Below are 134,147 nucleotides of genomic sequence, written 5' to 3'. Positions count from 1 at the left end.
AGTATTGGTATTTCTTATGGTCGCTGAACCCAGACTAAATTTGAAGATATTATCTGGGTGACAATTTGCTTTTTATGGAGAAAATCTAGGATATTCAACTTGGCAACTCTGAAGACCCGTGGACTTCAACTCCCAGAATTCCTGGCTGGGGGGGGAATTCCATGGCTGGCTGGGGAATTCTGGGAGTTGAAGTCCACGCATCTTCAATGTTGCCAAGATTGGACACCCCAGAGCAAATATTTCAAACCTGAAGTTTCTCTGCATTCAAACACAAATCCCTTTTCGATCGCCCATTGGGCCCCTATAAAAAGTACTAAATTAAAGGAAAATGTCAGAAAAACACTCAAAGGTGTTAAAAAAAACACCAATTTTGGTGCCTTTCCTCGGGAATCCTTCCAAAGTTTTGGGGAGAGGGATTATGAGACACCCACTAACTTTTTCAAAGCAAGCAGTTGCAAACTTTTGCAAAGCCAAGAGCGAAGTCCAGATAAAATGCCGGCCATCGAGCGGAATATACACACCGGTGTGTGATTTTAACCCATCCACGCGGAAAAGAATTTGTCCAGAAGTCTTCCAACAAGAGACAAAAAGATTTGAACATTTTCAGATTCTGCCCCGGCTTATGTGGCGGTGAGGCAGGCTTTTTCCAAGTGTCAAACTTGTGTTGCGTTTGTGCTGTGCAGTAGCATCGGGTGTGATAAAAAAAATAAACAAAAGGGTTTAAAAAAACGAACGAAAAAGAAGAACGAAAGAGGGGGGGAAAATCTCCCAGTTTTCCCTTCTTCGTTGGACAAGTTCAAAAGGAAAGTAGAAATGCATCGGAGGAGGAGGGATGCGGATTACGTGTTCGCTGCTGAAATGAAAACAATTCAGAATCGCCCCGTTCACACAGGGACACGATAGTTGCAGTGGTTACACTCCGACTCGCTTAGTGGCAGGGGGATGCTGGGTTTACGCCCGAGGTCCTGTTCGGTACACGGTGACTGGGGCCTCTCCTTGAAGAAGTCGGAGATGTAGCGGACCTGGGGAGAAAAGGGGGCTCGGATGAGAAGATGCCTAAGATGGACAGTTTGATTTAGTGGTTAAGGCACCGAGGCTAGAAACTGGGAGAATTGTGAATTCTAGTCCTGCCTTAGACATGAAAGCCGGCTGGATGACTTTGGGTCAATCACCAGGAGACAGAGAGTTCTAGTTCTGCCTTAGGCATGAAAGCCAACTGGGTGACTTTGGGTCAATCCCCAGGAGACAGAGAGTTCTAGTTCTGCCTTAGGCATGAAAGACACCTGGATGACTTAGGTCAATCACCAGGTGACAGTGAGTTCTAGTTCTGCCTTGGGCATGAAAGCCAACTGGGTGACTTTGGGTTAATCACCAGGAGACGGTGAGTTCTAGTTCTGCCTTAGGCATGAAAGCCACCTGGGTGACTTTGGGTCCATCACCAGGAGACAAGTGAGTTCTAGTCCTGCCTTAGGCATGAAAGCCAACTGGGTGACTTTGGGTCAATCACCAGGAGACAGAGAGTTCTAGTTCTGCCTTAGGCATGAAAGACACCTGGATGACTTAGGTCAATCACCAGGTGACAGTGAGTTCTAGTTCTGCCTTGGGCATGAAAGCCAACTGGGTGACTTTGGGTCAATCACCAGGAGACAGAGAGTTCTAGTTCTGCCTTAGGCATGAAAGCCAACTGGGTGACTTTGGGTCAATCCCCAGGAGACGGTGAGTTCTAGTTCTGCCTTAGGCATGAAAGACACCTGGATGACTTAGGTCAATCACCAGGTGACAGTGAGTTCTAGTTCTGCCTTGGGCATGAAAGCCAACTGGGTGACTTTGGGTCAATCACCAGGAGACGGTGAGTTCTAGTTCTGCCTTAGGCATGAAAGCCACCTGGGTGACTTTGGGTCAATCACCAGGAGACAGAGAGTTCTAGTTCTGCCTTAGGCATGAAAGACACCTGGATGACTTAGGTCAATCACCAGGTGACAGTGAGTTCTAGTTCTGCCTTGGGCATGAAAGCCAACTGGGTGACTTTGGGTCAATCACCAGGAGACAGAGAGTTCTAGTTCTGCCTTGGGCATGAAAGCCAACTGGGTGACTTTGGGTCAATCCCCAGGAGACGGTGAGTTCTAGTTCTGCCTTAGGCATGAAAGCCAACTGGGTGACTTTGGGTCAATCCCCAGGAGACAGTGAGTTCTAGTTCTGCCTTGGGCATGAAAGCCAACTGGGTGACTTTGGGTCAATCCCCAGGAGACGGTGAGTTCTAGTTCTGCCTTGGGCATGAAAGCCAACTGGGTGACTTTGGGTCAATCCCCAGGAGACGGTGAGTTCTAGTTCTGCCTTGGGCATGAAAGCCAACTGGGTGACTTTGGGTCAATCACCAGGTGACAGTGAGTTCTAGTCCTGCCTTAGGCATGAAAGCCAACTGGGTGACTTTGGGTCAATCCCCAGGAGACGGTGAGTTCTAGTTCTGCCTTAGGCATGAAAGCCAACTGGGTGACTTTGGGTCAATCCCCAGGAGACAGTGAGTTCTAGTTCTGCCTTAGGCATGAAAGCCAACTGGGTGACTTTGGGTCAATCACCAGGTGACAGTGAGTTCTAGTCCTGCCTTAGGCATGAAAGCCAACTGGGTGACTTTGGGTCCATCACCAGGAGACGGTGAGTTCTAGTTCTGCCTTGGGCATGAAAGCCACCTGGATGACTCTGGGTCCATCAGCCCATCGCTTACCGTAAGAATAGCGATGAGTCCTCCCTGCAAAAGCCCAACCAGCACATCACTCCAATGGTGCTTGTAGTCAGACACTCGGCTGTAGCCCACGTAGATGGCGAAGCAGAGGAGAAAGAACTGGAGAGTCGGGCGCAGCAGCCGAGCCCATCTGCCAACCAGCCGGGCCTGAATGTAGAGCTAGAAACAACAAGGAAGGGTGGGGGGGCTTTAGAGACGGCCCCCAGAGGACTATGGCTTTGGAAGAGAAGGTCTTCCTTTGTACCCCAATGCTCCACCTGATGCCCAAATTGAATTCCACCCATGCTTCCAATCCTAAATGAGCACTAAAACTGGGCTTGCTTAATGCGGCCGTGGGAAAGAAGAAGGGAGGGAGGAAATGGGAGGGAGGGAGGGAAGGAGGAAAGAAGGTGGGAGGGAGGCAGGCAGGCAGGCAGGAAAGAAGGAAGGAAGGAAGGAAAGAAAGAAGTGGGAGGGAGGGTGGACGGAAGGAGGAAAGGAAGAGGGAGGGAGGGAAGGAGGAAGGAAGGAAATGGGAGAGTTGGTGGACGGAAGGAGAGAAGGAGGAAAGAAGCAGGGAGGGAGAAAGGAAGGCGAGAAGTGAGGGTGGAAGGAGGGAGGGAGGGAGAGAGGAAGGAAAGAAAGAGGTGGGAGGGAGGGTGGACGGAAGGAGGAAGGGAAGGAGGAAGGAAATGGGAGAGTGGGTGGACGGAAGGAGAGAAGGAAGAAAGAAGCAGGAAGGAGAGAAGGAGGAAAGACGCAGGGAGGGAGGAAGGAAGGCGAGAAGTGAGGGTGGAAGGAAGGAAGGAGGGAGGGAGGGAGAGAGGGAGGAGGAGGAGGAAGCAAGCAAGCAGATAAACAAAGCACACAAACGGTAAATAAACAAGGGAGGCATGCGAATAAATAAATCAATAAAGGACGCAAATATATAAACTTTCCAATTAAATAAATAGGGCGTGAAAATAAGGAGAGGGGGGCCTCCCAAAAAATAAATAAATGAAGGAAGGAGAAATATATATAGGACAGAAATAAGTAGATAAAGGAAGTGTGCAAACAAACAAACAAAGGAAGCAGGTAAATAAAGCGTGCAAATAAATTAGTGAATAAAGCACGCAAGTCTGATAAAGCCAGCAAATAACCGAAGGCTGCATGCAAAGGAATAAATGGTGCAAATAAATTAAGTTAGCAAATGAAGAAAGAACGCAAATAATTAGATAGATAGATAGATAGATAGATAGATAGATAGATAGATGATAGATAAATAAATAAATAAATGGAGTGTGCCAATAAATAACCAGGCAACATTTCTCTCCCACCTCCCCCAATTTGAAAGATCCTCACAGAAACATGCCCCCCCCCCCTGCCCCCTGCGACCAGGGAAGCTGCTTAGGGGGTTCTGTGCCAGCCTTGTGGCTCTCTCATTTCCTTTTTAAACGAGTAGAAAATCTGATCAGAGGTCTAAAGGGTATTTGCAATTCAGAACCGAGGTGGGAAGAGAAGCAGAACATCTGCTACCTCACTATTTTTTTTTAAACTTTATTTATTTTTTTAAAAGAACCAGGAGCTTTGGAAGTCAACCAGATCTCTTTTTTTCTGAATTGGGGGGGGGGGGGGAATGTTGGCCGCATCCTGCGAAACTTTCTTAAAGAGTTCTCCAGATTCCAATGTTTCGGAAGCTTGGCCACTTGAAGATGGGTGGACTTCAACTCCCAGAAATCCCTAGCCAGCAAGAAAGATGGCTGGACTTCAAATCCCCAAATTCCCCTGCCGGCAGAACTGGCTAGGGAATTCTGGGAGTTGAAGTCCACCTATTCCCAAGTAGCTCTGAAGCTTGGCCACTTGAAGATGGGTGTACTTCAACTCCCAGAATTCCCCAGCCAGATGGGTGGACCTCAACTCCCAGAATTCCCCAGCCTGCCAGCAAGATAGCTGGACCTCAACTTCCAGGATTCCCAAGCCTGCAAGCAGGATAGCTGGACTTCAAATCCCAGAATTCCCCAGTCAGCAGAAGTGGCTAGGGAATTCTGGGAGTTGAAGTCCACCTATTTTCAAGTAGCTCTGAAGCTTGGCCACTTGAAGATGGGTGTACTTCAACTCCCAGAATTCCCCAGCCAGATGGGTGGACCTCAACTCCCAGAATTCCCCAGCCTGCCAGCAAGATAGCTGGACCTCAACTTCCAGGATTCCCAAGCCTGCAAGCAGGATAGCTGGACTTCAAATCCCAGAATTCCCCAGTCAGCAGAAGTGGCTAGGGAATTCTGGGAGTTGAAGTCCACCTATTTTCAAGTAGCTCTGAAGCTTGGCCACTTGAAGATGGGTGTACTTCAACTCCCAGAATTCCCCAGCCAGATGGGTGGACCTCAACTCCCAGAATTCCCCAGCCAGATGAGTGGACCTCAACTCCCAGAATTCCCCAGCCTGCCAGCAAGATGGGTGGACTTCAACTCCCAGAATTCCCCAGCCAGCCAGCAGGGTTTCTGGACTTCAAATCCCAGAGTTCCCCAGTCAGCAGAACTGGCTAGGGAATTCTGGGAGTTGAAGTCCACCTATCTTCAAGTAACTAAGGTTGAAGTTAGTTACTGCTAACTAACTTCACAATTGCTGCTCACAATTGCTTCTTTTCTGATCCTTTGAAATGAAAACACACCTGTGTCTTTTGGTCCCAAAAATGGCATCCATCCCCCCTCCTCTTATTCCAGAAAACCATTTCAATCCCTCGATCCATTCACTCACCGCTAAAAACAGCATGCAGTACATCGCAAAGGAAGAATGTCCAGAATAGAATGACAATCTAGAAAGAGAAGGGGGGGAAAAGGAGAAATATATAGATTAACAGGTAAGTCCTTAAATTATAATCCCACAAGTGGAAGCCCCAAATTTCTGTTGCAATGTGAAACATCAGTTTAAACGAATTTTGCCCGATTTTACGACCTTTCTGGCAGCAGCTGTTAAGTGAATCACTGCCATCGTTAGGTTAGTAACACGGTTGTTAAGTGAATCTGGCTTCTCCATTGACTTTGCTTGTTGGAAGGTCGCAAAAGGGGATCACGTGACCTCCGGGACACTGCAACCGTCATAAATAGAGTCGGTTGCCAAGCATCTGAATTTTTTTTAATTAAAGTTTTCTTAAACTTTAATGGCGCAGTGGTTAGGGTGCAGTACTGAAGGCCACTACAGCTGACTGCTATTGCTATTGCTATTGCTATTTTTATTTTTAATTTTCAAAACAAACACAATGCATAAAATCTTCCTTTTTTACATACTGTAGAAAGTGTATCAGTTGGTTATAAAAACTTTTGTACATCTCTTCCACAGTCATCAAGCATAATTCATATTAACTCAAGTATTTTAACTCAGATATTTATACATGTTACCGTCATCATACCTCCATTTTCATTTGACTATAGTTGTTTAAATGTCCTTCATCATAAAATATACCAAGGTTTAATACATAACCACATACTGGAATTTCATTTACTATTTCTAAAATCCTCCAATGGCACTGAATCCTTATGTCCTATTCTAGCTAAACATCCATAATATTTAATAACAAAGTTTTCTATCCTTCTTTCCAAATCGCTGTTTGCAATTCACATCTCATTTCCTTAACTACGATGAATCGTTATTAATTTTTGACTGCTTCCTGTTAATGGTTACCAGCATCTATTTATAACTGCATTGATTTTAAGAGTTGCCAGGAAATTCAGTTCATATTCACATTCATCTATTCCTGAAATAGAGTTTTTTCCTTTTAGGTATTTTGCTCTCTTAAAGGTAAAGGTAAAGGTTCCCCTCGCGCATATGTGCTAGTCATTCCTGACTCTAGGGGGCGGTGCTCATCTACGTTTCAAAGCCGGAGAGTCAGCGCTGTCCGAAGACGTCTCCGTGGTCATGTGGCCGGCATGACTAAACACCGAAGGCGCACGGAACGCTGTTCCCTTCCCACCAAAGGGGGTTCCTATTTTTCTACTTGCATTTTAATATGCTTTTGAACTGCTAGGTTGGCAGAAGCTGGGACAAGTCACGGGAGCTCACTCCGTTACACAGCGCTAGGGATTCGAACCGCCGAACTGCCGCCTTTTCTGATTGACAAGATCAGCGTCTTAACCGCCGAGTCTCTGAATTTTACCCTCTTGCGGTGATGTTATATTTGAAACTTCCTTTTCGAACGTAGCTTTGCCTACTGATCGAATTTCTGCAGCAAGGTTTGTGGCCTTTGCAAAAACAATGCAGGCAGTCCTCGACTTACGACCACAATGGAAACCAAAGTTGATGTCGCTAAGTGAAACATCCATGAAGTGACTTTTTGGCCCATTTTTGTGACCCGTCTTGCCACAGTTGTTAAGTGAATCACTGCAGTTCTTAAGTTGGTAACAGGTTTGTTAGGTGAAGCTGGCTTCCCCATGGGTTTTGTTCGCTGGAAGGTTGCAAAAGGGGATCGTGTGCCCCCCCCCCCCAGGGCATTGCAACCGTCATAAGTATGAACCAGTTGCCAAGTGTCTGAATTTTGATCACGTGACCATGGGGACCAACGGTTTTAAGTGTGAAAAAAATGCCTTAAATAATTTTTTCAGTGCCGTTGTAATTTTGAAGGGTTACTAAATGAATTTTTGTGATGGCATTTGGGTAACAACTTCCTCACATCAGTGACGCTGTTTGGACAGAAACAATATTGTGTGTTTGTGTGTGTGTGTTTGTGTAGCCATTGAGTTAGTAAATCCTCACGATTTTATAGATATTAATTAAGGGGGTATTTGTTGCAGTGATTAAGGCAGCAGGCTGGAAACTGGGGACCCTGAGTTCAAGTCCTACCTTAGCCACAAAGCCAATTAGGTGACCTTGGGCCGGCCAGTCTCCTTCAGCCCTTGGAAGGAAGCAATGGCAAATCACTTGCCAAGAAAACTGCAGCCGCTTGTTCAGATGGTCACTAGGGGCAACAATTGATTCCAAGGAATCCAGAAAAAAAGGTTAATAGTTAATTATAGATACAGATAGTCCTCCTTTAGCGACTGCCTCATTTAGCGACTGTTTCAGTGGTGAAAAAGTAACTTTACAAAAATCCTTGCATTCACAACCTGAGTGGTGAGTGTGTAAGCACAGTCAGTTTATTATATTTATTTATTTATTTTAGAAAATTTACATTGCTGCCTCCTTGCCCATTAGGCTTCACTTAATGACCAAATTCCAGGTCCAAATGTGATCGCTAAATGAGGACCAGCTGTTTTCCTGAAAGAAAATTTTTTGGGGAGTATTCCAGCGCAATACGGAAGCCATAGGGAATATATGGATATGGAAACCAGGTCCCAACGGCGGTCATAAGTCTGAGGACCCTCTGCACCTCTGAGGGCACTGAACGTACCTGGATTCCGTGATGTTTCTGGGGTTGCCCTGGCATACGTCCTCCACCTGGAGGTAAAGCGAGCAATTCACTTTGGTCCAGTCTGGCTGGCAGACCGCCAGGAAATTGGGCCGCAGACGGCCGATCGTGTACTTGGCCAAGTCGGTCAGCGATTGGCTGACGGCGCTGCCGAACAGGAAGGTCCCGATCACTTTGTAGAGGGCGGCCAGGTAATTGTTGAACTGGGAACGGGAGTACAAGCGCTCCGTGTAGACCAGGTAAGCCTCGCCGATCGAAATCTGAGGAGAAAAAAAAAATGAAAGGGGAGGTTCCCCCGGGACATCCGTTACGCCCTCCCCGCCCCGCTTTCCACCCTCAAAGCTGGCGGGTCGCCCTTGTGAAGACGCCACTAGCCCTTACGTCACCAGGCGACCGTCCACGACCGAAGACACCTCTGGGAATTCTACCCTGGACGTTTCTAAGAAGAGTCTAGAACCAGTGACGCTGAAAACCAGTGTCCCTGACAAGCGCTGGGGGCGCTTGTCAGGGACGTGACCTGGAAGAGGAGCTGCCCTATGTCCGCATGCACACTGTGCAGCTCCTCTTCCGGTTTCTAGCATGCACGACAATCAGCTGGCCAGTGCACATGCGCAGATAGAAACTAGAAGACCAGCTCTTCCGGTCTCCGGTACTGCCATGCGTGCAAAGGCCAGCTGATCGTCACATGCGCAGGCGTGCCAGAAACCCGGAAGAGCAAAGGGCAAGGCTGCATGTGCCGTGAGACATGGCTGTGCGTGCCACTTTTCTATTCTATTCTGTTCTGTTGTTCTGTTCTATTCTTCATTCCAATATTCTATTCTGTTCTATTCTATTCTGATCTGTTCTATTCTATTCTATTCTTCATTCCAATATTCTATTCTGTTCTGTTCTATTCTGATCTGTTCTGTTCTATTCTATTCTTCATTCCAATATTCTATTCTGTTCTGTTCTATTCTGATCTGTTCTGTTCTATTCTTCATTCCAATATTCTATTCTGTTCTATTCTATTCTGATCTGTTCTATTCTATTCTATTCTGATCTGTTCTATTCTATTCTATTCTTCATTCCAATATTCTATTCTGTTCTGTTCTGTTCTGTTCTATTCTGATCTGTTCTGTTCTATTCTGATCTGTTCTGTTCTATTCTTCATTCCAATATTCTATTCTGTTCTATTCTATTCTATTCTATTCTTCATTCCAATATTCTATTCTGTTCTATTCTATTCTGTTCTATTCTATTCTTCATTCCAGTATTCTATTCTGTTCTGTTCTATTCTGTTCTATTCTGATCTGTTCTATTCTATTCTTCATTCCAATATTCTATTCTGTTCTGTTATTCTGTTCTGTTCTATTCTTCATTCCAATATTCTATTCTGTTCTGTTCTATTCTTCATTCCAATATTCTATTCTGTTCTGTTGTTCTACTCTGTTCTATTCTTCATTCCAATATTCTATTTTCTTCTGTTCTATTCTTCATTCCAATATTCTATTCTGTTCTGTTCTATTCTATTCTTCATTCCAATATTCTATTCTGTTCTGTTGTTCTGTTCTGTTCTATTCTTCATTCCAATATTCTATTCTGTTCTGTTCTATTCTTCATTCCAATATTCTATTCTGTTCTATTCTATTCTTCATTCCAATATTCTATTCTCTTCTATTCTATTCTTCATTCCAATATTCTATTCTCTTCTGTTCTGTTCTATTCTGTTCTATTCTGATCTGTTCTATTCTATTCTTCATTCCAATATTCTATTCTGTTCTGTTATTCTGTTCTGTTCTATTCTTCATTCCAATATTCTATTCTGTTCTTCATTCCAATATTCTGTTCTGTTCTACTCTTATTCCTCAAATGCAAACAGGACCAATTGTGCTACAGGCAGTCCTTGGTTTACAACTGTTCATTTAGGGACTCTTTGAAGTTACAACAGCACTGAAAAAGTCACCTTTTTCACACTTATGACCATTACAGCATTCCTATGGTGACGGGATCAAAATTCAGACGCTTGGCAACTGACTTGTACTTATGACGGTAGCAATGTCCCAGGGTGACGTGATCCCCTTTTGCGACTTTCTGACAAGCAAAGTCAAAGGGGAAGTCGGATTCACTTAACAACTGTGTTACTAACTTACCACCTACAATGATTCGCTTAATGACTGTGGCAAGAAAATAGCCACAGCAATAGCACTTAAGACTTATATACCGTTTCACAGTGCTTTTACAGCCCTCTCTAAGCGGTTTACAGAATCAGCCTCTTGCCCCCAACAATCTGGAAAAGGTATAAAATGGGGCCAAGCTCCCTTAACAAATGTCTCACTTAGCAACAGAAGCTTTAGGCTCATTTGTGGTCGCAAGTCGAGGTCTACCTGTACTAGGAAAATGAAATGGCGACTTCTATCCTTAATTTTTTCAGTCGGAGAAGAAAGTCTTTTATCCTGTTCAGCCACACCGAGTCGGAAACTTTAATTAAGTTTCTCATTAAGGAAAGGAGAGTGAAATTTAGAACAGCTGAATAAAAACCAAGATTTTAAAATTGTCTGCCGGGTTCTTTGTTCCCATCTGCAAACAATAGTAAAGTTCAGACGGCTAAGCATTAAATTTAAACGGTTTCAGCTTCCTTTTCACATCGTACAAACAATTAAACACGTTGCTCCGTCTCTTTTACTAACAGTACATTGAGCAATTATTGTATAACCTCGGGAATTACCTGCTCATTCTTACTTAACACCTTCCTTTTTTTGGAGGCTACCCATTTGATTTTAATCAGATAAAAGGATTACCCCAAGACTAAACAAAAACCGAGGACGATTGACATACTTTTCAAAAAGAAGGAAATGACGATCAACCTTCCCCGTATACCTGTATAAGCTCTATTATGCTAAATAACATAATGTAAATAAATAGCATTTTAACTGTTTTAATTAAAAAAAGAAACTGGCTGTGGGTTATGATTCCCTGTTGTGGCCCAGCAGGAGCCGTTGGAGCTGCCGATGGGCTCCGACAGCGAGGGGCCCTATGAGTCGGAAAGATGTGGAGGACCCTGGACAGGGTTCCGCCTCTGAGCAGGGCGCAGAGAGGCTGGTTGGCCACCAGGAGGCGCCTGAGAACTGGAGCGGCGGCACGCTCCCGAAGTCAAGCCTTGGGGAGGAGACAAGGGAGTGTGATCCTGACGTCATGCATTGGAGCAGTGGGGAGGAGACAAGGGAGTTGGTCCTGGATGCCCGGCAACGAAGGGCTAATAGGCGTAAAGAACAGTTACGCAGTTACAGGAGATAATTGGACTCAGCTGGTGGTAATTAGGCTCCTCTCAAGACTATAAAAGGAATGGCTTTCCACACGCTCGTCGCAGGAATCAACGTATTTATTAGAGCTGAAGAATCTAGCGTGGCTCTCTTGGCAGGCTGGATTGCTGCCAAGGTTCAGTCTGTGCTGGATTGCTGCCAAGGTCTGGTCTGTCTGTTAATAAATCCTTGAAGTATCTTTGTCTCGACATGAAGAGGGGGGGGGTCAGAACAATTCCCTATACCCATCTGTGGCATCTATGTACCACAGGTGACATGCAGAGCCCTCTCTGCAGGTACGTGAGCTGTCCCCCCAGCTCAGCCCAGCATGCGCGTGGGACAGAGGGATCCACACACATGCATGGGGGGCCGGTGGGGTATCACAGGGGAGATGCAGCCCCCCCACCCCTGCCAGGGGCCTGTTTTTGATCCCAGGAGGCTTCAGGGAGGCCTACTAGGCCCAAAACGGGGCACGTGTGTGTGTGTGTTTGAATGTGCATGTGCGGGGAGAGGCAGGAGATCGGGGGGGGGGGGATTGCCTGCATATATGTGGAGATGTGTGGCACGCGAGTGGGGTGTCTCATGCGCAATGACAAGGTTAGCCATCACTGCCAGGGGTCAGCAATCTGCGGCTCATGTGGCTCTTTCATCCCTCTGCTGTGGCTCCCTATCGCTCAAAATATGCGTCAAAACCACCAATGTGATTTATTGAGCTTTTCAACCCCCAAGTAGGCCAACCATGGATAAATTAAAGAAAAGAAAAGTTGCAGAAGAAAACCGAACGTTTAACTACATATACTAAGTTTTGTGGCCACTCAGGAAATAGTCAGGGAAGGGTTTTGTGGCTCCCGATGTTTTCCTTTTTGTGGGAAACGGGTCCAAATGGCTCTTTGAGTGTTTAAGGTTGCCGACCCCTGCCCTATACTAATCAACTGCACTTTTTAACCAATAAAACAATCTGCATGATATAGTAAGATACTGGGAAGGACTGGGTGAAGTGGGGGTGGGAGGAGAAAATTGCACCCCAAAATAGCGGTTAAGGAAAGAAACATGTCCACCTCTCACCTGATCTCCCAGAAGGTGGGCCAAGTAAAAACTGGACATAGATTTGAAAGAAAAATTGGGATAAAAAGGGAAATTATTTCCAAATGTGATCAACAGACTTTCAGTCTTATCTGATAAAAGAATTCTCGGCCCAATACTTCACAAACATTCTGTTGCTAAGTGAGACAGTTGTTAAGTGAGTTTTGTCGCATCCTATGACCTAACTTGCCACCGTTCTTAAGTGAATCACTGCAATTGTTAAGTTAGTCACATGATTGTTAAACGCATCTGATCTCCCCATTTGCTCATCCAATGTTCACACAGAAGGGGATCACATGACCCCAGAACATTGCAACCGTCGTAAAGATGAATCAGTTGCCGAGCGTCTGAATGTTAATCCCGTGACCCTGGGGATCCTGCAACGGCCGTAAGTGTGAAAAACGGTCCTAAGTCACTAAATGAACTATTGTAAGTTGAGGACTGCCTGTACTCCCAGCTGTTTTAGGCTGAGCAAAAAAATATAAGTCACCTGGGAAAACCAATGGAAATCATCAAAACCATAAAAAAGCGAAAGTTAGAATATTTCAGACATGTGATGCGATACCCAGAAAAATAGGCATCCTTCACTTAATCCTTACCCAAAAGAGACAAATAAAACACAATTTAAGGATTATCCCTAGATTTTATAGAATAGAATAGAACAGAATAGAACAAAATAGAATAGAATAACAGAGTTGGAAGGGACCTTGGAGGTCTTCTAGTCCAACCCCCCTGCTTAGGCAGGAAACTCTACACCACTTCAGACAAATGGCTATCCAACATCTTCTTAAAAACTTCCAGTGTTGGGGCATTCACAACTTCTGGAGGCAAATTGTTCCACTGATTAATTGTTCTAACTTGTCAGGAAATTTCTCCTCAGTTCTACGTTGCTTCTCCCCTTGATTAGTTTCCACCCATTGCTTCTTGTTCTGCCCTCAGGTGCCTTGGAGAATAGTTTGACTCCCTCTTCTTTGTAGCATCCCCTGAGATATTGGAAGACTGCTATCATGTCTCCCCTAGTCCTTCTTTTCATTAAACTAGACATACCCAGTTCCTGCAACCGTTCTTCATATGTTTTAGTCTCCAGTCCCCTAATCCTCTTTGTTGCTCTTCTCTGCACTCTTTCCAGAGTCTCCACATCTTTTCTACATTGTGGAGACCAAAACTGACTGCAAATATTCCAAGTGTGGCCTTACCAAGGCATTATAAAGTGGCATTAACACTTCATGTGATCTTGATTCTATCCCTCTGTTTATGCAGCCTAGAACTGTGTTGGCTTTTTTGGCAGCTGCTGCACACGGCTGGCTCCTATTTAAATGGTGGTCCATTAGGACTCCAAGATCCCTCTCACAGTTACTACTATTGAGCCAGGTACCACCTATACTGTTTCCTCCAAGGAAAGATTGAAGGCCAATGAGGTCCAAGCAGAAGAAGAACATCATGGCTTTGAAATCTAAGGGACTGGGTTTTCGGACTAAACTCAACAGCACTTTTTTCTTGCGGCTGTTGATAAAAACAGGATCGCCAACGTCCAATGACGGATACGGCACAAGAAGAAGAAGAGGAGGAAAGGAAAAAACACCAGCCTTACTATAAAAACGGTGCAGGGAATGGTCACGCCAGCCATCACCCCATGCGTAATGGTGTCCGGCTTATACGGATAACGGATGGAAGTGTCCTCACAGTAGAAGCCCCTTTTGTAAGGGGAATTCACCAAGGTCAGGATGGCGAATGGAAGTGAGGCTGCAAGGGAGAGAGAGAAAAAACAGACACGACATTCAATAGGGCTCCTCACCAACTCTTTTTTTCATACTATATACCCCCCTCCCCCCTAAGACCCCACCTCCCTTCCCCCCCCCCCACGACTTTCCAGAGCCCGTACACGGTATAGATTTTTAACAAACACAGTCTAAAATATATTAAGGCAAAGGAAGTAAAAAAAAAAAAAAAAAAGGAAGTCAATAACACCTGCGTTGAACTCAGCTTCTTCCTGTTACACTAACTTTGAGCAGTTTAGATTATTCCTAATCTTAAACATAGGCTATCTGGAATTTCTTAGTCCCGTATTTGTTTCGTGTATAGTCAATCCATTTTTTCCAGTCTCGTTTATATCTCTCATTTGAGTGGTCTTTAAGATATGCCGATATTTTAGCCATCTCGGCTAGGTTTGTAACTTTCAATGTCCATTCTTGAGTTGTAGGCAAGTCTTCCTTCTTCCAGTATTGCGCCACCAACAGTCTTGCTGCCGTTATTAGGTGCAGAACCAAGTTGGTCTCTACCGCTGTAAAGTCAGTACTTATACCGAGTAAAAATAACTGAGGAGTAAACTTTATCCTTCTTTTAAAGATATTTTGCATCATCCACCACATTCTTATCCAAAATGCCTTAACCTTTTGACAAGTCCACCATATATGAAAATATGTAGCATCGAGAGAAGGGCTTTCAATAGGGCTCCTCACCAACTCTTTATCTCACATCTATCCCTGCTCAGGCACCTGCATAAGTCAATTGATTGTCCGCAACAGCTGTACCTGGACACAAGTTGTTTAGGCACCAAAGAAGTTGTCCTTCACACTTTTTGGCAGGGATTAACCTTTCCATCTGCAAAACAACCCATTAGAATATCTATGGTGATTCTCAGCGCATCCCAGATCATGGTTTGTTCCAGTGGTGGGGTTTCAAATTTTTTTAGAACCTCTTCTGTAGGTGTGGCCTGCTTTGTGGGAGTGGCTTGCTGGCCATGTGACCGGGTGGGAGTGGCTTGCCGGCCATGTGTCTGGGTGGGAGTGGCTTGCCAGCCATGTGACTGGGTGGGCGTGGCCAACTTGTAAAATGTGGTGAAACTCACTTAACAACGCTCTTGCTTAGCAACCAAAATGTTGTCTCAGAAACTCTGGCATTTGAAGCACGCAAGTCTTAAAGCTGTCAAGTTACAAGACCTCTTAGAAAAAAAAAACCAGGGGTGTTCAAACTTGACAGTTTTAAGACTTGTGGACTTCAACTCCCAGAATTCCTCCCCCAGTCATGTTGGCTCAGGAACTCTAGCACTGAAGTGTGCAAGTCTTAAAGCTGTCACGTTACAAGACCCTCGCACCCTAACCCTTTAGAAAAAAAAAACCCAGGGGTGTTCAAAGTTGACAGCTTTAAGACTTGTGGACTTCAACTCCCAGAATCCCTCCTCTCGCTCTTCATCTTGATGACGTGGGGACGGGCAGGGGGAGGGAGCTGGAACCGGTTCTAAACGGCACGGTAGATTTGTGGAACCTCTTCTATAGAAGAGGTTAGAACTGGCAGGAACCCACCCCTGGTTTGTTCCAAAGGGATTTGTTTTTCAAGAGGGAACTGGATTCTCTCTCTTTTTTTTAAAAGACATTTCGCTTCTCATTCAAGAAGCATGCGCGAAGCGAACCAGTTGTCAGGCCTGCAGTCATATCCCTTATAGGATCTTTGGCCTACCACGCTCTCTATTATTTCACTATGCTGTTTCATTAGTTGGGGTAATTGGGAGGGGGAATAGTAAGGAGTAGAATTGTAGAATGTGTTGTTGTCATTCCTTTCTAGAAGCCCAAGGTCATCTTTTGTCTCCGCACCTCTGCACTTGACCAGAACTAGATGGGTGGAAATGCCAGCATGGGAGAGGAAGATTGGACCATGGGATGGACTTGTGGGTGTGGGCGCAAGATCATGAACTTTCAACTGGGTGGGAACCCCAGGAAGTTTTCAGATTCGGGTTTCCCACAGATGTGCCAACATGTCTCTCTTAATAAATTGGAAGTTTGAGGAAAGTTCTGCCTTGGACTCTGATTTAATTCTGGATGATATTTTGAACACTGCCACCAATACCAATGCCGGTAGAAACCTACCAGGGTTAGGTTACTACTGGTTTGGCAGTAAAAAAATTTGCATGCACATTTTCATTTAAAAAGGATCTGTGCATGCGCACATTAAAAACAAATAAAAATTTACATTTTTAAAATGAAGATTGTTCTGCGCATACGCAGAACATAAAATCAAGAGGGCACCGCCGATCAAGAACCGGTACGTGTGAGTTGGGGGGGGGGAAAGGTGGGGAAAATGCTTAGATATCTTATTAACTGATTTTGTTTCAGAATACGTTATAAAGGTGTAATGTTATTGGAGGTCTATTGAAATTGCGAATGAATGCCAGTAGGTGGTTGTGTCTTTAAATACAAATGATTTCAGATAAAAGCACGTTTGAATAATGGTAATTAAGTGAGAATTGTGGTACAGTGATAGTAAAATACATAAAAGATTTTTGATTTAAAATGTACAATTCAATTTGAATGAAGTATATGTAGTGATTGTGGAAGAAGCGGACGAAATGTATTTGTAACCAATCGACACGCTTTCTACAAGATGTAACGAAGGATGATTCTTTTTTGTGTGTGTTTTTGTTTAATTAAAACAATAAAACTTTTCAAAAATAAAGAAAGAAAGAACCAGTACGTGTCACTGGATACGTTCGCCCCTTTGAGTTATGTTAAAAAAAATAAAATTAAGCCATGTTATCAATAATAAACAAACAAAGGAATGTCCTTTTCCTTTCTTTCCCACCATAACGTATGATTTTTTTTAATCCCGGAGGAATGGAAATAACCAAAGCGTTCATATCTTCCACTGAATGTTTTTGGGAAGCTCAAATTCCAGAGACCAACCTAGAATTATCCCAGCAGTGTCATCAAATATAATACGGCCTCAGCAGAAAAATAAAATCCACATTGATAGAGTTTATGTGAACCTATTTAATTTTCTCCGCCTAATGTGCCAATAATTCTAAGGGACGAATGAGGAGATCTTTTCCATAATGTCACTCTTTTGATTGTCGACCATGTGCAAATTTTTTCCAACTTTTTCTCCCTCCATCAAATCAAAACAAGCGTCCTTTAAGAGAATGCTGCAGTTTCCCCGTGGCACGACAAAACCGCGCTCGGCTAAAGCGCGCCCGATTAAACCGCGTCGCTGACGTCATCAACAGGGCGACAACAGCGAGCGCGGAGAAAGAAGGGCGCTTTAAATAGCGCTTTGAAAGCAAGCCGATTCAAGTTAAGGTAAGGGTTAGCTTTAGGGTTAGGTTTAGGGTTAGGTTAAGGGTTAGGGTTAGGTTTAGGGTTAGGTTAAGGGTTAGGATTAGGTTTAGGGTTAGCTTAAGGGTTAGGTTTAGGGTTAGGTTTAGGATTAGGTTTAGGGTTAGGTTTAGGATTAGGTTTAGGGAGGTTAGGTTTAGGTTTAGGGGTTAATTTTAGGTTTAGCGTTTACAGCGTGCTTCTGTCTCCGCGCTGTTGTCGCCCTGTGATGACGTCAGCTACGTGGTTTCGTCGAGCGCCCTTTAGTCGAACGCGGTTTTGTGGTGGAACCCAGTTTCCCTTGAGATCGTATCAATCTTTCGCCTTCTTTGCTTCCATTCTGCTGTCACATGGACAAAAATTCCTCTTTTTTTCACCATTGTGGTTGGGTCCTGTGGCTTAGTGCTCGAAAGAGAGAAGACTCTAGTCCCTGACTTACGACCATTCGTTTAGTGCAGTAATGGTTTTCTCTTACCTTCACTACCGCCTGCGCAAAGTGTCCGTGATGGCATCTGGGCAGGTAGGCGGAGCCTCACGCGATGCCGCCGCCACCGGTTCGCCTGCATCGGGGCGAACCGGCAGAATACTACTTCTGGTTTAGTGACCATTCAAAGTTACAACGGCATTGAAAAAAGTGACATGACCGTTTTTCAGAGTTATGACTGTTGCCGCATCATCTCCATGGTCATGTGATCAAAATTCAGATGCTTGGCAACTGACTCATACTTGTGATGGATGCCGTGATCCCCTTTTGCGACCTTCTGACGAGCAAAGCCAACGGGAAAACCAGATTCACTTAACAACCGTGTGACTAACTGAACCACTGCAGTGATTCACTTAACAGCTATGGCCCCAAAAGATCATAAAATGGGACAAAATTTACTGTCTCACTTAGCAACGGAAATTTTGGGCTCAATTGTGGTCCTACACTGAGGACTACCTGTATTATGTACCGATCTTGCTTTTTTTGCTCTTTATCCCTGTATTTAATGTTTTTATAAAGTACTTGACATATTTTTATGTTTATGATTTTAATTGCAACCCGCCTAGAATATCTTTGCAGAGATGGCAGCATAGAAGTTAAATAAATAAGTCTGATGTACATGCAATAATCAATCAATCAATCAATCAATCAATCAGAATAGAGCTGAAAGGGACCTTGGAGGTCTTCTAGTCCAACCCCTTGCTCAAACAGGGGACTCTATGCCATTTCAGACAAGTGGATGTCCAGTCTCTTCTTAAAAACCTCCAGTGTTGGAGCATCCACAACTTCTGGAGGCAAGGCGTTCCATGGATTAATTGCTCTAACTGTCAGGAAATTTCTCCTTAATTCCAGCTTGCTTCTCTCTTTCATTAGTTTCCATCCATTGCCTCTTGTCATGCCCTCTGGCGCTTCTTTTAACATTTTTTTAAAATTTCGACTTACATTTCATTTAGTGACTGTTTGAAATCACAACAGCACTGGAAAAGAAAAATCACACATAACCAGTTTCCACATTGGCAGCTGTTGCAGCATCCCCGTGATCACAATTCGGATGCCTGGATTCATATTTACGACGGTTTCAATGTCCTGGGGTCGTGTGATCACCCGTTTGCCACCTTCCTGGCTAGGTTTCCGACAAGCAGGGTCAAACCAGATTCCCTTAACAACTGTAACTTAGCAACTGTGGCTCCCCCAAAAGTCATAAAACGGGGTGCAAATCTCCTTAAGAACTGTTTTGCTTAGCAACAGAAATGTGGGGGCTTGATTTTGGTCGTAGGTTGAGGACTACCCACCGGGATCAAAACGCACAAAACAAAACAAAATGAGGGGGGAAAAAACCCCTTTTCCTGAAAGCTAGGATAGTTGGGGCCATGCAGGCTTTTGCGGGGAAAATTGTGTTCCCAGAAAGCAGAAGTAGGTCACACAATAAATTAATCTTAATATTTGGCGAAGCGCTTGGACAAGCCGCTGAAGTTTTCTTGGCATCGTTTTTGGATGTTGTTTTCCTTTAACGTCTTTTTCCCAGGGCCGAGGGAGTGAGTGACTGGCCCTGGGTCACCCAGCTGGCTTCGTGCCTGAGGCAGAATCTGAACTCGCATCCTCCTGATCTCTAGCCTGGGGCCTTTCATTACCACACCACACTGGTTCTCGGTGGATAAATGTAGGTTAACGATACATTTTTTTCCCCTACATGTTATTAGCCTGCTTCCTAGGCTCTTTTTGACTGAAAACATGTTTGGTGTATGTGTGTGAGGTGTCCTTCCAGATAACAACGGGGTACTAGTCCCTGTTGTTTTCTTGCCAATACATTTCAGAAGTGGTTTTGCCCTTATCTTCTACTTCTCCCTGGGGAGAACAGAGAGAGAGAGAGAGAGAGGGTAAAGGCCCAGAGTCTCCAAGCTGGCTTCATAACTAAGGTAAAATTAGAACTCAGGATCTCTGGTTTTTAATCTGGTGCCCACTGTATCTCGAAATTGGCCTGTGGACTTCAACTCCCAGAATTCCTCAGCTAGCAATGCTGGCTAGAGAATTCTGGGAACTGAAGTCCTCTCCTCTTAAAAGCTGCCACGTTTGAGAATTCTGGGAATTGAAGTCCACCATTCCTAAAAGCTGCCACGTTTGAGAATTCTGGGAGTTGAAGTCCACCATTCTTAAAAACTGCTACATTTGAGAATTCTGGGAGTTGAAGTCCACCATTCTTAAAAGCTGCCACGTTTGAGAATTCTGGGAGTTGAAGTCCACCATTCTTAAAAGCTGCCACGTTTGAGAATTCTGGGAGTTGAAGTCCACCATTCTTAAAAGCTGCCACGTTTGAGAATTCTGGGAGTTGAAGTCCACCATTCTTAAAAGCTGCCACGTTTGAGAATTCTGGGAGTTGAAGTCCACCATTCTTAAAAGCTGCCACGTTTGAGAATTCTGGGAGTTGAAGTCCACCATTCTTAAAAGCTGCCACGTTTGAGAATTCTGGGAGTTGAAGTCCATCCCTCTTAAAAGCTGCCACGTTTGAGAATTCTGGGAATTGAAGTCCACCATTCTTAAAATCTGCCACGTTTGAGAATTCTGGGAGTTGAAGTCCACCATTCTTAAAAGCTGCCACGTTTGAGAATTCTGGGAATTGAAGTCCACCATTTCTAAAAGCTGCCACGTTTGAGAATTCTGGGAGTTGAAGTCCACCATTCTTAAAAGCTGCCATGTTTGAGAATTCTGGGAGTTGAAGTCCACCATTCTTAAAAACTGCCACGTTTGAGAATTCTGGGAGTTGAAGTCCACCATCCTTAAAAGCTGCCACGTTTGAGAATTCTGGGAGTTGAAGTCTACCCACCCAATATTGCCTGTGCGAATTCTGAGATCTCAGAAAAACAAATCATCAAGAGACCTGGAAATCATGGCACCGGCCAATGAAAAGCAGGCAGTCTTTTAATTCTCACCAGAGTTGGGAAATAAAAAGGTTCATGCATTCACATGGTCACATGATCACATTTTGGATGCTCGGCCAAATGACCATTTGTAACATCCCACAGTCACGTAACCACAATTTATGACACTTTGTCCTGGAAACCAATGTTAACTTTCGGTCCAGCAAATAATGTGAGCAATGAATCCACTTAATGACCACGGTGGTCATTTAATGAATACTGCAAAAAAATATAAAATCAAGTGATGACCTGCTTAACGACCTGCATGAGTTATGTCCATAATTCGAGACTCAATTACGGTTAAGTTGAGCCCTGCCTGTACTGTACATAATTACATTCGGGCTCTCTTTTTCCCCCACTCAAAATGGCTAAATTAACTTATTTGATTAAAAACTAAACTTATGACTGACTGACCCTCTGATAGACTTTTTGCATGAAACAGAAATAAATGCACTTGTGGTTTTGGATAATTAGGGGAAAAATGGATAATAGAAAGGTGATTTGTCGTTCTAAAGTAAGAGATAATTTTGCAATTCTATTGCATTTGCTGCAAAGAAAACTGGAAAGTTCTATATGTCTTTATTGTTTCTTTTTATACTGTGTTTTCCTTTTTTCCCCTTTCCTTTCTTCCTTTTCTTTGCCTTCGTTTTTGTTTAGTTATCTTCTATTCAAAACCTCTAATATATATATATAAAATTAAGTAGAAAAGAAATTCATTTCAAAAAAATTTGATGGATAAATTGATTTGCTCTAAAAGGCAAGACACTAGGCTGTTGAATCCCGAAACTTTTAGTCCATCTGGCTTCGTTCTGCAGTAAAATTCGGTAGCGTGGATGGTCTTAATCCAGAAACCTCCTTTTAATTTTTTCCTCCATCTCAGTTTTCCATTCCTTTTAGGGAATTGGTTGACATCTCTGTTGTTGTAAGTATCTGGATATTCCTTTCTACATACAAACTGTCTTAGTTATATAAGGAACAGCCTTCACACTGGACATCCATTTTTTTTAAAAAAACCTGTTAGTTTTATTGAGATCCTACAAGCCATCTATGGCAACATGCTGGCCTAGAATCTGAATGAATTAATAAGGTTCTGCCCTGTTTTCTCCCCAAAAGCTGCACAACCACATTTCAGGAATCTGGACATTTTAAGGAAGCTATCTGTGGTCCATCCTGGAAATTAAGTAGCCTGTATAACATTTTACCTAGAATTTTGGGGAATTCTGCTTAGAGTTTGCTGAAGGAGCACACTTAAAACTGTTCTGCAGAATTCTTTTCTATATTAGGGTGCATTCCGATGTAATTCTCCTCCCCCCGTGGGTTTTCTCAAAAGGTTTTAAACAAATAAACTCCTGATTCCATCAAGAGGATTGTCAAATAGGAGCGTTCTTCTTACTAATTTAATCAAGCCACTTTCAGATAATACGAGGCCCTGCGTCCTGGGCAGAATATTTACAGAATTTTTAGCTATTTTTGCAGCCTTGCAAGAGGAAACCACGAGATCCCGGCGATTGATTTGATCCGCCCGATAAAAATTCCGAGCCAGAAAAACAATGGCAGGAGGGGTGAATTAATCATTTTGCAGAGATTTCGGGTATTGTTTGCAAATCAAACTCTAGCAGCTATCTTAAGATACTCGCCCACCCTGGCTCCCTATCACAATCTGATCCTCTCTTTTATTTTTGGTAACTTTACTAGTAAAAACCTAGGAGGAGGAGGAGGTAAAAGGAAAAAAAAATGGTGTAAAGAGGGAAAAGAAAGGAAAACAGGCACCAACTTCCGACTCTCTTTAGCACAGAAGGTAACATGATTACAACCACAATTTTTTACTTTTACGCAACAGTACACGCAAGCCATTTCTATAACCATCAACCTATCCAATTAGCAAAAACACATTTTCATTTTTTTTTCATCGCAAGCACAAAATCCAGAAGCAAATTTCGAAACAGAAACAAGGTGAGAGATATTTTCTTTTCTTTTCTTTGGGTAAAAGGACCAATTTGACCATCTCTGCTTGTCGTTGCTGCAGGGAATATTATATTGTATTATATATTATAATATATTATTCCCAACAATCTGATATTCTTATGTTTATACATTCATGATGGATGTATTTATGATCACTTATAATCGTGATTTATCACTTATCTCTTTTATGTACACTGAGAGCTTATGCACTGAAGACAAATTCCTTGTGTGCCCAAATACACTTGGCCAATAAAAAATTCTATTCTATTCTATTCTATTCTTTTTTCCTATTCTATTCTGTTCTGTTCTTCTGTTCTATTCTACTCTACTTCCATTCTATATTCCATCCCATTCCCCATTCCATTTTCCATTCCATATAGCAATAGCAATAGCAGTTAGACTTATATACCGCTTCATAGGGCTTTCAGCCCTCTCTAAGCAGTTTACAGAGTCAGCATATTGCCCCCAACAATCCGGGTCCTCATTTTACCCACCTCGGAAGGATGGAAGGCTGAGTCAACCCTGAGCCAGTGAGATTTGAACAGCCGAACTGCAGAACTGCTGTCAGCTGAAGTAGCCTGCAGTGCTGCATTTAACCACTGTGCCATCTTATCCCATTCTAGAGGACCCAGATCATTGGGGGCAATAGTTGACTCTAAATTGCTTAGAGAGAGAGTGGCAAGCAGAGTGAAACGGTATATAAGTCCAAGTGCTATTGCTATTGTTATTCCATATTCCATTCTATTATCCATTCTATATTCCATTCCATTCTACTTCTTAGTTAAAAAATAAATTCAGGAATGATCTCATTCCGGCTGGATTTTTTTAATCGTGAACTCAGGATGCAGACTCTTGCTGTTCCCAGCTACAGCTCAATCTGTGCAAATCCTCAAGGACACCCCCAATCTTTTCAAAAGGGGTGACAGATCTAATTATATCCCCCCCCTATCCAGCTTGCTAAGCAAATTACACGCTCCCTCGGCGTCTTTATGCAAAGCTGATGGGTCGGACGAGTGAAGAAAAGATTGGGAGAGGTGGAACAAACCAGCTTTAGGTCATGCTTCGCGTCTGTTTAGCCAAGGGTTTTACGCTCCACCATGGGCAGAAGTACAGATAGTCCTCGACTTACAACCGCAACAGAGCTCAGCATTTCTGCCGCTAGGCGAGACAGGGGCTAAGCAAATTTTGCCCCGTTTTATGACTTTTCTGGGCACTGCTGTTAAGTGAATCGCTGCAATTAAGTCAGTACTGTGATTGTTGAATGAATCTGGATTCCACATTGGACTTTGCTCCCGGAACACTGGAACCGTCATAAATACGAGTTGGTTGCCAGGTGTCCGGATCTTATATTAATTTTTGCTCCAAAAGACGCATTATAGTTTATTTCCCGGTTAGGTCTTTATTTTGGGGAAAATACAATACTAAATCCCTCCGTCTGCTGACAATCTTAACTGGGGCTTATTTTTGGGATAGGGATTATGTTGTGGCCCAGCAGGAGCCGTTGGAGCTGCCACCAGACTCCGACAGCGAGGGGCCCGATGAGTCGGCTCTGGAGGATCCTGGACAGGGTTCCGACTCTGAGCAGGGTGCAGAGAGGCTGGTTGGCCACCAGGAGGAGCCTGAGCCTTGGACCAGTGGAGAGGAGACAAGGGAGAGTGAGCCGGACGCCAGTAGTGAGTTGTTCCCGGATGCACGGCACCGAAGAGCTAATAGGCGTCAGGAACAGTTGTGCAGTTACAGGAGGTAATTGCACTCAGCTGGTGGTCATTAGGCTCCTCTCCAGACTATAAAAAGGCTACTTGTGCACACGCCCCTCTTGCAGAAGTCAACGCAGGAACGAATGTCGGAGAACATTGTTATGAGCTTGGCAGGCTGGATTGCTGCCAAGCCTTATCTGTGTTTATTGCTGCCCAAGCTTGTCTGTGCCGGTTTGCTGCCAAGCACCTGTCTGTCTGTTAATTAAATGCCGTAACTTATCTTTGGCTCGGAGTGTGTGTTGGTGTGGGACGAGGGGGGGGGGGGGGTCAGAACAGGATTATATTGCAAAAAATCATGCTAGGGTTTATTTTCCAGTTGGGTCTTATTTTGGGAGGGGGGGAACTGGGTAATTTCAGACCGATCTGAATTTGAATTTCAACCCCACGATTTCGTTTTTTCTCTCCTGCTTTTGGTTTCAACAGAGAACTGCAAAAGTAGGCCTCTTAGATAGTTGCAAGCCGCAATCGTATCTTCCCCCCCCCCCACCTTCTATTTTCTTCTGCTAGCTAAACCATCCAGCCCCTGTTCCCATTAGCAACAGGGCTTGGTCTCCATATATTTAATGACATGTTTAAAAAAAGGACCTTGAGAAAGAAGGGACTTTGCTCAGGTAACCATCAGATAAGAGGCAGCCTAGCCCACAGCTGCATAACGGACAGCGCAAAGGCTCAGGCGTGGCACCCTCCCTTCACTTTCTCGGGCTGAAAAGGTGACAGGGGGGGGGGCATTCCCTTCTGCCTTGCAAGATTTTGTGAATTATTTTTTTTTTTAAATTCTTCCTTTCAATCATGTCTGATTCCCGGACAATTCCTTGTAGTTATCTTGATGTGGATTTTCAGGAGGTATTTTGCTGTTGATTCCTTCCTAGGGCTGAGAGTGAGTGGCTGGCCCGAAGTCATCCCCTCCATGGGTTTTATTTATTTATTTAATGCGTTTATACCCTGCCTTTGGTATCGCTTATACATAATTCAGTACTAATACTCCTTTCCTCCTCCTATTTCCCCTGTGAGATGGTTGGGCTGAAAAAGAGCGACCGGCCCAATGTCACCCAGCGGAATTTTATGCTTAGCGGGACTAGAATTCACCGTCTCCGGGTGATTGGCCCTAAGTCACCTAGCCAGTTTTCATGCCTAAGACAGGACCAGAACACGCCATCTTCTGGGGATTGGCCCTAAATCACCCAACCAACTTTCATGCTTAAAATGGGACTAGAACTCACGGACACCTGGTGACTGGCCCTAAGTCACCCAACCAGCTTTCATTGCCTAAGAGAAGGACTAGAACTCATCATCTCCTGCCGATTGTCCCTAAGTCCAGCATTCACGCCTGAGGACTAGAACTAAGGACTAGAACTCCAACAGACCGATCAGATCCCACAGATTAGGCCTCCTCCGAATTCCATCCGCCGGCCAGTGCCGACTGGCGACTACCCGGAGGAGAGCCTTCTCTGTGGTTGCTCCGACCCTCTGGAACGAGCTCCCCGTGGGGATTCGAACCCTCACCACCCTCCAGGCCTTCCGCAAAGCCCTTAAAACCTGGCTGTTCCGACAGGCCTGGGGCTAAAGAGTTTTTGCCCCCCTTCTCGAATGGTATGGTTGTTGTGTGTTTTTAATTTTGTATTGTTATGCCTCGTCTTTTTTATCCCCCTGTTTGTATCTCCTTCCCTGATTGAATTGTGAGCCGCCCTGAGTCCCCTTCAGGGAAAAGGGCGGCATATAAATGTAATCAATCAATCAATCAATCAATCAATCAAACTCACTGACACCTGGTTTCTGCCCTAATGCCTTGAGCACTTCACCAAACTGGCTCTCTGTTAATTTAGCCTTATAGTAAAGTTACATTAGCACTTCTGTGTTTGCTTGAACTCTGTCTGGCCCGCCCGAGAAGATTATCCCGCAGCAATTCACTTAACAACTGTGGCAAGAAAGGTTGTAAAACGGGGCAAAATTCACTCAAGAAATATTTCACTTAGCAACAGAAATTTTGGCCTCAATTATGGTCGTAAGTGGAGGACTACCTGTAGCCCGTTTAGGAACGGGATATATCTAGTTTAATGAAAAGAAAGACTATGGGAGACACGATAGTAGTGTTGTGATATTTGAGGGGCTGCCACAGAGAAGAAGGAGCCAAGCTATTTTCCAAAGCAGCTAAAGGCAAGGCAAGAAGCAATGGGTGGAAACTAATCAAGGAGAGAAGCCACCTAGATATAGGGAGACATTTCCTGACAGTGAAGAGGACAATTCCTGACAATTAATCAGTGGAACAACTTGCCTCCAGAAGTTGTGAATTCCCCAACACTGGAAGTCTTTAAGAAGATGCTGGATAGCCATTTTGTTAAACCTGCCTAAGCAGGGGGTTGGACTAGAAGACCTCCAAGGTCCCTACCAACTCTTCTCTTTTCTTCCATTCGATTCTAATCTAATCACAGAAAAAGAATCATAGCAAACAAGGACCGGAATGACGTTAGGTAGCAGAATCCAAGCTTAGGAATCCACTTTTGACTTGACGTGTTTGTGATAAACCCATTTTGGCTTTGAGAAATGGCGGTTTTGTGTGCTTCCAGACATGCTGTTTAACAACCTTTTTCCTGAATCTTAACACAGAAATGATCTACCATTTCCAAGGTTCTCTTTTACCTCTTTTGAACCCTGGGACTTGCTCTTCACTGGTCTTCCAGGATTTCTTTTAAATTTATTCGTGCTTAAACCCATTGCTTCAAAATAACCGCGTTAACAACTATGGGATTGCCTCCAACAGCATAGCAACTATTGTCAACCACACAGAGAAATACACAATAGTGTCAGATGCCAAGTACATTTGAGAACAGCCGTTGAGGAAGACAGACAGAAGTTTTATTGTGTGCACAGGTGTGGAATAGGTTGTCCCTGGCTCAATAGTAGTAACTGTGAAAGGGATATTGGAGTCTTAGTGGACGATCACTTAAATATGAGCCAGCTGCAGCTGCCAAAAATGCCAACACAGTTCTAGGCTGCATCAACAGAGGGATAGAATCAAGATCACGTGAAAGGTTAATACCATTTTAAAATGCCTTGGCAAGACCATACTTTGAATATGGCATCCAGTTTTGGTTGGCACCGTATAAAAGAAGATGTTGAGATTCTAGAAAGAGTGCAGAGAAGAGCAACAAAGATGATTAGGGGACTGGAGACTAAAACTTATGAAGAACGGTTGCAGGAACTGGGTATGTCTAATTTGATCAAAAGAAGGACTAGGGGAGACAGGATAGCAGTCTTCCAATATCTCAGGGGTTGCCACAAAGAAGAGGGAGTCAAACTATTCTCCAAAGCACCTGAGAGAAGGACAAGTAGCAATGGGTGGAAATTAATCAAGGAGAGAAGCAACTTAGAACTAAGGAGAAATTTCCTGACAGTGAGAACAATCAACCAGTGTAACAACTTGCCTCCAGATGTTGTGGGGGCTCCAACCCTGGAGGTTTTTAAGATGATGTTGGACAACCATATTTTTAAGTGGTATAGGATTTCCTGCTTGAGCAGGGGGTTGGACTAGAAGACCTCCAAGTTCCCTTCCAACTCTTGTTATTCTGTTATTCCTGCCCAGGAGCAGTCTACCTTAAAGTTCTCAAGATCCATCAATGCAGGTGTGGGAGAAGCAATGTTTTTATGCCCTGTTTCGGAGCTTCCTTAAGCATCCAATTGGAAACATGGCACCCTACAGTGGGTGATTGATTGTTTGGACGGATTCAATCAGCTTCAGGATAGTGACTGATGTCAATTACATTACCAATGAATTACATTATCAGTCAATCTCCCAAGAAACCTTTGGATATAGTGACAAAGCAGGAAGGCCCAGTTCAAATTCTTGCTCAGATAACATCAGATTAAGCAACCCACAGTGGGGTTAAACAGATCGATTTTAAAAAGAAGCAATTTCTTCACCAGGAGTAACTCTGCAAATTCCAACAATTTGCAATTTCCATTTCCAGAGTTATATGCCTGAACAAGCCAGCAAAGAAGAGATGAGCATTCAGATCAGTGGTGGGTTTCAAAAAATTTTGGAACTTCTTCTGTAGGTGCGGCTGGATCCACTGGTGGAACATCTTCTAACCGGTTCGGTAGACTTGACGAACCGGTTCTACCGAACCGGTGCGAACCGGTAGGAACCCACCTCTGATTCAGACATTCAGAAGTGACATGTTATATAGCTAGTCTTTCACTTACCACTGCAATTGAGCCCAAAATTTCTGTGGCTAAGTGAGACAGTTGTGAAGTTGAGTTTTGCCCCATGTTACAACTTTTGATATCACAGTTGTTAAGTGAATTGAGTGGTGCGGTGGCCTAGAGGCAGAGCCCTGGCCTCACAATCCAGGAGGCTGTGAGTTCAATCCTAAGTAGAGGCAGATATTTCTCTCTCTCGGCACAATGAGAATATATTTGCTGGGGAAAAAAAACCCTCCGCATTGGCGACCGGAAGGGAATCTGGCTAGTAACATTCGGCTCCATTCAGTTGCTCAGACTCCATCCCGCAAGGGATTATTATCATTAAAAGAAGACAAGTTGTTAAGCAAATCACTGCTCTTCTTAAGTCAGTAAAATAGCTGTAAAGCTAACCACTATTGCTGTGTAGTTAGTAACATGGTTGTTAAGTGACTTTGGCTTCCTCGTTGACTTTGCTTGCCAGAAGGTCGCAAAAGGAAGTCACACAATCCAACCAGTGGTGGGATTTAATTTTTTTTACTACCGGTTCTGTGGGCATGGCTTGGTGGGCATGGGGTGGCTTGGTGGGTGCGGCAGGGGAAGGATACTGTAAAATCTCTTTTCCCTCCCCACTCCAGGGGAAGGATACTGTAAAATTTACATTCCCCCCCCCACTCCAGAGGAAGGTTACTGCAAAATCCCCATTCCCTCCCCAGTCCAGGGGAAGGATACTGTAAAATTTCCATTCCCTCCCCACTCCAGGGGAAGGATACTGCAAAATCCCCATTCCCTCCCCACTCCAGGGGAAGGATACTGTAAAATTTCCATTCCCTCCCCACTCCAGGGGAAGGATACTGCAAAATCCCCATTCCCTCCCCACTCCAGGGGAAGGATACTGCAAAATCCCCATTCCCTCCCCAGTCCAGGGGAAGGATACTGTAAAATTTCCATTCCCTCCCCACTCCAGGGGAAGGATACTGCAAAATCCCCATTCCCTCCCCACTCCAGGGGAAGGATACTGCAAAATCCCCATTCCCTCCCCACTCGAGGGGAAGGCTACTGCAAAATCCCCATTCCCTCCCCACTCCAGGGGAAGGATACAGTAAAATCTTAATTCCCTCCCCACTCCAGGGGAAGGATACTGTAAAATTTACATTCTCTCCCCACTCCAGGGGAAGGATACTGCAAAATCCCCATTCCCTCCCCACTCCATGGGAAGGATACTGCAAAATCCCCATTCCTTCCCCACTCCACGGGAAGGATACTGCAAAATCCCCATTCTCTCCCCACTCCAGGGGAAGAATACTGCAAAATCCCCATTCCCTCCCCACTCCAGGGGAAGGATACTGCAAAATCCCCATTCCCTCCCCACTCGAGGGGAAGGATACTGTAAAATCTCCATTCCCTCCCCACTCCAGGGGAAGGATACTGTAAAATTTACATTCTCTCCCCACTCCATGGGAAGGATACTACAAAATCCCCATTCCCTCCCCACTCCAGGGGAAGGATACTGCAAAATCCCCATTCCTTCCCCACTCCAGGGGAAGGATACTGCAAAATCTCCATTCCCTCCCCACTCCAGGGGAAGGATACTGTAAAATTTTCATTCCCTCCCCGCTCCAGGGAAAGGATAGTGCAAAATCCCCATTCCCTCCCCACTCCAGGGGAAGGATACTGCAAAATCTCCATTCCTTCCCCACTCCAGGGGAAGGATACTGCAAAATCCCCATTCCCTCTCCACTCCAGGAGAAGGATACTGCAAAATCCCCATTCCCATGTGATCAGCTGGGATTCGGGAGGCAGAGAATAGATGGGGGCGCGGCCAGCCAAGGTGGTTCTCTGAACTCCTCAAAATTTCCGCTACCAGTTCTCCAGAACTGGTCAGAACCTGCTGAATACTACCTCTGAACCCGAGGATGGTGCAACTATCATAAATACAACTGCCTGTGCTTTGATCCCCTGACCCTGAGGATGCTGAAACGGTTGTAAGTGTGAATACATGGCCATAAGTCCCTTTTTTCAATGCCGTTTTAACTTCAAAGGGTCACTGTGAACAGTGGTAAGCCCAGGACCGCTTGTATAGAAAGAGGAAGGAGCCAGCGAATCCCTCAACCGAACATCTTCAAACACGGAGCCTTCTGCCGTTACAGTTGTGTACTTTAAACCTTCCAACACACCTTTATTGAAGTGCGCCCAGCCTTTGTACTAAAGTTCACTAAAAGCCACCTAACCAGTTTTACAGGCAAGGTGGAAGAATTGCAACACAGGGGAAGAATTCATTTCACTTTGATGCCCGACCAAAGAGAGAGGGAGAGGGGGGGGGAAAAAAAGCTATTTATTTATTTCTAATTTTCCTGGGAGGCTGACATGTGTGTGGCAGACAAATAGGATCTTAATCAGTTGCAAGGAGAAGCGCCAACATCAGAACGGGCCTAAAGTTACGCCCTGCTTTGCAAAGGGTAGGTGTGGAGGGCCGAGGGTGAACTATTGCTTGAAGTACACGTTTTATACTGGGACAAAATTCAGCCTCCCCTCACAAATGTTAAAAATGAATTCTTAGCTTTCCGGTATAAAATCGCACGTTGTTACTTCTTGTTTCTCAACCCTTGGGCAATTTAAGACGTGAGGACTTCAATTCCCAGAATTCCCCTATCAGCACTGTTTCTCAATCTTGGCTATCTTAAGATCTGTGGACTTCAACTCCCAGAATTCCCCTGTCAGCAACGTCTTTCAATCTTGGCCATCTTAAGATCTGTGGACTTCAACTCCCAGAATTCCCTTGTCAGCAATGTCTCTCAATCTTGGCCATCTTAAGATCTGTGGACTTCAACTCCCAGAATTCCCCTGTCAGCAACGTCTTTCAATCTTGGCCATCTTAAGATCTGTGGACTTCAACTCCCAGAATTCCTGTCAGCAGTGTTTCTCAACCTTGGGCAATTTAAGACGTGAGGACTTCAACTCCCAGAATTCCCCTATCAGGAACGTCTCTCAATCTTGGCCATCTTAAGAAATGTGGACTTCAACTCCCAGAATTCCCCTGTCAGCAACATCTCTCAATCTTGGCCATCTTAAGATCTGTGGACTTCAACTCCCAGAATTCCCCTATCAGCAATGTCTCTCAATCTTGGCCATCTTAAGATATGCAAATTTCAACTCCCAGAATTCCCCTATCAGCACTGTTTCTCAATCTTGGCCATCTTAAGATATGTGGACTTCAACTCCCAGAATTCCCCCGTCAGTTGCCAAACGTCTGAATTTTGATCGTGGAACCACGGGGACTCTGCAATGGTCCTAAATGGTGAAAAATGATCCGAAGTCCTTTTTCCCAGTGCTGCTGTAATTTTAAACAGTCACTAAACGAACTGTTGTTAAGTCGAGGACTACCACAAAAGATATTTATAATTTCTCTCTCTCCCACAGAGAACCTCTGTGATTTGCTCTGCCTTGCAGGTGATTCCAAAATAGATGCCTCTTTCCTAAAATGTGGACTTATATTTAGAGTCTGCGTACACATCGCACACAGGAAAACAAAAGGAAATTCTAAGTTACTGGGCCATTTTAAGCTCTCCTTGGTGTACTAATCTGTTCTCCCGGCTAAAAATAAGATGTTCCAGATGTGGGCCTAAACCAAAACACTGCAACGTCACCCTTCACCTCTGATTGCACCCAATTTTAGGTGGCAGAAGAGTGAGGAGTCCAGGACAAATCTGCAACGGAGGTGGCCATTGCTGAAAATTAAAACCTTGGTGCTCTTTTTAAAGGACACTCTTAAAATTACGGAGACGGAAACCACTATTTTGGAAACAAGGCTGTTGGCTCTTTCCATTTTTTCCCCCTGGGCGGAGCAGGTCAAAATTGGATTGTTTATGTGCGTGAAAGGGGTGGGGAAGAAAGAAAAAAGAAAGAAAGAAATGGAAATAGAAACAAAGAGAAACAGAGACGGAAAGAGAGAGAGAAAGAATAAAAGACAGGGAAAAGGAAGAAAAAGGAGGAAAGGAGACAGAAAGGGAGAGAAAGGGAAGGGAAACAAGAAAAAGAAAGAAATAGGGAGAGAAATAGAAAAAGAAAGGAAAGTGGGAGAGGCAAAAGAAAGAGCGTGAGAAAGAAGGGGGGAAAGAAAAATAGAAAAAGAAAGAAAGAGGGAAAGAGAGAGAGAGAGAGAATAAAAGACAGGAAAAAGAAGAAAAAGGAGACAAAACGAGAGAACGGGAAGTGAGGAAAAAGGGAAAAGAAAGAAATAGGGAGAGAAATATAAAAAGAAAGGAAAGGGAGAGATAAAAGAGCGTGAGAAAGAAAGGGGAAAAAAGAAAAACAGAAAAAGAAACACAGAGAAAGAAACGAAGAGGTAAAGAGAGAGAGAAAGAATAAAAGACAGGAAAAAGAAGAAGAAAAAGGAGAAAAGGAGACAGTGAGAAAACGGGAAAGGAAAAAGGGAAAAGAAAGAAATAGGGAGAGGAATAGAAAAAGAAAGAGCGCAAGAAAGGAAAAAAGAAAAACAGGAAAAAGAAATAAAGTAAAAGAAATAGAGAGACAGAAAAAGAAACAAAGGAAAACAGAGAAATAGAAAAAAGAAATAGAAAAAGAAATTAAAGAAAAAATATAAAAAGAAATGAGTGAACAAAAAGAAAGATGGAAAGAAAGAAGGAAGGAAAGAAAGAAAGAAAGCAGGCTGGCAGGAAGGAAGGAAGGAAGGAAGGAAGGAAGGAAGGAAAGAAAGAAAGAAAGAAAGAAAGAAAGAAAGAAAGAAAGAAAGAAAGAAAAAGAATCCAAGGATGCTTATAGCGAAAGAGGCTCTAAAAAGGCTATTTATGGTAACCAGGATGAGTTACCATTCTGGGCATCTCCAGCTGTGCAAAGAAAGGTTCAATCAATTTGATGCATTAAAGGCAAAGGCAAAGAGACAGGAAGCAGCTTTAAAATACGAGCTGGATGCTAAATCAAGAAAGGGAAAAAGGGCAGGAGCAAAGAAAGAAGGAAAGTGCAGAGAAAGAGGGGGAAAAAACCCAGTTTTTGTTCATACATTTTAATACGGAGCATCTCCCCCAAAACCAGTATGTTCATCTTTTTTCTTTTGTCTCCTTGTTGTTGAAATGAGCTTCTTGCAATGCCACCATTTATTTCATGAACTGATATCTCATGAAGCAGAGATGGGTTGGTGCCAGTTCGGCCGAACCGGTGGTGGAAATCAGGCCTGGGTCCCAGAACCGGCAACGACCCAGGCCTAACACCCCCCCGAACTGGTTCCTTTGCTGCCGCTGGGCCGCCGCCATTTTGGATTTTAGTGACTGTGTTTGCGCAGTTCATTGTAAATTGCTCTGCGCATGCGCGAAGAGCAATTTACATTGAACAGCACAAGTGCGCATAGCACGCGTTGTGTACATGTTGTGCGCGGGTTGCAAACCGGTAGTAAAACCGGCAGCATCCCACCCCCTGTCACGAACCCAATAATGTCTTCATGTTACTCCCTTTTGTAAAGTTTGGGGAAAAATCCAGGGGTGGGTTTCAACCGGTTAGCGGCGGTCCCCACAAACCGGTTGGTTGGCGAACCCGGAAGTAAGTAACTTCTGGGAACAGCGAAGGGTTCACCCGCCTGCCCGCGCTCCTTACCCAGTTTTGACGAGTTCTGCGCTTCCACGCATGCGCAGGACGCATAAAGCGCCTGCGCGATCCTCCAGGAGCAGCTGGAGCATCGCACAGACGCTAGTACGCATGCGTGCACCGCGCGCGTGCACGAGGACGCCGCCGGCCCCGTTCCAACCGAACCGGTTGGAATGAGGCGAGAAACCCACCCCTGGAAAAATCATACCCCTTGATGTAACCTCTCTTTCAGCATTCTCTTCCTCGATAACTCTTAAGGGTTTAAATAATGGAATTAAATAACGGAATGTATTATTTCACATACACATGTCTCCTAGCACTGATGAGGTTACCTAGCTGGGTTATGAAATGTCTGCAAGAAAGCAACCGAACACAAAAAGCACCAAGAATCTAACAGTCCTCCTCCTCCCTGGCTCCCTTCCAGCACTGATGAGGTTGGCGTCAGGCCTGCAATAATATTCCTTTTAGAATTTTGCCCTCCCACACTTTCTCTTATTTCATTATACTGTTTCATTAGTATAGTTGATGGGAGGGGGAATAGAAAGGAGTAGGATTGTGGAATGTGTTGTTGTCATTCTTTACTAGAAGCCCAAGGTCATCTTTTGTCTCCACATCTTTGCACCTGACCGGAAACAGCTGGGTGTAGATGCCAGCGTGGAAGAAGAAGATTGGACCATGTGATGGATTTGTGGGTGTGGGGACAAGATCATGAACTTTCAACTGGGTGGGATTCTGATGTCATTTCCAGTATTGGGATTAACACAGAAGTGCTAAGATGTCTGCTTTAGTAAATTGGAACTTTAAGGATCGTTTTGCCTTGGACTCTGATTTAATTCCACATGATACTTGGAACGCTGACATTTGGGTCATGAAACGTCTTCAAAACAACAACCAAGGCCAGAGAGCATTAAGGATCCTACAATCGTTTTCCTCTTCCACTCTACAAACCCCACTCCCTTCTATGTATTATTTCACACTAGCTGATAACCCGGAGTTGCCCGGGTATTTATTTATAGTGGGGGGGGAATGTCCGGACCAAACTTAATTTCTAATGTTGGATTTTCCCCCCTTACCAGAGGGAGCCCCCTTGTAGAGGACTGTGAAGCCGTTATCATGGCGACTCCACTGTGCTGTACAGTAGAAGCCATTTTACGGCAGTCCAGTAGAAGCCATTGTAAGGCACAACAGGCTGTATCTTAACAAAGCACACCCTCTGAGGGGTGTTAGGGGTGTCTTACCCTCACAGGATTTGTTTCCAGAGATTAAGTCATCTGTGTACCAAGTTTGGTTGAAATTGTTTGAGGCATTCCAGGGTTATGTTGGAACACACCCACACAACACACACCCCTTCTAGCATTGATGAGGTTCCCTAGCTGGGTCACCAAATGTCTGCAAGAAAACAGCCCAACTCAGAGAGTATCTAGGACCCCGTTTTTCCAACCCAGAGCTACACATATTCCCTTCTATCAATAACACATTAATTGTACGTGCCACTTACATTATGTCTGAGGCATGGCAAGCGCAGTATTTTATTGATTTATTTTTCTCTCTCTCCAGCTCTCTTGGACAAAGAGGCAGCCGAAATTGGTCTGGAATTGCTTACAATAAAGACTCCTTTTCCACCAATTTTTCTCCGCTGCTGAGAAATGATTCAGCTGCAACATCAGAAGCTACGGAGTGGCTTTACAGATCTGCCTTTTAAGAGGTTGGGATCTTTCTTTTCAAAGCGGGGGAAGATTTATTTGACTTTTTCTCATTCAAATATAACTCATCCAATCTCCTTCAAAGAAACCGAAGAGGGGCTAAAGAGAGAGAAAGGGAGAGCGGCTGATATACAGGAAGTCCTCGACTTACGGCCACAAGGGAGCCCAGCATTTCTGTGGCTAAGTGAGGCATTTGTGAAGTGAGTTTGGGCCCCCCACTTCTACGACCTTTCCTGCCCCCGTTGTTAAGTGAATCCATGCAGTTGATAAAGTCAGTAACCCGGTTGTTAAGCGAACCTCCTGGGTTTTCCCCATGGGAACTTGGCTTGTCAGAAGGTTGAAAAAGGGGATCTCATGTGTCCCCGGGATACTGTGACCGTCATAAATATGAGCCAGTTGCCAAGTATCTGAATTCTGATCATGTGGATGCTACAAAAGCTGTTACTGGGAAAAATGGCCATAACTCACTATTTTCAGTGTCGTTGAAACAGTCACTAAATGAACTGTTGTAAGTTGAGGACTATCTATCTATCTATCTATCTATCTATCATCTATCTATCTATATCATCTATCTATCTATCATCTATCTATCTATCTATCTATCTATCTATCTATCTATCTATCTATCTATCTATCTATCTATCTATCTATCTATCTATCTCTATATATCTATCATCTATCTATATCATCTATCTATCTATCTATCTATCTATCTATCTATCTATCTCTATCTATCTATCATCTATCTATATCATCTATCTATCTATCTATCTATCTATCTATCTATCTATCTCTATATATCTATCATCTATCTATATCATCTATCTATCATCTATCATCTATCTATCTATCTATCTATCTATCTATCTATCTATCTATCTATCTATCTATCTATCTATATCATCTATCTATATCATCTATCTATATCATCTATCTGTCTGTCTGTCTGTCTGTCTATCTATCTATCTATCATCTATCTATCTATCTATCTATCTATCTATCTATCTATCTATCTATCTATCTATCTATCTATCTATCATCTATCTATCTATCTATCTATCTATCTATCTCTATCCATCCATCCATCCATCCATCCATCTCTACCTACCTACCTACCTACCTACCTGTACCAACCTACCTACCTATCATCTATCTATCAACATTTCAAAAGCAGACACAAGGCTGAACCTTGGTTAAGCTATGATCAATTACTTAAACCTGGTTTGCTAAATCAGTGCTGCCCTGGAGCAATTCCGGCTGCCAATCCAGGAGACCAATTCATTGATTAGAATACAGGCAGTCCTTGACTTACAACAGTTCATTTAATGACCGTTCAAGGTTACAACGGCACTGATAAAAAGTGACTTTGGACCGTTTTTCACACTTACGACCGCTGCCACATCCCCGCGGTCGAAATTCAGACGCTTGGCAACTGACTCATATTAATGACCGAGGTGGCGCAGTGGTTAGGGTGCAGTACTGCAGGCCACTTCAGCTGACTTTTATCTGCAGTTCAGCGGTTCTAATCTCACCGGCTCAAGGTTGACTCAGCCTTCCATCTTTCCGAGGTGGGTGAAATGAGGACCCGGATTGTTGTTGGGGGCGATATGCTGACTCTGTAAACCGCTTAGAGAGGGCTGAAAGCCCTATGAAGCGGTATATAAGTCTAACTGCTATTGCTATTGCTATTCTCCTCTCAAGAATCGGTGCTTGGAGAAATCTAGAAAGCGAGACAACTTTCACCAACTTCAAAACAAAACGAAATAATCGTCACCTGATGACTGACAAGAAGGAAAAAAAAGGTTGCTCAATCCAGGTGGAATTTCTCCATTCCAAAGCGGCTCCATCAAGTGCCTACAAGAGACTCTTCAATGGCATTTTCTGCAGCCTATAAACACGCCACACCCCAATCCTGGCCAGCTTCGACCCACAACTCCGCACGCAGGGTTTTCGACTGGAATTTTTCTCTCCAAAGCTCACGCCTGCAAAATTGAGGACCGATTTTTCCACGGGGAGGGTGGCTTACAGGTAGTCCTCAACTTACGACAACAATGGAGGACACTCCCCCCCCCCAATTCTATGTTGCTCAGCGAGAAATTGGTTCAGTGAGTCTGGCCCCGTTTTACGACTTTTCTCGCCACGCATTTCACTGCATGCATGTGCAGTGGGTTAAATTAGTAACACGGTTGTTAAGTGAATCAGTCTTCCCCCATCGACTTTGCTTGTCAGGAGGTCGCAAAAAGGGAGTCACGTTGACCCCTGGGATACTGCAACCGTCATAAATGCGAGTCAGTTATCCAAGCATCTGAACGTAAATCACATCACCATTGGGGATGCCGCAATGGTCGTAAGACTGAAACATCTACATAGGAAGCTTTTTTCAGTGCTGCTGTAACTTTGAACAGTCACTAAATGAATTTGTTGTAAGTCGAGGACTCCCTGTTTCCCAGAGAGGTGGCAAAATAAAATCCAAATGCAAAAAAGCATTACAGGGAGTCCTTGACTTACAACAGTTGGTTTAGCGACCGTTCGACGTTACCGCGTGGACTGCAAAAAGTGACTTAGGTAGGACTATTTTTCACATTTACGACCGTTGCAGCATCCCTTTGGTCACATGAACACAATTCAAATGCTTGCCAAGCGGTTCATATTTATGACGGTTGGAGTGTCCTGGAGTCATGTGATTCCCTTTTGCGACCGTCCGACAAGCAAAGTCAACAGGGAATCAAGACTCACTTAACAACTTCGTCACTAACTTAACAGCGGCAATGATTTACTTAAGAAGTGTGGCAAGGAAGTCATAAAATGGGCCAATTGCAGTCGTAAGTCGAGGCCTACCTGCACAGGTAGTCCTCAATGTAGCACCATTCATTTAGCGACCGTTCGAAGTCATGACAGCCCTGGAAAAAGTGACTTATGACCAGTCCCCATTCTTATAACCATCACAGCATCAGTTTACATGTTCAAAATTTGGGCACTTGGCAACTGACTCACATTAATGACGTCCCGGGGCCACAGGATTCCCTTTGGCGACCTTCTGACAAGCAAAGGCAATGGAGGACACCAGTTTCACTTAACGTCTGTGTGATTCACTTAACAACAGCAGTGCTTCGCTTAGCAAACAGCAGCCGAACGGTTTGTAAAATCGGGCCTTGCTCACTAAACAATTTCTCTCGCTTAGCAAGAGAAAGCCTGGCCTCAATTGTGGCTGTAAGTCGAAAACTCCCCATATGAAAATGTGCTCAGGCTGAAGGGATCAAACCTCAGGGCTCTGCTACCCATGTTCCTGAGTCGGTTGCCAAGGCCCAACGGCTCAAAGGTCAGTGCCTTCTGAGTCACCAGCCCAGAGAGACAGGATGAGATAATTAAATGGATGATATTAACTCGCAGGTGCTGGAGAAGACTCCTGCACTGAGTCCCTTGGACTGCAAGGCCATCCAACCGGTCAGTCCTAGAGGAGATTAAACCCTGATTGCTCTTTAGAAGGTCCTAAATCCTGAAGAGGAAACTCAAGTACTTTGGCCACCTGATGAGAAGGAAGGACTCCCTGGAGAAGAGCCTCATGCTGGAAACGATGGAGGGCAAAAGGAGAAGAAGGGGACGGCAGAGAATGAGGTGGATGGATGGAGTCTCCGAAGCAGTCGGCGTGAGCTTAAATGGACTCCCGAGGATGGTAGAAGACAGGAAGGCCTGGAGGGACGTTGTCCATGGGGTCGCAATGGGTTGGAAACAACTTCAAAACTAACAACAAATAATTAACCACTCAAAATACATTTGCATGACTGAAAGGATCATTTTGAAAAGAGATCTATCTGGTGCTTTTTTGTTGTTAGTTGCAAAGTCATGTCCGACCCATCGCAACCCCTTGGACAATGTTCCTCCAGGCCTTCCTGTCCTCTACCATCCTCTGGAGTCCCTTTAAGCTCACGCCGACTGCTTCGGAGACTCCATCCAGCCACCTCATTCTCTGCCATTCCCTTCTTCTTCTTTTGCCCTCCATCATTCCCAGCATGAGGCTCTTCTCCAGGGAGTCCTTCCATCTCATTAGGTGGGCAAAGTACTTGAGTTTCCTCTTCAGGATCTGGCCTTCTAAAGAGCAATCAAGGTTTAATCTCCTCTAGGACTGACCAGTTGGATGGCCTTGCAGTCCAAGGGACTCAGAGCAGGAGTCTTCTTCTCCAGCACCAGAGTTCAAAGGCCTCCATTCTTTGGCGCTCGGCCTTCCTTATGGTCCAACCTTCACAGCCATCCATTGCAACTGGGGAAACCAGAGCCTTGACTAGACGCACTTTTGTTGGCAGGGTGATGATATCTCTGCTTTTTAGGATGCTGTCTAGATTTGCCATTCTGGTGATACTTCAAGAGAAGATTTATTCTATGTTGTTAAAGGAGGTCACTTTTTGGGGGAGACTTTGGGGCCCCAAATGACTCCCATATTTTCCGTTGCTGAGTGATACAGTGGCGAAGTGAGTTTGGCTCCATTTTACAACATTTCTTCCCACGGTTGTTAAGTGAGTGGCTGCAGTTGTTAAAGCTAGCGATATGGTTGTTAAGTGAATTTGGCTCCCCCATGGACTTGGCTTGCCAGAAGGTTGCAAAAGGGGATCAACGTGACCCCAGGAAGACTCCCACCGTCGCAAATACGAACTGGCTGCCAAGCCTTCGACATTTTGATTACGCAGGCAAATGGTTGTTAAGTGTGAAAAATGGCTGTGCCGCTGTTACTTCAAACGGTTCACTAAATGAATGGTTGTAAGGTGAGGATTACCTAAACTGTAGAACAGTGTTTCTCAACCTTGGTGACTTTAAGTCCTGTGGACTTCAACTCCCAGAATCCCCCAGCCAGCATAGTTATGCTGGCTGGGGGATTCTGGGAGTTGAAGTCCACAGGACTTAAAGTCACCAAGGTTGAGAAACATTGCGTGTAGAACAAAGCTAGAGTTCAACCAATAAATCAGAATAGCGCTGGAAGGGACCTTAGAGGTCTTCTAGACCAGTGTTTTTCAACCTTTTTTGTGCAAAGGCACACTTTTTTCATGAAAAAAATCACAAGGCACACCACCATTAGAAAATGTTAAAATTTTTTTAACTCTGTGCCTATATTGACTATAGGCGGGTGTTTTTCCCACGGCACACCTTACACTATGTCACGGCACACTAGTGTGCCACGGCACAGTGGTTAAAAAACACTGTTCTAGACCAGCCCCCTGCTGAAGCAGGAGGCCGCATACCATTTCAGAGAAATAGTTGTCCAGTCTCTTTGTAAAAATCTCCAGTGATGGGAGGCCCTTACAACTTCCAGTGGGAGGTCGTTCCACTGGCTAATTGTCCTCCACTGTTAGGAAGGGCCTCCTTAATTCCAAGTTGCTTCTCTCCTGGATTAGTTCCCATCAACAATATTCAGCCCTTAAAAATCAGAATAGCATTTAAAGAGACTCAAAAACAGAGTCAGCAGCCGATTCAATGAAACGGCAAATACCAATGGAGTCCTCAACATACAACAGTTCATTTAGTGACCTGTTCAAAGCTATAACAGCACTGAAAAATGTGACTTATGACGCACTTATGACCTTTTTCACACTTACAACTGTTGCAGCACCCCCCAAAGCCACGTGGTTTACATTTGGCTGCTTGATCACTGACCCATGTTTATGACGCTTGCCGTGTCCCGGAGTCATGTGATCCCCCTTTTTACGACCTTCTGGCAAGCAAAGCCCATGGGGGAAAACAGATTCACTTAACAACCGTGTTCCTCATGGAAGAACTGCAGCGATTCATTGAAGAGACACGGAGAGGAAAGTCGTAAAATGGGGCCAAAGTCACTTAACACATTTCTCACTTGGCAAAAAGAAATTGGGGGCTCAATTGTGGTCGTATGTTGAGGACTACCTGCTTAAAAAAAAATGCCTTGGTTTGGCCAGTGGCAGGAGTGGAAAAACTGCTTGGCCTCCTTCTGCAGGGTCTAGGCACAGAATTCGAGAAATTCTGCCAAAAATCTCAAAAGTTGGATGAGAACCGAACGGAAAACTTCCTGGACCTGGGATGAGAGCTTCAGTTCCTGGCATAATCCTTTGTCCTCCGCGTTAACCAGTCAAACGGGGAATAAATTAAAGCTTTTTGCCCCTGGCTGCATGGCTAATCTTCTTCCCTTCTCATCAACCTTCCTCCCAAAATACAGACGAACCCCGCTTCCAAATAAAGCACGTAAGTTGTGCAGAGGAACGACAACTTCAATCGTGCATCCCTTCTTTTAACGGATCGCCTCAAAGCCTTCCAATTTTGGAGCACTCTACCTTAAGGGCCCACGCACAGCCCTAGGTATTTATAGAAGAAGGTCTCTTCCGGAGTCAAAACTTTCCTACGTTTTAAAAAAAAGTTTTTTATTTTTAGTCTGATACACACATTTACAAGTATACAGTCTCTTAGTTCTTATTCTTATCCCGTTTTAACACTTTTAAACATTCATTTTTCCATATAAAAAAATAAAATATATGATCGCGATTGCTTTGCTTACCATCCCATACAGTTATTTTGTTTTGCCTTCACTCTACTTTCATTTCCTTTCCTTTTCTCCCTCCCTCTCTTCTCTCCTTTCTTCTCCTTTCCCTTTTCTTCTTCCCCTTCCTCTCCCCTACTCCTCTCTCTACCTCTTCCCCTTCATACCCTCTCTCCTCCTCTTCCTATCCCTCCCCGTCTTCCTCTCCATTCCTCTTTCTTCTTTCCCTCTCCTTCCCCCTCTTCTCTCCTCTCCTCTTCCTCTCTTCCTTTCCTCTTCCATTGTTGTGGTTGCCCATTTTCCTCTTCTGTCTGGTGCATTTTCAGGATAGTATTCTAGAAAACCCACTTCTAACTTTATATTTGCCATTTTATATGCAATTTTCCTTGTTATATTTTCCAATCTGTTTTTTTTACCTATGTCTCATTCTTTGAACATATACTTATGTATGTATTAGTACTTTACTGCTTTTCTAGAAAACTTTCCTACTCTTAACCTTCATATATAGAAATAGAAATAGAAATAGAAATGGAAATGGAAATGGAAATGGAAAAATATATATATATATATATATATATATATATATATATATATATATATATATATATATATATATATATATATATATATATATATATATATATATATATATATATATATATATATATATATATATATATATATATATATATATATATATATATATATATATATATTTAAAGTCACAACCCCTGGTATGCCCAAGAGTGGGAGGAAGGTCACACTTCCACTCTCTGTCATTAGGCTCGTCACAAGAGTCCATCCAGACAGAAACCCAATATTTTTACTGTTGCCTTTGTTATATTTGTGTTTTTATTTGTGCTGATAAATAAATAAAGGAAGACTAGTATAGATCTATTTCAAGCTATTTAGCTCTCATCAGCTAGCCATATCCTTACTGGGATTCGAACCTGTGCTCTATTGCCTTCCCAGGCAGGGAGTTAACCATTTGAGCTACAGAGAACGACTCCTTTTATCAGCCAGCCAGGGTGGGAGGTATATACTTAAAGTCACAACCCCTGGTATGCCCAAGTATGCCCCACACTTGGGCATACCAGGGGTTGTGACTTTAAGTATATACCTCCCACCCTGGCTGGCTGATAAAAGGAGTCGTTCTCTGTAGCTCAAATGGTTAACTCCCTGCCTGGGAAGGCAATAGAGCACAGGTTCGAATCCCAGTAAGGATATGGCTAGCTGATGAGAGCTAAATAGCTTGAAATAGATCTATACTAGTCTTCCTTTATTTATTTATCAGCACAAATAAAAACACAAATATAACAAAGGCAACAGTAAAAATATTGGGTTTCTGTCTGGATGGACTCTTGTGACGAGCCTAATGACAGAGAGTGGAAGTGTGACCTTCCTCCCACACTTGGGCATACCAGGGGTTGTGACTTTAAGTATATACCTCCCACCCTGGCTGGCTGATAAAAGGAGTCGTTCTCTGTAGCTCAAATGGTTAACTCCCTGCCTGGGAAGGCAATAGAGCACAGGTTCGAATCCCAGTAAGGATATGGCTAGCTGATGAGAGCTAAATAGCTTGAAATAGATCTATACTAGTCTTCCTTTATTTATTTATCAGCACAAATAAAAACACAAATATAACAAAGGCAACAGTAAAAATATTGGGTTTCTGTCTGGATGGACTCTTGTGACGAGCCTAATGACAGAGAGTGGAAGTGTGACCTTCCTCCCACACTTGGGCATACCAGGGGTTGTGACTTTAAGTATATACCTCCCACCCTGGCTGGCTGATAAAAGGAGTCGTTCTCTGTAGCTCAAATGGTTAACTCCCTGCCTGGGAAGGCAATAGAGCACAGGTTCGAATCCCAGTAAGGATATGGCTAGCTGATGAGAGCTAAATAGCTTGAAATAGATCTATACTAGTCTTCCTTTATTTATTTATCAGCACAAATAAAAACACAAATATAACAAAGGCAACAGTAAAAATATTGGGTTTCTGTCTGGATGGACTCTTGTGACGAGCCTAATGACAGAGAGTGGAAGTGTGACCTTCCTCCCACACTTGGGCATACCAGGGGTTGTGACTTTAAGTATATACCTCCCACCCTGGCTGGCTGATAAAAGGAGTCGTTCTCTGTAGCTCAAATGGTTAACTCCCTGCCTGGGAAGGCAATAGAGCACAGGTTCGAATCCCAGTAAGGATATGGCTAGCTGATGAGAGCTAAATAGCTTGAAATAGATCTATACTAGTCTTCCTTTATTTATTTATCAGCACAAATAAAAACACAAATATAACAAAGGCAACAGTAAAAATATTGGGTTTCTGTCTGGATGGACTCTTGTGACGAGCCTAATGACAGAGAGTGGAAGTGTGACCTTCCTCCCACACTTGGGCATACCAGGGGTTGTGACTTTAAGTATATACCTCCCACCCTGGCTGGCTGATAAAAGGAGTCGTTCTCTGTAGCTCAAATGGTTAACTCCCTGCCTGGGAAGGCAATAGAGCACAGGTTCGAATCCCAGTAAGGATATGGCTAGCTGATGAGAGCTAAATAGCTTGAAATAGATCTATACTAGTCTTCCTTTATTTATTTATCAGCACAAATAAAAACACAAATATAACAAAGGCAACAGTAAAAATATTGGGTTTCTGTCTGGATGGACTCTTGTGACGAGCCTAATGACAGAGAGTGGAAGTGTGACCTTCCTCCCACACTTGGGCATACCAGGGGTTGTGACTTTAAGTATATACCTCCCACCCTGGCTGGCTGATAAAAGGAGTCGTTCTCTGTAGCTCAAATGGTTAACTCCCTGCCTGGGAAGGCAATAGAGCACAGGTTCGAATCCCAGTAAGGATATGGCTAGCTGATGAGAGCTAAATAGCTTGAAATAGATCTATACTAGTCTTCCTTTATTTATTTATCAGCACAAATAAAAACACAAATATAACAAAGGCAACAGTAAAAATATTGGGTTTCTGTCTGGATGGACTCTTGTGACGAGCCTAATGACAGAGAGTGGAAGTGTGACCTTCCTCCCACACTTGGGCATACCAGGGGTTGTGACTTTAAGTATATACCTCCCACCCTGGCTGGCTGATAAAAGGAGTCGTTCTCTGTAGCTCAAATGGTTAACTCCCTGCCTGGGAAGGCAATAGAGCACAGGTTCGAATCCCAGTAAGGATATGGCTAGCTGATGAGAGCTAAATAGCTTGAAATAGATCTATACTAGTCTTCCTTTATTTATTTATCAGCACAAATAAAAACACAAATATAACAAAGGCAACAGTAAAAATATTGGGTTTCTGTCTGGATGGACTCTTGTGACGAGCCTAATGACAGAGAGTGGAAGTGTGACCTTCCTCCCACACTTGGGCATACCAGGGGTTGTGACTTTAAGTATATACCTCCCACCCTGGCTGGCTGATAAAAGGAGTCGTTCTCTGTAGCTCAAATGGTTAACTCCCTGCCTGGGAAGGCAATAGAGCACAGGTTCGAATCCCAGTAAGGATATGGCTAGCTGATGAGAGCTAAATAGCTTGAAATAGATCTATACTAGTCTTCCTTTATTTATTTATCAGCACAAATAAAAACACAAATATAACAAAGGCAACAGTAAAAATATTGGGTTTCTGTCTGGATGGACTCTTGTGACGAGCCTAATGACAGAGAGTGGAAGTGTGACCTTCCTCCCACTCTTGGGCATACCAGGGGTTGTGACTTTAAGTATATACCTCCCACCCTGGCTGGCTGATAAAAGGAGTCGTTCTCTGTAGCTCAAATGGTTAACTCCCTGCCTGGGAAGGCAATAGAGCACAGGTTCGAATCCCAGTAAGGATATGGCTAGCTGATGAGAGCTAAATAGCTTGAAATAGATCTATACTAGTCTTCCTTTATTTATTTATCAGCACAAATAAAAACACACATATATATATATATATATATATATATATATATATATATATATATATATATATATATATATATATATATATATATATATATATATATATATATATATATATATATATATATATAGTGTCACAACCCCTGGTATGCCCCAATTATGGGAGGAAGCTAACTGCTTCCATTCTCTGTCCATCGGCTCGTCACAAGAGTCCATCACGACAGAAACCCAATATTTTTACTGTTGCCTTTGTTATATTTGTGTTTTTATTTTGAATCCCAGTAAGGGTATGGCTAGCTGATGAGAGCTAAATAGCTTGAAATAGATCTATACTAGTCTCCCTTTATTTATTTATCAGCACAAATACAACAAAATGTAACAAAAAGGCAACAGTAAAAATTTTGGGTTTCTGTTTGGATGGTCTCTTGTGACGAGCCAAAGGACAGAGAATGGAAGTAGTGATCTTCCTCCCATATTTGGGCATACCGGGGGTTGTAAATCTAAATGTATGTATGTATGTATGTGTGTATGTATATATGTATGTATGTATGTATGTATTTATTTAGTGTCACAACCCCTGGTATGCAAAATTTGGGAGGAAGCTTACTGCTTCCATTCTCTGTCTATCGGCTCATCACAAGAGACCATCCAGACAGAAACCCAATATTTTTACTGTTGCCTTTGTTACATTTGTGTTGTATCTGTGCTGATAAATAAATAAAGGGAGACTATATATATATTTCTATTTATTTACATATATACATATATACATATATACATATATACATATATACATATATACATATATACATATATACATATATACATATATACATATATACATATATACATATATACATATATACATATATACATATATACATACATACATACATACATACATACATACATACGTGTGTGTGTGTGTGTGTTTTATTTGTGCTGATAATGGAAGCAGTTAGCTTCCTCCCATAATTGGGGCTTACCAGGGGTTGTGACACTAAATATATATATATATATATATATACATCTCCAATTCTACGCGGGAGAAAACCCGAATAACTAGAGACCTACATACTAACACCCGCGAAAACCTTAGAAAACACACACACACAAACACACACACACATATATATGTAGTTTTTCCTCCCCCGCCCACAACTTCTCTCTCTTTCCTGCCTCTGGTTAAAAGTAACTTAGAAAACTTAGTTGTGCAGTTCCAGATGTGTGGGAAACGCAAATTTAATTCCAATATGTGCCATTCAACGCTGGCAATTCCACCACCCCCCCCCCCAAAAAAATCCTGCAGGATAGAAGATTGGGGAAGGTGGGGGGGAGTATTGTAACCAAATCAACAAACGTTCTGGAAAAAGCTAGGCCAGGTTTACACTACCTAACGCAATCTGACCGACAAGCGCCAACATGCAAATTTGCAAAAAAAAAAGAAAAAAAAAAAGAAGTTATGGTTAGCGTCGGTTCACCTATTAATTTCCTTGTTCTCGTGCTACAGGGCAAAGATGCAGATCTAAAGTCCCCAAAGCCACCGTCTCTGGGAAGCTGAAAACAATGTGTGCAATTAAAAGCACACAAAGGAAAAAAAGGAAATCTGCATTTGCCAAAGCGCGTATTTTAATTTCACGTTTCCTCGACTTGGAAGGCGAAGGGGCGGATGGGTGCATTCACCATTGGGTCATCCTCCCCCGAGGCCTCCCCCTTGGTAGGACCCTTCGTCACCTTAGGTTGGGGATCCTCTTCCAGAGGTTGTTGGCCCCAGATGACTCTTTTCCGGTGGCATCTGGGGGCCTTCTCTTTACCGCCGTGGCAGTTGGCGCGCACGTTTGCGGCCTTGGGGCTGGAAGCCAAGCACTCTGACGCTTTGTGGCCAAGTTGATAGCAATGGTGGCATAGGAAGGGGCAAAATATTTTTGCATTTCTTTTATGCAGTCCTATTTTAAAGGGGGAGAGGAATGCTTTTGAGGAAGTTCGAAAAATTGGATCCTACGCCCGATTTGTTGGTCCCAAGTTTTGAATTTTTTCCCTCCCCGCTGAGTCCAAACAGCTATGTTGAGATGACTCATCGGCTGGCACCCACCAGAAGGGCGTGGAAATTTGCCTTTTATAACTGCCAGGTGAGGCCTGTGTAGCTGTGGCTCTCCTCTCTTTTTATGGCCATAGTCAAACACGGTTTTCTGAAAAGCCAAGTTCTCCATAGAACGTAGGATAATTAAGAGTTGGAAGGGACCTTGGAGGTCCTCTAGTCCAACCCAGTGCTCAGGCAAGGAGACCTATAACTATTTCAGACAAATAATTGTCCAGCCTCTGCCTGAAAGCCTCCAGTGATGGAGCATCCACAACTTCTGCAGGCAAGCTCTCATCTCACCTCTATCAATACAGGTAGTCCTACACTTACAACAGTTCATTTAGAATAGAAGATAGAATGGAATAGGGAACGGAATGGAATGGAATAGAATATAGAATGGAATATAGACTGGACTGGACTAAGGGCTAAGTATAGAATAGAAGGGAATGGAATAGAGTAGAATGGAATGGAATACAGACTGGACTGGAATAAGGAATAAGAATAAAATAGAATAGAGTAGAATGGAATGGAATAGAATGAAATATTCTATAAGGAATAAAGAATAGAATAGAATGGAATGGAATGGAATATAGACTGGACTGGAATAAGGAATAAGAATAAAATAGAATAGAGTAGAATGGAATGGAATAGAATGAAATATTCTATAAGGAATAAGGAATAGAATAGAATGGAATGGAATGGAATATAGACTGGACTGGAATAAGAATAGAATGGAATGGAATAGAATGGAATATAGATTGGACTGGAATAAGGAATAAGGAATAGAATGGAATGGAATATAGACTGGACTGGAATAAGAATAGAATGGAATGGAATAGAATAGAAAGGAATATAGACTGGACTGGAATAAGGAATAGAATGGAATGGAATGGAATATAGACTGGACTGGAATAAGAATAGAATGGAATAGAATAGAATAGAAAGGAATATAGACTGGACTGGAATAAGGAATAGAATAGAATGGAATGGAATATAGACTGGACTGAAATAAGGAATAAGAATAGAATAGAGTAGAATGGAATGGAATATAGACTGGACTGGAATAAGAATAGAATAGAACGGAATATAGACTGGATTGGAATAAGGAATAGAATATAATAGAATATGGAATGGAACTTTATTGTCACTTTAAATGTACACTAATCAGCAGACATTAAAATGAAATGGCCCTAAAAACATTGTAAAATCAGGTCAGTCCTGTTACTGTCTAGCTTTATGACCATAATGAGCAGGCTCATTATGGAGAGGAGAAAAGCAATGATCCTTCATTTTTCACGTTTTATCTGACATTTGTATCGTTTGGGGTGTGTGTGTGTGTGTGTGAAGATAAAAGTGGGAACTCTATTTCACCCCTAAATGGTTTGAGACAGGATTAGAACCCCTGACCACTGCCCCCATTCCGACATTTACAGGCAGTCCTCGACTTACGACCACAATGGAGCCCAACATTTCTGTTGGTAAGTAAAACATTTGTTAATTGAATTTGCCTCATTTTACCACCTTTCTTGCCACGGTTGTTAAGTGAATCACCGCAGCTGTTGTTAACGTGGTTCTTAAGTGAATCAGTCTTCCCCACTGACTTTATTTGTCAGAAGGTCACAAAACGGGACCATATGACCCCCCGGGACAATGCGACTGTCATAAATAGGAACCGGTTTCCAAACACCCGAATTTTGATCACGTCACCAAGGGTCGTAAGTGTGAAAAATGATCATAAGTCAGTTGTTTTAATGCCGTTGTGATTTTGAATGATCGCTAATCGAGGACTCCCTGTGTTCTACACGGTTAGGATTAGGGTTAATGTTTGACACTTGTTAGGGACCAAACCACCAATTCAACAGCATCAGATCATCATCTCTGCCCAGCTTAGCTAAGACCCCTGCCATGCCCAGTAGCATCTCTGCAGGGATGGTAAACAAAGATGGCGGCTTCAACCGCATAATCCCAGGCTCGCGGCTTTGCACAAGCACATATAAAGGCAATTGGGCTTCTGTCACATAGTGGCCACTGACATTCTGCCTTTTTTGAGGCCCCCGAGGATAACGTTGGGGGTCCTCAGACAATTCCAGCAAATATAGATGACATTACTAATGTCTTTCTCCCTCAGCAACTTTAAGATGTGTGGACTTCAACTCCCAGAATTCACCAGCCAATTCCTTCTTCCCTTTCTCCCTCCGTCCCTCTTTTCCTCCGTCCCTCTTTTCTTTCCTTCCTCCCCTCCCTCTCTTTTCTTCTTCCCTCCCTCTCCCTCTCTTTCCCTTCCTTCCTCCTCCTTTCTTCCCTCTCTCCCACCTTTTCCTTCCTTCTCTTCCTTCCTCCCTTCCTCTGCCTTTTCCTTCTTCCCTCTTTTCTTTCCTTCCTCCCCTCCCTCTCTTTCCTTCTTCCCTCCCTCCCTCTCCCTCCCTTTTCCTTCCTTTCCTCCCTTTTCCCCTCTGTCCCTCCTCCCTCTATCCCTCTCCTTTTCCTTTCTTCCTTCCTCCTTCCCTCCCTCTCACCTTTTCCTTCCTTCTCTTCCTTTTTCCTTCCCTCCTTCCTCCCCCTCCTCTTTTCCTTCCTCTCCCCCTCCTCTCCCACCCTCCCTCCCTATCTATTAGTTTTCAGTCTTCATTCAGGAAAAATGTAAAATCCTATCTTAGCACACAGGATGTGCCTGTCTCATTCTATCAGATCATCACCTTCCAAATGAAGAATAACAGAGTTGGAAGGGACCTTGGAGGTCTTCTAGTCCAACCCCCTGCTTAGGCAGGAAACCCTATACCACTTCAGACAAATGGTTATCCAACATCTTCTTAAAAACCTCCAGTGTTCTTCCATATGTGTTTGTCTGAACTGCCTAGTTTCATCCTACAGAACAAACAGATGTTGAACCTTCACACCAATGCATAATTGGGACATCTGGAACTCACTGCGACAAGTACTGAAGAGAAGGGGGGGCAAAATGCTCAAGAAAAGGAATTTAAATCTCTAGAGCAGTGTTTCTCAACCTTGGCAACTTGAAGATGTCCGGACTTCAACTCCCAGAATTCCCCAGCCAGCATGAAGTCAGGACATCTTCAAGTTGTCAAGGTTGAGAAACACTGTCCTCAACACTAGCATGCTGGCTGGGGAATTCTGGGAGTTGAAGTCTGGACATCTTCAAGTTGCCAAAGTTGAGAAACACTGCTCTAGAGACAAATGCAATTGTCTCTCAATGGGCCATTATGTCAACAGAACCCCACTTAAGAAGATGTTGGCCTTCCGACTCATATATTGATTAGGAAATCCCCCCTCCCCATTTATATCCGGGCTATTTTATATCAAGACTAACTGCATTCACATCTCAGCGGAGGACAGTCTGTTTAGAAACAGTCGGGGCAAAACATTCCAAATTAAGAAGAAATTGGAGCTAGCATTCTGAACTAAATGCATGACTTAAAAAAATAAATAAATGTATTTCGTGTCTTTTTTAAGAAGTCATTTCCAGAATTTGGGTACCACCTGGGTGTGTGTGTGTGTGTTATCTAGAGAGGATAAAAAAAAGTGAAGATGCTCTCCAGCCAACAAAGGGGGCAGGCCTGCAGTGGCATGGTTTGTGGCTGCCATCTTGACTTTTTTGACCTCAACATCTGTGGATTCAAAGTAATGCTTGGTTAATAGTGGGCCTAATTTTCTCCATATCTGGGCTCACTCTGTCCCAGTTCAGATCTCTAAGGATTTTGCTAAGTTTGGAGTGTAGGATAATAACAATAATAATAATAATTTATTTGTCAGTGCACAACATATGTACAATGAGATTGGTTGAGCTCCCTCAGTGCATTCTCCCAACACAATACAACAAACTCCCCCTGAAAATGATGCACGCCAAATCAGAACCACAAAAAGTTACACATTGAAAATTCTGGATGTGCACCCCAAAGCAATTCAGGTTCAAAACCTCACCCATATCTGTCACAATAACCCTCTTGTTCTGGCTAAAATCATCCCATAAAATAATTCTAACACAGTTGCTTTCCCAAATCTTTGGTAAATTACTCCAAATTGGGTACAGGTAGTCCTTGATTTACAACCATTCATTGAGTGATGGTTGCAAGTTATCGCAGCACTGAAAAAAAAACGATTTATGACCATTTTTCACGCTTACAACTGTGGGTCATATAATTAAAATTTAGATGCTTGGCAACTGGCATGTACTTGTGACTGTTCCCGAATCACATGATGACCATCTGTAACCTTTCCCAGCCAGTTTCCAATAAGGTGGCACAGTGGTTAGAGTGCAGAACTGCAGGCCACTTCAGCTGAGTGCTAGCTGCAGTTCGGTGGTTCAAATCTCACTGGCTCAGGGTTGACTCAGCCTTCCATCCTTCTGAGGTGGGTAAAATGAGGACCTGGATTGTTGTTGGGGGCAATATGCTGACTCTGTAAACCGCTTAGAGAGGGCTGAAAGCCCTATGAAGCGGTATATAAGTCTAACTGCTATTGCTATTGCTAAGCAAAGTCAATGGGGGAAGCCAGATTCACTTAACAACCATGGGATTCACTTAACAACTCCAGTGATTCGCTGGCAAAAAAGTGGTAAAATGAGGCACAATTCACTTAACATCTGTCCGCTTAGCAATAAAAATTTGAAGCTCAATTGTGGTCATTCACTGAGCACCACCTGTAAAAGTAGTTATTCTTTGCGTTACAATACCCATCACAACGGGGACATTAAAACTGACTTAAAGGTTGCCATGTTTGAAAATCTTCCAAAATATTCCTGTTAAGACAAAACACAATGAAATGACCAACGCCAATTCTTGTTTTTATAATACGTACATATAATCCTCTATTTATGACCACAATTGGGCCCAAATTTTCTGTTGTTAAGGAAGAGCGTCGTTAAGTGAGTTTTGCCCCATTTGTTTTACTACCTTTCTTGCTACAGTTAAGTGAATCACTGCAGCTGTTAGCAATATCGTTGTTAAGTGAATCTCGCTTCCCATTGACTTTGCTTTAGGTGGTCGCAAAAGGGACATGACTCTGGGATGCTGGAACCGTCATAAATATGAGTCACTTGTCTGAATTTTGATTACATGACTGTAGAGATGCCACAATTGGTTGTAAGTGTGAAAAAGGTTTATAAGTCACATTTTTCCCCAGTGCCGTTATAACCTCCAACAGTCACTACATGTAAATGTTGTAACTTGAGGCAGTCCTCAAGTTACGACCATTCGTTCAGCGACTGTCCAAAATTAAAACGTTGCTGAAGGAAGAAGGGACTTACAACCGATCCTTGAAATGTGATATGTCGTTCTGAGCACGAAGGGAAAAAAATTGGGGACTTTTAAAGACCGAAGCAACAGCTGGCTTCATGTGACCAAGCCATAGCTGGCCCAATTGTGGTTTATAAACAGTGCACATTTGGCAAAGGTTTCTGGAACAAGCCAAAATCCAAATAACTCTGCTTGAATGTTGAAATGTTGTATATGGAGTTCAGATCATGCATAATATTTCAAACAGCCAGCTTAGAGGCAGAAAGTCTGTTTTTTTTTTTTGGGGGGGGGGGGCTGCAAATGCAGTAAAGTCAACTTTGGCTAAACCACGATTATGATTAAACCATTATGATTAAGCCGGTTGGACTCCAAAGCTGTGCTGGCTATTTCTTGAAAGAACCAAAATGGTGGGTTTTTCCCCCCAATCTTGGGGAACTTTAAGATGGGTGGACTTCAACTCCCAGAATTCCCCAGCCAGCCATGCTGGCTGGGGAATTCTGGGAGTTGCAGTCCACCCATCTTAAAGTTCCTAAGGTAGATATAAACACCACAACTTTTTTTTCCAAATGTCTACAGTTCAGCGCCGAGTTCAGATCTTTCCCTCTGCCTGGCAGACACACACACACACCCCACACACAATCCCTTCCCCACAAAAGACAACAGCCCTCGCGTTTGCACAATGGCACTAAGCTAGTTAAGTCTTGATCCAGGCTGCCAATTCTGCATGTCCCACAAACCAGCCCTTTGGGTTCTGTGTGAAGTCAGAGAAGGGGTTCGTTTTTGGGAAAGCAGGTTAAGCGTGTCCTGTGAATGCAGCCCTTGGAGGGGGCGGAGGGATTTCATTTTGTTAGAAAGGGAGAGGTGAGCAGCCTTCGAAGCAGAAGAGCAGGGATGCAAGGGGGGAGCATCCCCCCCCTCCCACCCTCCCAGGCCCCAGCTGGTCTCAATAAAAGAGGCGGCAGCAATATAAGAAATGACGAATAAGGCTCCACAGCAAATTGGTAAAGTATGAGTTTCTTAGAAGGGTCCCAGGAGTTTTCCTTCCCCAGGAATGCAAACAGGGACCAAAGAGATAGGGGAGGGGGGGGGTGAAGCACATTTACCAGGAAGAAAGCTTTCCAATTCTGCGGGGCTCCCCAAACAACCCCCAGGAAAAAGTCGAAGGAAGGAAGGAAGGAAGGAAGGAAGGAAGGAAAGAGAGGGAGGAAGGAGGAAAGGAAAGAAAGGAAGGAAAGGAAGGAGGGAAGGAAAGAGAGGAAGGAAGGAGGAAAGGAAAGAGAGGAAGGAAGGAAGAAAGGAAGGAGGAAAGGAAAGAAAGGAAAGGAAGAAAGGAGGAAAGGTAAGAGAGGAAGGAAGATAGGAAGGAAGGAGGAAAGGAAAGGAAGGAAAGGAAGGAAGGAGGAAAGGAAGGAAGGGAAGGAAGGAGGAAAGGAAAGAAAGGAAGGGAAGGAAGAAGGAAAGGAAAGAGAGGAAGGAAGGAGGAAAGAAAGGAAGGGAAGGAAGGAGGAAAGGAAAGAAAGGAAGGAAGGGAAGGAAGAAGGAAAGGAAAGAGAGGAAGGAAGGAGGAAAGAAAGGAAGGGAAGGAAGGAGGAAAGGAAAGAAAGGAAGAGAAGGAAGGAGGAAAGGAAAGAAAGGAAGGAAGGGAAGGAAGAAGGAAAGGAAAGAGAGGAAGGAAGGAGGAAAGAAAGGAAGGAAAGGAAGGAGGAAAGGAAAGAAAGGAAGGGAAGGAAGGAGGAAAGGAAAGAAAGGAAGGAAGGGAAGGAAGAAGGAAAGGAAAGAGAGGAAGGAAGGAGGAAAGGAAAGGAAGGAGGGAAGGAAGGAGGAAAGGAAAGAAAGGAGGAAAGGAAGGGAAGGAAGAAGGAAAGAGAGGAAGGAAGGAGGAAAGAAAGGAAGGGAAGGAAGGAGGAAAGGAAAGAAAGGAAGAGAAGGAAGGAGGAAAGGAAAGAAAGGAAGGGAAGGAAGAAGGAAAGGAAAGAGAGGAAGGAAGGAGGAAAGAAAGGAAGGGAAGGAAGGAGGGAAGGAAAGAAAGGAAAGGAAGGAGGAAAGGAAGGAAGAAAGGAAGGAAGGAAAGGAAAGGAAAGAAAGGAAGTGCTTAGAACAACTTTAAGGGGAGCAGAAGAACGGAGTAAAACTTTTTCCACCCCTACATAACAAAAAACGGCAAAAGATAAAAGCAGGAGAAATGATTACTAAAGGGACTCGGATGGAAACCAGTCAATCAGCCCATCAATCAATCAGCCAGCCAATCAATCAATCAGCCAATCAATCATTCGGTTAATCAACAGACAATCAATCAACCAATCAACCAATGACTCGTCTTTTGGAGGGGAGATGCAAAACAAGGAAGGGGAGCTCTGGACCCCCTTTCCCCCCCCCAAAACAAAGGCATTCGGGGAGGGTCCGGATTGAGGAGCCGGGGGGGGGGTCGGGCGTGAGAAAGTGGGGCTCCTCTCTCTGGTCCCGCGTGGAGAGAGGGAGGGGGGGGCTCCTTACCGACCACCAGGCACAGCACATCCAGCGCCACGAACAGCTTGGTGCGCTCCATCGCGCTGCGCCCGCCGCTTCTGCGATCCAGAGGCTCACATCGCGCAAGGAGCCGGCCGAAAAACGAGCCCCAGCGCCGCCGCCGCCGCCGCCGCTGCAGCTTTCGGAGGGGAGGAAGCCGAGAGGCGGAGCCGGCCGGGTGGGTGAGATCGGCCGGGGCGGAAAGCACCGCCCTCGCTTCGCTTTTCTAGCTTCTCTCCTTCGGGGCGAGGCGCAGGGCCGGACTTAAGCCGCTCCCGCGGGACGCGCTCCAAGCATGTGCAGAGTGCCTCGCTCTTGCGACACGCAACTTGGGATCAGCTGACAACCTGCCCCACCTGTTGGGACGGAGCAGCGGGCGGAAGGCGCTTGAGGAACCGGGGTTCCTGAGCACGTCAAGAGTGACGAGGGATTTCAAGGAGGAGGAATAGAGTAGAATGGAATAACTGAGTTGGAAGGGACCTTGGAGGTCTTCTAGTCCAACCCCCTGCTTAGGCAGGAAACCCTACACCACTTCAGACAAATACTTGTCCAATCTCTTTTTAAAAACTTCCAGTGTTGGAGCATTCACAGCTTCTGGAGGCAAATTGTTCCACTGATTGTTTCTAACTGTCAGGAAATTTCTCCTTAGTTCTAAGTTGCTTCTCCCCTTGATTAGTTTCCACCCATTGCTTCTTGTCCTGCCTTCAGGTGCTTTGGAGAATAGTTTGACTCCCTCTTCTTTGTGGCAACCCCTGAGATATTGGAAGACTGCTATCATGTCTCCCCTGGTCCTTCTTTTCATTAAAGGTAAAAGTAAAGGTTCCCCTCACAAATATGTGCTAGTTGTTCCCGACTCTAGGGAGCAGTGTTCATCTCTGTTTCTGTGGTCATGCGGCCGGCATGACTAAATGCCGAAGGCGCACGAAACGCTGTTACCTTCCCACCAAAGGTGGTTCCTATTTTTCTACTTGCATTTTTTACGTGCTTTCGAACTGCTAGGTTGGCAGAAGCTGGGACAAGTCACGGGAGCTCCCTCCGTTACGTGGCGCTAGGGATTTGAACTGCCGAACTGCCGAACTTTCTGATCGACAAGCTCAGCGTCTCAGCCACTGAGCCTCTGCGTCCCATTTCATTAAATGAGACATACCCAGTTCCTGCAAGTGTTCTTTATGTTTCGACCTCCAGCTCCCCTAAGAATGAAGAATGGAGTGGGGTTTTTTCCCCCCACACCCCTAAAGACCTGGCAGTCGTAGAGTGAGGACGCAGGCTCCCCCCACCCCACCCTTTCTCTCTTCTGCTTGGATTGTCGATTTTATTACGGGTAGTCCTCGACCCACGACAACAACTGAGCACCAACATCTCCGTGGCTAGATGAGACATTGTGAATTTTGCCCCGTTTTACAAGCTTTCTTGCCACAGTTGTTAAGTGAATCGCTGCGGTTGTTGAGTTGTAAGGCAGTGGTTCCATGAATCTGGCTTCCCTCTTAATCGTGCTTGTTAGAAAGTCGCAAAAGGGGATCGCGTAACCCGGGGACACTGCAACCGTCATAAATACGAATCAGTTGGTCGTCAGAACGTCACAAAAGGGGATCACGTGACCCCGGGACACTGCAACCGTCATAAATGTGAGTTCGTTGCCAAGTGTCTGAATTTTGATCACGTGACCACGTGTGAAAAATGGTCAGAAGTCACTTTATTCAGTGCCGTCGTAACTTTGAATGGTCACTAAATGAGATGTATGTCGAGGACGGTCTGTGAAGGAGAAAGTTTTGTTTTAATGACTTCCAGAAAGTTTGAGGATCTCAAGTGGTGGAGCCCCTGCGATGTTTCTCATCCTTTTCCCCCCCCTTCTGATTGGCGGGAAGGAAAGGTTCCCACCCGGCGATCCACAAAGAATTCCCCCACTCAAAAGGCGAATATTTGTGGCTCAGGATTGAAATGAGGATCTTTGGTGATCTCTAACCTTGCTAGCTTGTTTTCCCATAGACATTTCATTACCTTAAATCAGGGGTGCCCAAACTTGAAAGCTTTAAGAGTTGTGGACTTCAATTCCCAGAATTCCCCAGCCAGCATAGCTGGCTGGGGAATTCTGGGAGTTGAAGTCCACAACTCTTAAAGTTGAAGTCCGCAAGTCTTAAAGTTCCCAAGTTTGGACCCCCCTGACTTAAGTGGTGACATCATCGGGGCTGGTCAAAACCTGCACTAGCAGTAACCTAGTTTGGGTAACCTAGTTTGCTCAGAGACCTTGTTGTTTCCCCACTCTTTGAAATCAGGAACAGAATAATTCGAAGCAGCCACCAAACATCCCCTTCCACTTCACTCTTTAGAAAAGAGGAAGGCGAGAAACGCCTTGATGCGCACACAGACAAAGGACTTCTTATTAGCATCCCTTTGATTTTAATCCCGCCCAATCCTGTAGCATTCTGGTGGGGTGGGAGTGGGTGGGGGACGACTCTCAGCAACCTAAGAGCATGTGCAGAGTGCCATGCCTTCCTGATGGAGAATTAATCCGTTGTTAAACTGGTAGGATTTCACCCCTGGGTTTCATTGTCTTGGGATCAGGTAGATTCCCAGCTGCCTTCGGCAGGGGTGGTATCAGTGGTGAAATCTAATCCCCCTCCCACTGGTACTCTGCCTCCCAGCAATTTACCTCCTTGCAGCAAACAGGAAAATGAGGCTTACGGAGGCTGCAATAGGCTATAGCAATCCCTGCAGTCTGAAACAGCTGATGATCAGGTGCCCCGCTTAAACTTAAAACTCGTGGAGCAAACACTCGCTGTTTGCTCCGCGAGGCAAATTGCTGGGAGGCAGAAGCAGATTTTTTTTTCTTGTGCTAATCAGGCTGTTCGCTGTTTGCTGCAAGGAGGCAAGTCAATAACTATAAATGCCTATAGAATGTTCAAATTATCGTGGCACGACAAAACCGCGGTCCACTAAAGCACGCCCGATTAAAGCGCGTCGCTGACGTCATCAGCAGCGCGACAACAGCGACCGCGGAGAAAAAAGGGCGCTTTAAAAAGCGCTTTGAAAGCAAGCCGATTCACGTTAAGGTAAGGGTTAGGGTTAGGGTTAGGGTTAGGGTTAGGTTAAGGGTTAGGGTTAGGTTAAGGGTTAGGTTTAGGGTTAGGTTTAGGGTTAGGTTAAGGGTTAGGATTAGGTTTAGCGTTAGGTTAAGGGTTAGGTTTAGGGTTAGATTTAGGGTTAGGTTAAGGGTTAGGTTTCGGGGGGTTAGGTTTAGGTTTAGGGGTTAATTTTAGCTTTAGCGCTCACAGCGTGCTTTTTTCGTCGCGCTGTGATGACGTCAGGTACGCGGTTTCGTCGAGCGCGCTTTAGTCGAACGCGGTTTTGGGGTGGAACCCAAATTATTAGACTTATTTTTTAAAGACTGCTTTATTATTGTTCTAGACAGCTTAAGAAAATGAAGAAGCTTTTTAAAAGAAATGCTTGATCTGAAGAGGCCCAGTGCTATTGTATCTTCTTTTAAATAGCAGAGAAATAACTATACTTCCAGAAAGCCACATCCATTTGAACAGCATCTGTACAAGATGTTGTTAAATGTAACACTACAAACAGTGTATATTATCTGTATTGTTTGCTGTTTGTTGCAAGGAGGCAGATGGCTGGGAGGCAGAAGCAGATTCCCACCCACCCTTGTTTTCCTTCCCAAAAGCTAGGTGCGTCTTATACTTCGGAGCGTCTTATACTCTGAAAAATACGGTAACCGCAGTGATTCACTTAACAAGAAAGGCCGTCTACTCACTTCATAAGTGCCTTACTTAGCAACAAAAATGTTGGCTCGGGTTGTGGTCGCAAGTCAAGGACTGAGCTAACTGACTTGCTGTTCTTACAGGCTTAACCACTTTATAATCGGGGCCTGATGAAGAAATGCATCCTTAGATACGGATCTATACGTTCGATTCAAGCTTGCTGCAGTTCTGTTTGGTTTCAGCTTCTTGGCAAATCTGTGTGGTGTGGTTTGCAAGCCACAAGTTATGACTTAGTGGGATTCTAGACTCGGTTAAAGCTGGGTTGATCCCCCTTGTCTCTGCAGCAAAAGATAATGATAAGGCACAACATGGTTTTTGCCTTCAGGCCGTGTGTGTGACGGAGCAGAAGAATTCTGTTTTGTTATCCTGGGTTGTTGAATCAGCAGAAATTTAGTTTCCAAAACATGGGAAGTCATTGTTCTTTCTTCTGCTATGGCCAGAATCCATCCTAATAATGGCATGTTTCCCAACCCGAGCCATTTGAGAGACCGCCTCCTGCCAATTACCTCCTCGCGACCAATTAGATCACACAGATTAGGCCTCCTCCGAATCCCATCTGCCAGTCAGTGTCGACTGGCAACTACGCGGAGGAGAGCCTTCTCGGTAGTAGCTCCGACCCTTTGGAACGATCTCCCCGTGGAGATTCGTACCCTCACCACCCTCCAGACCTTCCGCACAGCCCTTAAAATCTGGCTATCCCGTCAGGCCTGGGGCTAAAGATTTAACCCACCCCCACCCGAATGGTATGAATGTTGTGTTCTTTTTAACTATGTATTGTTCTTATGTGTCATTGTTTGTATCCCCTTCCCCATGAGTTGTAAGCCGCCCTGAGTCCCCCCAGGGAAAAGGGCGGCCTATAAATAAACTTTTCCAATTCCAATTCAAAATTCAAATTTAAAGATGTGCGGACTTCAACTCCCAGAACACCCCGGGCAACAAGGTATTCTGGGAGTTGAAGTCCCCACATCTTAAAATCGCTAAGATTAGGCAAACATTGTCTAATGCAGTGGATTTTTTGGGCATGGCCCTCCTAAGCATCTCTAAAATCCTGGTGTCCCACCCCCAACCTCCTGTGACATATAATTCTTACTTTACTCAAAAAGTGAACTCTACTCACACGGAGGAAGCCTAAAAGGCCACTAACATGCTTTAAACAAGGTTCGATTTGCCCCCCCCCATTAAAAATCAAATTAAAGAGAAGAAAGGAGGGTAGGAAGGAGGGAGGGAAGGAAGGAGGGAAGGAAGGAGGGAAGGAAGGAGGGAAGGAAGGAGAGAAGGAGAGAAGAAAGGAGGGAAGGAAGGAGGGAAGAAAGGAGAGAAGAAAGGAGGGAAGGAAGGAGGGAAGGAAGGAGGGAATGTAGGAGAGAAGGAAGGTGGGAAGGAAGGAGGGAAGGAAGGAGAGAAGGAGAGAAGAAAGGAGGGAAGGAAGGAGGGAATGTAGGAGAGAAGGAAGGTGGGAAGGAAGGAGGAAAGGAAGGGGGAAAGGAAGGAGAGAAGGAGAAAAAGGAGGGAAGGAAGGAGGGAAGGAGAGAAGGAGGAAGGGAAGGAAGGGGAGTAGGAGAGAAGAAACGAGGGAAGGAAAGAGGGAGGGAGGGAAGAAGATGACTGTAGTTTTTGATGTTTAAAATGATTTTGTCATTATGGAAATGCCTCGAAATGTAGTCAAATGTAAAGCAAAACAGATGTTGATGTTGTATTGTTTTTGCAATCTGTTGGCTGTTGTATCATTTTTACTAATAAAAAAAAAATCAAATTGCCCCTCTATGGGATGTTACATTGGGAGTCACTGCAGTAAAGGGATCCCAGACCTATTCCCAGCTCTGCCCCAAAGGATCCTTCTTTTTTTAAAAAACATTGGCTTGCCTTCCCCACCACCAAAAACACAACACAATCTCCTTCCCCCCTCCCACACAAACATATGGGGAGGGGGAATGGAGCTACAACTCCCATGATGGGTGGGGATGGTGCAGAGGTGGGTTCCTACCCATTCAGGCCAGTTTCCCCCCCCCTCCCGGTGACATATAATTCTTACTTTACTCAAAAAGTGAACTCTAGGAAGCCTAAAAGGCCATTAACTTGATTTAAACAAGGTTCAAATTGATTAAAAATCAAATCCCCAGTTCCACCACAAAACCGCGGTGGACAAAAGGGCGCTCGACGAAAGCGCGTACGTGACGTCATCACAGCGCGACGAAAACATCGCGCTGTGATCGGTAAATGTAAAATTAAAGCGAAAACCTTACCGTAACCCCCCCAAACCTAATCCTAAACCTAACCCTAAACCTAACCCTTAACCTAACCCTAAACCTAACCCTAAACCTAACCCTTAACCTAACGCTAACCCTTAACCTAACGCTAAACGTAACCCTAACGCTTAACGTAACCCTAAACCTAACCCTAACCCTTAACCTAACCCTAACCCTAACCCTAACCCTTACCTTTATGTGAATCGGCTTGCTTTAATTTTATTTTTATTTCAATTTTTAATTTTTTTCATCGCGCTGTGATGACATCACGTACACGCTTTCGCCGAGCACGCTTTTGTCGACCGCGGTTTTGACGGGTCACGCAAATCCCCCGCCCCCCTTGTGGGGTCCATGTTGGGAACCACTGGTCCACTTGAAGAAAGACTTAGAAAAAGTGAAGCAGATTCAGAAGAGGGCAGTGTAGATCAATATTCCTGGACCTCAATGACTTTAAGATGTATGGACTTCAATTCCCAGGATTCCCCAGCCAGCATGGCTGACTGAGGACTCTTGGGAGTTGAAGTCCACACACATCTTAAAAGCTATTGAGGTCCAGAAATGTTGATCTGCATGGCTGGCTGGGGAATCCTGGGAGTTGAAGTCCACGATTGAGAAAGACGGCTATAGATAAGGAGAAGAGTGGAAATTAAAAGCAGTGGAAAAAGATGGGGATGGGGTAAAGTTATTTAGCTCTGAGAAGAAAAGATGGACTTAACTCCGAGAACGTTCCTGAAGCGTTTGGAAGTTTGGCGCAAATTCAAGAGCGGATCTCTCTCATTCCAGACATGGAATAACGGAGTTAAAGGAAGGAAGACCCGAAAACACCAAGAACATCTCAATGTTTGGAAGCCACAAGCTCACAGGGATGGCAGGTTCTCTCTCCTTCTTTGGATGCCTTCACACAACCATTTGACAGCAATGCTGTAATACGGATTCCTGAACTGAGCGACCTCGTGGTCCTCCTCAACCAGTGTTTCTCAACCTTGGCAACTTGAAGATGTCCGGACTTCAACTCCCAGAATTCCCCAGCCAGCGAATGCTGGCTGGGGAATTGTGGGAGTTGAAGTCAGGACATCTTCAAGTTGTCAAGGTTGAGAAACACTGTCCTCAACACTAGCATCTTATTTGTGTGGGAAGTGCTCCACAAGTTGGAGAATCCTACACTGTGTTCAGAAAAACCTTCCTTGAAGGAAACGGTGGTTTGTGTGAACTCAAATACTGAAGAATGCAGAACCCAGCAATTCCTGGATAACTGACCTCCATCTATGGAAAAAGCCATTTCTGTTTACTTCAACGTTACACAGCAGTATAATTCTGGGCACAGAGATCAGAGTTAAAGTTGCTGGCTCTTTCCCCCACCGTTGTTAAACAACCGAGAGTCCTAATACTTTGCAGATCCATGAAGTTATCTAAAGTTACCTATCCTCCATTTTTGAAATAAAAGGACATCATTCCCCATCTCGCTCTTGATATTGTACTGGCCTGGGTAGCAAATTTCACTTAATATTTACCCCCAGAAGTGCTTTTATTATTGTCGTGGCAGTTTCTACAAATTAAACTTTGCTACCAGGGATGGATTGCTATGGGCATTACTGTTGGTTCGGTGCCCCCCAAAAACGTGGGCGCATTTGCACCTCAAAAGGTCTGCATGTGCGCACAACTTTAGGAAAGGAAGAAAAAGAAATATATATTTTTTTGCAATGAAGATCATCCTGTGCATGCACAGAACCGAAAAATCAAGATGGCACCGCCAGTGCTAGAAGTGGTTTGGGGGCGTGGCAGGCCGAGTTACTACCTACTCAGCCGAACTGATCCGAACCAGTAGGAACCCACCTCTCTTTGCTACCCAAAGTCTACCCTGTTTCCCCAAAAATAAACCCTCCCCGGATAATAAGCCTAATCAGGCTCTTGAGTGCATGCGCTAAAACAGTGTTTCTCAACCTTGGTGACTTTAAGTCCTGTGGACTTCAACTCCCAGAATCCCCCAGCCAGCATAGCTTCCCCCCAAATAAGCCTCACCTAAAATATTTAAATACATGTGCATTTCCCGAGGGAGGAAGGGGGGGGGAACCTGCCCCATGGGTCCCACATGCACCTACCATCCACATGGAATGGCCTCGCAGAGGCCGTTGCTGCAAATAGCAATAGGAATAGCAGTTAGACTTATATACCGCTTCATAGGGCTTTCAGCCCTCTCTAAGCAGTTTACAGAGTCAGCATTTCGCCCCCAACAACAATCCGGGTCCTCATTTTACCCACCTCGGAAGGATGGAACCCTGAGCCGGTGAGATTTGAACAGCCGAACTGCAGAACTACAGTCAGCTGAAGTAGCCTGCAGTGCTGTATTTAACCAGCTATGGCAGCCCTTCTCTTAGTGGCAACTGCAAAAGGGAACAGCAGGCCCAGCGATGCTTGGGCTGGCAAGAGTGTGCCAGAAGCAGAGACAGAACTTCTAGCCCTCCCTGGATCAGCTGTTCCACGGGCCGCGGTTAAGGGGCTTCCTGCTCCCCCCAAAATAAGACCCTGTCTTATTTTCGGGGAAACACGGTACGTGTTCCCCTTTTGCAACCTTCTGACAAGCCAAGTCAGCTTGGAAAGCCAGCTTCACTTAATTTAATTTGTTCCTAATTTAACAGCTGCCATGATTCTCATAAACTGTGATGAGAAAGGTCGTAAAACGGGGCAAAACTCACTTAAGTCTTGCTTAGCAAAGGACTGCTTGTAGCAGTGGTGGGATTCGAGTAATTTAACAACCGGTTCTCTGCCCTAATGATTTCTTCCAACCATCAGTTGGCCAAACTCTTCAGAAAGTTAACAACCGGTTCTCCCGAAGTGGTGCGAACTGGCTGAATCCCACCACTGGCTTGTAGGTGTTTTCTTTAAAAGTCACGGGAGGATGGAAATTAAAATAGCAACAGATTTTCTGGGTATCCCTGGATTTTTCATGGCACTAAGCGAAAAGGTTAAAATAACCAATCATTGACGACAGGGATAATAATCATTTCATGGATTCTAAATAAGGGGGAGGGGGAAATGTAGAAGAATTATGGGGGGAAATTGCCACATTGGATTAGAATTTGGGATTTGGGGATTCCTTCAAAGAGGCAAACTCAAGGAAAGTGATGGAACCACTTTGCCCTCTAGTGTTGAAAATGTACAATTGCAACGTAAAAAAACCAGTAAGCGGGAAGGCAGAATAACAGAAAGTCCTTGGCTTACAATCACAATTGAAGCCAGAATTTATGTTGCTAAGTGAGAAATTTGTTGAGTTTTGCCCCATTTTTATGACTTTTCTGACCACATAAATATGTGTGTGTGTGTGTGTGTGTGTGTTTCAGCATAGCTCTGGAATGCCTTGAGCAATTTCCACCAAACTTGGTCCACAGATGACTTACCCTCTGGAGAAAAAGACTGCGGGGGGGGGGGGGGGTAAGACAGCCCTAACACACCTTGGAGTGCGTGTTCTGTTAAGGTGCAGCCTCTTGTGCCTTTAAATGGCTTCTATTGTACTGCCGTTAAATCCAACATTAGAAATTAAGTTTGGTCCGGATATTTCCCCCCTATAAATAAATACCCAGACAACACCGGGCTATCCACTTGTAATAAATAAATAAATGACAGATTTGAAAAATGGTCCCTATCCAACAAAATGAAATTGTGGAGAAAAGCAAAGTTTTACATCTGGGCAAGAAAAAAACAAAGGACAGATGGTTCCACCACAAAACCGCAGTAGACAAAAGCGCGCTCGACGAAAGCGCGTGACGTCATCACAGCGCGACGAAAACATCGCACTGTGATCGATAAATGTAAAAATAAAGCGAAAACCTTACCCTACCCCCCCCAAACCTAACCCTAACCCTAACCCTAAACCTAACCCTAAACCTAACCCTTAACCTAACGCTAAACCTAACCCTAAACCTAACCCTTAACCTAACGCTAAACCTAACGCTAACCCTTAACCTAACGCTAAACGTAACCCTAACGCTCTAAACCTAACCCTAACCCTTAACCTAACCCTTTATGTGAATCGGCTTGTTTTAATTTTATTTTTATTTCAATTTTTATTTTTTTTGTCGCGCTGTGATGACGTCATGTACGCGCTTTCGTCGATCGCGCTTTTGTGGACCGCGGTTTTGACGGATCACGGGACAGATTAGATGAGACCTGGCTCAGAAACAGTAACTGTGAGAGGGACCTTGGAGTCCTAATGGGCCATTAGTTAAACATGAGCCAGCCGTGTGGAGCGACAGCCAAAAAAAGCTAATACGATCCTTGGTTGTATAAACAGAGGCATAGAATCAAAATCCCGTGAAGTCTTAGTACCGTTTTATAAATCCTTAGTAAGGCCACATCTGGAATAACTGCATCCAGTTATGGTCACCACATTACAAAAAAAAAGATGTTGAGACTTTGGAAAAAATCCAAAGAAGAGCAACTAAAGATGATTAAAGGCCTGGAGACAAAAATATATGAAGGACTGTTGCAGGAATTGGGTTTGGCTAGTCTGGAGAACTTCTGCTAACCTAGCAGTTCGAAAGCACGTAAAAAAATGCAAGTAGAAAAATAGGAACCACCTTTGGTGGGAAGGGAACAGCGTCCCGTGCGCCTTTGGAGTTGAGTCATGCCGGCCACATGACCACGGAGAACATCTTCGGACAGCGCTGGCTCTTCGGCTTTGAAACGGAGATGAGAACCGCCCCCTAGAGTCGGGAACGACTAGCACATACCCTATATTGCCAAAAGTATTCGCTCACCCATCCACCTAATCAGAATCAGTTGTGAGCGAATACTTTTGGCAATATAGTCAGTGATGGGATTCAGCCGGTTCGCACCTATCCGGGAGAACCAGTTGTTAACTTTCTCAGCCGTTCGGAGAACCGGTTGTTGGAAGACCCCCCCCCCCCCAAACTTTATAGGGCTAATCCTGTAAGGAAGGAACATTCTGGTGGTGGTTTCTAGCCTAATCTTTATTGCGCTACTTACAGAAACTGCCTCTCCGGTTAACCCTTATCACATTGTCACAGCTAAGGCAAAGCGCCCATCAACCTGGGTGACGTTGAGTTGGCCACACCCACCCAGTCACATGACCACCAAGCCCTGCCTACCGAGTTGGTCATCAGGGCAGAGAACCGGTTGTTAGATTATTTGAATCTCACCACTGAATATAGTGTATGTGCAAGGGGAACCTTTACCTTTAGTCTAGAGAAAAGAAGGCGTGGGGGGGGGACACACATGGTAGCAGTATTCCACAAAGAAGAGAGAGTCAAATTATTTTCCAACGCCCCAGAGGGGATGGATGGAAACTAATCAAGGAGAGAAGCAGCCTGGAATTAAGGAGAAACTTTCTAACAGTGAGGACAATTAATCAGTGGAACAGAAGTTGCCTTCAGAAGTTGTGGGGGCTGCTTCATCACTGGTAGTTTTAAAGAAAATAGCAGTTAGCAATAGCAGTTAGACTTATATACCGCTTCATAGGGTTTTCAGCCCTCTAAGCGGTTTACAGAGTCAGCATATTGCCCCCAACAACAATCCGGGTCCTCATTTTACCCACCTCGGAAGGATGGAAGGCTGAGTCAACCTTGAGCCGGTGAGATTTGAACCGCTGAACTGCAGATAGCAGTCAGCTGAAGTGGCCTGCAGTACTGCACTCCACCCACTGCGCCACCTGGATAGTCACTTGTCTCAAATGGTATAGGATCTCCTGCTTGACCAGTGGGGCTGGACTAGGAGACCTCCGAGGGTCCTTCCAGCTCTATTCTGGTTTGTTAAGTGAATCCCTCCCTGCCGTTGTTAAATTAGACACATGGTTGCTTGTCAGAAGCTCACAAAAGGGTTCCCAATCTGGCACCCAGTAAATGGGTGACACTATAAATCCCATTCTGTCCAGCTATGCTCTTCACCCGCACCCAGTTTGTGTCCAATACAGATAGCCCTCAACGTATGCCTGTAATTGAGCCCAGAATTATGGTTGTGTAAGACATTAAATGGGTCATTACAAAAATTGACCTGATTTTATGGCATTTCTGTGGCGGATATTTAGTGAATCTGGCAGTCACTGAGCAAATACGTCATTAAATGAATCCATTGTCTACCATGGGCATTTTTTGTGTGTGCAGAAACTGTAAATAAACACCAGTTTCCAGGAAAAAATACCTAATAAATCATGGCCACGTGTCTGTGGGACTCCATGCCAGACCTGGGTACTTGAGAGACCGCCTGCTGCCAATTACCTCCCAAAGACCCATTAGATCACACAGGATCGGCCTCCTCCGGGTTCCGTCTACCAGCCAGTGCCATCTGGCTACGACCCGGGGGAGGGCATTCTCTGTGGCAGTTCCGGCCCTTTGGAACGAACTCCCCGCAGAGATTTGGACCCTCACCTCTCTCCAGGCCTTCCGAAAAGCCATCAAAACCTGGCTGTGCCGGCAGGCCTGGGGTTGACGAGTTCCCCTCCCCTCTCGACCTGTGTGGCTGTGTGATTCTTGGCTATTTTAACTACTTGTATTGTGTTCTATGTTCCCTTTTCCCCCTTTGAGTTGTTCGCCACCCTGAGCCCCTCCCGGAAAAGGGCGGCATACAAATAAAACAAATCTAAATCTAAATCTAAATCTTATTTTTTTCCCCCCTGGAGACTGTAGAAAAATCCTTAAAGGTTGAGTGATTCGTTTGGAGTTTCTTTCTTTTTTTCTTTCCTCTTTCTCTTGGAAAATCTGTCACTTTGAACTGTAATTCAGCTTCAAAAAAAGACAAGAAAAAGTGCACGTAAACCCATATTACAGGTAGTCCTCAACTTACGACCAAAATGGAGCCCGGCGTTTGTGTTGCTCAGTGAGACATTTGCTCAGTGAGCTTTGCCCCATGTTACGACGTTTCTTAATACAATAATACAATAGCAGAGTTGGAAGGGACCTTGGAGGTCTTCTAGTCCAACCCCCTGCCTAGGCAGGAAATCCCTCCAGACAAATGGCTATCCAACATCTTCTTAAAGACTTCCAGTGTTGGGGCATTCACAACTTCTGGAGGCAAGTTCTTCTACTGATTCATTGTTCTCACTGTCAGGAAATTTCTCCTCAGTTCTAAGTTGCTTCTCTCCTTGATTAGTTCCCGCCCATTGCTTCTTGTTCTGCCCTCAGGTTACTTGGAGAATAGTTTGACTCCCTCTTCTTTGTGGCAACCCCTGAGATATTGGAAGACTGCAGTTGTTCAGTGAATCACTGCAGTGGATAAGTGAGTAACGCAGTCGTTAAGTGAAGCTGGTTTCCCCGTTGACTTGGCTTGTCAGAAAGTCGCAAAAGGGGATCACGTGATCCCGGGACACAGCGACCGTCATAAATAACGAGTCAGTGGCCATTCGTCTGAATTTTGATCATGGGACTGCTGTAATGGTTGTGTGAAAAAAAAAGTCCCTTTTATCAGGGATGCTGTAACTTCGAACAGTCGCTAAACGGACTGCTGTAAGTTCAGGACGACTTGTACTTCGTCTGAAGTTCACACACTCATCCACACCCCACCACCCCATGTCAATTAAATCCTGGCCAGCTAAAATTGCTAGCAGAAATGCCTTTTAAAAACTTTTGTTCTTTATTCGAAGCACTGCTGTTCACAGGGCGGTATTGGCAACAAACAAAATTCGAAAGCTGGCATGCTCAACGAAAATTTAACCCCCCCTCCCCAAATCTTAAAGAGGAAAGGCCTTCGAACCCTGGTGCTGGAGAAGAAGACCCTTGCACTGAGTCCCTTGGACTGCAAGGCCATCCAACCGGTCAGTCCTAGAGGAGATTAAACCCTGACGGCTCTTTAGAAGGTCCTAAATCCTGAAGAGGAAACTCAAAGACTTTGGCCTCCTAATGAGAATAGCAATAGCAATAGCAGTAGACTTATATACCGCTTCATAGGGCTTTCAGCCCTCTCTAAGCGGTTTACAGAGAGTCAGCATATTGGCCCCCAACAATCTGGGTCCTCATTTTACCCACCTCGGAAGGATGGAAGGCTGAGTCAACCCTGAGCCGGTGGGATTTGAACCGCTGAACTGCTGATCTAGCAGTAGCTTGCAGTGCTGCATTTAACCACTGCGCCACCTTGGCTCATAAGGAAGGAAGGACTCCCTGGAGAAGAGCCTCATGCTGGGAACGATGGAGGGCAAAAGAAGAAGAGGACGACAGAGAATTAGGAGGCTGGATGGAGTCACTGAAGCAGCAGGCGTGAGCTTAAATGGACTCCAGAGGATGGCAGAGGACAGGTAGGCCTGGAGGAACATTGTCCATGGGGTCGCGATGGGTCAGACACAACTTCGCAACTAACAACAACAAAAGAGTCGAGCTTTCTAGCAGCTCCAATCAGCCAAAAGGTTCTCTTAAAACTTCCCAAACAGTGAATTCTTGCCGTGTGAATTTCTTCCCGCCTGGTTGAAAACGGGACCACTGTGAGGATCCTCCGAAGAAGAAGGATTTTTACACGGGACAACCTCTGAGCTGGCTGCGATCTGAAGTCTTACGAGATCTGCTTGCGGTGAGTCAGGGGTGGGAGTGTGACTTCTCCACCGAGGGCAGCTCTCCATCCACAGTCACCAGACTAACCAAGAGTGGAAACTCCCCCACAGATTCAATGGTTGCCCTCTTAGAGGACTTGACATCCAATAAAGTCTCGTAGGTCAAGTTCTGAAGCCAGAACTCCTGGTTAAATGGGGATTCGGGCTGCCTTTGGGCCAGATCCCAGCAACTGGACCAGATGCATGGAGGGGCACTCCAGGTGTCGCCTGATCCTTGGCTGCTTTTGATCACCAACACCCGGGAGTATTCCACCTCACTCCAAGCGGCCAGGGATTTCTGGAGCTGCTGGCTTTCGGCTTCCCGTGACACCGTCCCATTTTTGCTCACGGGGACGATCTTCTGCAAAGCCTTGGGAGACTCCCCCGGCCATGGCGGCTTTCCGAGGAAGAGTTCCGGATCCTCAGGTTGAGAAGGAAACACCTGGATGAGGTCACTGATGGTCACTCCAAGGTAAGCCTGGCTCCATTTCTCATTGCCATGAGAAGTGAAGTCCTAACGGGTGGAGATTGGGGAGGAGAGGAGGGCAGGGCAGGGGAGAAGAAGAGAGGGAAAAGAGAGGAGGGGAGGGGGGAGAAGAGGAAGGAAGGGGAGGGGAGAGAAGAAAAGAGGAGGGGAGAGGAGGGCAGGAGGGGAGGGATGTGATGGGAGGAGAGGAAGGAAGGGGAGGGGAAGAGGGGAAGGAAGAAAAGAGGTGAGAAGGGGAGGGATGGGATGGGAGGAGGGCAGGGGAAGGGATGGGATGTGAGGGGAAGGGATGGGATGGGATGGGAGAAGGGGAAAGGAAGAGGGAAGGGGAGAGAAGGGGAGAGAAGAGGAGAGAAAGGGAGAGGGGAAGGGGAGGGGAAGATGGGAGGGGAGAGAAGGGGAGGGGATGGAAGAAGGGGAGTGCAGGAGAGAGGTGGGGAGTGGAGGAGGGGAGAGAAGAAAAGAGGAGAGAAGGAGAGAGGAGGGGAGGGGGAAGGGATGGGAGAAGGGGAGGGGAGAGGTGGGGAGGGGAGGAGGGGAGAGAAGAAAAGAGGAGAGGAGAGAGGAGGGATGGGATGGGATGGGAGGAGGGCAGGGGAGAGGTGAGGGGAAGGGATGGGATGTGATGGGAGAAGGGGAAAGGAAGAGGGAAGGGGAGAGAAGAGAGAATAGGAGAGGGGAAGACGGGAGGGGAGAGAGGGGATGGAAGAAGAGGAGTGCAGGAGAGAGGTGGGGAGGGGAGGGTAGAGAAGAAAAGAGGAGATAAGGGGAGAGGAGGGGAGGGGAGAGAAGAAAAAAGAAGGGGAGGGGGAAGGGATGGGATGTGATGGGAGAAGGGGAGAGGAAGAGGGAAGGGGAGTGAAGAGGAGGGAAAGGGAGAGGGGAAAGGGAGGGGAAGACGGGAGGGGAGAGAAGGAGAGATGAGGAGGAAGGGATGGGAGAAGGGGAGGGGAGAGGTGGGGAGGAGGGGAGGAGAGAGAAGAAAAGAGAAGGGGAGGGGGGGAAGGGATGGAATGGGAGAAGGGGAGGGCAGGGGAGAAGTGAGAACAGGAGAGAAGAGATCGTATTTAAGGTGGATGTACAGGTAGTCCCACAATTGAGCCCAAAATTTCTGTTGTTAAGTGAGACATTTGTTAAGTGAGTTTGGCCCCATTTGACAACTTTTCCTGCCCCAGTTGTCAAGTGAATCCCTGCAGTTCATACATTAGTTACACGGTTGTAAAGTTGTAAAGATGCCCAGGGGAATCACAGGAGCTGGGACATGGCAGCCGTCATAAATACGAGCCAGTTGCTAAGCATCCAAAGGCAAATCACGCGACCATGGGAACGCTGCACGTCGTAAGTGTGAAAAACGGACAGGTCAGTTTCAGTGACATTGTAACTTTGAACAGTCACTAAATGGACTGTTGTAAGTCGAGGACAACCTGTATCTGCACCAACAATGAAAACAACTAGTCCTCAACTTACGACCACAATTGAGCCCAACATTTCTGCTGCTAAGCAAGACAATTGTTAAGAGAGCTTTGCCCCAATTTACGACCTTTATTGCCACATCTGTTAAGCGGATCATTGCAGTTATTAAGTCAGTAACATGGTTGTTGAGTGAACCTGGCTTCCCCTGAACTTCGCTTGTAAGGCCGCAAAAGCTGATTGCAGGTAGTCCTCAACTTACAACAGCTCGTTGAGTGCCTGTCCAAAATTACAACGGCCCTGTACAAAGAGAGTGATGACCATTTTTCATACTTACGACCTTTGCAGCACCTCCAGTCATGTGATCAAAATTCAGTCACTCGGCAACTGACTCACATTTATGACGAGCCGATAGACAGATGATGGAAGTAGTGATCTTCCTCCCATAATTGGGGCTTACCAGGGGTTGTAAAAAATCTAATAGATACCTTTCACCCTGGCTTCGCTGATAACGGATAAGAGCCTGTGGCCTAATGGCTAAGAAGTTTGCCTAGGATGTAATATAGCCCAGGTTCAAATCCCAGTAAGGGTATGGCTAGCTGATGAGAGCTAAATAGCTTGAAATAGATCTATACTAGTCTCCCTTTATTTATTTATCAGCACAAATAAAAAAACACAAATATAACAAAGGCAACAGTAAAAATATTGGGTTTCTGTCGAGATGGACTCTTGTGACGAGCCGATAGACACATGATGGAAGCAGTTAGCTTCCTCCCATAATTGGGGCTTACCAGGGGTTGTAAAAAATCTAATATATATATATATATTATACACATACACACACACACACACACACACACACACACACACACACATATATATATATATGTGTGTGTATGTGTATGTGTATGTGTATGATGTATATGTATATGATGTATATGTATATGTATATGTATATGTCATCTTCAGGCTTCCAGCAATTGCTCCTGGAAGCATGAAGCCTGAAGATGACAAATGAGACTTCATCGAAACGTCGCCAAGACACCTCCAATTTTACGCGGGAGAAAACCCGAATAACCAAAGACCTACATACTAACACCCGCGAAAACCTCAGAAAACAAATATATATATACACACACATATATATACATACATACATACATACATACATACGTATGTATATATGTGTATATATATATATACATACACACAGATACACATACATATATACATTTACATTTACATACACATACATATACATATACATACACATACACACACACATACAAATATACATATACATATACATATACATACATATATACATACATATATACATACATATATACATATATATATATACATATATACATACACACACACACGGCCGGTGAGCTGTTGATGGACTTTAACAGCAATGAACACTATTGTCCTGGAGGTGGGGTGGGGTGGGGGCGTGTTCATGAGAAGAGGAGGGGGCAGCTTTGGGAAAAGGCTCATAGAAGGAAATAGCACACAGGTGGCTACTGATTGGCCCCTCCCAGAGAGCTTATAGGTGGGGCGACAGGAGTGCCAGCTGAGGAATTCTGGGAGTTGAAGTCCACAAATGATGCCTGAGGCATTCTGGGAATTGAAGTCTACCCATCTTAAAATTGCATCCCAGGTTGTCTTTTTGAGGCTCACTTACCAGGCACATGTTCTGTGGTATCCAAGTAGCCAAATTGCTTTTTCTTGGATCTGGAATCTGTGGCCATAGATACTTCCGAAGTCTGAAAATCAAACAGGGAAAAACCACATCCTGTAAATAATAAGAACTCAGCAATCCTTTTGCGTTTTGTAAAAACAGCAAGAAGCTCTTAATTATCCATTTGGAAAAGGGAAACAAGATGAATTCCAAAAGAATCAAGATGATAATTTTGAGAAACCAGGATACAGCAGTGTATCAATGCCTTAAGAGCCAAGGTGGCGCAGTGGTTAAATGCAGCACTGCAGGCTACTGCTAGATCAGCAGGTCAGCGGTTCAAATCTCACCGGCTCAGGGTTGACTCAGCCTTCCATCCTTCCGAGGTGGGTAAAATGAGGACCCAGATTGTTGGGGGCAATATGCTGACTCTCTGTAAACCGCTTAGAGAGGCCTGAAAGGCCTATGAAGCGGTATATAAGTCTACTGCTATTGCTATTGCTATTGCTATTAATCTTTCTTCTACAGGTAGTCCTGGACTTACGACCGCTTGCTTAGCAAAGGTTCAAGGTGATTATAGACCTTAAAAAGGCTATTTGGTTATGATATCTGCCCCCCCACCTCACAGTCATGTGATTGGATTTTGGGTGCTTAATTTGCATTTACAGCTGTTTGCAGCATCTCAGACACGTGATTTCAATTTACAATATTTGCTGGAAAGAGGTGTTTACGTTGAGTTTCTGCCCAAAAACACCCCCTAGCAAACAAGGGTCTTGTTAATTTGCTTTGTGACTGTCGCGTTCGCTTAATGACTGACTCACAAAAGGTTATAAAATCGGGCGTGGTCACATCAGAGGTGGTATTCAGCAGGTTCTGACCAGTTCTGGAGAACCGGTAGCGGAAATTTTGAGTAGTTTGGAGAACCGGTAAATACCACCTCTGGGTGGCCCCACCCCCATCTATTCTCTGCCTCCCGAATCCCAGCTGATCGGGAGGAAAAGGGGATTTTACAGCAACCTTTCCCTGGAGTGGGGAGGGAATGGAAATTTTACAGAATCCTTCCCTTGCCACGCCCACCAAGACAGAACTGGTAGTAAATATTTTTGAATCCCACCACTGGGTCACATGGTGACCCTTCACGACCACAATGGCTCAATAATGGTCATAAATTGAGGGCTATATATAGATTTTTAATTCCTTCTAATATAAGCATTGATGACACATTGCATCATCATTGGGGTCCATATTTACAATTAAACTCTTTTCTCTGTGTGTTTAGCATGCTTATTAAAAATAAAAGCCAACACAGTTGGCTGCATAAACAGAGGGATAGAATCAAGATCACGTGAAGGGTTAATACCACTTTATAAGGCCTTGGTAAGGCCACACTTGGAATACGGCATTCAGTTTTGGTCTCCATGATGTAGAAAAGATGTGGAGACTCTGGAAAGAGTGCAGAGAAGAGCAACAAAGAGGATTAGGGGACTGGAGACTAAAACATATGAAGAACAGTTGCAGGAATATATCTAGTTTGATCAAAAGAAGGACTAGGGGAGACATGAAAGCAGTCTTCCAATATCTCAGGGTTGCCACAAAGAAGAGGGAGTCAAACTATTCTCCAAGGCACCTGAGGGTAGATTGGATTGCAACTCTCACCTTCCCCAGGTGGATGAGGGAAATTGGAGTTAAGCTTTGAGTAGAAATGGGCTTGTTATTTGTAATCCTCAATTTACAACCAATCATTTAGTCCTCAACTTACAACCATTCATTTAGTGACCGTTCCAAGTTGCAACAGCACTGAAAAAGTGGCTTATGACTGGTTTTCACACTCACGACCATATCCGTGATCATGTGTTCAAAATTTAGCAATAGCAATAGCAATAGCAGTTAGATGTATATACCGCTTCATAGGGCTTTCAGCCCTCTCTAAGCGGTTTACAGAGTCAGCATATTGCCCCCAACAACAATCCGGGTCCTCATTTTACCCACCTCGGAAGGATGGGAGGCTGAGTCAACCCTGAGCCAGTGAGATTTGAACCGCCGAACTGCAGATAACAGTCAGCTGAAGTGGCCTGCAGTACTGCACTCTAACCACTGCGCCACCTCGGCTCTTTTAATTCGGATGCTCGGCAAGAGGCATGTATTTACAACTGTTGCAGCATCCAGGGTGTCCTGGGATTTTGCAATCTTCTGATATGTAAAACTCAGTGGGGAAGCCAGATTCACTTAACAACCGGATTACTAACTGAACGAGTACAGCGATTCATTGAACAACTGTGGCAAGAAAAGTTGTACAATGGGTCAAAATTCGCTCAAGAGCTATCTCGCTTAGCGACAGAAATTTTGGGCTCAATTGCGGTCGTAAGTCGAGGACCAGCTGTATGCTTCCCATCAGCGCGTCCTTTGATTTTAGCTAACAGAAACATGAACGCCTGATAAGATTTATAAAAAAAAATGTCCTTTTTATAATCTGTTCCTGTTTTAAAATCGTTTCCTTGTGCTTGCTGGGGTGTCCAAGATCTCCTGCAGAAATTCATTAACAGTTTATAATGATTTTCGGGCCAATTTTCTCTTCCTTTTGTTTTTCATCTCTCTCCCCCTTCCCATTTTCTGAGGACCTTTTAACCCTGTTGCCTAGATTTTCAGCTTTTATCCAACTCCCCCCTTCCAAATAATGATTTTGTACTATTTTTGGAACTATTAAGAAACACACATGCGTCAATAGTCTTTGTACACAGATTTAAATCATTCCCAACCCTTCACTCTAATCTTAAAAAGAGCTGAAATCATTGTCTATCCTATCCTTGGGATGTTAAGCTTTCTGCTCTGGAGGAAGGGGGCTTGAAATATCACCCCAATTTTTTAAAAGGTACATATATAGGTTTCAAGTGCGTTTTGTCCTAATATATTTTTGTTACACATTTGTGCCGGTTCCCAATTCCTGAATCCTAAAAGGAACCCAGTGCAAAATCTGCACAGATGAATTCTAGCACACTACAGAAGTTTCCTTTGGTAGCTCCATCCACAAAGTGACAGACCCCTCCTCAGAACCCAATAAGCCCCACCCCTGACTCCTCCCTTTCTCCTGTTAAAGATCTACTTGGTGGATAGATGATGATATAGAGATTATAGATAGAGACAGAGAGATAGGTAGGTAGGGTAGGTAGGTAGGTGGGTGGGTGGGTGGATGGATGGATGGATGGATGGATGGATGATATAGAAGATAGATATACAAATGATAAATAGATGCATGATAGATAATAGAAAAATGATATATGATATCATATGAAAGATGATGGCTACATGAGAAAGATAGACATGGCATATATATATATATATATATATATATATATATATATATATATATATATGTATGTATGTATGTATGTATGTATGTATGTAGGTAGGTAGGTAGGTAGGTAGGTAGGTAGGTAGGTAGGTAGGTAGGCAGGCAGGCAGGCAGGCAGGCAGGCAGGCAGGCAGGCAGGCAGGCAGGCAGGCAGGCAGGCAGGCAGGCAGGCAGGCAGGCGAGCAGACATATATGCAGACAGAGGCAGGCAGACAGACAGATAGATGAGAGAGAGAGAAATGATAGAAATGGATGGATGGATGGATGGATGGATGGATAGATGGGCAGGCAGACAGACAGAGAAAGAGGCAGGCAGATAGGCAGGCACACAGACAGATGAGAGAAAGAGAGAGATGATAGAGATAGATAGATAGATAGATAGATAGATAGATAGATAGATAGATAGATAGATAGATAGATGTAGAAGATAGATATACAAGTGATAAATAGATGCATGATAGATAATAGAAAAAGGATATATGATAACATATGATAGATGATGGCTACATGAGAGAGAGACATAGATAGAAAAATAGATAGAGAGATAGAGAGATAGATAGATAGATAGATAGATAGATAGATAGATAGATAGATAGATAGATAGATAGATAGATAGGCAGGCAGGCAGGCAGGCAGGCAGGCAGGCAGGCAGGCAGGCAGGCAGGCAGGCAGGCAGGCAGGCAAGCAGACATATATGCAGACAGAGGCAGGCAGACAGACAGATAGATGAGAGAGAGAGAGAGATGATAGAAATAGATGGATGGATGGATAGATGGGCAGGCAGACAGACAGACAGAGAAAGAGGCAGGCAGATAGGCAGGCACACAGACAGATGAGAGAGAGATGATAGAGATAGATAGATAGATAGATAGATAGATAGATAGATAGATAGATAGATAGATAGATAGATAGATAGATAGATAGATAGATGTAGAAGATAGATATACAAGTGATAAATAGATGCATGATAGATAATAGAAAAAGGATATATGATAACATATGATAGATGATGGCTACATGAGAGAGAGACATAGATAGAAAAATAGATAGAGAGATAGAGAGATAGAGAGATAGAGAGATAGAGAGATAGAGAGATAGAGAGATAGAGAGATAGATAGATAGATAGATAGATAGATAGATAGATAGATAGATAGATAGATAGATAGATAGATAGATAGATAGATAGATAGATAGGCAGGCAGGCAGGCAGGCAGGCAGGCAGGCAGGCAGGCAGGCAGGCAGGCAGGCAGGCAGGCAGGCAAGCAGACATATATGCAGACAGAGGCAGGCAGACAGACAGATAGATGAGAGAGAGAGAGAGATGATAGAAAATAGATGGATGGATGGATAGATGGGCAGGCAGACAGACAGACAGAGAAAGAGGCAGGCAGATAGGCAGGCACACAGACAGATGAGAGAGAGATGATAGAGATAGATAGATAGATAGATAGATAGATAGATAGATAGATAGATAGATAGATAGATAGATAGATAGATAGATAGATGTAGAAGATAGATATACAAGTGATAAATAGATGCATGATAGATAATAGAAAAAGGATATATGATAACATATGATAGATGATGGCTACATGAGAGAGAGACATAGATAGAAAAATAGATAGAGAGATAGAGAGATAGAGAGATAGAGAGATAGAGAGATAGAGAGATAGAGAGATAGATAGATAGATAGATAGATAGATAGATAGATAGATAGATAGATAGGCAGGCAGGCAGGCAGGCAGGCAGGCAGGCAGGCAGGCAGGCAGGCAGGCAGGCAGGCAGGCAAGCAGACATATATGCAGACAGAGGCAGGCAGACAGACAGATAGATGAGAGAGAGAGAGAGATGATAGAAATAGATGGATGGATGGATAGATGGGCAGGCAGACAGACAGACAGAGAAAGAGGCAGGCAGATAGGCAGGCACACAGACAGATGAGAGAGAGATGATAGAGATAGATAGATAGATAGATAGATAGATAGATAGATAGATAGATAGATAGATAGATAGATAGATAGATAGATAGATGATAGATAGATAGATAGATAGATAGATATAGATAGATAGATATGGATGGGCGGGCAGGCAGGCAGAGGGAATGACAATGATAAAGTGAAAACACTGTACTTATTGACATACAATTGATGTCTGGAAATGCAGACCAGAGTTCCCGCAAGGAGAACGATGAACCCTATGCAAAAAACTGAGATCAGGATTTCAACTTCCCCGTAGTCTGGATTAAAAGAGAAAAGAAGGTTTAGGCAAAAGAGAATTTCAACAACCCCCATTAAAAAAAAAAGATATAGGTTTTCATTTACACAACACACTCAAACCAGGGTAAAATAGAGATGGTTGGATTCTGGACTCAGCACGCTGTGTGAACAGGTCCACTGTTAAGCCATCATTGGGTTGCAGACGTTGGATGTTTGACAATTCAGGTTTGTTTATCTGGCTTGGGGTAAAACGTTTTGTGTGAATGTCACCAAGCTGGAGGATGCAGAATGGCCAGAAAAATTGATTCTGGTTCATTCTTAGATTTCCATTTTGTGCAGTGTTTCCCAATCTTGGCAACATTAAGATATATGGACTCCAACTCCCAGAATTCATCTGTCTGTGTGTCATCTGTCTGTCTGTCTATCTCCATCCATCCATCCATCCATCCATCCATCCATCCATCCATCCATCCATCCATCTTATCTTATTTATCTGTCATCTATAACTGACTGACTGCCTATCTCTCTATCCATCCATCCATCCATATCTATCTATCTGTCTGTCTGTCTGTCCGTCCATCTGTCATCTATATCTACCTGCCTGCCTATCTCTCTATCCATCCATCCATCCATCCATCCATCTAACCAACCAACCATCCATCCATCCATCTTATCTTATTTATCTGTCATCTATAACTGACTGACTGCCTATCTCTCTATCCATCCATCCATCCATATCTGTCTATCTGTCTGTCTGTCTGTCCGTCCATCTGTCATCTATATCTACCTGCCTGCCTATCTCTCTATCCATCCATCCATCCATCCATCCATCTAACCAACCAACCATCCATCCTCCATCCATCTTATTTATCTGTCATCTATAACTGACTGACTGCCTATCTCTCCATCCATCCATCCATCTGTCCATCCGTCCGTCTGTCTGTCATCTATATCTGCCTGCCTGCCTATCTCTCTATCCATCCATATCTATCTATCTATCTATCTATCTATCTATCTATCTATCTATCTATCTATCTATCTATCTATCATCTATCCATCTAATCATCCATCCTTCCATCCATCCATCCATCCATCCATCCATCCATCCATCCATCCATCTAACCAACCATCCATCCATCCATCCATCCATCCATCCATCCATCCATCCATCCATCCATCCATCCATCTAACCAACCAACCATCCATCCTCCATCCATCTTATCTATCTGTCATCTATAACTGACTGACTGCCTATCTCTCCGTCCATCCATCCATCTGTCCGTCCGTCTGTCATCTATATCTGCCTGCCTGCCTATCTCTCTATCCATCCATCCATATCTATCTATCTATCTATCTATCTATCTATCTATCTATCTATCTATCTATCTATCTATCTATCTATCATCTATCCATCTAATCATCCATCCATCTAATCATCCATCCATCTATCCTATCTATCTGCCATCTATAACTGACTGACTGCCTATCTCTCCGTCCATCCATCCATCTATCTTATCTATCTGCCATCTATAACTGACTGACTGCCTATCTCTCCGTCCATCCATCCATCTGTCCATCTGTCTGTCTATCTATATCTGCCTGCCTGCCTATCTCTCCATCCATCCATCCATCCATCCATCCATCCATCCATCCATCCATCCATATCTATCTATCTATCTATCTATCTATCTATCTATCTATCTATCTATCTATCTATCTATCATCTATCTATCCATCTATCCATCTAACCAACCACCCATCCATCGATCCATCGATCCATCCATCCATCCATCCATCGATCCATCCATCCATCTATCTTATCTATCTGTCATCTATAACTGCCTGCCTATCACTCTCTCCATCCATCCACCCACCCACCTATCTATCTATCATTTATCTATCTATCTGTAATCTATGTCTGCCTGCCTGTCTATATCTACCTACCTACCTACCTACCTTCTAATCTAATCTAATCTAATCTCTTCTAATCTAATCTAATCTAATCTAATCTAATCTAATCTAATCTAATCTAATCTAATCTAATCTAATCTAATCTAATCTAAATCTAATCTAATCTCATCTCATCCCATCCCATCCCATCCAATCCAATCTGTCATCTATGTCTACCTGCCTGTCTATCCATACATCTATCTTTCCATACCTATCTATCATCTATCTATATCTGTCTGTCTATCTGATTTATGCATGTCATATATATAACTCTGTGGCTTGCAGACAATGACACATTATCAAAATGTACTCCAGATCAGCGGTCACCAAACCGGGGGTCCGCGGACCATTGGGGGTCCACGAGAAACTTTTGGTCGTCCGCAGAAAATCATTTGCATTTTTTACATTGCACTAAGTACTATTTATCTTTTTTAAAAATTTGCATTAGTGATCTGCAAGGGTTTAAAATTATGAATTTAGTGGTCCCTGAGGTCTGAAAGATTGGTGACCCCTGCTCCAGTTCACATTAAGTACCAAGCACGTGGGCCCACCACTCGCACAAAAGGAGTGCGTGTGCTCCTCCGCTGAGCGCGTAAGTGGACCTGCGCCCGGGCCCCCCTGCTTCCACAGCCCAGTTCTGAATGGGCCGCAGCCCGGTAGTGATCCACGGTCCAGGGATGGGGGACCCCTGACATAAGGGATACCCTCATGGTCTCCCATCCACTCTGAGCTGCCTTGGACCATTCCTGCAATGCACTCTACATGGGGCTGCCCTTGAAGAGTGTTCGGAGACTACAGTTGGTCCAGCCGCGTGAACGATATCGGGTGTACCTCGGTACACCCATGTTACACCTATCCTCCGCGAGCTGCACTGGCTCCCTATTGGTCTCTGGATGCGCTACAAAGTGCTGGTGATTATCTTTAAATCCCTACATGACCTTGGACCTGGATATCTGAGAGACCGCTTCCTGTTACACACCTCCCAACGTCCGATAAAAACTCACAGGCTAGGCCTCCTCCGGGTGCCGTCGACCGGACAATGCCAGTTGGCGACCACTCGGGGGAGAGCCTTTTCTGTAGCTGCTCCGGCTCTGTGGAATGATCTACCAGCAGAGATCCGGACCCTTCCCACTCTCGTGGCCTTCCAAAAAGCCACCAAGACCTGGCTGTTTCGACAGGCCTGGGATTGCTGATTTTTAAATCAGGTCCAATCCCCAGTTAAGCCAAATGTATGTTGTATGTTTTTTTAAACTGTGTATGTTTCTTTCCCCTATGTGTTATTTTATTTTATTTCGTATTTTGTAAGCCGCCCGGAGTCCACTGGGATTGGGCGGCATATAAGTTCATTAAATTGCGAATTGGTTTATCCAGACGGCAGTAAAGAATCCTCACCATAGTTCTTGGTGCGGATGGACAGCATGGATCCTCTGGTGCTGCCCCCTTCATTGGCCGTCACCAGGTACACCCTCACGGTTGAGCCGGGCGCCAAGCCGTTGATGACGTAGCGATGAACCGAGCTGTCGAGCACCACAGCGCCTGGAAAAGAAGAAGCAGGGAGAGGCCAGACCCCACAGTCGCAAAGACGCCGTTGACTTAAGCACTGCAATCTCTTCGGGCCTTTTAACACAGACGGTCCTCGGACCTACAACCAGAATGGCGGCCAAAATTTCCCGCTGCTATTAGAGAGACAGATGCTCTGCAAGTTTCAGCCACTTGACAAGCTTTTCTGCCACGGTTGTTGAGTGAACCACTGCAGCGGTTAAGCTAAGGAACAACGATTTAAAAGTAAAATCTGGTTCCCTGATTGATTTGGCGTGTCGGAAAGCCGCAAAAAGGAAATCACATGCACTCTGGGACACTGCAGCCGTCACTTTTTTCGGTGCAGTCGTAAATCCAAAATGGTCACTAAATTTACTGTTGTAAATCGAGGACCGCCTGGGCTTAGGTCACACTTTTGGTTTGCAGGTTTCAAGAATGAATTGCAGGCTTGGGACAGTCTGGTTGTGAAGGGGCTGGATTAGAATAGAATAGAATAGAATAGGAGAATGGGAATATGAATAGGAATATGAAATAGGAATATGAATAGGAAATAGAATAGAATAGGGAATGGGAATACGAATAGGAAATAGAATAGAATAGAATAGAATAGGGAATGGGAAATAGAATAGAATAGAATAGAATAGGGAATGGGAATACGAATAGGAAATAGAATAGAATAGAATAGGGAATGGGAATGGGAAATAGAATAGAATAGGGAATGGGAATACGAATAGGAAATAGAATAGAATAGAATTGGGAATGGGAATGGGAAATAGAATAGAATAGAATAAATAGAATAGAATAAAATAGAGAATGGGAATGGGAAATAGAATAGAATAGGGAAGGGGAATACGAATAGGAAATAGAATAGAATAAATAGAATAGAATAAAATAGGGAATGGGAATGGGAAATAGAATAGAATAGCAGAGTTGGAAGGCACCTTGGAGGTCTTCTAGTCTAACCCCCTGCTTAGGCAGGAAACCCTACACCACTTCAGACAAATGGTTATCCAATATCTTCATAAAAACCTCCAGTGTTGGAGCATTCACAACTTCTGGAGGCAATTAAAAGAAGATTAGAAGTGGGGTGTGTGAGAGAAAGACCTTGAGGGAAGGAGTAAAAACAATGTGGTGTAGGGAGGGGTCAGATAGCCCAGACCTGCATAATGGATGGAGAAAGAGGCTCAGAAGGAACCCTCCATAGTTTTTTGGGCTGTAAAGGAGGCAGTGGGAGATTTGCATTGTCAGGCTTGCAAGAATCTGTTGTTGGAGCTTTACAATAGAGTAAAGTTAGCTTATCTAGGTGGAGCTAGTTCGCTCCCTATTGGGCACCAGAGGGCAGGATAAAAAAAAACAAAACAGATGGAAACTAATCAAAGAGTGAAGCAACCTGGAACTAAGGAGAAACTTCCTAACAGTGAGGACAATTAAGCAGTGGAACTCCTTGCCTCCAGAAGTTGTGGGTGCAACTGGTTTATTTTTAAAAAAGAGACTGGGCAACCATTTGTCTGAAATTGTATAGGATCTGGCTTGAGCAGGGGGGGGGTAGGCTAGAAGACCTCCAAGGTCCCTTCCAGCTCGCTTCTGATTCTGATTGTGGCTATCATGTGAATGTGAACAGAAGAGACTAGCAGTGTTCGCCAGCCAAACAACTACTCTGTAACTAACACTGTAGTCTCCTGCCTAATGTACCATCACTATATGCTAAATCAATCAATCAATCAATCAATCAATCAATCAGTCAAACTAGTTGTGTTTTTTGTCTAGTCCAAAAGTCCCCAACATTTCCATCCTGGCAGATCAGCCTGGTGTGGGGTATTTGTCTGTTTGTGTGTGTGAGTAGCTGGCGTCCTTTGGTGCAAATGGTGAGTTTTTCTGCCCTCTGTTTATGTGAATAAGTATAATCTTTATTGTCATTGTACTTAAATACAACAAAATTGGTTGTATTTAATAACAGAATAACAGAGTTGGATGGGACCTAAGAAGTCATCTAGTCCAACCCACCTACTCAGGCAGAATAGCATGTTAGGAATATAATTCTAATGGTTGGGTTGGCAATATTTAAATCATATAGAAATGCTGTACCTGTTTCTTCAAATCACAGTGTAAAATGTGATTGGTTGCTGTTTCCTCAATCGGCCATAAGAGGGAGCCAGAATGACTGTTAGCTCTCTGTTTGTTAGATGCTGGGCTGATCTGATCTGAGTGTTTTGGAAGCTGGCTGTTAGAAAGTGCCATGAGCTATTGTAAGTTTTGCAGCTGTTATCAAACTTTGATTACTGGACTGATTATATGATACTGGACTATGTTAATTGGATTATCCCTTAACTGAAAGACGTTGATGACTGACTGAATTATCCGTGTATGACTTGGACTGTTTGATGGACTCTGATACCTCTATCTCCACAAAAGTAAAAGCCTACTTAAACTGCAGTGTCTCTGTATGCGGGTTTGTGTGTTCTCCAACACACACACACACACACACACACACACACACACACACACAGGAAGGGAAAAGTTTCTGAAAGGATTAAATGCAACCTCTCCTTCAACCTGAGGCGCATAAGGTTTCTCCTTACGATAGTCATCCTTCTTCTCTTCCTTGTAGTAAAGGGTGTAGTTCTGGATCTCGCCACCTCGCTCTTCCAAAGGGAGCCTCTCCCACTGCAACTCCACCCAAGATTTCCAAACTTGAGTGGGATACAAAGCCGGGGCCCGAAGTGGAGCTGGAAAATAGAAAGGCGAGATCTAGGCATCAGCAAGTACCCCTTGCCACGGCTCTCCAAAATGTTTAAAAATCTGGCTCCAAATTGTTGGTTCCACCACAAAACCGCGGTGGACTAAAGCGCGCTCGACGAAAGCGCGTACGTGACATCACCACAGCGCGACAAAAACAGCACGCTGTGAGCGGGAAACTTAAAATTAACGCGTAAATCTAACCCTAACCCCCCCAAACCTAACCCTAACCCTTAACCTAACCCTAAACCTAACCCTTAGCCTAACGCTAAACCTAACGCTAACCCTTAACCTAACCCTAAACCTAACCCTAACGCTTAACCTAACCCTAACCCTAACCCTAACCCTAACCCTTACCTTTATGTGAATCGGCTTGCTTTAAAAGCGCTTTTAAAGCGCCCTTTTTCTTTCTTGTCGTGCTGCTGATGACGTCACGTACGCGCTTTAATCGGGCGCGCTTTAGTGGACCGCGGTTTTGACGTGCCACAAAATTGTTAGAAGTGTAAAAAAACACCAGGCACTTTTTATCATATGTGGTGGACATGCAATGAGGCAAAAACAAATATTGGAAAATGATTCAATCATGGTTAGAACAAATGGTGGGAGACCAAATCTTGTTTAAACCGGAAATTTTTCTCCTAGGTATAATACCAGAGGGGCTTAAGAAAGATACACTTTATTTAATTATACATGTACTAACTGCGGCACGCATAACTTTTGGAAAAAAGAAAATACACCATCAGAACTAGATATAATCAGAAAGTGTTGGCCTGTGCGGAAGCAGATGGGCTCACTCTTGAACTTAAAAATAAAGGGGAATCAGAATGTTTTGAAGTCTGGAATAGATTTTATGACTGGTATAAGACAAGGTGACAAGTCTGGAACAAACTGTATATATTGTGATTGGACAGAAGGATAGACACTGTATTAAGTAGGCTAACTGTTAATGGTTGAGACTAGCTGTATATATAATGTAGGAGCCGAGATGGTGCAGTGGTTAAATGCAGCACTGCAGGCTACTTCTGCAGTTCAGCTGTTCAAATCTCACCGGCTCAGGGTTGACTCAGCCTTCCATCCTTCCGAGGTGGGTAAAATGAGGACCCGGATTGTTGTGGGCGATATGCTGACTCTGTAAACCGCTTAGAGAGGGCTGAAAGCCCTATGAAGCGGTATATAAGTCTAACTGCTATTGCTATTGCTATGTGAATTTATGGTCACTTCGACTTCATGGTATTGCATTGTTTTAAATGTAAAAATAATAAAAATATATTGGAAAAAAAAGGGGCAGAACGCATAAGTTCAGAATAGGATGCCAACCACTTACGTCTTTTAATGGAAATACCACTGCATTCAAAGAAGAGCAACAAAGTTGATTAGAGGACTGGAGACTAAAATATATGAAGAACGGTTGCAGGAACTGGGTATGTCTAGTTTAATAGAAAGAAGGACTAGGGGAGACATGATAGCAGCCTTCCAATATCTCAGGGGCTGCCACAAAGAAGAGGGAGTCAAGCTATTCTCCAAGGCACCTGAAGCAGTTTTAGAGAGTCAGTCTCTTGCCCCCCAAAATTTTGGGGCCTCATTTTACCCACCTCAGAAGGATGAGTCAACTTTGAGTTGATCAAGATCAAACTCCTGGCAGTGGGCAGAGTCACCCTGCAATACTGCATTCTAACTGTTGTGCACCATGATCCGTCCTTCCTTCCTTCCTTCCTTCCTTCCTTCCTTCCTTCCTTCCTTCCTTCCTTCCTTCCTTCCTCCCTCCCTCCCTCCCTCCCTCCCTCCCTCCCTCCCTCCCTCCCTCCCTCCCTCCCCACTTAGACCTTATATACCGCTTTACAGTGCTTTTACAGCTCTCTCTAAGCGGTTTACAGAGCCAGCCTAATGCCTCTAACAATCTGGGTCCTCATTTTATCCACCTCGGAAGGGATGGAAGGCTGAGTCAAACCTTTGAGCCTGGTGAGATTTGAGACTGCCGAATCACAGGCAGCCGGCAGGCAGCAGAAGTTGCCTGCAGTACCGCACTCTGACCACTGCGCCACCGTGGACTTTCTTACTAAATAGAAGCCAGCTTCTAAATCCAGAATATCAACCCCAGGAGGTGACATGTTGCGCTTACCGATTTGCTTGGAGTAAGCATGAGCAGAACCAAAGGCCTTGAGACGTCCGTCTAAGAGTCCAAAGATCTTCACGGCATAAAGATTCCCAGGCCCGATGGCTTCTATAGGAGGAGGAGGAGGAAGAAGCGAGCGATTATGGAAATATTTGTGACTCTGAGGTTTGGTTTTTAGTTAGTTAGTTAGTTAGTTTATTATACTTGTATGCCGCCCTATTCCCGAGGGACTCAGGGCGGCTAACAAACTAGATGGGGGAAGGGGAAATACAATAACGGACAAAGACAAACACGAATACAAAAGACAACTTAAAAACAACACAACAGTCACACAATTCAAGTGGGGCTGGGAACTCATCAGCCCCAGGCCTGCCGGAACAGCCAGATCTTGGTAGCCTTGCGGAAAACCGGAAGGGTGGAGAGGGTCCGAATCTCCACGGGGAGATCGTTCCAGAGGGCCGGAGCGGCCACAGAGAAGGCCCTCCTCCGAGTGGTCGACAGTCGACATTGGCCAGCAGATGGTATTCGGAGGAGGCCCAATCTGTGGGATCTGATTGGTCGTAGGGAGGTAATTGGCAGGAGGCGGTCTCTCAAGTACCCAGGTCCAATACCATGTAGGGCTTTAAAAGTAACGACTAGCACCTTGAAGCGCGTCCGGAGCCTAATAGGCAGCCAGTGCAGCTCGCGGAGGATAGGTGTAACGTGGGTGTACCGAGGTGCACCCACAATTGCTCGTGCAGCTGCATTCTGGACAAGCGGAAGTCTCTGAATGCTCTTCAAGGGCTGCCCCATGTAGAGCGCATTGCAGTAGTCCAGTCTTGAGGTCACAAGGGCGTGAGTGACTGTTGCAAGCGCCTCCCGGTTCAGGTAGGGACGCAATTGGTGCACCAGGCGAACCTGGGCAAAGGTTCCCCTGGTCATAGCCAACAAATGATGTTCTAAAGTCAGCTGTGGGTCCAGGAGGACTCCCAAATTGCGAACCCTGTCTGAGGGGCGTACAATTTCACCCCCAAGCCTGAGAGATGGAATACAAGGCCAATCTTTGGGAGGGAAAAACACAAGCCACTCGGTCTTGTCGGGATTGAGTGCAAGCTTGTTCACCCCCATCCGGACCCTAACAGCCTCCAGGCTGTTTTCTCTTTTTTTTTATTGAAAATTTTAAAAAGCTTTTACAGATATTTACCTCCCACCCACACCCTCCCCACCCGAGCCCATCTCCCCCCCCACAACTTCCCAGAGCAAATACAGGGTATAAATTTTTAACAATCATATTTTAAGATAAACTAAAAGAAACTTGGCTTCATCTTTCATTTGTACTTTAACTCCTCTTTTGTTAAGCTAACTATAAACAAATTATATCATTCCCTTCTCTTTCAGTCATAAGCTATCTGGAATTTCTTAGACCCATATTTATTTTGAGTATAGTCAATCCATCTTCTCCACTCCTGTTTTATATCTCTCATTTGAGTGATCCTTGAGATATGCTGATATTTTAGCCATCTCTGCTAAGTTTGTTACTTTTAATGTCCATTCTTGAACAGTAGGCAAATCTTCCTTCTTCCAGTATTGCGCCACGAACAGTCTTGCTGCCGTTATTAGGTTCAAAATCAGTTTAGTCTCTATAACAGTACAATCAGTAGTTATACCTAACAAGAATAACTGAGGGATAAACTTTATCCTCATTTTAAAAATGTTTTGCATAATCCACCACATTTTTATCCAAAATGCTTTAACCTTTTTGCAAGTCCACCATGTATGGTAATATGTAGCATCAACACAATCACATCTCCAGCATTTAGGTTGCAAATTCGGATACATGCAAGCCAGTTTTTTAGGATCTAAGTGCCATCTATAAAACATCTTCTAAAAGTTCTCTCTCAGATTTGGGGTTTGTTTTTTCTACCCCCCTGTCTGTTTTGCTCTGATCTGGCAGTTCATTATGAAAATGATTAGGGGACTGGAGACCAAAACATATGAAGAACGGTTGCAGGAACTGGGCATGGCTAGTCTAGTGAAGAGAAGGACCAGGGGAGACAGGATAGCAGTCTTCCAATATTTGAGGGGCTGCCACAGAGAGGAGAGATCAAGCTATTTTCCAAGAGCCAAGGTGGCGCAGTGGTTAAATGCAGCACTGCAGGCTACTGCTAGATCAGCAGATCAGCAGGTCAGCGGTTCAAATCTCACCGGCTCAGGGTTGACTCAGCCTTCCATCCTTCCGAGGTGGGTAAAATGAGGACCCAGATTGTTGGGGGCAATATGCTGACTCTCTGTAAACCGCTTAGAGAGGCCTGAAAGGCCTATGAAGCGGTATATAAGTCTACTGCTATTTTCCAAAGCACCTGAAGGCCAGACAAGGAATCATGGATGGAAACTGAACAAGGAGAGAGTCAACCTGGAAATAAGGAGAAATTTCCTGATAGGGAGAGAAATCAACCCACGGAACAGAAGTTGCCTTCAGCAGTTGTGGGAGCTTCATCACTGGAAGCTTTCAAGAAGAGACTGGGCTGTCAACTGTCAGAAATGATGTAGGGTCTCCTGCTTGGGCGGGGGGTTGGACTAGATGACCTACAAGGTCCCTTCCAACTCTGTTATTTTGTTATTCTATTAAAGCACTACGGAGTGGTATATGCCTAAATGCGATTGCTATTATGAGTGCAGAGAACAGCAACCAGGACGATTAGGGGACTGGAGGCTAAAACATATGAAGAACAGTTGCAGGAACTGGGCATGGCTGGTCTAGTGAAGAGAAGGACCAGGGGAGACATGATAGGAGTCTTCCTATCATAAGGAGAATGATAAGGAGATAAGGAGAAATTTTCTGACAATGAGAAAATTCAACCAATGGAACAGAAGTTGCCTTTGGAAATTGTGGAAGTTTCATCCCTGGAAACTTTCCAGAAGAGACTGGACTTCCGTCTGTCAGAAATGATGTGGAGCTCCTCCTTGGGGGGTGGGGGGGTTGGACTAGATGACCTACAAGGTCCCTTCCAACTCTGTTAATCTGACTTAAGTTTCTGCCTGGTGCCTGCAGGAAATTTCCCTTCGATTGAGCCTCCTCAGTTCTGGCAAGGCTGATTCTCACAATGGAGGGTGGCCTTGTGGGTGTGATTCCGAAGAGCGTCTCTGATGATGCACCATGGAGTAGGGGATCAATAGTAATTTCCTGGCTGCATCGGGTGCAAAATCCTAAGGGTTGTTGTCGCTGTTGTTGATGGGAGTTGATGGGTGGGGTCTACGTCAGTCTTGCAAGCTGGGCAAGGCAGCTGCCCGGATGCGCATTCGTATTTCCTCTTCATGAGAGAGGAGGCTTATGAAGGTCAGCACGACCTTCAGATCCGCTCTCTGCAGCCAAAACATCCGAGCAGCTGCTTCCCTTCCTCCCCAAAGGGCCCTTGTGAGTAGTTGAGAGTGCCAAAACCCTCTAGGATCATGCTTTATTCTTTTTTTCCAGCCCATCCTTCTCTCTTATTCTTTTTTTTCACCCTCCTTTTCTTTCTCTCTTCTGTTTTGGTTTGTGGCAATTCTTTCCTTCTGATGTTTTTCTAATCACCCTTATCTCTTTGAACTTCCTCTTATTCCCTTCCTTCATCCCTCCTTCATCCCTCCTTCTTTCCTCCTCCCTCCCTCCCTTCTCTTCTTTCTCCCTCCCTCCCATCCTTCTTTCTGCCTCTCCTCCCTCCCTCCCTTCTCTTCTTCCTCCCTCCCTCTCTCCCATCCTTCTTCTTCCTCCCTCTCCTTCTTTCCTCCTTCTTTCCTCCCTCCCTCCCTTCCCTTCTTCCTCTCTCCCATCCTTCTCCTTCCTCCCTCCCACCTTCCCTATCTTCTTCTTGAGAGACCGCCTGCTGCCAATTACCTCCAATAGACCGATTAGATCCCACAGATTAGGCCTCCTCCGAATTCCATCCGCCGGCCAATGCCGACTGGCGACTACCCAGAGGAGGGCCTTCTCTGTGGCTGCTCCGACCCTCTGGAACGAGCTCCCCGTGGAGATTCGAACCCTCACCACCCTCCAGGCCTTCCGCAAAGCCCTTAAAACCTGGCTGTTCCGACAGGCCTGGGGCTAAAGAGCTTTTGCCCCCCCCCCTCGAATGGTATGGTTGTTGTGTGCTTTTAAATTGTTTATTGTTCTGTTCGTCTTTTTATCCCTTATCTGTACCCCCTTCCCTTGACTTGGATTGTGAGCCGCCCTGAGTCCCCTTCGGGGAAAAGGGCGGCATATAAATGCAATCAATTCAATTCAATTCAATTCAATTCTCCCCCTCTTCTTCCTCCCCTCATTCTTCTCTATCTCCCCTTTTCTTCCTCCTCTCTCCTTCCCTCCCCTCTCCCCTCCCTCCCTTTCCTCTTCCTCCTCCTCCCTCGTCTCTCCCTCCCTTTTTCTCTCACTATGCCCCTTGTTGCTTTAATAACATTATTTTCTGCCTCTATTCTCTCCATCCTCAAGGGGTGGTATTCAGCAGGTTCTGACCAGTTCTGGAGAACCGGTAGCAGAAATTTTGAGTAGTTTGGAGAAGTAACAAATACCACCTCTGGCTGGCCCCGCCCCCAACTATTCTCTGCCTCCCAAGTCCCAGCTGATCGGGAGGGAATGGGGATTTTGCAGTATCCTTTCCCTGCCACGCCCATCAAGCCACGCCCACAGAACCGGTAGTAAACATTTTTGAATCCCCACACTGACCCTCACCATTATCAACCTGTTGTGGCTCAGCAGAAGCCGTTGGAGCTGCCACCAGACTCTGACAGCGAGGGGCCCTATGAGTCGGCTCTGGAGGATGCAGAGGACCCTGGACAGGGTTCCGACTCTGAGCAGGGCGCAGAGAGGCTAGTTGGCCACCAGGAGGCGCCTGAGCCTTGGACCAGTGGGGAGGAGACAAGGGAGTGTGATCCTGATGTCAGCAGTGAGTTGTTCCTGGATGCCTGAAGAGCTAATAGGCGTCAGGAACAGTTGTGCAAGTACAGGAGGTAATTGCACTCAGCTGGTGGTAATTAGGCTCCTCTCCAGGCTATAAAAGGACTGCTTGTGCACACGCCCCTTTTGCAGAAGTCAACGCAGGAACTAATGTTGGAGAACATTATTGTGAGCTTGGCAGGCTGGATTGCTGCCACGGCTTATCTGTGCTGGATTGCTGCCCAACCTTGTCTGCCTGTTAATTAAATGCCGTAACTTATCTTTGGCTTGGAGTGTGTTGGTGTGGGACGAGGGGGGTCAGAACACAACCACACTCACCAGTAATGACGGTATGGTTGATGTTCTCCGGCTGATACTGCCAGTGTGGGTCTCTCCCTTCCTTCTCAGGCAGTTTGTTCCACTCCAGAACATAGTCCATCTTTGGGTTGCTAGGAAGAGACCACTGTAAGTGGAGGGAGCGCTCCCCAGCCGAAGACACCAGGATGGGCAGAGGGGAAGGCGGGACTGGAGACAAAAAAGAGAGGCCATTTATAGTGTTTCTCCACTTTGGGAACTTTAAGATACATGGACTTCAACTCCCAGAATTCCCCAGCCAGCATGTCGATGTCTATGTATCTTAAAGTTGCCAAGGTGTGAAATGTCTTCAAGGAAAAACAGGAACGTCCACTTGCCTCTTGGGAAAAAAAAAAGCATCTTTGGGACAACCATGTTTCTCATGTTGATCAAGACGGACCAACACAATTTCCCTTCCTCCCCAAATAGACAGTATTTTTGGGACTATAAGGCAATTTGCCTCCTTGCAGCAAACAGCCTAGTCAGCTTCAGCACAGCCTGATTTAGCACGAGCAGCTGATTGGCAGTTGGATTGGCCTCCCGGAATACCAATGATCAGCTGTTCCAGGCTGTGGGGATCATCAGCACTGGCCACCTTTCGCCGCCTCCGTATGCCCCATTTTTTGCCTCCGTGCATCCCATTTTTGGCCTCCGCGTGTCCCATTTTCGGCTGTGTGCGGAGGTTGAAAATGTGGTGCACAGAGGGGGCAATAGGCAGCGAAACCCACAACCTGGAGCAGATCCATCCGCCAGTCAGCTGTTTGTGCTAACTCAGGCTGTGCTGAAGCTGACCAGCCTATTTGCTGGTTGTTGCAAGGAGGCAAATCGCTGGTAGGCAGAGGCAGATTCTTTTTCTTGTTTTCCTCCCCAAAGGTAGGTGTGTCTTATAGTCTGGCGCATCTTATAGTCTGAAAAATATGGAAGTTTGCGGAAACTTCTTTTCCTATTTTTGCCACCCACAAAAAGGGGCCAAAACATTTAAGCAAGTTCCCCCCACTTTTTATAACGACCGTTACAAATCTTACCTTCTGGGTTACGGAAGGCTGGAATCACCAGCCTGGTTGGTGGTGAGATGCCAACTGGGTTTTTGGCGGTGAGATAAAAGGTGAATTCTTCACCGGCTGGAAGGAGCAGACGACACTGCAGGTGGTGAGTGATGCATTCGGGCCCCGTGAGCTTCCCTTTCCTCTGAGAGCGGAGGCTGTACCCCACAATCTCCCCGTTGGCTTCCTTGGGCTTCAAGGGCTAGCAGGATAAATGAAAAGACGAGGCCTGGGATCAGCTTATAGGGAGAGAAGAAGACCAGGATAAAGAATGACCAAGGAAAAGGCAACACCCTACACAAAAGTCCACCACTAAGGAAATCTACACAACAGGAAACGTGTTTGCTGGGACTGGAGGCTAAAACATATGAAGGATGGTTGCAGGAACTGGGTATGTCTAGTTTAATAGAAAGAAGGACTAAGGGAGACATGATAGCAGTCTTCCAATATTTGAAGGGCTGCCACAAAGAAAGAGGGAATCAACCTATTCTCCAAAGCACCTGAGGGCAGAACAAGAAACAATGGATGGACTCCATTTAAGAACTTTGTCCCTCCTAAATCTGAGACAACACAAGAAAGTGAAAGGAAAATACTTGAATTCTGCTGCTCGGAGGCTATAGGCTAGAGGTTTTTTTTTTTTGAAACTACGCATTTGTTCCTGTTTCTCCTTTGATCTCACTGTCTTTGTGCTTCAAAGCTCTGTAACTAAAAGTGATAAGAGCCAAGGACACAAAGTGTTTACCACAGCTGTCATTTGAGAGCCTTATCGGCACTGGGAGAGGGGGGAAAAACGGAACCTCTTTCTTGTGAAGATTGCAAATGATTTTGTGTTTAAGCTCGCTCTCTCTCTCTCTCTCTCTCTCTCTCTCTCTCTCTCTCTCTCTCTCATCTATCATCTATCTATCTATCTATCTATCTATCTATCTATCTATCTATCTATCTATCTATCTATCTATCTATCTATCTATCTATTGTTACATGATTTATATATTGCCTACCCAACTGTTAGATTATATTCCTGGCATTGCTGGAAGCAACGTGTGTGGGTTGTGGCCTGATCATTGTTTGTGTTTCCGGGATTCTGATGCTTATGCAAATTACCTCCAACAGACCGATTAGATCCCACAGATTAGGCCTCCTACGAATTCCATCTACTGGCCAATGCCGATTGGCTACCACCCGGAGGAGAGCCTTCTCTGTGGCTGCTCCGGCCCTCTGGAACGAGCTCCCCGTGGAGATTCGGACCCTCACCACCCTCCAGGCTTTCCGCAAAGCCTTAAAAACCTGGCTGTTCCAACAGGCCTGGGGCTGATGAGTTCCTGTCCCTGCTCGAATGGTGTGGCTGTTGATTGTTTTTAAAATTGTGGTGTTATGTTGTCCGTTGTCTTTCTTTTTTTCCCCCCATTTGTAAACCCCTCCCCCCCCTGATTTGGTTGTGAGCCGCCCTGAGTCCCTCTGGGAAAAGGGCGGCATAGAAATACAACAAAATCGAAATCGAAATTCAGTTGCGGAGAGCATTTATGTTCGTGTTTGGAGCAGCCAGTTATCTGTTGGGTGGACTACCGTATTTTTCAGAGTATAATACGCTCCGAAGTATAAGATGCACCTAGCTTTTGGGGAGGAAAACAAGGGGAAAAATTCTGCCCCCAAGCAATTTGCCTCCTTGCAACAAACAGCAAACAGTTCAGACAATATACACTGTTTGTGGTGTTACATTTCAGACTATACTTGTACAGATGCCGTTAAAATGGATGTGGCTTTCTGGAAGTATAGTTATTTCTCTGCTATTTAAAAGAAGATAAAATAGCACTGGGCCTCTTCAGATCAAGCATTTATTTTTAAAAGCTTCTTCGTTTTGTTAAGCTGTCTAGAACAATAATAAAGCCGTCTTTAAAAAATAAGCCTAATAATTTGAACATTCCATAGGCATTTATAGTTATTGACTTACCTCCTTGCAGCAAACAGCAAACAGCCTGATTAGCACTAGAAAAAAAAATCTGCTTCTGCCTCCCAGCAATTTGCCTCCTGGAGCAAACAGCAAGTTTCACTTTCAGTTTAAGAGTGCCTCCTGATCATCAGCTGTTTCAGGCTGCAGGGATTGCCATGGCCTATTGCAGCCTCCGCCAGCCCCCTTTTCCATGTTTGCTGCAAGGAGGTACATTGCTGGGAGGCAGAGGCCAAAGGGTGGGGGCTGGTGGGTGGGTGGGGCTACTTTCAGTGTATAAGATGCACCCAAATTTTCACCCTCTTTTATGGGGGGAAAAGGGTGCGTCTTATACTCCGAAAAATACGGTAATTGGCAATTGCCTGGCGCTTGTTCGTGGCTGGCTTAGCTGGAAACGACCCCCTGAATTCCTGGCTTGGGCAATTCCCATGACTTCTCCTTACAAGCCCTGAAACTCAGACCACTGAACCTGTTGACAAACCTCAGTGAAGGCTCCAGATCTAGGAGGGGATTTGGGCTGTTTATTTTTGGAAACTACCCAGGCAAAAAATTTATTTGCGAGACTGTTTTTGGTTTGGATGTAAGTTTATTTTGCTTTTGGTTATCTACTTGGTTGCGAGCCAATGAGTGTGCTAAGCTTGCAGCTGGGGGTTAGCTGAAAACACGGGTGGGATTCAGACGGTTCTGACTGGTTTGGGGTGAACCGGTAGCTCCGACAATCAGCTGTTAGCGAACTGGTTCGCCCCGACGATCAGCTGGGCCCGCCTGCCCAACCCTGTGCTTTATTTACCTATATCTTCTCAGCTTATTCGCGCAGCACAGCCGATTGCCGCGCATCAGCTGTGTTACTCCCCAGAAGTAACGTGGAAGGTAAGCTTTGTTAAAACTGCACACGAGCGCAGAGCGCAGCACGCGATCACCGAACCAGTTATTAAACCAGCAGGATCCCACCACTGGCTGAAAACCTGAAATAGAACTGTTGGGGGGACACAGACTGAATAAAGCTCTCTACGCCAACACTGATGTATGGGTAAGTGGGGGCAACCCAGAGGGCTGGGCTTAGTCCGCTTGTGACGACATAAGGGATTCTAGGCCAGTGATGCCTAACCTTTTTCTAAAGGTGTGTCAAAATTGTGTTTGTGTGTGCTATCGTGCACGCACACATGCCGATCCACTCATGTGCATGATCCCCATGCATGCATGCATGACACCCCCCCCATGCATGAGTGTGCCTCCCCATGGGATGGGGGATTTTTCACCCTCCCCAGACTCCGGAGGATTTCTTGGGGAGGGTGAAAAACAGGGCCAATGGGCCAACTGGAAGCAGAGGACTACCGTGCCAGCTAATATGGCTCAGCGTGTCACCTGTGCCATAGGTTCGCCATCATAGTTCTAGGCTGATGCTTCTTTTCACTCCGCCCCAATCCTTCTCCTACAGCATGGTGTCTTCTCCTACCTTCCACATGAGGACAACCACTCTCTCTTTGTCAGCAGTGGGGCTTCCTAGTTTTCTCCAGAATGCTGGCCCTCGGGATGGAACTTCAGCACCAGCCACCATTCCAGGGAGAAAGAGAAGAAGAAGGAGGAGGAGGAGGAGGAGGAGAAGGAGGAGGAGAAGAAGGAGAAGGAGAAGGAGAAGGAGGAGAAGGAGAAGAAGGGGGAGGAGAAGGAGGAGAATCAGAAGGAGGAGGAGAAGGAGGAGAAGGAGACGAAGGAGCAGAATCAGAAGGAGGGGAATCAGAAGGAGGAGAAGGAGGAGAAGGAGGAGGAGAAGGAGGAGAAGGAGAAGAAGGAGGAGAAGGAGGAGATGAAGGAGGAGGAGAAGAAGGAGGAGAAGGAGAAGGAGAAGGAGGAGGAGAAGGAGGAGGAGAAGGAGGAGTAGGAAGAGAAGGTGGAGGAGGAGAAGGGGAAGAAGGAGGAGAAGGAGGGACGAGAAAGAGGAGGAGGAGAAGGAGGAGGAGAAGGAGAAGGAGGAGAAGAAGGAAGAGAAGAAGAAGGAGAAGGAGGAGACAGAGAAGGAGGAGGAGAAGGAGAAGGAGGAGGAGAAGGAGAAAGAGGAGAAGAAGGAGGAGAAGAAGGAGAAGGAGAAGAAGGAGGAGAAGGAGGAGAAGGAGGAGGAGGAGAAGGAGATGAAGGAGGAGAAGGAGAAGAAGGAGACGGAGGAGAATCAGAAGGAGGAGAATCAGAAGGAGGAGAAGGAGGAGAAGGAGGAGGAGGAGAAGGAGAAGGAGGAGGAGGAAAAGGAGAAGAAGGAGGAGGAGGAGAAGGAGGAGAAGAAGGAGGAGAAGGAGGAGGAGGAGAAGGAGGAGGAGGAGGAGAAGGAGGAGGAGGAGGAGGAGAAGGAGGAGGAGGAAGAGAAGGCAGAGGAGGAGAAGGGGAAGGAGGAGAAGGAGGGACGAGAAAGAGGAGGAGGAGAAGGAGAAGGAGGAGAAGGAGAAGAAGGAAGAGAAGGAGAAGAAGGAGAAGGAGGAGGAGACGGAGAAGGAGGAGGAGAAGGAGGAGAAGAAGGAGAAGGAGAAGGAGGAGGAGAAGGAGGAGAAGGAGGAGGAGAAGGAGGAAAAAGGAGAAGGAGGAAAAGGAAGCAAATCAATTGCAAGATTATGGAGTGAGAAACATCTCTAGAACTTGTGCTTGCGAACATCATGAAGTTGACATTTTTTGTAGGGGATGGAGAAAAACCTGGACGTTTCAGATTCAAAGACCAGGAAAAACACACCTGACGTTCTAGTTAAACTGATTCCTGTGCCAATACACAGAAATCTACATAACTAATAGCACTATTTTGGTGCTGGATAGAATCAATGGAATTCACCATTGGACTTAAATCATTTGTGGCTACGTAAGGATTCTAGGATGGTTCTTCGTTTGACTCTGCCCCTGGTTCTGCCACTCCTTCTCCTACAGGCAGCTTGAAGATAGGTGTTCTGATCCAGCTTCCCAAGGCCATGAAGCCGACTTCTTGACCCGCCCAAAACCGCTTTTATTAATTCTCTGTGGATTCTGCTCATTCACATGCAGCAAAGTCTTTCAAGGGAGGATTTATGGTCACAGACCTTATCTGGCTTGGAGAGCTGACAGGCCGATATCTGCAAAACTTGGCAACCTCAGAGAGTCAGGAACCAATTAAGAGAACTAATTGTCTCCTGCAAACTCCACTCCTTTTTCTCTCCTCTTTTATTTCCTCTGGGAGGGGCCATTCATCATCCATCTGTGGCCTTACTCCCAAGTTGACCCCTGTTCCTTAGCTGTTCGCTTCGTCTGGCAATTCTGTGCATGCGCACACTGGGAACAGGCTCCAGCTGTTCTTCTGCCTCACTGATGTCCGACCCTGAAGGCAGCTGATAACTGTCAGAAGGCCCTGGCCCCCTCTCTGCCTCCGACACAGAGCCCTCATCAGAGCCTTCCCCAGACTCCAGGACTGGCCCAGGTCCGTCCTTCCTTCCTTCCTTCCTTCCTTCCTTCCTTCCTTCCTTCCTTCCTTCCTTCCTTCCTTCCTTCCTTCCTTCCTTCCTTCCTTCCTTCCTTCCTCCCCCCCTCCCTCCCTCCCCAAATTTGGCCTAGCAGGCTTCAGGGAATGGATCCTCAACCCCTGTTCCCTCATTTTTGGCTGTGCAATATGCAAACTTCGGAACTTTTTTTAAAAAAACTATTTTTAGTAGCATTTCACCCCTGCCCCCGAGGCCCCACAACCCTGATGAAGCCCTCAATGAAATCAAGTTTGGCACCCCTAGAATAGGGTCTCCTGCCTGAGCAGAGGGTTGGACTAAGTAGACCTCTTAAGGTTCCTTCCAATCTGTTATTCTGTTATTCTGACTTTCTCAGCCAGCTTCTGGCAAGCAAACTCAGTGGAGTGAGCTACATTCGTTTCACGACAGCAATGTTCCTGTAACAACTGAAAGGATTTGCCTAACAACACTGCCCCAAAGGTCATAAAACCAGTGTGGACTGCCTTAAAAATGGCCTTGCTTAAGCAACAGAAAACTTGGTCCAATTGTGGTCGTAAATCGAGGACTCTTTGAAGCTCCTTGCTGAGACAACATCTCTCGCCCTACTGCTTAACGAAAGCAAATGCTCTGGTGGTGCTCTCCAAGGTGCTGATTTCATTACGAACATGACTGTGCATCCAGATTAGCTCATTTTGGATGGCTGCGGCCACCACGGTGTGCCACATTCTAGGAAAAGCTCAGAGCTTCTTGAAGCTGTCAATGAAATCGTTGGAACGGGCGAGAACAATTCATTCACCAATTTTAAGCAATTCATTCAGCATTTGATTCCAGAGAACAATTAATCAGTGGAACGGGTTGCCACCAGACGTTGTGGGTAGCTCCATCACCGGACGTTTTGAAGAAGAGATGGGACAAACCAGGGGTGGGTTCCTGCCAGTTCCAACCTCTTCTATAGAAGAGGTCCCACAAATCTACCGTGCCGTTTAGAACCGGTTCCAGCTCCCTCCCCCCGCCCGTCCGCACGTCATCAAGATGAAGAGCGAGAGGAGGAATTCTGGGAATTGAAGTCCACAAGTCTTAAAGCTGTCAAGTTTGAACTCTCCTGGGGTTTTTTTCCTAAAGGATTAGGGGTGCAAGGGTCTTGTAACTTGACAGCTTTAAGACTTGCATGCTTCAATGCCAGAGTTCCTGAGCCAACATTTTAGTTGCTAAGCAAGAGCGTTGTTAAGTGAGTTTCACCACATTTTACAAGTTGGCCACGCCCACCCAGTCACATGACTGCCAAGCCACTCCCACTCGGTCACGTGGCTGGCAGGCCACTCCCACCCAGTCACATGGCTGGCAAGCCACTCCCACAAAGCAGGCCACATCTACAGAAGAGCTTCTAAAAAAAATTGAAACCCACCACTGGGACAAACATTTGTCTGAAATGGTATAAGGAAGTGATGGTGAACCTTTTCGGCACCGAGGGCTGAAAAAAGAGCATGTGCGTGTGCCCGCTCGTCTGGGCCACAACCGGGAAGAGGAGCTGACCAGGAGGCATGCGCACGCTGGAAAATGCGCTCTACATGGGGCAGCCCTTGAAGAGTATTCGGAGACTTCAACTCGTCCAGAACGCAGCCGCGTGAGCGATTGTGGGTTCACCTCGGTACACCCACGTTACACCTATCCTCCGCGAGCTGCACTGGTTACCGATCAGTCTCCGGATACGCTTCAAGGCGCTAGTCGTAACTTATAAAGCCCTTCATGGTATTGGATCTGGGTACTTGAGAGACCGCCTGCTGCCAATTACCTCCCACAGACCCATCAGATCTCACAGGGTTGGCCTCCTCCGGGTGCCATCTACCAGCCAATGCCACCTGGCTATTACCTGGGGGAGGGCCTTCTCTGTGGCAGCTCCGGCCCTCTGGAACGAACTCCCCGCAGGGATTCGGACCCTCACCTCCCTCCAGGCCTTCCGAAAAGCCGTCAAAACCTGGCTTTGCCGGCAGGCCTGGGGGTGATGAGTTCCCTCCCCTCTCGACATGTATGGTTGTGCGACTGTTGTCTACTTTTATTATTTGTATTTTGTCTTTTTATGTTCCCCCTTTTTCCCCCCTTGAATTGTTCGCCGCCCTGAGTCCTCCCGGAGAAGGGCGACATACAAATAATAAAATACAAATGCAAATACGAATACAAACTTCCAGTTTCTGGCGTGCATGTCTTCTAGTTACTGGCGCACATGATGATCAGCTGACTGGCATGCAGACTCATGCTGGGAAACAGAAAACCAGCTCTTCCAGTTTCCAGCACTGCTGCACCCATGCACACCAGAAACCCAGAAGAGGAACGGGTGACGCTGCACATGCCAGGCAACATGGCTTTCATGTGCCACTTTGGGTATGCATGCCATAGGTTCGCCATCATAGCAATAGCAATAGCAGTTAGACTTATATACCGCTTCATAGGGCTTTCAGCCCTCTCTAAGCGGTTTACAGAGTCAGCATATTGCCCCCACAGTCTGGGTCCTCATTTCACCCACCTCGGAAGGATGGAAGGCTGAGTCAACCCTGAGCTGGTGAGATTTGAACAGCCGAGCTGCAGAACTGCAGTCAGCTGAAGTAGCCTGCAGTGCTGCATTTAACCACTGCGCCACCTAGGCATCATGTGTATAAGGGGTTGGACTAGAAGACCTCCAAGGTCCTTTCCAACTCTGTTATTCTTGCCAAGCAAAGGAAGCATGCTTTGGGCCCCATAGACTAGGGAATTACACCCATCGGGATCCAGGAAAAAGGGCCTTCTTTCCCATTGCATCTGCCTATCTTGGTCCCCAGAATGAAGTAGATAAAATCTATAGAAATATATACGAAATATATAAAGAACGGTGGCTGGAATTGGGCATATCTGGTTTAATGAAAAGAAGGATCAGGGGCAACATGATAGCAGTCTTCCGATTTCCAAGGGGCTGCCCCAAAGAAGAGGGAGTCAAGCTATTCTCCAAAGCACCTGAGGAAGCAATGGGTGGAAACTAATCAAGGAGAGAAGCAGCCTAGAACTAAGGAGAAATTTCCTGACAGTGAAAACAATTAATCAGTGGAGCAACTTGCCTCCAGAAGTTACGAATGCTCCAAGACTAGAAGTTTTTAAGAAGAGATTGGACAACCATTTGTCTGAAATGGTGTAGTGTTTCCTGCTTGAGCAGGGAGCTGGGCTAGAAGATCTCCAGGGTCCCTTCCAACTCTGTTATTCTGATGCCTTAAGCTTTGTAGACTTTTTGGCATTTAATCATCCCAGAGAGAAAAATAAACCCAAATTTAGGGAAGAGCTGAATCCAGAGGAATCTAAGAGCTTAAGCTAGGGGTGTCCAAACTTGGGAAGTTTAAGACTTGTGGACTTCAACTCCCAGAATTCCCCAGCCAGCATGGCTGGCTGGGGAATTCTAGGAGTTGAAGTCCACAAGTCTTAAACTTCTCAAGTTTGGACACCACTGGATTAAACCTATGTTGTAAATCACTTAAAACACAGCTACCACCTCTTTTAAAAAATCCCACCAAGTCTAAATTTTTTGGTGTCCATTCTGGGCATACGTTGAAGTTCTTGATAAGCTGCAGAACTAATGAATCAAGGCCCACTGCATGAAATCCCAGCCTCTTGCAAGACAGCAATGTGTAACCCAATCACACCGACTGAAAACAGCTGAATTCCCATACCTGCCGGAAGGGTCCTTGCAAAGGTCTCCAAACTCCAGTCGCTCCAAAAGGGATCGCCGTCGCTTTGGAAAACAGGATTCTGCAGGTATTTTGCCCGTACTTGTATAGAGTAGTTGGTGAAGGGGAATAGCCCACAGACGTTTGCCAAGAGTGGTGTGTTCTCCAGTGCTGTAAAATTTACCTGTTGGGTGTGTGCAGCAGGGTTAAGGGTTTATAGCAATAGCAATACCAGTTAGACTTATATACCGCTTCATAGGGCTTTCAGCCCTCTCTAAGCGGTTTTACAGAGTCAGCATATCGCCCCCAACAACAATCCGGGTCCTCATTTTACCCACCTCGGAAGGATGGAAGGCTGAGTCAACCCTGAGCCGGTGAGATTTGAACAGCCGAACTGCAGAACTGCAGTCAGCTGAAGTAGCCTGCAGTGCTGCATTTAACCACTGCGCCACCTCGGCTCGGTTTGACCTCATATTCATGCGAGTTTAAAGTTAGACCTGCCAGGGGAAATTAATCTAGAGGCAGGCACTTCTGGACTTACAACTATTCACTGAGTCCTCGTCATCATCATCATCATCTTTTAGTGACCCCATCATCCCTTGCGAGTCTGGTTAATTGAATGCAGCTTGCAGAATGTTTAATGGCCAGATGCCTTTCTTGTTGCCATTGCGGAGTTTTGTTCAGCAGATATATTCTCATTGTGCCTAATGAGAGAGAGAAATATCTGCCTCTGCCTAGGATCGAACTCACATTCTCCTGATTGTGAGGCGAGAGCGCCACCTCTAGGCCACCACACTAGTTCTACCACACAACCATTCACTGAGTGACTATTCAAAATTACAACGGCACTGGAACAAGGGGACCAACGACTGTTTTTCACACTTAACAACCGTCGCGGTATCCCCATGGTCCAGCGATCAAAATTCAAAGGCTTGGCCAATTGGCATGGACAGGTAGTCCTCAAGTTACGACAGCAATTGAGCCTAAAATTTACGCTGTAATGTGAAACACTTGTTAAGTGCGCTCGCCCCGTTTTACGACCTTCCTTGCCACCGTGGTTAAGTGAATCATTGCATTTGTTAAGTTAGCAACATGATTGTGAAGGGAATCTTAACAATGACTTTGCTTGTCAGAAGGTTGAAAACAGGGATCATGTGACCGTTGTTAAATGTGAATCAGTGGCCAAACATCTGAATTTTGATGATAGGATCGTGGGGATGCTGCAACGGTTGTAAGTGTGAAAAACAATCATCGTTCACTTTTTCCAGTGCTGTTGTAACTTTAGTGACTAAACGAACATGTTGTAAGTTGAGGACTATCTGTATTTACACCAGTTGCAGTATCCCGGGGTCAGGCGACCCCTTTTGCGACCTTCTGACAGGCAAAAAAAAGCCGAGGTGGCGCAGTGGTTAGAGTGCAGCACTGCAGGCTACTTCAGCTGACTGTTATCTGCAGTTCAGCGGTTCTAATCTCACCGGCTCAAGGTTGACTCAGCCTTCCATCCTTCCGAGGTGGGTGAAATGAGGACCCAGATTGTTGTTGGGGGCGATATGCTGACTCTGTAAACCGCTTAGAGAGGGCTGAAAGCCCTATGAAGCGGTATATAAGTCTAACTGCTAACTGCTAACTAACTAACTAACTCCATGGGGGAAGCCGGATTCACTTAACAACCATGTGATACCAACTCCAGTGATTCGCTTAACAACTGACCTGGGTACTTGAGAGACCGCCTGCTGCCAATTACCTCCACCAGACCGATTAGATCCCACAGACTAGGCCTCCTCCGAATTCCATCCGCCGGCCAGTGTCGACTGGCGACTACCCGGAGGAGAGCCTTCTCTGTGGCCGCTCCGACCCTCTGGAACGAACTCCCCGTGGAGATTCGCACCCTCACCACCTCCAGGCCTTCGGCAAAGCCCTTAAAACCTGGCTGTTCCGAGAGGCCTGGGGCTAAAGAACCGTGCCCCTATCTCGAATGGTATGATTGTTGCGCTTTTAAATTATGTATTGTTTTGTGTTGTTTGTCAAATTGTTTGTATCCCCCCCCTTCCCTTGTTTTGAGTTGTGAGCCGCCCTGAGTCCCCCTCGGGGGAAAACGGCGGCATACAAATGAAATAAATAGTTAAACAGTTAAACTGTGGCAAGAAAAGTTGTCAAATGGGGCAAACGTCACTTCACAACCGTCTCGGTGATGGAAATTCGGGGCTCAGTTTTCGCTGTAAGTCGAGGAAGACCTGTAACCCATTTGGCACTGAAAAATCTCGGCACTTACCTGCAGGCAAGATGACTCCGCCAGGTCGCAGTACTGGATCTCGTACTGGGCCTCTGTTGCCGATATCAGCTCATCCCCAGGCTGGTTCCACTGCGGCTGCAGGCAGCGGCTTTGGGGTGCAACCACGTTCAATACTGGTGGACTCAGTTTCACTAGGATGAGCAATGGGAAGAAGGTTATAGGGCAGCACGGAGATCTTTCCCACCTCAAAAGGTGGGGTGGTAGTGATTTCACCCATCTTCCTAGGAAGCCCTGGGGATACAGGTGCTGTGGCCCGCAGATCAGGCAGCAGAATCGGACAGTGAGGAGGTCAGGGAAGAGACACGGGCCAGTCCTGGAGTCTGGGGAAGGCTCTGATGAGGGGGACAAGGCCATTTGGTAGTTATTTGCTGCCTCCGGAGCCTCCGGAGCCTGACATCAGAGAGGCAGAAGAACAATGGGAGCCTGTTCCCAGTGTGCGCATGCGCAGAGCTGCCAGAAGGCAAGAATAATTAAGAAAACAGGGTCGACTTGGGAGTAAGGCTTGGAGATGATTGGCCCCTCCCATAAGACATAAAAGAGGAGCAAACGGAATATGAGCTTTTGCAGGAAGCAATTAGTTCATCTGGTCGGTTCAAGCTTTGAAAAGTTCTGTTTGACTCTGTGCTAAGTTTGGCCTTGCTCTGCATTTGGCAATTAGGACTCTGGCAGCATTCCCAGGGAGATAAGGTGGGTGTTTATTAACATTCCCCTGAGAGACTGTGGCAACTCGAGCAGACATCTGTCGGAACCTTCGCGGACTGCTTGTGAAGCCTTGCGGATTGTTAATGAGAAAGTTAAGGAGGAAGAGTAGAGGAAGGAGAAGGAGGAGAAGTTATAAAAGGAGGAAGAGGAGGAGGCGGCAGAAGAGAAGGCGAAGAAGTTATAGAAAAAGGAGGAGGAGGAGGAAGAGGAGAAGAAGTTATAGGATGAGGAGGAAGAGTAGAAGAAGGAGAAGGAGAAAGAGAAGGAAGATGAGAAGGAGGAGGAAGAGTAGAGGAAGGAGAAGAAGTTATAGAAGGAGGAAGAGGAGGAGGAAGAGGAGGAGAAAGAGAAGGAGAAGAAGTTACAGGAGGAGGAAGAGGAAGAGTAGAAGAAGGAGGAGGAGGAGGAAGATGAGAAGGAGGAGGAAGAGTAGAGGAAGGAGAAGGAGAAAGAGGAGAAGTAGTTATAGGAGGAGGAAGAGGAGCAGAAAGAGGAGGAGAAGGAGGAGGAGAAGGAAGAGTAGAAGAAGAAGAAAGAGAAGGAGAAGAAGTTATAGGAGGAGGAAGAGAAGGAAGAGGAAGAGTAGAAGGAGAAGGAGAATAAAAGGAGGAGGAGGAGGCGGAAGAGAAGGCGAAGAAGTTATAGAAGAAGGAGGAGGAGGAAGAGGAGGAGAAGAAGTTATAGGAGGAGGAGGAAGAGTAGAAGAAGGAGAAGGAGAAAGAGAAGGAAGATTAGAAGGAGGAGGAAGAGTAGAGGAAGGAGAAGAAGTTATAGAAGGAGGAAGAGGAGGAGGAAGAGGAGGAGGAAGAGGAGGAGAAGGAGAAGGAGGAGAAGTTATAAAAGGAGGAAGAGGAGGAGGAGGCGGCAGAAGAGAAGGGGAAGAAGTTATAGAAAAAGGAGGAGGAGGAAGAGGAGGAGAAGAAGTTATAGGAGGAGGAGGAAGAGTAGAAGAAGGAGAAGAAGAAAGAGAAGGAAAATTAGAAGGAGGAGGAAGAGTAGAGGAATGAGAAGTTATAGAAGGAGGAAGAGGAGGAGAAAGAGAAGGAGAAGAAGTTATAGGAGGAGGAGGAGGAAGAGTAGAAGAAGAAGAAGGAGAAGGAGGAGGAGGAAGATGAGAAGGAGGAGGAAGAGTAGAGGAAGGAGGAGAAAGAGGAGAAGTAGTTATAGGAAGAGGAAGAGCAGAAAGAGGAGAAGGAGGAGGAGAAGGAAGAGTAGAAGAAGAAGAAAGAGAAGGAGAAGAAGTTATAGGAGGAGGAAGAGAAGGAGGAGGAAGAGTAGAAGGAGAAGGAGAATAAAAGGAGGAGGTGGCGGAAGAGAAGGCGAAGAAGTTATAGAAGAAGGAGGAGGAGGAAGAGGAGGAGCCATAGAAAGAAAAAGGAGAGGAATGGGAGGGAGGGAGGAAATGGAGGAGGAGGAGGAGGAGGAGAAGAACAAGCTATAGAAGAAGGAGGAAGAAGAGTCATAAGGGCCAGGACCACTACCTGTACCAGGTGAGTCCAATTTCCTCTCCCTTTCCCTCGGCTTACCGATGCTCATTCCGTGCAGGCACTTCTCCGAGGAGTCAGCCCGCAGCTGCTGGTTCTGTGCGATTAATTTGATCTTGTAGAAAGCAAAGAGATTCTCCACCGGAACGCCGCACCAATGTTCTCCTGGATCAGCCACGCAATTCTTGGGGAGGCCAAAGTCTCTTTGGCAACGTCCAGCTTCCCTGCAGAAAAGGAACTAGCAATGACAGGATCTAAAAGTCCTGTTGGTTACTTGGCGCCAGGAACATCATAAGGGGTACCAAGCAGCTATTGGAGGCAGCAAGTGATGGAGAGAGCCTGGATGATGACACTGTTTTATACATTCAAAACACAATTCGTGTGCAACTTGGCTGCATTTACAGCATTCTGCATTCACCTGACCACATTTTATGACTCTTTTGCCAAAACGTTGTGGGTTTTGGTAAAACCAGCTTGGTCTATGACAATTTGCCAAAGCCAACTCACCATGGCCAACTCGCCATGGCCAACTGATCATGATCAACTCATCATGGCCAACTTATCATAATCAATTCATCATGGCCAAGTTATCACAACCACCTTGCCATGGCCAACTTGCCACAGCCAATTCATCAAGACCAACTCATCAGAACCAACTCACCACAGCCAACTCATCACAACCAACTCGTCACAACCAACTCATCACAGCCAACTCGTCTCAACCAACTCATCTCAACCAACTCATCATGGCCAACTTATCATAATCAACTCATCATGGCCAACTTATCACAACCAACTCATCACAACTAACTTGCCACGGTCAATTCATCACAACCAACTCATCAGAACCAACTCACCACAGCCAACTCATCATGGCTAACTCATCATGGCCAACTCATCGCAACCAACTCATCACAACCAACTCATCACAACCAACTCATCATGGCCAACTCATCACAACCAACTCATCATAACCAACTCACCACGGCCAACTCATCACAACCAACTCATCACAACCAACTCACCATGGCCAACATCACAACCAACTCACCATGGCCAACTCATCACAATCAACTCATCACAATCAACTCATCACAACCAACTCACCATGGCCAACTCATCATAACCAACTCATCACAACCAACTCACCACGGCCAACTCATCACAACCAACTCATCACAACCAACTCACCATGGCCAACTCGCTGTGAGACAAGAATTACACTAATATCAAAGAAATGTAATTGATTGCCGCTTGCGTGAATTGAGATGCACACACATGCATGTGCAAGCTGGACCACCACTCTCTCCCCCTCCCCAGCTGGGCAAGGGTTGGGAAGAGCTGATTTAGAACATAGAGCACAAAACATAGAATAACAGAATTGGAAGGAACCTTGAAAATCTTCTAGTCCAACCCACTGCTCAAGCAGGCTGGAGAAAGCTTTGGTTGTCCTCTTTGCACAACACAACTGTGCTTCACCAGTAACTCCCACCAATACCTTCTGCAAGGGAGCCATGAGGAATGCTTACTCTGTGACTTGGAGGGTGTAGGTAGTTGGAGAATCCATCTCTGGAAGAAGATCCCAGTAGCATGTGATGTTCTTTCCCCAGAAGCTGACACAATACTTAATCTCGAGAGTTTTGGGCATCACTCCTTAAAGAGAAACCGAGACAGAAGACCCAGTTATAGGAGCTGAAAGGGGTTTAAGGCTAGAATAAACAAAGCAACGGGGTCTTTGTGCCTCAAAGTCACCAGGAGACCATGAGTTCAAGTCCTGGGTTAGGCAGGAAGCAAGCTGAATGGTTTTGGGGCCTGTGCCTCTCTCACAGCTCTAAGAAGTGACAGCAAACCACTTCTGAAAAAGAGGCCAAGAAAACTACAATCTTGTCTCCAAAGGGCGGACTTTGCTTCGTATGAATGTAAAGGCCGTCTTGAATCTCTTCACCTCCTCCCTTGGGACAGCCTCGCCTTCAGATAATCCATCTCTCAGCCTTTTAAAGCTTGTGAATTTGAAGATGGATGGACTTCAACTCCCAGAAATCCTCAGTCAGGACTTGTGGACGTTGACTCCCAGAATTCCCCGCCAGCATTTGTGGACTTCGACTCCCAGAATTACCCAGCCAGAAGTTGTGAACTTCGACTCCCAGAATTCCCCAGGCAGCACTTGTGGACTTCAACTCCCAGAATTCCCCAGGCAGCATTTGTGGACTTTGACTCCCAGAATTCCCCAGCCAGCATTTGTGAACTTTGACTCCCAAAATTACCCAGCCAGAAGTTGTGGACTTCAACTCCCAGAATTCCCCAGGCAGCATTTGTGGACTTCAACTCCCAAAATTCCCCAGGAAGCATTTGTGTACTTTGACTCCCAGAATTACCCAGCCAGAAGTTGTGGACTTCAACTCCCAGAATTACCCAGCTAACATTTGTGAACTTCGACTCCCAGAATTCCCCAGGAAGCATTTGTGAACTTCGACTCCCAAAATTCCCAAGGCAGCTTTTGTGGACTTCAACTCCCAGAATTCCCCAGGAAGCATTTGTGAACTTCGACTCCCAGAATTACTCAGCCAGAAGTTGTGGATTCAACTCCCAGAATTCCCCAGCCAGCATTTGTGGACTTCTTAATGTTGCACAGGATGAAAAAAAAAACCAAATTAATCCACAGGTTTATCTCATTGAAATAAATTTGGGAGGAGGGGGGACTGTGGCCCCCCTCTCCCTAGAGAGGCCCAGTTTGTGCTGTGTTTTGACTTCAGATCCCTGCTGATTGCGGTAAACACACATATGTTCATAGTATGAATCCTAATCACCTTCTGCCTAAGATTAATCTGATAATTACTATAAAGTGTGCACATTAAAAAAAAGCAGCCACAAACCAGTTACCAGAATTATTAATAATGCATTTCAGAGGGGAGAAAAGAGATTTCCTGTTGCACGTCTTACCCCTTTGAAGCCGCACCAGAACAGATGGGAGAGATTAGGAGTGACTCACTCTGGGGGCAGAATCAGAGCACGGACGGATGAGTTTAGGGCCAGAAACAAAGGATGAAATTGGAAAATTAGAGCCCCCAGCAGAAACCACCGTCTCCGAGAAAAGAAGAGCGCTTAGCAAAGCATCGAGACGCTGGCTCCAGCTCACGCAAAACCTCTGCCACATGTTTCCAAACAACTCCATGCTGCGAGGAGTGCGCTTGGCGCATCGCAGGGGGAAAAAGATTGGCATGGCTTCAGGACAGCATGAATTGGCCAGATCAGCAAGCCTGGCCGCACGGAATGATTACGAGAGAAGGTTCAATTGCTTTGCGAGCAGGCTGAGAGCAATTGATTTTTGATGAAGGGCCATCAAGTTGGCGTCTTGATTCTTTGCAAACACTCAAGGAAGGCGTTCGGGCCCGCATAAACGCCGGCTGTCATCTGCTTCATCAATCCAGCCGTGGAGTCCAAAAGAGGACGGCAGAGAGGAAATGAATCTCACGAGAAATCTGGACTTGATTTTGGGAGGAGAGAGAGAGAGAGGGAGGGAGGGAAGGCAGGGTCTGAAATCTCCCAACAGTTACCTAAACTAGGTAACATCATGAGTGACAGTGGGGTTTGTGGAGAGGAGGGGGGGGAGGAGGAGGGGAGGACTGTGGGGTCCTTGGTGCTCTCTAAGCTTGGTTGTTTTTTCGGGCAGACGTTTCATTACCCAACTACAGTAGGTAACATTTTCAGTGCTAGAAGAGGAGGAATTTGCAGGGAGGAGGAAGAGGAGGAGGAGGAGGAGGAGGAGGAGGAGGAGGAGGAGGAGGAGGAGGAGGAGGAGGAGGAGATGACTATGGGGTCCTTGGTGCTCTCTTAACTTCTTGCAGACATCTTATTACCTAGCTAGGTAACATCTTCAGTGCTAGAAGGGGAGGGATTTGCAGGGAGGAGGAGGGGGAGATGACTATGGGGGTCCTTGGTGCTCTCTTAATTTTTTGCAGACATTTCATTACCTAGCTAGGTAACATCCTCAGTGCCAGAAGGGAGTGGGGTTTGTGGAGAGGAGGAGGAGGAGGAGGAGGAGGAGGAGGAGGAGGAGGAGGAGGAGGAGGAGGAGGAGGAGGAGGAGGAGGAGGAGGAGGAGAAGGAGAAGGAGAAAGAGGAGAAGGAGGAGAAGGAGAAAGAGGAGAAGGAGGAGGAGAAGGAGAAGAAGGAAGAGAAGGAGGAGAAGGAGGAGGAGAAGGAGAAGGAGAAGAAGGAGAAGGAGAAAGAGGAGAAGGAGGAGGAGGAGGAGGAAGAGAAGGAGGAGAAGAAGGAGGAGGAGGAGAAGGAGAAGGAGGAGGAGAAGGAGAAGGAGGAGAAGGAGAAAGAAGCAAATCAATTGCAAGGTTATGGAGTGAGAAACATCTCTAGAACTTGTGCTTGCGAACATCATGAAGTTGACGAGGAGGAGGAGGAGATGACTATGGGGTCCTTGGTGCTCTCTTAATTTCTTGCAGACATCTCATTACCTAGCTAGGCACCATCCTCAGTGCCAGAAGGGAGTGGAATTTGTGGAGAGGAGGAGAGAGGAGGAGGAGGAGCAGAAGGAGGGGACTGTGAAGTCCTTGGTGTTCTTCTGAGGTTGGTTGTTTTCTTGCAGACATTTCATTACCCAACTAGATCACGTCATCAGTGCTACTATTGATGATATTACCTAGTTTGGGTCATGAATTAAAGCTACCCAGATCTGCAGGCTTCACATCTATCCACATCTTTAAAAAAAAAGTTTTTTTTAACAAGTTTGGGCTCAGCACCCCAAAGTTGTAAAGTGAATTCTTCTCCACACCTTGGTCCAATTTCTCCAGCCCCATCTATGTTGTAGATCCACACCATGACACACCGAGGTGGAAGTTGAAGAGAAGACGGAGTTAGAACTCAACTTAGACTTCCCAAAGACCTTAGTCCAGATCAGAGGTGGGTTCCTACTGGTTCAGCCAGGTTCGGCCCAACTGGTCGTGGTGTGCCGACTTGGGTCGCAGTACCGGCAGTGACCCAGGCTGGCCACGCCCCCAAACTGGTTCCCCGGTTGCCACCATCTTTTTTTTCTTAGTTCTGCGCCGCATGCACAGAACTATTTCTTTGAATTGCGTATATGCACACAGAGCGCATTCGGTGCATGCGTGCGCACGAACAAACTAGCAATATAATAGTGGCCAGAACCCACCCCTGGTCTGGATCTATTTTTCTCCTACTACATTCAGATTGCTTCAATCCGTTCTTTTTATTCTGTTGGTGAAGAAATTGGAATGTTTTGAACTAAATTTAAGTCAGTGCTAAAAAGGAATTGACTGTTATTAGGCCAACAATAGAAAGTTCCTTTTCTTCCTCCTCCTCCGTTTCTTCTTTCTCTTCCTCCTCTTTTTCTTCCTCATCTCTTCCTCTTCTTCTTCTTTCTCTTCCTTCCCCCTTTCCGCCTCTTCCGTTTGTCTCTCCTTTTCTTTTTCCTTTTCTTCTTCCTCTTCCTCCTCCTCTTCCTCCTCTCTTCTCCCTCTTTTTCTTTTTTCATTCTTCTTCCTCTTGTCCCTCATTTTCTTCTTCCTCTTCTTTTCCTCTCCTCCTCCTCCTCCTCTCCCTCTTTTTCTTCTTTCCTTCCCCTTTCCTACTTCTTCCACTTGTCCATCCTTTTTCCTCTTCTCTTTTCCTTCTCTTATTATTTCTCTTCCTCCTCCTTTTCTTCTCTCTTCCCCCACTTCTTTCTCCTTTTCTTTCTCTTCTCCTTTTCCTGTTCCTCTCCTTCTTCCTCCTCCTCTTTGGTTTTTTTTCTTCCTCCCCTTCCTCCTCTTACTAATCAAGGAAAGAAGCAACATGGGAGAAATTTCCTGACAGTGAGAACAATTAACCAGTGGAACAATTTGCCTCCAGATATTGTAGGTGATCTATCACTGGAGGTTTTTAAAAAGAGACTGGGCAACCATTTGTCTGGAATGGTATAGGGTCTCCTCCTTGAACTGGGGGTTGGACTAGAAGACCTCCAAGGTCCCTTCCAGCTCTGTTGTTCTGTTACTCTGTTATTCTGGTCCAAGCTTTGCCCAATACAGGATTTCATCATTACCACGTCTTCAATGGTGGGTCATCTAGCTTTATTTAAAGATATTTTCAGTGTCCAATCTTTCTGTTCTGCTCTTAAACCAATCTGGTTTGATTGATTATGTGCCATCAACTGGCTCTTGATTCCTAGCAACCACAGTGTTAGATTAATTTCCATGGAAACCTGATTTACTGGTTGGAATTTCTTCTAGTATAGAAGGATTAAAAGGGTACCTGGAGATCACTTATTCCAACCCCTTATTCCCCACCCAGAATCTGATTTTTTTAAGGTGCAAGGTGCATCTGAATAGAATAGAATCAGAATAGAATAATAGAGTTGGAAGGGACCTTGGAGGTCTTCTAGTCCAGTGTTTTTCAACCACTGTGCCGCGGCACACTAGTGTGCCGTGACATAGTGTAAGGTGTGCCGTGGGAAAATTACTTTATATATAGTCAATATAGGCACAGTTAAATTTTTTTAACATTTTCTAATGGTGGTGTGCCTCGTGATTTTTTTCATGAAAAAAGTGTGCCTTTGCACAAAAAAGGTTGAAAAACACTGTTCTAGTCCAACCCCCTGCTTAGGCAGGAAACCCTACACCACTTCAGACAAATGGATATCCAACATCTTCTTAAAAACTTCCAGTGTTGGAGCATCCACAACTTCTGGAGGCAAGCTATTCCACTGATTGATTGTTCTCACTGTCAGGAAATTTCTCCTCAGTGCTAAGTTGCTTCTCTCCTTGATTAGTTTCCACCCATTGCTTCTTGTCCTGCCTTCAGGTGCTTTGGAGAATAGTTTGACTCCCTCTTCTTTGTTGGAGTCCCTCAAATACTGGATGACTGCTGTCATGTCTCCCCTAGTCCTTCTTTTCATTAAACATTAGACATACCCAGTTCCTGCAACCGTTCTTCATTTGTTTTAGCCTCCAGTCCCCTAATCCTCTTTGTTGCTCTTCTCTGCACTCTTTCCAGAGTCTCAACATCTTTTTTACAGCGTGGCGGCCAAAACTGAATGCTGTATTCCAAGTGTGGCCTTACCAAGGAATCCGTTGCTATACAGGTAGTCCTCGACTTACGACCGCAGTTGGGATCGGAATTTCCACGGCTAAGATCGTTATAAGTGAGCTGTGTCCAATTGTATGACCTTTTCCCCCATAGCTGTTAAGCAAATTGCTGCATTTGTTAAATGACTAATGTAGTCGTTAAGTGAACCTGGCTTCCCCCATTGACTTGGCTTGTCAGAAGCTGGCTGGGAAGGTTACAAATGTTGATCACGTGGCCAGGATACCGCAACCATCATAGGTACGTCCTGGTTTCCACACGCCCACATTTCGATCACACAGGTTGGACACTCAACCATTGTAGGTGCGCGAACCGATTATAAGTCCCTTTTTTCAGTGGGGTTGCAATTTTCAACGGTCGCTAAAGAAATGGTTGTAAATCGAGGACTACTGTAGTGTCATCTCTCAATTCAAGCATACCCAGGGCATGGCCAGTGATGTTGGGCGTGCTTTTAGAAGTGAGAAGAGATGGCTTAATTGACCGTTTTTGATCAAAGAAAAGAATATAAGTACTTTATTTCCACTTGGAAACCACTTCTGGACTTTCTGCCTGAGGTGGGGGGGGGAAAATGAAACTTTGATTTTAGGTTTTACTGATTAGATTGATTGGTTGTTATAGAAATGGCTAGTTTATAATATTATGGAAAAGTAGAAAGTTGAGGTTTGATGTTAATGCCTTATCCTACTGCAACAGAGGGAGTCAGTGCATCCCCCCTCCTTTCCCTCCCTCTCTTCTTCCACACTTCTCTCTTCCCCCTCCCCTCCCCTCTGGGTCCTACTATTTCCTTTTGTATTTTTGTATTTTATACTATAAACTAATACAAAAATTAGAAGTGAGAATGCTTTCTTTCTTTCTTCCTTTCTTTCTTTCCATTTTTTTCTTTTTCTCATTCCCTCTTTCTCTCTTCCCTTTCTTTCTTCCTTTCTTTTTCTCTCATTTTCTTTTTCATCTTTCTCTTTCTTCCTTTTACTTCCTCTCTCTCTCATTCTTTCTCTCTCCTTTCTTTGTTTCTTTCTTTTTTTCTCCTTATTTTTTCACCTTTCTTGCTTTCTTTCTTTCTCACACTTTCTCTCTCTCTCTCTTTTCATTCTTTCTGCCTCTTTTTCATCTGATTCTTTCTTCATTTTTCTTCCTCGCTCTTTCTTCCTCTCACTATTCCTTTCTTTTTTTCTTTCTCTTTTTCTCTTCTTTCTCTTTTCTCTCTCTCTTTCTCTCTGTCTTTCTATCTCTCTGTCTTTGTCTCTCTGTCTGTTTTTATCCTACCATTATTATTTTGTAAGTAACTCAAAATTGCAAACACGCCTAATATTCCTTCCTACACACACACACACACACACACACACACACACACAAACACAAACACAAACACAAACACAAACCCCACATTAAATTGAACAGATTTGGATTTCCAACAAAAAAGAATGTTTGGAGTTCGGGGTTGAACTGTGGGAATCCTTGATGCTCTACGAGCTTGGTGGTTCCTTGCAAGAATTTTATCAGGCGTGCCCTGATGAAGTTACCTAGCTGGGTAGTGAAATGTCTTCAAGAAAACCACAGATTTGGGATTAAAAATAGCATTCCGTCGATGTGCTGACTCCCTGCGCATCACATCAAACATGACCATTCAAAGGTGGCTTTTTTGACGGACTCATGAAAGAACACCTCAGGTTTAAAGGGGCTGTCGGGGGATGGGGAGGGAGAGACTCTGGGATTTGCACACCCCATGATCTAATTACGTAATTCATAATGGAGGGAAGAATTAAAATTGGATTCGTAATTGCAGCGCTAACTGCATGAGAGCTCTGGGGAGGGAGAGGATCAGCAGCTACAAGGACTTTCACCACCAACCCAGGGTCCCTTCCTGCAAAGCCGCTTGGAATCCCCTTCCCCTTCCCTGGGGGGCTGTTGCTGATGAAAAAGAACCCGAGAGCCGGCTGGCTTTCTTCCAAAAATTTGCAGCCCTGACACAATGTTCCCTCCACTACTTCCACGAAGCCGGCACAGAAAGAAAGAGAGAAAAAGGGGAAAAAATAACAATAAGGTAGCTATTGAATATGGAGAGAACGTGGCTCAGAGAGGAACAGAGGGAAACAGCGAGTGGAAGTTAGGAAATCCGAAACTGTCCAAGTAGAGGGAAACAATTCACCCACTGCATTCAGTTTTGGTCACCACGATGTAAAAAAAAATATGTGGAGACTCTGGAAAGAGTGCAGAGAAGAGCAACAAAGATGATTAGGGGACTGGAGGCTAAAACTATTGCAGAAATTGGTATGTCTAGTTTGATGAAAAGAAGGACCAGGGAGACATGATAGCAGTCTTCCGATATCTCAGGGGATGCTACAAAGAAGGGGGAGTCAAGCTATTCTCCAAGGCACCAGAAGGCAGGACAAGAAGCAATGGGTGGAAACTAATCAAGGAGAGAAACAACATAGAACTAAGGAGAAATTTCCTGACAGTTAGAACAATGAATCAGTGGAACAACTTGCCTCTAGAAGTTGTAAATGCTCCAAAACTGGAAGTTTTTAAGAAGATGTTGGACAACCACTCGTCTGAAGTGGTGTAGGGTTTCCTGCCTAGGTAGAGGGTTGGACTAGAAGACCTCCAAGGTCCCTTCCAACTCTGTTATTCTATTCTATTCTATTCTATTCTGATGCACCTTGCATGGTCCACAAAGGGGGCAGAGGAGGATTAAGGTCAATTAAAGCCCCCACCCCACCCCCCAATTCTGGTTCCCAGTTTGCTTGACAGAATAACAGAGTTGAAAGGGATCTTGGAGGTCTTCTAGTCCAACCCCTTGCACAAAGACTGTGATGGTATAAGACATGGATAAGGTCAATTAAAGCCCCAACCCCACCCCCAATTCTGGTTCCCAGTTTGCTTGACAGAATAACAGAGTTGAAAGGGATCTTGGAGGTCTTCTAGTCCAACCCCTTGCACAAAGACTGGGATGGTATAAGACATGGATAAGGTCAATTAAAGCCCCCACCCCACCCCCAATTCTGGTTCCCAGTTTGCTTGACAGAATAACAGAGTTGAAAGGGATCTTGGAGGTCTTCTAGTCCAACCCTTGCACAAAGACTGGGATGGTATAAGACAGTGATGGTGAACCTTTTCAGCACCGAGTGCCAAAAAGGTCATGGGGAAACGCCGGGGCCGTGCTCCGGAAATGCCGAACTGCCAGGTTCTAGGGCGCATGCACGGTTGAAGATCAGCTGGCTGGCGCACATGCGCAGGCCGGTTTTCGGCACTGCCATGTGCACGAAGGGATCACGGCGCTCTGGAAAAGCCAAACATCTGGGTTCTAGCATGTATGCTGACCCAACAATCAACTGGCCCATACACATGCGCGCACCAGTTTTTGGCACTGCTGCGCGCGCCAGCTGATCAAAGACAAGCAGGCAAGTCCGCGCAGGACGGGTGACATGGCTTCATGTGCCACTTTGGGCACGGGTGCCAAAAGTTCACCATCACGGATATAAGGTGTCCAACCTACTTGAGCAGGAGAGTTGGATTAGAAGAAGCTGCCAGAATGAGCCCAAGCACTTCTAGGCTGCATTAACAGAGATAGAATCAGAGGGGAAAAAATTGGCTGGAGGCAATAACAGGGGTTAAAATAGAATGGAAACCTGAAGTTTTTTTTATTAGGAATAATGTCTGCGAAATACAAAAAAGAAATCCAGTATTTAATACTACATATAATTACGGTGGCAAGAATTGGCTTTGCCCAGAAATGGAAAAACAAATTAACTCCAAGCGAAGATGAAATAATAAGAAAGGTTATGGATTGTGCGGAAATGGAGAAACTAACTAAAGAAATCCAGGGAAAAGAAGAACCAGAATTCTACCAGATATGGGATAAATGGTATAGGTGGGTGGAGGAAAGAAACAAGAATCAATGAAGGAATATAACAAAACTCAAAAAATAATAGTTATGAGTAAAATAAGAGGGTTAAGAATGGTGAAATCCAAATGAAATACAATAGAAGGGGAAATAATACAAGGTGAGCGGTATCGATTGATAATTGCTGTTAGAAAGAACAGGAAGCTCCTTTTCGTATTGTATTGTGTAAATGTGGTGTACGTCTAGGTTTTAGGTGTGTGTGTTTTACATGTTTGTTAATTAAAAAAAAACAGAGATAGAATCAAGATCAGGTGACGAATTAACACCACTTTATAAGGCCTTGGTAAGGCCACACTTGGAATACTGCATTCAGTTCTGGTCACATAATATACAAAGGATGTTGCGACTCTAGAAAGAGCGCAGAGAAGATGGGGGGGGAAGGGGATGCTACAGTGGTCGTAAGTGTGAAAAATGGTCACAAGTCACTTTTTCCAATGGCATAATTTGTAACGGTCACAAAGTGAACTGTTGTAAGTCGAGGTCTACCTGCAGTTTCAAATCCTGCTTAGTCTTCCTTTCTTATTTATTTATCATTTGTGAAACCAATTTACAGAGCCAACCATGTAGGTGAGAAGTATAATGCTTTATAAGGCCTCGGTACGGCCACACTTGGAATCCTGCATCCAGTTTTGGTCGCCACGATGTAGAAAAGATGTTGAGACTCTGGAAAGAGTGCAGAGAAGAGCAACAAAGATGATTAGGGGACTGGAGGCTAAAAGATATGAAGAACGGTTGCAGGAACTGGGTATGTCTAGTTTAATGAAAAGAAGGACTAGGGGAGACATGACAGCAGTCTTCCAATAGGGGTTTCCACAAAGAAGAGGGAGTCAAAAAAAGAAAGAAAGAAAAAGAAATAAAAGAAAGAAGAGGGAGTCAAGCTGTTCTCCAAAGCACCTGAAGGCAGAACAAGAAGCAATGGGTGGAAATTAATCAAGGAGAGAAGCAACTTAGAACTGAGGAGAAATTTCCTGACAGTTAGAACAATTAATCAGTGGAACAACTTGCCTTTAGAAATTGAGTGATTTATCATTGGAGGTTTTTAAGAAGAGATTAGAGAACCATTTGTCTGAAATGGTATAGGGCCATGATGGTAAACCACAGGTGGCACGCAGAGCTATATCTGCTGGCACGCGAGCTGTCAGATCCACGCTGATGATTTCCGGCCTTCTGGAGGACCAGGAAAGCCTCCGGAGCCTGGGGAGTGTGAAAAACAGGCTCAAACGGGCCTACCGGAAGTTGATTTCCAAACTTCCGGTTGGCCCATAGACTCCCAGCCTGAGGATTCGATGGTCTTCTGCTTCTAAAAGTTTTCCTTGGATTCTCCAGTGGGGGTGGAAGGTTTACGTTGATTCCCACCTGCACATCGGGTGCAAATTTCATCAGAAGGGGATGGAGCCCCAGGCTGTGAATCTATTGCAAAACAGGAAATTGCTTTCCCCTTCTTTACACCATTTTCTAAATTAAAAAGAAAAAGAAAGAAAGAAGAAAGGAAGAAAGGAAGAAAGGAAGAAAGGAAGAAAGAAAGAAAGAAAGAAAGAAAGGAAGAAAGAAAGAAAGAAAGAAAGAAAGAAAGAAAGAAAGAAAGAAAGAAAGAAAGAAAGAAAGAAAGAAAGAAAGAAAGAACGTATGGAGAGGGAAACTAGCCAAAAGGAATCTGGAGGAAATGTCATAGTGGTGGTTGTAGATTACATTGAGAGATTTATGCTGGTCGTCCTCACTTGTTACTTGAGAAGTCATGTCCGACCCATTGTGACCACATGGACAACGTTCCTCCAGGCCTTCCCGTCCTCTGCCATCCTCTGGAGTCCATTTAAGCTCATGCCTGCTGCTTCAGTGACTCCATCCAGCCTCCTCATTCTCTGTCGTCCCCTTCTTCTTCTTTTGCCCTCCATCGTTCCCAGCACGAGGCTCTTCTCCAGGGAGTCCTTCCTTCTCATCAGGTGGCCAAAGTCTTTGAGTTTCCTCTTCAGGATTTAGGACCTTCTAAAGAGCAATCAAGGTTTAATCTCCTCTAGGACTGACCGGTTGGATGGCCTTGCAGTCCAAGGGACTCAGTGCAGGAGTCTTCTTCTCCAGCACCAGAGTTCAAAGGCCTCCATTCTTTGGAGCTCAGCCTTCCTTGAAGGTCCAACCTTCACAGCCATCCATTGCAACTGGGGAAACCACAGCCTTGACTATACGCACTTTCGTTGGGAGGGTGATGTCTCTGCTTTTTAGTAGGCTGTCTAGATTTGCCATCCTCACTTAGCGACCCCAATTGCTATTAGTGATTTGGTCACAAGGCATTATGGCCGTTAAACAAAACATCATGTGTGATCACAATGGGTATATAACCTTACTTCTTCTCTGGTCATAAAGCAAATTACCCACAATCTTTAAGTGAGACATATAGTGTATGATTCACTTAACAACTGCAATGATTCCCTTAATGACTGTGGCAAACAGGATGTAAAAATGGGGCCAAGTTCCCTTAACAACTGCCTTGCTTAACCTCTGGGGTGAAGGTGGAACTTCGAAACGGATAATACAGGTCGTCCTCGGCTTACGACCAAAATTGAGCCCCAAATTTAGTTTGCTAAGTGAGACATTTGCTAAGTGAGTTTTGCTCCATTTTACGATCTTTCTTGTCACCGTTGTTAACTGAATCATCACAGTTGTTAAGTTAGTAACATGGTTGTTAAGTGAATCTGGGCTTCCCCCCCCTTACTTTGCTTGTCAGAAGGTCACAAAAGGGGATTGTATCACCCAGGACACTGCAACCGTCATAAATGTGAGTTGGCTGTCAAGCATCTGAATGTAAATCACATGACCACGGGGATGCTGCAATGGTCATCTGTGTGAAAAATGGCCAAAGGTCACTTTTTCAGTGGCATTGTAACTTCAAACGGGCACTAAATGAATGTAAACGTTGTAAGTTGAGGACTACCTGTACAAACCCAGTAGGAGTCAGTTGCCAAGCACCTGACTGCTGATCACGTCGTTTAACGACACCATAATCCCTTGCAGGGTGGAGTCTGGGCACCTGAATGGAGCTAGCAGATTGTTTTAGTGGCCAGATGCCTTTCCTGTTGCCATTGCGGAGTTTTGTTCAGCAGATATATTCTCGGTGTGCCCAGAGGGAGAAATAGCTCCCTCTATCTAGGATCGAACTCACAGCCTCCTGATTGTGAGGCGAGAGCTCCACTTCTAGGCCAGCCACACTACTCCTTGTTGATCACGTGACCATGGGAGGGGCCCAAACGGTCGTAAGTGTGAGAAAAACACTCACGCCACTTTTTCCTCAGAGCCGTAGTAACTTTGAATCATCCCTAAACCAACGGTTGTAAGTTTGGAGGGCTACGATCGGTCAGTGGATCTTCTGGGAAGTCTGCTGTAGTAACTTCAAATGGTTGCTAAGCAACCGGTCGTAAGTCGAGGACCGCCTGCACTTGAAAATGAGCAAGGGCTTTCATTTAGACTGGAGAACTAGATCATTGCCCTGTAGTTTATTTTCTTGGGCATTTAATTGCAGTGAAGGCCAAGAGAAGAAGGTAGCAGCTTCAGGAAGGTGATTATTGATTTGACACCTGCAAATGATCCGCTTGACAGATAAAGACACTTCTTTTGAACAACAGGAACTCAAGCCAAGTTTACAGGTAGTCCTCGACTTACAACGGTTCTATTTAGTGACCGAAGTTACCACGGCACTGGGGAAAAAAAGTGACTTATCTTTCGCACAGGACTGCTGCAGCCACTGATTCATGTTTATGACGGTCACGGTGCCTGGGGGGGGGGCACGTGATCCGCTTTTATGACGCCCTGAGAGGCCAAGTGAATGGGGAAGCCGGATTCACTTTACTACAGGCAGTCTTGTACTTATGACGACAGGGGAGCCCAACAGTTCTGTTGCTAAGCGAGACGTTGGTTCAGTGAGTTTTGCCCCATTTAATGGCCTTTCCTGCCACAGTTGTTAAGTGAATCATTGCGGTTCATAAGTCAGTAACGTGGTTGTTAAGTGAGTCGGGCTTTCCCCTTGACTTTGCTGGTCAGAAGGTCGCAAAAGGGGATCATCTCATGCTGCAACCGTCGTAAGTATGAGCCAGTTGCCAGGTGTCTGAATTCTGATCACGTGATCATGAGGATGCTACCAAGGTCGCAAGTGTGGAACACGGTCCAAAGTCACATTTCCTGGCGCCGTTGTAACTATGATCTGTCGCTAAGTGAAACGTTGTAAGTCGAGGACCTCCTGCCATTTAATGAATGCAGCGATTCATGTCACAACGGCGGCAAGGAAGGTCGCAAAACGGAGCAAACTCCCTTAACCGATGTCTCGTTTAGAGACCGAAATGTTGGGGGCTTGACTACAGCCGTAAGTCGAGGACTGCCCATACCGAACCCACCAAAAACTCTTCTGGATCTCCGTTCTTACCCAAGCAGGAGAGACAGGCGAGAAGAACCACGATCCATGCCAGGGTGAGGGACATCCTGAAGCTCATCGCGCACCGCAGCTGCAAAGAGACGACAAATGGCAGACATTTCAATTTCCCTTGTGTTTTATCCCCTTTCTTTGAAAAGCAAATCGGTGTGCGTGAGGCACATTTTAAATTATGCAGATGCACGCTTCCAGCAAACTCCCCCGCTCGGTCGCTCCACCAAGCTGGCACACCAGGAAGAGATGACTTGGAGTGGGGGAAGAAAAAGGAAGAGGGGGCTTCACTCTGATTCTACAGTTGTGGGTTTTTTTTGGGTCCAACGAACCTTTTCACCGCCCCTTTTTCACCGGGGCGGTGAAAAGGAATGAGTCTGTGATGGGCTCAAGACAGAAAAGGATCTGGATAGACTTGAAATTGGGCGTTATCTTACAAAATGAAATTCAAGGCTGAAAAGAATAAGGTCCTACATTTAGGCAAGAAAAACCACATGCACAGGTAGAGTATAGGTGGTACCTGGCTCAATAGTAGTAACTGTGAGAGGGATCTTGGAGTCCTAGTGGACAACCATTGAAATAGGAGCCAGCTGTGTGCAGCAGCTGCCAAAAAAGCCAACACAGTTCTAGGCTGCATCAACAGAGGGATAGAATCAAGATCACGTGAAGTGTTAATACCACTTTATAAGGCCTTGGTAAGGCCACACTTGGAATATTTGCAGTCAGTTTTGGTCACTGTGATGTAAAAGCAGGTGCTGAGATTCCAAAAAGAGTGCAGAGAAGAGCAACAAAGATGATTAGGGGATTGGAGATTCAAACATATGAAGAACAGTTGCAGGAACTGGGTATGTCTAATGTTTCATGAAAAGAAGGACTAGGGGAGACATGATAGCACTTTTCCAATATCTCAAGGGCTGCCACAAAGAAGAGGGAGTCAAGCTATTCTCCAAAGCACCTGAAGGCAGGACAAGAAGCAACGGATGGAAATTAATCCAGCACAGAAGCAACCTAGAACTAAGGAGAAATTTCCTGACAGTTAGAACAATTAACCAATGGAACAACTTGCCTCCAGAAGTTGTAAGTGCTCCAACACTGGAAGTTTTAAAGGGGGTTGGACTAGAAGACCTTCAAGGTCCCTTCCAACTCTGTCATTCTCATTCTCATTCTCATTCTCATTCTCTATTCTATTCTATTCTATTCTATTCTATTCTAAGATGCACCTTTCATGATCCACAAAGGGGGCTCGGGAGGATTAAGGTCGAAGCAATCTCGAATTAAGGAGGAATTTCCTGACAGTTAGAACAATTAATCAGTGGAACAACTTGCCTCCAGAAATTGTCAATGCTCCAACAATGGAGGCTTTTAAGAAGAGATTGGACAAGCATTTGTCTGGTGTAGGGTTTCCTGCCTTTCTCTCTCTCTTTCTCTATGTCCACCTGTCTGTCTGTCCATCCCTCTATCTATCCCTCACTATATATCCTATATCTCCTTTAAAATCCATCCATCCATCCAATCTATCCACTCCTCCAACCAGTCCCTCTTTCCGTTTCTCATCTTCTTCCTCAATCTTCAAAGTAAGCTCTCCTTTCCCCCCTTTTAATTATTTTCTGGTAAAGAAACGGAGTTGGAAAGGGCTTTGGGGATGTCCAGCCATCCTGAAAATCATATTGGTAAGATAGATAACCTCCGATTATCTCATGATGAGACCTGGTGTATGGATGGGCTTTTGAATGGCTCCTGCTTGGCGACTGTCAGCAAGCCACCTTAGTTGTTTTTTTAAAAACTATTATTATTTCATGCATTAAATTTATATGCTGCCCATCTCGCTGCGAAGAACTCTTTAGCTTCATTGTTCTATGGTTGCATTGATGATGTTACCTAGTTTGTATCATGAAAAGGCCTGCAAGAAAACCATCACGCTTGGAGACCCTGAATTTCAACCCACAGCTACAAATATTCTCCTTTACTGATACATCTCCCACCTGAGATTGCTTCTGTGTCTCACCCAGGCTGGGTATCTTCCTATCCTTATTTTTTGGATAGCCACCTGCTTCTCTCCCCTCCTTCCTTCCTCCCTGCCCATCTCCTATCCCTTTAAACATTTTCATTAGAGTAAAAAAATTTTTAAAAATCAAATAGACAACTTTTCACTTCCTGCAAGGCTGCCTACTTTCCTGAGAGCTGAATTTCCTGGCAGCCAAAGGTCCTGTTAGCCTTGGTTGTTCTGGAGGGCAAAGCTAGAGTTGAACGTTTCAGGACAACTAAGATTTTATTTATATAGAATAGAATTAGAATACAATAGAATAGAATCGAGTATAGAGCAGAGCAGAGTGTAGAGTAGAGTAGAATCGAGTATAGAGCAGAGTCAAGTAGAGTGTCGAGTAGAGTAGAATAGAATAGAGTAGAGTGTAGAGTAAAATAAAATAGGAGTAGAGTAGAGTTGGATGGAGTGTAGAGTAGAGTGTAGAGTAGAGTGTAGAGTAAAGTAGAGTAGAGAGTAGAGTAGGGTGGAATAGAATAGAATGGAATGGAATAGAATAGAATTAGAATAAAATAGAATAGAATAGAGTATACAGCAGAGCAGAGCAGAGCAGAGTGTAGAGTAGAGTAGAGTAGAATCTAGTATAGAGTAGAGTTGAGTCAAGTAGAGTGTAGAGTAGAATAGAGTAGAGTGTAGAGTAGAATAAAATAGGAGTAGAGTAGAGTAGGATAGAGTGTAGAGTAGAGTAGACTAGACTAGAGTAGAGTTGGATGGAGTGTAGAGTGTAGAGTAAAATGTAAAGTAGAGTAGAGTAGAGCAGAGCAGAGCAGAGTAGAGTGTAGAGTAGAATAAAATAGGAGTAGAGTAGAGTAGGATAGAGTGTAGATAGACTAGAGTAGAGTAGAGTAAAGTAGAGTAGAGTTGGATGGAGTGTAGAGTAAAGTGTAAAGTAGAGTAGAGTAGAGCAGAGTAGAGTGTAGAGTAGAATAAAATAGGAGTAGAGTAGAGTAGGATAGAGTGTAGATAGACTAGACTAGAGTAAAGTAAAGTAGAGTAGAGTTGGATGGAGTGTAGAGTGTAAAGTGTAAAGTAGAGTAGAGTAGAGCAGAGCAGAGCAGAGCAGAGCAGAGCAGAGCAGAGCAGAGCAGAGCAGAGCAGAGTGTAGAGTAGAATAAAATAGGAGTAGAGTAGAGTAGGATAGAGTGTAGATAGACTAGACTAGACTAGACTAGACTAGAGTAGAGTTGGATGGAGTGTAGAGTGTAGAGTAAAGTGTAAAGTAGAGCAGAGCAGAGCAGAGCAGAGTAGAGTAGAGTAGGGTAGAATGGAATGGAATGGAATGGAATAGAATAACGGATGGGACCTTAAAGGTCTTCTAACTTTTGGAGGCAAGTCCTTTACACTGGTTAATTATTCTCACTGTCAAAAAACTTCTCCTTAGTTCCAGGTGGCTTCTCTCCTTGATTAGTTTCCACCCACTGCTTCTACCTGCAGGTGCTTTGGAGAATAGTTTGACTCCCTCTTCTTTGTGGCAGCCCCTGAGATATTGGAACACAACTATCATGTCTCCCCTAGTCCTTCTTTTCATTGAACGAGACATTAAACAAGACGCTAAACTAAACAGTTAGTTGTATTTTGCCTTCCTTGTTTTTACAAAATAGCTCAAGACGGCGAATATATCTAACACAACTTCCCCCACCTATTTTCCCCACCACAACAACCCTGTGAGGTGGATTGGGCTGAAAGAGGGAGAGGGACTGGCCCATATGGGTCATTTAAGACCAGGAGTTTGGACACAAAACTCTGCAATTGGAAGATTTCAGCCTGGAATAAAGGTAAAGGTAAAAGTTCCCCTCGCACACATGTGCTAGTTGTTCCTGACTCTAGGGGGCAGTGTTCATCTCCATTTCTAAGCAGAAGAGCCAGCGCTGTCCGAAGATGTCTCCGTGGTCATGTGGCTGGCATGACTAAATGCCAAAGGCGCACGGAACGCTGTTACCTTCCTACCAAAGGTGGTTCCTATTTTTCCACTTGCATTTTTTACGTGCTTTCGAACTGCTAGGTTGGCAGAAGCTGGGACAAGTAACGGGAGCTCCCTCTGTTACGCAGCGCTAGGGATTCGAACTGCCGAACTGCCAACCTTTCTGATCGACAATCTGAGCGTCTTAGTCACTCAGCCATCGCATTCCCACAGCCTTGAATAACTGACCTCTGATGCACCCTTCTAAAGCAGGGCTGTCCGACATGGGTAACTTTAAGATTGGTGGACTGCAACTCCCAGAATTCCCCAGGCAGTATGACTGGCTGGGGAATTCTGGGAATTGAAATTCACCAGTCTTAAAGTTGCCAAAGTTGGACAGCCTTGCTCTAAAGCTACTATTCTCTCAATGATTTTTTTCTTTTTTAAACAGAAACAGGTCTTTTGATGGCAGATTCTTACATCCTCCCTTATCCTTGATTAAAATCCTTTTCTCTTCATTGTCAAAGGAGAGTAAGTTTAGCCTACGGTGCCCCAAAAGGACCAGGAGGTGTCCGATAGCACCTTTTCTGCTTTAAACCAATTTTATCCCAAAGCAGAAACTTTCTGTGATCTGGAGCTCCCTTCATCCGGTGCATTTCTCTTCTCTCAATTCTTCTCTCCATCTGCGACTACACAACACACTCTTTGCTTCTTTTAACAACATTCTTCATGGGGGGGGGAGGGAAAACCCATCACATCCTTTGTCTATATTGCTCTGCATGCAGGACATTAACAGGTGGGCTTGGAAAGTCTCAAGAGGGGTCTTAAGAGAGCCGTTCGGTTTATGATGGCAAATACTGCCTTGGCCAAGGTCTGAAAACCAGGAGTTGGCAAAGTCTTGTCTGTAGCCCCCCCCCCAGCCCCACCTCTTCGCTCAGGACCTAAAAAAAGGGGGGGGGGCATAGCAATTAATCTCTCTGTTGCTCTGTGACGTGAGGAGAGCCTCATCGTTCCCTTCTCTGACTTCTAACTCCGTCCTGCTGTTCCTTCTCTGCAAAATGACACTTTGAAAAGACGGTACTTACCTCCGAGCGAAGCTTCGGCTGCCGCGGTTTTGGAAAACCATCGCTTCTCGCACACCGATGCAAATGGGGTGCGCTGGTTTTCTAGACAAAAGGCAGGCAAGCAGGGAGAGAAAAGTCATGAGGACTCTCTGCTTTCATTCTGGGTGTTTGAAACCTCGGCAATTTCTTGCCTGCCGCAGAAATGTATGCCGGTCTCTGCTTCTGAAAGGAGTCCCAAAATACCCCTCTGACTGGTTCTAGAATAGAGGGCCCTCCCTCCCCTGGGTTAGAAGAGAGAGAGAGAGAGAGAGGGAGGGAGAGAGAGGGGGAGAGAAAGAGAGAGAGAGAGAAATTTACACAGAGAGAGAGACAGAGGAAGAAGTGGGAAAGAAGAAGTGAGAGAAAGAGCGAAAGAGAAACACCGAGAGAGAGAGAGAGAGAGAGAGAGAGAGGGAGGGAGGGAGGGAGGGAGGAAGATGTTGGAAAGAAGTAAGTGAGAGAGAGAGAGAGGAAGAGAGAAAGTGAAACACACAGACAGAGGAAGAAAAAGTGGGAGAGAAAAAGAGAGAGGAAGAGAGAAAGGAAGAGAGAAAAAGAATGGGGGAGAGAAAGTGAGAGAAAGAGACAAAAACAGAGAGATATGTGTGTGTGAGAGAGAAAGAGAGAGATAAACAAGAGAGAGAAGAGCGAAAAAGAAAGAGCAAGAGAGAAAGAAAGAGAGAAAGAGAATGGGGGAGAGAAAGTGAGAGAAAGAGAGAGAGAGAGACAAAAACAGAGAGAAAGAGAGGGTGTGTGTGTTTGTGTGTGTGAGAGAGAAAAAGAGAGAAATAAGAGAGAGAAATAGAGAAGAGAAAAAAGAAAGAGCAAGAGAGAAAGTGAGAGAAAGAGACAAACACACACACACAGAGAAAGAGATGTGTGAGAGAGAATGAAAGAGAGAAACAGCAGAGAGAGAGAGAGAGAGAGAGATGTGTGTGAGAGAATGAAAGAGAGAACAACAGAGAGGGATGTGTGTGAGAGAATGAAAGAGAGAAACAACAGAGAGAGAGAAGAGAAAAAAGAAAGAGGAAGAGAGAAAGTGAAAGAGACAAACAAACACACACACACACACAAAGAGAGATGTGTGAGAGAAAGAGAGAAACAACACAGAGAGAGAGAGAGATGTGTGAAAGAGAGAATGAAAGAGAGAAACGAGAGAGAGAGAGAGAGAGAGAGAGAGAGAGAGAGAGAGAGAGAGAGAGAGAGAGAGAGAGAGAGAGAGAGAGAGAGAGAGAGAGAGATCCCAATCTATCATAAAATCCACTTCCGTACTGGGTAAGGCAGAAAGCTCACTTCAGATTGGAAACTGGAGGTCCATCTCACACAGATAAAAGCTGGGAAGCCTCCAGAGGCTGAGAGGAACAGGTGAGGGGAGAGCAAAGCTTTGTACAAGCTGCCTGTTATGAAGGGGTGTGGCCTATGCTCCCTGGCCAATCAGCAGAAAGCCCGAGGGAGGAGTCCGAAGAGCCCAGCCTGAAGATGCCAGAGGAGAAAATGGGAGAACCTGTGAAGTTGGTATTAGACTTCAGGGCACCTCGTGGTTTTTCTTAACATTATTTACCTTTCTTAGATGCCAACAAATCAAGTCAGGTTTCTCCCTCAAAAGCACTGGTGGCCCAGGTTCAAATTATCCTGCTTTGGACATATGATGTGAAGACTCATCTGTCTGGAGGAGGTTCTGAGGCTGGGAAAGGTGGAATCACCAGGAGAGAGTGAGTTCTAGTCCCACCTTAGGTATGAAAGTAACGAGGTGAATTTGGGCCAATCACCTGGTGACAGTGAGTTCTAGCCCCACCTTAGGCGTAATAACAGACTGGGTGACTTTGGGCCAATCACCAGCAGACGGTGAGTTCTAGTCCCGCCTTAGGCATGAAAGCAGACTGGGTGACTTTGGGCCAATCATCAGGAGACTGTGAGTTCTAGTCCCACTTTAGGCATGAAAACAGACTGGGTGACTTTGGGCCAATCACCAGCAGACGGTGAGTTCTAGTCCCACTTTAGGCATGAAACCAGACTGGGTGACTTTGGGCCAACCATCAGGAGACTGTGAGTTCTAGTCCCACTTTAGGCATGAAAACAGACTGGGTGACGTTGGGCCAATCACCAGCAGACAGTGAGTTCTAGTCCCACCTTAGGCATGAAAGCAGACTGGGTGACTTTGGGCCAATCACCAGCAGACGGTAAGTTCTAGTCCCGCCTTAGGCACAAAAAAACAGCTGGGTGACTTTGGGCCAATCATCAGGAGACTGTGAGTTCTAGTCCCACTTTAGGTATGAAAACAGACTGGGTGACTTTGGGCCAATCACCAGCAGACAGTGAGTTCTAGTCCCGCCTTAGGCATGAAAGCAGACTGGGTGACTTTGGGATGGGAGATGGTGAATTAGTGGTGGGTTCCTACCGGTTCGGACCAGTTTTGCTGAACTCCTAGTGCTGCTTTCAAACAGAGAGTGAACCGATTCTCTGTTTGTTTTAAAAGTAGGCCCGCCCGCCCCTGGGTTATCCTTACCTTTATTCCAGCTTCCGAAGCCCAGCTGATCCGGTGGGGGGGGGGACCGATTGAAGTGCCGCTCCTCAGCTGTTTTCCTTTTTTTTCTGAGTAATTTTTGTTCAATTGAGCATGCACTCACAGCGAAACGAACCAGTAGTAAACTGGTTAGGAACCCACTACTGTGGAGAATTGTAATCCTATCTTAACTTTAGTCATAAAAGCCAACTGGGTGACTTTGGGCCAGTAACTCTCTTTCAATCTAATCCACCTCACAGGATTGTTGTGAGGAAAATCGGGGAGAAAGGAAGGAATATTAGACCTGTTGGCAATTTTGAGTTATTTACAAAATAATAATGGTAGGATAAAGAGAGAGAGAGAGAGAGAGAGAGAGAGAGGGAGGGAGGGAGGGAGGGAGGGAGGGAGGGAGGGAAATAGAATGACAGGGAGAGAGACACAGAAAGAGAGACAGCAAGAGAGATGGAGAAAGAGAGAAAGACAGAGAAAGTGACAGGGAGAGAGAGACAGAGAGAGACAGAGGGAGAGACACAGAAAGAGAGACAGAGAGAGAGACAGAGAGAGAGAGAGACACTGAAAGAGAGACACAGAAAGAAATGGAGAGAGAGAGAAAGACAGAGAGAGAGACAGGGAGAGAGAGACAGGGAGAGACACAGAAAGAGAGACAGAGAGAGGGAGTGACAGAGAGAGAGATACTGAAAGAGAGACACAGAGAGAGATGGAGAGAGAGAAAGACAGAGAGAGTGACAGGGAAAGTGACAGGAAGAGAGAGACAGAGAGACAGACACACACATAGACACACACACAGAGACAAAGAGAGAGGGAGACAGGGGGAGAGAGACAAAGAGAGACAGAGAAAGACACACACACACACACACAGACAGTGAGAGAGAGACAGTGAGAGAGAGACACACACAGAGAGAGACCGACACACACACAGACACACACAGAGAGACACAGGGAAAGAGAGACAGAGAGGGAGAAACAGAGAGAGAGAAACAGAGAGAGACACACACAGAGAAAGACAGGCAGGGGGAGACACACAGACAGAGAGAGAGACAGGAAGAGAGAGACAGAGAGAGACACAGAGAGAGAGAGAGACAGGGAAAGAGACAGAGAGAGAGAGACAGTGAGAGATACACACACACAGACACAGACACACACACACACACACACACACACACACACAGAGAGAGACAGGAAAAGAAAGACAGAGAGGGAGAAAACAGAGAGAGAGAAACAGAGAGAGACGCAGAGAGAGAGAGAGAGAGACAGGAAGAGAGAGACAGAGAGAGACACACATACACACATAGAGACAGGGAGAGAGACAGTGAGAGAGACACACACACACACAGAGACTGACACACACACACACACAGACACACACAGAGAGAGACAGGGAAAGAGAGACAGAGAGGGAGAAACAGAGAGAGAGAAACAGAGAGGGACACACACAGAGAGAAAGACAGACAGAGGGAGACACACAGAGAGAGAGAGAGACAGAGAGAGAGACAGAGAGAGAAAAACAGAGAGAGAAAAACAGACAGAGAGAGAGACAGGAAGAGAGAGACGGAGAGAGACACACACAGAGAGACAGGGAGAGAGACAGACAGAGAGCGAGAGGCAGACAGATTGAGAGACAGACACAGAGAGAGACACACACACACAGAGAGAGGGAGAGAGAAACAGAGAGAGACAGGGAGAGAGAGAGAGAAAGGGACAGAGACACACAGAGAGAGAGAGACAGGGAGAGAGAGACAGAGAGCGAAAGAGAGAAAGACAGAGAGACACAGAGAGAGACACAGAGAGAGAGAGACAGAAAGGGACAGAGACACACACACACAGAGACAGAGACAGAGAGAGAGAGAAAGACAGAGAGACAGAGACACACACACACACAGAGACACAGAGCGAGAGAGACAGAGACACAGAGAGAGAGAGAGAGACAGAGGGAGAGAGACAGAGACAGAGACAGAGAGACACACAGTGAGAGAGACAGGGAGAGAGAGAGAGAAAACTTTTTCTTCCCCCAAGGGAGGATTTCCATCCTTCTCTTGACCCCCAGGCCTTCCACAAGGGTTCAGAGAACTCCAAAGGGCCCCCCTGAATGTACTTTGAAAAAGGGCGGTTTAGGTTTGTCTGTACTTTCTCGACAGGGAGACCGGTACGTGTGTCTCGGTGACAAAGAGATCAGCTTGTTCCCAGGGACAGCAGCGATCAAATATGCAAGAGGAAAAGAGCTTTGAGTCAGGTTCTTGGTTGGGGGAGTGGGGGGCAACCAAGCACCTGAAAACAACAAACTCTCTGCCCCCCTCCCCTCTTGTTCTCAAGGGCCTTTGCAAATCCAATCAGTGGAGGAAATAAACCTGTTTGGCGTCTGTGCCCAAAGCAGCCCTCAAAACTTTTCGGTGACATGTTCCCGAGAGAGGAAGGGAACCGCAGGCAATGAAAAATAAAAGAAAAATAAATATCAACATCGACCTGTTAGCCGTGCTGCTAAAGTTTCGTGCATCGCAAGTAACAGGTATGTTATCCTGTCCCACTGGAGGGGATGGAATGTCACAACCTACTTCGGGTTCATATCAGGGGAGAGGAGTGGAGGCAAACTGAGGGAGGGGAAAAGGAAGAGGGGACATTTTTAAAATTCATATTAGGCATAAAAGTTGGATGGGTGACTTTGGGCCAATCACCAGGAGACTGGGAGTTCTAGTTCCACCTTAGGCATGAAAGTTGGGTGGGTGACTTTGGGCCAATCACCAGGAGACTGGGAGTTCTAGTTCCACCTTAGGCATGAAAGTTGGGTGGGTGACTTTGGGCTAATCACCAGGAGACTGGGAGTTCTAGTTCCACCTTAGGCATGAAAGTTGGGTGGGTGACTTTGGGCTAATCACCAGGAGACTGGGAGTTCTAGTTCCACCTTAGGCATGAAAGTTGGGTGGGTGACTTTGGGCTAATCACC

At 45.2% G+C, this 134,147-nt stretch overlaps 2 protein-coding genes across 2 annotated transcripts; both read right to left on the bottom strand.

Moving 5' to 3' along the window:
• Window positions 1–257: 257 nt before the first annotated feature.
• Window positions 258–56,536, bottom strand: PLPP2 (phospholipid phosphatase 2). Its single transcript, XM_087703311.1, has 6 exons — window positions 56,370–56,536; window positions 14,049–14,200; window positions 8,079–8,356; window positions 5,453–5,510; window positions 2,723–2,899; window positions 258–1,022 (listed from the first exon to the last, which is right to left on the bottom strand). Exons 1-6 carry the CDS (start codon window positions 56,419–56,421, stop codon window positions 885–887), a joined length of 855 nt encoding a protein of 284 aa, XP_087559437.1. The 5' UTR covers window positions 56,422–56,536; the 3' UTR covers window positions 258–884.
• A 14,093-nt stretch (window positions 56,537–70,629) lies between these two features.
• On the bottom strand, window positions 70,630–128,728 carry LOC148049854 (granulocyte colony-stimulating factor receptor-like). Its single transcript, XM_087703292.1, has 15 exons — window positions 128,668–128,728; window positions 123,645–123,723; window positions 109,773–109,896; window positions 108,286–108,467; window positions 106,037–106,188; window positions 103,768–103,948; window positions 98,089–98,171; window positions 94,670–94,889; window positions 93,630–93,815; window positions 88,409–88,510; window positions 86,133–86,279; window positions 83,407–83,550; window positions 79,991–80,084; window positions 74,506–74,587; window positions 70,630–71,435 (listed from the first exon to the last, which is right to left on the bottom strand). The coding sequence occupies exons 2-15, from the start codon at window positions 123,709–123,711 to the stop codon at window positions 70,908–70,910; spliced, it is 2,292 nt and encodes a 763-aa protein (XP_087559418.1). The 5' UTR covers window positions 123,712–123,723; window positions 128,668–128,728; the 3' UTR covers window positions 70,630–70,907.
• Window positions 128,729–134,147: the final 5,419 nt, after the last annotated feature.

The sequence above is a fragment of the Thamnophis sirtalis genome, unplaced genomic scaffold (genome assembly GCF_051295495.1).
Source record: "Thamnophis sirtalis isolate CommonGarterSnake01/CBP01778 unplaced genomic scaffold, rThaSir2_p1.2 scaffold_1, whole genome shotgun sequence".
Classification (NCBI taxonomy): Eukaryota; Metazoa; Chordata; class Lepidosauria; order Squamata; family Natricidae; genus Thamnophis; species Thamnophis sirtalis.
The sequence above is the reverse complement of the archived record's forward strand: the minus strand, read 5'-3'. Positions and strand labels throughout refer to the sequence as shown.

Coding starts and splice junctions, on each gene's coding strand:
- LOC148049854 (XM_087703292.1), bottom strand. CDS start 123,711: ATGAGCTTCAGGATGTCCCTCACCCTGGCATGGATCGTGGTTCTTCTC. Junction 108,468..109,772: donor TACACCCTCCAAGTCACAGA/GTAAGCATTCCT, acceptor CCTTTTCTGCAG/GGAAGCTGGACGTTGCCAAA. Junction 71,436..74,505: donor TACCACAGAACATGTGCCTG/GTAAGTGAGCCT, acceptor TCCACCCGTTAG/GACTTCACTTCTCATGGCAA.
- PLPP2 (XM_087703311.1), bottom strand. CDS start 56,421: ATGGAGCGCACCAAGCTGTTCGTGGCGCTGGATGTGCTGTGCCTGGTG. Junction 5,511..8,078: donor AGAAACATCACGGAATCCAG/GTACGTTCAGTG, acceptor TTCTCTTTCTAG/ATTGTCATTCTATTCTGGAC. Junction 1,023..2,722: donor GACTCATCGCTATTCTTACG/GTAAGCGATGGG, acceptor TTTTCTCCCCAG/GTCCGCTACATCTCCGACTT.